Source organism: Chelmon rostratus, chromosome 12 (assembly GCF_017976325.1).
Source record: "Chelmon rostratus isolate fCheRos1 chromosome 12, fCheRos1.pri, whole genome shotgun sequence".
NCBI lineage: Eukaryota > Metazoa > Chordata > Actinopteri > Chaetodontiformes > Chaetodontidae > Chelmon > Chelmon rostratus.
The window spans coordinates 3,432,808-3,554,703 of record NC_055669.1 but is presented as its reverse complement, the minus strand read 5'-3'; the positions used below and the strand labels follow the sequence as shown (position 1 = coordinate 3,554,703).

Below are 121,896 nucleotides of genomic sequence, written 5' to 3'. Positions count from 1 at the left end.
CCCAGTGCAAAGCTTTGGTGTTTAAGCTGACTCAACATGTGGATGCTTTTCTCTATGAAATTTAATTTTTTTTTTTCCAAGTAGTTGAGCTACTCTACTGTTCACGTGGGAATCAGTTCCTGTTGACACTGTGTCAGAAAGCTGGTGGTTAAACTCTCTGGTTATCTTCCAGCACTCATCAGTCATTATCGTGACTCGTGACTGAATGCACTGCGTTTGGAGGTGTATGAAATGATTTCTCCATTCCCACTGATATACACTGTTCAAAAAAATAAAGGGAACACTTAAACAACACAATGTAAATCCAAGGCAATCACACTTCTATGACATCAAACTGTCCACTTAGGAAACAACACTGATTGACGATCAGTTTCACATGCTGTTGTGAAAATGGAGACAACAGGTAGAATTATAGGCAATTAGCAAGACACCCCCAATAAAGCAGTGGTTCTGCAGGTGGTGACCACAGACCACTTCTCAGTTCCTATGCTTTCTGGCTGATGTTTTGGTCACTTTTGAATGCTGGCGGTGCTTTCACTCTAGTGGTAGCATGAGACGGAGTCTACAACCCACACAAATGGCTCAGGTAGTGCAGCTCCAGAAATCACAGTATTGACAGCTCTAATAGATTTACAGCTATATGAAGTACATATGGCATAGTATATACATCTGTGATATATTTATGTATGTGATGTATTTACATATTAATGGCAGATAGTAGATGAACATAACAAGCACTATTGATCTAATAATAATGGTGGTATAGCTAATAGCCATGGCAGGAGATGCAGCTCTGATCAATAGTCCAGGGTACTGTGAGCTCTTTAAGATAAGATGGTGCCATTTAATGCTCTGCAGGTTCTATTCTGGATTTTACAGGCAGCCAGTGCAGAGCAGCTAATATCAGGCGAATAACAGGTGCTGCAGCATTCTGGATTTGCAACGCATTGTGACAGCCTGAGAGGAAGGAATGGAAATAACCCAGACAGCAAGTAACAAATGTGTGGACCAGTTTTTCTGCATCGTTTTGAGACAGGAAGTGCCTGATTTTTACAATGTTACGTAGGTGGAAAAAGGCAGTCCTTGAAATGTGTTTTACATGAGAGTAAAATGACACATCCTGATCAAAGATGACTCCCAGATTCCTCACAGTGGTGCTGGGGGGCAGCGCTCTGCCATCCATAGGCCCTTAGACATCTGAGAATCACTTAGAACTTTGATTAGAACTCCAGTGCAAATAAGAAGTGTGAAGCTTCCATTTGATAGTAAGTTGAAGTATTGATTGATTGATTATTGATCGAACAATTGATTGTTAATTAAATAATAAACCTGAAATATTTCAGTGTGCTCTAACATGTGGGAACATTGCCTCAGTTTTCTCATTTGTATGAGTCAGTAGTGATGGAACAAACGTAGTGGTTGGTGGCTGAAATCTCGGCTGTAACTCATCTGGGTCGTTCAGCCTGTCGGCATGCAGCTGGAATGAGAGAAGGGGGACATTTAACACTCTGAGACCAGGTCAACCTTTATTTCAGGACACGACAGGCAGGTTCAAGAGAGAATCGAGCAGACGAACAGGAGAGTTCTGCTCAGACATCACAGAAAAGAGGGACAGAGGATGGTCACAGTCCAGTAATGTGAACAAGACATAACGAGATAGTGATTATCCTCCTTGGCATGATATTATTTTCATCAAATCACAAACTGGACATGTCCAGTGGGAATATGAATTGCACAAATGACAAGCATAAGAAATGTGCACTGAGATGAAATTTGGCAACATGTCTGATACACCAGTGTGGAAACTGTAGGCAGGCAAAAAACAAGCAGTCACCAGGAAACCGATAGGACAGTCGCGGGAACAAAACCACCACAGAAACAAATGCAAAGATATCACAACAACAAAACAAAATCCATACATGTGTCACTGTGTCTCTGTCTGCGTCTGAGCTTCATCGAGCAATCAACGCTCACAGTATATAGACCCCAGTCCTTCAGGTCAGTCTCAGCTCCTATTCTGCTCTTGCTGGTCTGCTCTGTGCTCCTGACCTCACGCCTGTGCGTTGTCCCCTCTGCCCAGAAACCTCCAAGCCTCCACCTGGATCTCCTGCCATAAGTCAGCTGAGCTCTCCCTGATCTCCCTTCATCTGCTGTTCCTAGTCGCTCGCCCGGATCAATCTCCAGCGAACTGCACATTGTGAACATTGATAGTGAACTAATAAACTGCTTGCACTGATTTCTGCCTCCCTACTGTTCCTCTTTTGGGTCCTACAAGCTCTCTCTCATTATGACACACATTTGGCTAATTCCTATCTTAACAGCAGAAATTCAAGATGGATCACAGCTTCTGAATGCCTCTGATAGTAACGTTGGACAAAATGTCAGCAGGGCTGGATCACCCACAGAGCAACAGTGCAGGGCTGCAGCACCTTATTTCCTCTCCCAGGGCCCCCGGGCAGGTCACTGCAGCTGCTTGTCAGTATGCACTGGAAACTGATGGTGAACATGTGGTTCCATGAAGACAGACCACCAAACTAACATAAGATAGATGTTTAAGCTCATCACTTTTGCAAAATCCAGTTCTTTCCGCCTTAAAGGAACACGTAGACACTGAAGGAAAGAAGCTTATTTGCTTTCTTGCCAAGTGTTAGATGTTCAGAAGGGACCGCTCTCATGTCTGTGTAGTAAATACGAAATGCTAGCTCGGGTTAGCTCAGCACAGGACCTGCAGACAGGAGGAAAAAGCTAGCCAGATTCAATTATCTGCCTACCAGCACCACTGAAGCTCACTAATTAACATGTTATTATATTTTGATATAATAACATGATATCTATATGTTTTACAACTTTGGTTTTTGTACAGACTGAATTTAACTTAGCAATCAGTGAGCTTTGGAGGTGCTGGTAGGTGGGTTATGCTACCTTTGGAGGGAGAGAGGCTAGCTGTTTCCCCCTGTTTCCAGTCTTTATGCTAAGCTAAGCTTTATAGCATCCTTTCGTTTGACGTTCAGCAAGAAAACGGATAAATAATTATGTTTTTCTGCATAACGTGAGGGACAGTACGTTTGGGTTGAAGGGTCATTCTGTAGATGAAGAGTGGACAGGTGTGTGTGTGTGTGTGTGTGTGTTACCATTTCCTGACTGACAGAGACAGACAGCTGCAGCAGCTGAGTCTCAGCCCAGATACAGCACAAAGGTTACAGCTATTAATACACACCAACACACACGCACACATAATGCAACACGTCGCATCTAATCTCACATCGTTGCTGACAATTCACGACTTTCCTGTGACTCTGGTTCGATTGGCGCTGCTCAGCTTTCTCTCAGCCTCTCACTCTGCTGGCAATTAAGAGTAAATTAGTCAGAAATCCTGTGATTCAAGTTAACACCAAGGAATCAGTGTGACTCGTTCAACCTCTCTGTGCCCTTCTGTCGTCTCAGTAGGAGCAATGTGACACCTTCAAGGCCCCGGGCAGGGCGAGAACATACTCTGGATTTGTGTTGGAGAGGCCGGGTATCAGTAACAGAGCAGAGCAGAGGTAGAGATAGTTCGATCAGGGAAGGCATTCTGAAGCTACAACTCTTGGATGTCTCGCACAGGGACACAGCGGTGGCCATCGCTGAGTGGAATACGGTGGCGGCCATTGCATTTCTGCACAAGTGATCGACAGTCGCTGCTCAGCAAGAGAAAGCGTGAAGGAGACACGTGGGACACCTGCTGCACAAGGTCAGAGAGGACTGACGCTCAACTCACCTTCCTGCAGCCAAGCAGCAGTTAAGTGGTTTGGCTGCATTGTTGAAAGCTTCCGTGTGAAAACACTGTAGCCACTGGCAGATACAGTAAGTGCCTCCTGGATCGGAGAGTTTCACGTTTGGATTTCACAGTGTGCACATATTCGCAGTCTCAGCAGCTCAGGCCAGCTGTCATTTCATTCATGTTGCAGAGTGCACGCTGCGGTACGCATGGATGCTGAACGCTAGCAGCTAACACCAGAGGACTTCAGCTATTTTGTACTACACAGCCAGCCTCTCTAGATTTATAGATCTGGGTTCATCTTCCATCAGTGTGCCCAAGGGATTCAGTCTAAGAAAAACATCATTTAGTGTGAACAGACTGATTGGCTTCTTATGATGCTGAACTGTTCCAGTATGCAACAGCGGTCATCCACAGCATCAGCTCGTGTGATACATGCAGTCTAGACAGGACTCCAGCCTTGTCGCATGACACAGTGCATGCAGTTTATATTGGTGGATAATCAACACGAACATACTGTTTCCCTCAGAGCCAGCAGCAGTCCTTTTTCACATAACAGTTTTCGGTTGAGATCAGGTCAGACGTCCGTTTCTGGGTCCAGATGTTCCTCAACATGGTGCTGGTGGTCCTGACGGACCTGGCTGCCCGTTGCCTGGGTAACACGGTGTTCCGGCAGCACTTCCACCTGTTGCTGTCGGCGGTGGTGATGTTCGGCCCGGCGCTGAGCCTCTGGGTCTCCCAGCACAGCGTCTTTGCCAAGAGAAGCCACTTCCTGTACAGGTGAGGCTGCTTCCTGTTTTCCTTCTGCTCACTTATCTTCTTCAAACCACAGAGTTGCATCTGACATAGCAGTTCTACACTGCAGGCCTGCACCCTGACTGGGTGCTGCTGTTCAAAGAACTTCTCACAATATGTCAGTGGTTTGTCCTCTAGCTGTCCTCTGATGTGGCAGTGGTGTCCTGCTGCTTTACTGCTGCACTTCATTTTCAACACAACAAAATCAAGTTGATCTAATTTCCTCCCATCACTTCCTCCCTTCTCCAATCTCTCACTTCACTTCTAAACCTGTTCACGTCTTCTCTCTTCTTCCAGGATGTTCCTGCGCTCTGGGTGGGGGTGGACCTGCATCTTTGTTGGGTCATTCGTCTTCCTCCTCTCCTTCTCCATCCGTCGCTCCCTCTCTCTCTCCATCCGTCACCTCTCCCGGCTCGGGGTGGCTGGCGGCTTGTGGCTTGGCTTCTGTAAAGTCCTGGACCTTCTGGAGAACGCCACAGGGAGCTGCTATGAACCTTTACTCGCCAGCCCAGAGGTCACCAATGGACAGCCTCTGTTGGTGCTGCGAGAGGGGGAGAGTAAGTCTGTGTGCCTCAAAGCCGGGATGCTGTGGAGGGGGTATGAAGTTTCAGAAGACGTCTTCCTCCTCTGCCTCTGCTGCCTGCTGCTGGCTGAGGAAACGGCAGTGTTTGGACCTTATCTGAGCCTGGGTGGGATCTCAGATGCCCCTCTGAGGATCCTCTTCCTGTTCTGTGTTCTTCTGCTCGGCCTCTGGATCTTTCTGCTGCTCTGTCTGTTAGCTTACTTCCCTCAGTTCCCCACGCAGCTGCTGGGGGGCGCTCTGGGCTGTCTGAGCTGGAGGGGACTGTACCAGGGCTGGTACCGCCTGGGGCCCAGCTGGTGCTGCCCTGGGAGGCCTGGACTGGGACTGCTCAACACCAAGTCCAGCTGTGCTGACGCAGAGGACACAAAGCTGAGCCATGATGCGATTAACTGACGAGACGGACTGTAACACCGACACAGAGAAGAACTAAAGCAGTGACTGCTGCCTGCCACTGAAGATTATCTTACAAACAAATCCTGTTGAAACAAATGGACAAAGTGTGCTTTCAAAAATGAACCTGTGTATCTAACATGCTGTTTTCTAATGCGCTGGTTCCCAACCTGCGGGTCATAACCCCCATGAAGTGTTGCCAATCCTTCATGGCGGGTCATAAGGCCTTCTTGATTTAACAGGTGTACAAAAAACATAAATATTTTAAATACAGTAGGCCTATATCTCAGCGTTTCATTCATTCCTGTGAGGAAAACCAGTAGTTTCTAGAGGCTTGGAAAGGGAACGGTGAGGCGAATAGTTTGTTTCTTGCAATCTGCAACCTCACAGCTAGGTGCCACTAAATCCTGCACACTGGACCGTAAAGATGTAAACTTAAAAGAATCTCACAGGATAAGGGCGCAGTGAAGACCTGAAGACATGTTATATTCACTCAGCCTTCACGCTCGTCCTGCATTAGAAAAATACGAGTGTCTAGAAGAAAACACTTCGTTTGTCAAAAAAAGGAAACCTCTTAAATATGTAAGACTTTAAAATAAAAAAATACATAATGCAGAAAATTTTATAAAAACATCCTAAAAATATCAGGAAAACTCATCTCTGATTCAGCAGAAAATCTGCTTCAATTTTATTCAAATCCCTTGTTTTAGACAAACTTCTAGCAGTTATTATGTTCACAATTTGGGATAATTGTAAAGTACACACTCCTTCATCTCCCGGTGAAGACAGAAGACCATGTTCCTCCTAAATTTATTTTATTGATAAAACGTCTCAGGAAAAAAAAAAATATATACAAAACATCAGTCAAACAGCAGAGGATAAATGCTGCCTTGACATCTCATACAGCAAATCAGCTGTCAACCTCACAAAATCATTACATGCAGTTTCACAGCGCTCAAAGGTATCGGGAGGTTGTACCATTGTTCTATTATATAGAAAGACAGTCTGTCCAGAAACAGTGATAAATTAAATTTGTGGTTGATTACTGTTCAAAATCAGCATCTTTCCATACTTTAACTTCTATCCAGATAATGTTCAGAAAAATCAGAAAAAAGGCAAAAAAAAAAAGAAAAAAGGACAATTCCTTCATTAAAAAATGAACAAGAAAGACTGATATCTTGTACATACAAAGTCATTCTAATGAGCATCCTAGACTGAGAGGAAGAACATGGCTGATGACAATTAAGGCATAGTTTTAACTTTTGTCTTCACAAGACAATCACTTCTAAAAAAAGTTGGGGCCATATTCAGTGAGCTAAGTTACCTTCTGCTGGTGCCACATTTCAACACGGATCAGTGACATCATTAAATATTGAAAAATTGACATGACATTCGGTTTGCTACAGCTACTGTGCACCGGTCAACAGCAGAGACGGCTGGTCCAGCACTACACCCTTAAACTTTAGGAGTCATGGCATGCACTACACAGTACTTCACTGATTATTCAACAACTTCTTGAATATTACCAACATGGTAAACATTAAAATCAAGTGAATATTTGTGTGTACTTGAAGAGGGACAAGTACATTTGAACGACTCTCAGTCTTCAATCAGTTACTAAGCACTGAGACAGTGAACTGGAGCTGGCCCTTTGAAGGTGTCAACGGGGTGTCGGGTCATGGCAGATTTATGGGGAGTACAAAAATCATAAAAGGATTAGGGTGAGATCAAAAGAGGAAGAATTATCAAGAGAGGGAGGGGATGGGGGAGTTAACAGAGTCCAGGGGTTCCCAGTGACTGTCCATCATGGCATCGTAGAGCTCCTCGCTGCGCTGCATAAAATCTTTGTTCCACTGCTCCACGTCACAGTCAGGGATGGGTTCTGTAAAACACCATCCAGCAGTCATATATACAGTGTGTACCGTATAGCTGTGCATGCAAAGAAAGGACATTGGCTACAGTAAATAACCAAGCAAACACTGTCTAACACTGGACACTCGGTTGAATGACTGGATGACTGACTTTTTTAATGGTCTACCTCTGAAGAACTCATATTTCCAACTCTACTGGACACTTCATTGGCTACCCAGATACATGAGTAATGGCCAGGCCCTGTTTGTAAAACCCCTAACCTGGCAACATAAGAACATGTCTGCTGACTGGCTGACAGCAAATCCTATATGATAGTAGTTGAACACAGTTGAAAAAGAGCTTCATCATGGTTTAAAAAACAGTCTTACCTTCTGCATTGTCCTCCTCCATGTCCCCAGCCTCCTCGTGGCTCTGCTGGGGACAAACATTAAACACTGGGAGTTATTTCTGAAACACTAAAAATGGACTTGTCATTAGAATGAAAACCCCTGCAGGAGCCGAGGTGTTCCCTCACCTCTATAGCTCCTGACATGTCAGTGGACATGGGTGGCATCCCCATGGGAGGTGGTGGCATCATGTGGCCTGGTGGGGGGTACCCATAGGGCCCATAGTTATAGTTGTACCCACTGTTGTAGCCGCTATTGTAGCCGCTGTTGTAGCCACTGTTGTTGTAGGCGCCATACTGGTCATAGCCACCCCACTGAGAGTAGTAACCCCCCTGACCCCCACTGCTATTGCTGCCATAGTAACTGGACTGGGACTGGCTGTAGTTGCTATGGTAATTCTGGCCCTGGCCTCCATGGTAGTTGCTCATCTTCTGGCTGCAACACAAAAAAGAACAAAGTCTCATTAAGTTTTGATGGGAATCTGGCAAAGGGCATTGAATAATTCAGCTCAGTTATCAGAATCAAAATCTATCAAATGAAAACATCTATCAAATGAAAAGATAATGTAGGCTGTACAGAAGTGTGTGCATCTCTTGTGTCATCAAATTACCCAATCACAGCTTTTACCCGATCCCTAAACCTGCAAGGCTTTAACCTTATGTCTAGATGGAATCTAAAGGGATTTAAAGGTGCAAGATGGATATGAGTGAAAAAAAGAAGACACAACAGAATAAAATGAAATTGAAATTGTTTTGGATGGCTTTTGGTTGCAGGTTTTGGTCTTCAAATTTCATGTTCTGCTCTGCTCTCTGCAGTATCTGAGATGCCAACTATTTAAACACTATTCTCAAGTAAAATTCTGGGATATTTTGAGTTCATATTCAAAGGTTGTGACATATGATGGTGTGTGCATGACGTACCACAGTAAGACATGTATGGAGAGTAAGAATACTTTAAGACCATCAAGCTATTTGGACAACAGTGACAGAATCGTGGCATTGCAGCTCTTACTATGCTAATCTCTGTGTTGCTGGGTGTGTTTTCTTTGGTAGTTTCTGCGTCTGTTCATTGAACAGTCCAGATATTTTGCTGTGTTCCATCATGTTTCCTTGTCAGTGTCTTACCTCTTTGCCACAGCAATACTGAGCCTGAGTGGCTTCCCCCCCAGCATCGTACCCTGGCACTCCTCGATCGCCTTCTTCTGCTCACTCTCCTCCCCAAACTTGACAAAGCCATAACCTCTGCAAGTCAAACAGCAGTTACACCTCCTGTCCACACCACCACACGCTCCATACTTGGCATTTAATAGCCACTTATAATGAGAAAGAGAATATAATGGGTATTATTATGGTAGAACTGAAACTTGTTGTTTTACTTTTAACATGAGGTAGCATCACTTGAATTGTGAGTTGCTCTTGCTTAGCCTATATGGGGAAAACAATAGTTTTAGCATAAGACGGTAAGAAAACATTTCTTCAGGCTTTTTTCGAAAATAGATGAAGAGGTACTTGTGGTCAACGTCCATAGCACTGCTATCTGTATATTCATTACACCACAGAAACCAGGACACATTTTTACATGACTCTTTCTTACAATAATATTCAAACCAGAACATTATACAACACACTAGGGGTGGGCGGTATACCCGTTTCGTCACTGATGTCACATTCTGCCATGACATGGATTTTACAATGACGTCATTATATATGTGCTAAATTTAGCATGTTAAAAATAATGCACTTTAGGTAGAGAGCTACATACGTACACACAGAACTGGAGTTACACCCAGTAACTACTATTCTCATTTCTATAATGCTGACTCCGGTAACAGGAAAATGGAAGTGAAAGGTAACATTATGAGCAAGGCACACCAATATTTCTGTTGTGTGCTGCAAGAACCAATACAAAATAACTGGAAAACTCTTTGGACACCTTTGAGGACCAATACAAAGCAAGATTTGCTTCAAAACAGAACCTCAAGGATGGATCAACACTGTGTTCAAACTTAGAACCTGTATGTTTAGATAATGTTTTGTTGCCTTACTATTTATTTTGCTGGTTAGCCTGTTGAATTTGGCATTAGTACGTTCTGAAGCAAATATGGCTAGTAGCACCTATTGCAGACTTGCGCCAGAGCAATGTTGGCATATTTAATACTGAAGGATTGTCAAGAAAAGCTCTGTGAACGTTGAGCCTCATCTGAAGCCAATTAAACAACCAGAGTAGCAGGTTGGATGTGGGAAACTAATTTTTTCACATTGCTTTTTGTGCCTGACACAGCCAGACCAAACAGTATCTCCACATTTCATACTGCAACACACACTCAGCTGTTTCTGTTGTTACAGGAGAGCCTCCTCTGCTGTGTGCCACGTCAGTATGTGAGTGTGTTGCTGCTGTATGTAAATGGACTTGACAGACATGTCCTGCTATACGCTGACTGTTGCACTTATATACTTTGAGTTTTCTAGGTCATAACGCCCACCCCTACAACACACAAAGGGAATTAAACAAATCGTATGTAGTTCAAGAAACCAACTGATGTCAAACTGAACACATAACATTTCTGAAGCCACACTGCTGCCAGTCCACCTCTATGAGTTGACATACCTGGAGTATCCATACTGGTCAGTGACCACTTTGGCTCCCTTGCAGGAAAGGTACTTCTTGAAAACTTGGTGCAGTTGAAAGTCATCTACCTCAGAGGCCAAGTCACCCACAAACACTGAGAACTCCGGCCTGAGAGGAGTAAAAGCTTTCATCAGACACTCTTAATATTCTTAAAGACAACTTCTTTTATTTATTACTATTACTACAAAGGTCTGGTAAGCATGTGACATCACTTGAGGGCATTTCACACAGCACCCACGAGAGACACAAAAGGCTTTATATAACTTTTTTTTCACATATGCAGTAGTGCTCCCTAAATCCTGGAAACAGACTGAGTTGTAAATATGGATGTATTACATGTCACCGTTTTTACATTTACCATGCTGTGATATATCAGAAAAATGATGTAAAAGTTGAATGTGAAGCATATCTTACCCCGCCTCTGGCCGTTTGCCATAGGTGGCATAGTTTAGCTTAAACTTCCGGGGCTGCACAGGGGAGAGAGAAAACACACACGCTCAGCCAACCTCAAACACCAAAGACGTGTAGTATAGCACTGATATTGCTGGAAATAAAAAGTGGAGTTATTATGGTTGTTATTTGGTTTTACATACCTCCACCACCCAGACCAGCCTTTAGCCCATTCCTCAGTTAGTTCCTACCAGAGACTCTATTCACCAGCTTCAAACAAAGTACATTCATGTACAAGCAGCCTCTCAGCCACCTTCAGCAGCAGGTACAGGTGGACAGGGGAGCCCAGCAGCTTGGCCAGCTCACAGGCCCAACGGCATTTCAAATTCAGTAGCAAGCAGCCAAAGCTCAAATCTTAACACTCCACTAGAGACTTTGAAAAGTTTCAAGCCGGCATGAATTTATTTATTTTACACCACCATACCTTTAAGAAGACTTGCCGTCACTGCAGCCAATATACAGTTTCGCTTAATTGTATCTGTACCGTCTATTTAGTTTTGCTTGGTTATAAATGTTTCAGATAAGTTCACTGGGGTAGCACAATAGTGGCAGCGAAAGTCACAGAAACAGCAAATTGAACTGATTTGACACATTTAACCAATGCCTCAACAAGAATCTGGTGTGTTTACAGAGTGTTTAAAATGACAACCTCATTTTGTATTTACTTATAAACATTCAATATTACTGAGTTACTGTCATAACAAAGGAGGACCAAGACTAGTTGAGCTCCACTATCCACAGTCAAATCAACATTTAAATACTGCTTGATATCATAACTAATACTGGAAAAAAAAGGAAGGTGGTATTAAATTGTCAATAGTATATGTAAATATATATATATATAGAAACAATAATATATATTTATATATATTGCAGGACGATTGCATCAAGGATATATGAGTAAGTATTTTGCAATTACGACATAGAACTGACCGGGTTTGATCCAGGAACCAGTTTTCCGTTGAGCCTTTGGACACAGCGGTCAACACTTGCTTCATCTGCCAGTTCCACAAAGCAGTATCCTGCTGAACCGCTGCACAAGAGGACAGAAATGTTAGGGACACACAGAGAGAAGATATCTTAAAAACATTAGAACAGCAACAACATTAAGGGTATAAAAGCCACACAGGTAATTCTGTCATCAAACCTGCGGTCACTTTTTAGTCAAGCGTGAGCGATAGCCCAGTCTTAAACAAGATTTGGTGTAACTACGTACAGGGTTGCAATTATTTGTAGTGGAGATGAGCCAACACTTAACACTAGGGATGCCCAGATCAATCCACCACCAATTGTTATCATCTGATTTTCAGTAAAGCATATGTGATCAGAAGAGCGGGATTAATGCTTTCTAGTTTTTCTAATCCTTTCTATACTGTTGTCAGACACTTATTATTAAAATCTGAGCCTGTCAAGTCAAAGTTGTCCACCACAAAACGTGTTTACGTGAAAAAACCTACCAGCACATCTAATATTGTGTCAGTTGTGTTGCTTTAACACAGAGGCTACCCGATGGCACGGGGCGCTCTGTATATCCTACCCTGTTATCCTGTGAGTGATGATCTTGACTCCAAATGGCGATTCTCCCATAGCACTAAAGGCCTGCTTGATGAAGTTCTCATCCATGTATGGGTCCAACTAAAACACACATGAAATTTTACATGAGTCATAATCAATCTGAACCAAAAGCAAAAGGTCATAATAGTAGAGGAGTATGGAAACAACTTTGTAATGTAAAAACTGTATAAAACACCCATGAATTGCTCATTATTAATACCAGACTACTGCCGAAAGATCGGATGAGACGTTTAAGTTTCACACACAATTGTACATAATTGTTGTTTTTATATATCTGTTAGGTATTATCAAAAATTATTAGCCTCAAAGTCTCAAAAATAAAATGGCTGAAACTAGGAGGCTGAAACTAGGTCGAGAGCTGCATATTTACTGTATAAACTAAACACTTATTAGCTCGTTTATGTTCGACTCATACTTTTAACGTTTTAATCGCAAACTATTCATAGCTACAATGCAGGCCAAAATATGTGTGCGTAATGTTACTACATACAACATACGCGTGATGCTACCTTCCAGCTAACTACCGCTTCTGTGTACAGTAATTCAGTCGCACCGCGCCGCCCGAGGCCCCATAAACATTACATCTGTCTTCCTGAATGGAGAGATCCTCCACCAAACTCCACTCAGATGCCATTTTACAGTTCAGACACTTCTCAAAGTCGCTTGTGCACTATCACCTTTCTTTGGTGGCATAACTTAATGCATAAGGATGCAAGTCCAACTTACATAATATGTGAACTTTAATGATTAGCTCGTACCAAGTTGCAGCTAGCGGTTGCTACAGCGATAAATAGCTTAGCGGGCAACGATTCTGCGGAACAAATGTGTGCTTGGTGAAACATTTGACCACCAATGTTGGCTACTATTTGTGTCATGGAAACGTATAAATCCAAGTTCTACCAACTTAGGACCTCAGAACAGATGTTAGCCAAACCTTTCACGACAAGGGTCACGCATCCGGGCTAACTACAAGTGACCGAGCTAGCAACCAGCGTGCGTAGCTAAGCTAACGTTCCCACACTCAAAGAAACAGAGACTTCAAACATACATCACCCATCCACAGGCTCGTCTGTCTGTTAAACATCTTGTAGTTTGGAACGGATATGAAAGTGTAGACCAGGCCGCTGGTGTTTGATGGGGGTGCAAAAAAGCGAAATTTTGCAACGTTAAAAGTTCTCCACACGTTTAAGCTAAACTCCTCGATTCGTGGTTCGTCTTCCGTCTCAAGTGAGTGTTACTTCCGGTGTTGTGATGCGAGCTCTGCCGCGAGGGGCGTGCAGTTCATGAGCTCAGGTACAACTCACAGCTGAGGCAACCTCTGCTACCGGACATTCTATTGATTTCGCAACATTAAGTGTTGGTAATCTTCTTTGTTGGGTTCATCAATGATCTGATGTCTATAACTAACAACGTTTTGAGTCATCGCTGTTCTATGAGACTCAGTAGAAGTTGCATTTCCTTCATACAATTGGCCCATTGATAACCTGGCTGGCTTGCACTTTACCTTCAAAAGCCCTGTACGTGTTATTTTAAGTGATTCCTTCACAAATGGCGGGTCACACGTGATGACCAGGTTAGATCACTTGGTAATAGTAGCTTAACATTCTTGGTCAGATTTATGGCTTTGACATTATTAAGAGATGACTGCACAGATCAAATACTTGGTCAATCTTTCCTGTGGAGATGAATTGTATCCAAAGTAAACATTTTCTCACCCACAAATCAAGGATTTAGTTGCTTTCATTTGATATTCTTGATCAGTGAAACTTTTTTGATTGCTGTTAAGGTACTGTTCCGAAATTCAACATCTTCACTTTTAAAATCAGGTTCCACCGAGATTTGAACTCGGATCGCTGGATTCAGAGTCCAGAGTGCTAACCATTACACCATGGAACCACAAATTTTGCAGAAATGTATTGAGGTCACATACTACTTGGGGTAACATAACATGATTAGGCCAAAGGTTTGACGGAGGATCCTGACACAGAGCAACTCAACATTTGTGAACACATTGTATTGATACTACTGCTGTTAGAAACTGGATTTCATATAGTAAATCTGACATTGTCTCTGTTTCACTCCATGGATGAAATTCTCGATGTCATTGCCAAAAGGGACAAAAATCAAAAAGTCATGATCTCAGTGTCAGCCATGGCCCTGCTGATTAGCTGTTTTGCAGATTTATATTGAGACATCATATTTGAGTATTTGCTAGAAATTGCTCATTATAGATTATATTCTGCTCTTATGTGCAGCCTGCCCTGATCACAATAATGTGCCTTTCCCTTTGTTGCACTCACTGTGTCTGACGCTGAACATCTAGCGTCAGACGCCTGCATGAAGGAGTCTCCACTGCAGAGTCACGATTAGCTAAATGCCCTTTCCTCTTGTGTTACTCTGTGATTATTCCTCCACGTGTATTACAGTATTTGTCAATTAGTCAGAAGAATTGAGGAAATTTAACTGGATTTGATAAGTTCTACCGATCCTTGCTCTTAAAATCAGGTCCCACCGAGATTTGAACTCGGATCGCTGGATTCAGAGTCCAGAGTGCTAACCATTACACCATGGAACCTCTATTTTAAAGTTTTTTTTGTCCCAGCCCCGCTGTCTCGCGAGACCTGTACAGCAGTGACTGCAACCATGGCAACAGTACATTACAGACTAGCTGAAGAAGTGCGCTCGAAATGACATCGATACAGAAAGAAATCTTTCAATGTGCGTTGTCTGGGGACTTGGAAACTATTAAGAAGCATTTTGAACGAGAGGCCACCGCAGAGGAGTCGCAGGAAAAGGATTTGTACGGAGTGAAGGACGAGGTTGGGAGAAATGCCCTGTTAACTGCGTGCATGTTGGGGAGGACCGCCATCGTCCGAGAACTGGTCAGAAACGGAGCGCAGATCGACCAGCAGACCGTCCGGGGTGAGTGGGAAACTGAACGGCTTCAAATGAAACACTGTTGAGCTTCAGCTGAAAATGGGATAACAGGTAGCTCAGAGGAAGAAAATGCACGCTAAGTCTAAATAATTGCAAAACCATCACAGCTGAAGTGATTCACCTGTCCTGGCCTCTTGGTTCCACAGGTTATTCTTCCCTGCACCTTGCTGCTTGTTGGGGGCACCTGGACACAGTCAGGACCCTGCTTGACCTGGGAGCTGACACACAGACCAAGACCTTCAGAGGGGAGAGGCCGGTAGACCTGGCCAGGAGATACTCCCGGACAGACTGTGCTGACTGTCTCCTCCTGGCAGGTGTGATGTCGTGGCATTATCTGTGGCAACCTTTGATTGATAAAGATGGATAATATTCTTCACCTGTATGTCTGTTCATCTCTGCACAGAAGCTAAACAGGACTTGATGTCGTATGTTGCTTTTGTTAAAGACCTCGTCTCTGACCCGGAGAGGAAGCTCACAAAGGAGGAAAAGGTAATACATTTCTCTACATCAGGACTCAGCAAGTTATTGGCACTCGATTATTGGTAATAGAGCCCTTTTAAATACAGAGTATTGCCATATATCATGAAAACCTTGGGTTTAATCCTAGTGGGAATGGAGGGTGCAGCTCTGAGACTTTAATAATAATAATGATATGAATTACGATATCAACAATGCCAACAAGTGTCTTTTCTGCTATTTCATGAGCTCAAGTGCTTTTCTTCACTATGTGTTTCTCATGTCTGCTGTAAATTTCTGCACAGAACACCTGCATGCGTGCCTGTTCTGCCAAGTCAGACTGGATTCAGAGTGTCAAACACTCAGTCACAGACATCACGGCCCAAAGGAAAGACATAGAGGACACGCTTCAGCCTATTCTCAGCAAGCTGTCAGCACAATGTACGATCCTATTTCTTTTACCATCTCAGTATGGGATACGCTGAGTGTGTAATTGCATGTTTTGATGTTTGTTTTTTGTTACTAATAGATCAAGTTTCTGTTTGCAGGAGCTGAGGTGACTGTCAAACCAGCAGGAAAGGTCTAACGCAGAGGAACATCTGTGCAATGTCAGAGCTCCAATGCTTGTCTGAAAACTTTAAAATTGTTTTCTGGTGTATAATATTTTGAAATTGAAATTCATTTGGAAATTACTTTTTAAATTATGGGAAGAAATTATAGTTACAGGAAGTTACACAGGCCTGAACCTCAATCACATTATATTTGATTGTTCTCATGAGGTTCTTATGTAACTAAAAGTCTATTTAGACACTATTCATGCTCTACCCATTGGACTTAAAATGTACTGTGTGAAGTCACTTCAACTGTCTGCCACAATTAAGACCAAAAGGAGACATAGCCCATACCATCATGCACACTGATGTTTTATTGGAAACTCACAGAAAAGCAGGATGAGACAGACTCAGACACAGTGGCTGCACAACAACCTGGCTATCAAACCAACCGACAGACAGCGAGTTCACACACAAAACAGCCAAGTAACAGCATGGTACATGGCAGGGTGGCCTTGTATAACCGTAGTCCTCAGGTCATTATCTACCACCTCTATTTAATTTGTATCTGTAAGAACGCAGGGTGTTGGGCCAAGTGAACATGTTTGGGTTCAGGTTTCTGCTCGAGGTCTACTCATATTTGACTTGCAAACTGAAGGGAACATCGCCTGTTCTTACTGCCTTTGCATGCCGCTGCCATGTATCAGCGGTTAGAGGCAGATAGAGGAGTCAGTTAAACCACACAACTGGTTTTTGTCTCCTTGTCATTTTAGCCAGTAGTGTCATAACTTTCCACACACAGAGAGACCAATGGAAGACAGCTGACACAGTATTAAAAATGAAACCTTTTACCGAACTTGTTTTCACCTCAATTAATTGGAATTACAGTAATTAATTTTCTTCTGTCACCTCTTAACCTGAACAGAAAATCAGTTAAGCCTATGTTTGAGAGATAGGGACAAGGATGTTTTGAGGTCTCTAAAAGGGAATTTTATAAGTCCCAAGTACCGGAAACATGCAGAAAACACAGCAAAATAAAATAAAAAAAAACTTAAAATGGCTGGAAAATGCACAATACCACCCTCTGGTTTTAGATTTCAAATTCCAACAGCATACCAGTTAAGTCACAACAATTCAAACTCTCAATGAGGTGATACAAATTCTGTTTGTTGATGTCACCATAAGTCCTTTGTTACACAAGCCTCTAAAGCAAGTCTGAAACGAGAAGGCAACGAACAGTGGCAGCCATGCTGGCCCCACTGTGTTGCTAAATGCTTTAGGTTTAAGGAATGGGTAATAGTTCTTTCTTAACAATAGTCTTCAGGTGCGTAGAGCAGAACGCACGCAGGGTGGTGTTCTACCCTCACACATGTGGATTAGGAGAGTTCTTCACTGAATGAATAGTAGTATTAACAGGTATAAACAAAGAAAGAAGATGTGAAATAAAAAACACAATATTTCTGGTTCTGCGGCATCAATTATGATTTTTTAAAACTGTCCATTTTGAGTACAACAGTGTTATATGAGTGCAATGTTTGCAATGGATTCAGTCAATACCTGGCGCTTACAGTGCCCACAATGCAACTCGACCACCAACAGTTCAGTCAGAGATGCAGGTGATTTATCCTAGTGGCCTCGGGCATCTAGCCTACAGCAGAGATGAGTAGTCGGATGCAGAGATCTGGTAAGCTCACTTGTAACTCCACACCCTCAATTCTGTTGCATTTTCAAACTTGTAGTCTTCAGACCCAACCAATGCCGACTCAAGTGACATCACTTGAGTCAATTTACCAGCTTTCACACAGCTCCCTTGGGAGCCACAAAAGGCTTTGTGCAACTTTTAGAAAATATGCTGTAGTACTCTTCAACACATCCAAGCAGACTTTAATGTATAAAATAAGTTCCCCTTAAATCTTTATCTATTACTCATACAACAAACAATAGTACCCACATCATTTCCAAATTACCTTCATGACATTTAAATTGCTATTGCAGCATTACCCTTGCATATTAACCACCATAGAAACAAATACAGAAATCAAGACGAGTGCTGTGGCAAACACTGTCATCCTACTATGTTGTCTTGATCAAAGGCACCCAAATCATATAATGTGACAGCTCTGGCTTTGAGAGACAGTTTCTTTCTGTTGCCTCTTTGAGTCGAGCCGTACCCTTTTTAACATCGTCACCACAGCGTCCAGGTCAGGCCTGTAACCTGCTAACAGCAGTCTGCGGCAGAACATGTACCAACATTTATCTCATAACCTCTGCACACATTTTTAGCTAAACAAAGTTATCAATTATACGAAGGCTGCAGAGACAAACTGAACACAAAACAGGTCACTTGTAAGAGTAGCTCACATTTTGCTGAAGAAACATCCCACTTCAGATTAGTGTTTGTTGTTGAACACACAATACAAATATCGGCTGGAGAAAAGTTGAGTCAATCAGGCAGTTTAAACAGACCGGCACACTTATGGCAGACAGGACAGAAAGACCTGTCTGCAGAAAAAGAGGCTGACCGAGCCAGTGAAATTCTCAGTTCCAAAAGTTGATCAAAATACAAAACCATGCAAGAACATGTGTACTTAAAGTGTACAGTCCAGTCTCCGACAAAATAGGACAAGTACCAGTGTGTCATTTTTGCATGAAATCTGAATGTTGCACATTACAATATTCACAGGTTGTTCAAAGGTGTGGAATGGGGAGGATATGTACCTTTCCAGCTCAGGTAAGTTCCACAGTCCTCAACATGACATTTCCCATGCTTTAGTTTTTGTAAACTTCTATTTAATTCTTGGTGATGTAAAATGATTAAAACATTTTTCTTCTGTGATGCCCGTTTGGCAGGCTGATCACTTTTAAAGCCATGAATGAGGGCGTACACATTTAATGGGACTTGTTTTTGTACACTGTTCTTGGCAGAGGCGAGACCACATCACAATCCAGTCTTTAGTCAAGTTCCACAGGCCCTGTTAGCTGATCCTCTGCTCTTAACTCTTAATGCAACAGTCCAACCAATACTGTTTGTACTGGAGAGAGGATGAAGTGTGAATTTGCTTAATAACTTCAATTCAGTCCAACTTGTTTTATTTATCTACAGTTTGCTGAGGAAGATAAAGATCAAAAATGACAAGTTAATTTCATTGCACAGTCTGACTGATCAGACCTCAGCTCATCAGGGTTAAGGTTCATGAAACACTTGGCCATCATCCTCCATCCCTGGCCATGCACTCACTGCCAGCTGAGCAGCAAGCCTTCGCTCTGCTGCTTCTGTTCTTGGTAAACACACCTTGCAGTTTTCATATTGTGCTATTTTTGTGTATAACCTCTTATAACAGCAGTGTAAGTGAAACATCAATCACTTCATGTTCACACCCATAACTGAGAATATGTTGAATCAGTCCAAAGTCTGTTTCAGACAAAAGTAGATGAGATAGGAAAATAGCAAGCTTCCCCTCTTTTTTCCCCTTCGATCATTTAATCTTAATTTCACTGTGACTGGTTTCGACATAGTTTAGTAATATTAGTAACTTTGTAAAACTGATCCCTCCTGGGCCTTGCCATGGCGTAGAAAATGGTGTATTCTACAGATAAATGTACTATGTTTTTTAGTTTGACTAATTTTGATAATTTTAGCAGTTCACCTGTAGTTGTTCACGCTCTAAGACTCACATGTCAACTAACATGAAATCTGTGGCGGTAGAATATCTGTTCTTTTGTTTCTATTTCACTGTAGTGACCTTCTATCGGCTCTGACACTACATAGTGACAGTATTCTCAGTCAGTCCAAAGCTCAAACGCTCCATATCTGACACCTCAGATGACAACTTTGAAGGAGCAGATCATTTTAAGACTGTGTGAAGTGAATTGCTGTGGTGTAATGGTGCTGGTGAACAGAGGGTTTGTGAATGAAATCCAATCCAGTGGTCAGTAGGCCCACATTACACTGATTGTTTAGGCCACCGAAGCTCATTGTTCCCAATTCCAAACAGTGACAGATTGCCATTTCACTAACTGAGCTAAGCTGATGTTAATTCTGATGGTACTGTGCCAGTCTGGAATACATTGTGGTCATTACTCTTGTGTTTTCTCTGGATCTGTGAGGAAGATGGGATTTAATATGATGGAAAGACATTGAAGTCAGTCACTCGATGGGTTTCGTTGTAATGTTCAGCATTGTGCTCCTCAGTTCATTTCACATTAGTCATCCTGTTGTCCTCTGCAGGTGAAGGGTTGTCCCCAGTGTTCACTGTGAGCATGTGTTTGTGTGTATAAGCATGATGTACCGTTTCTCGTAGCTGCACGTACGTATGCATGTCCTGGAGTGTGTGTTCAGAGCCACTGTGTGTATGGTTCCACAATCCTGCCAGTGACAGTAACTCTCTCTCACAGGATTGGCAGATGTTTGGTGTACCACGATGATGAAATTGTGCAGGTCTGGTTACATTGGCAACCGACTGTAAGTCAGAGAAAAGGGCGGCCGCATGTCACCCTTACTACAACCCAAACAAACTATCAATGGCTCTGTGTTTGCCGCTCTCAGTGCTTCTCAGGGTCCCAGTTTGGTAGTCTCTCCAGTATGGCCTTATGGTCCACACCAACACTGGCCACCAGTCCTCCTTTGTTGACTGGTGTTCCACTGTAGTCGATGTCCTCTCCCTTTAGGGTTGTCATTTGGCCTCCTACAATCATTGTGATACATGTCAATGGTACAGTGCACTACACCCATTAAATATTTATTTCATTTCATTTTCTATTCATTAGAAAAGCAAAAATAGCGCCTTGTAGTATAACTGATATCCTGCTGCATTTTAGCAAATGTGTTTATGTGTGGATGACATGAGGAGAAAGATAAACCAAATAATGGAATATAATAGTTGTTACATTACCCAGTGCATTCAGTAGTGCTGCACCAGCACAGATGTCCCATTTCTTAATAAAGGTGATATGGACGTAAACATCTGCCTGGTCTATAGAACCTGCTTCACTTGAAGGCATCTCCAAAAGTGACAGGACCTTATACCCTGAGAGAGAGAATGAGACCATGGTCAGTATGATTAGATTCTTCTTTATCACACCAGTGCTATGGTATGCCAATATCTAGTCATACACTTAAAGATTGCACTGTTATGCTGTCATACAGGGCTGTCTGCCCTTCCTTAATATCTTTGTCTTTACTGTGGAGGACAAAGCCTATCAGCTTAACACAAGCTCAGCAGATTTCCCTCCTTGTCTGTTGCTGTTGATGCATATGTAACACGCAGTGTAACTGTCAGTAGACGCTGACTCTCTTCTTGGTGATGGATGTTTGTGGTAATTTCACCAATGTCTGAAAACTGCATTGGTAAAAAGACTAATAGCTAATTACTGCCAGCATTTTACAAATAGCTGCTTTGAACTGTGATGAGGGAAGTGAAAAAAACAGTGTTGCCCCTCCCTCTTTACCACCACCCTTGAGGCAGGCCTTCAACCCCAACTACTCAGTGGCCAGCGGGTCAGACTGTGGCTGTACAGGACAGCTTTTATCTGTCAATGTGTGGAACTGAGTGAGTGCAGTCAAGGCACACAGAGCTGGGTTTTTAATGAAACTGCTCTGAATAAATAAAGGTTTAAAACTTAATTAAACTTGAGTTATTTAGGTGTCCCAGTAAGCCATGCCAGTGAGCCAGAATGCACAATACCTGAACTGTACATCCTGAATGTAAATGGAACGCAGTCGCTGTTAATGTTATCAATGATGGAGGGATAAAACATTTAACTAAGGAGTGGTGAAAAATTGGCGAGTTAGATGTCAAATGAAGGCCACAAATGGTTAGAATGGTGAAAACGCCCTCAAAGCACACAAAAAGTCAATGTAAAAAAGGGATGTGCCAGATCTCGCAGTTGTGGGAGCATCCCACTTCAAACTCAGACTGAAGTCTACTGCTGTATCTGTAAACATCAGTCTTTTGAGACCAAGAAAGAGAAGGAAATTGTGTCTTGATACTAGGAAACTTAGTGGCTCACTGTGGAAGACTGTATTAGACTGCTTCATCTGCACATTCTCTGCTTTAATATGTAATATACAGACATCAAAGATTCCTCCACTCACCTGCTCCACCTGCCTCTATGACCGTTGTGCCATTTCCAAAAGCGTCCTGGATATAACCTTTCACTTTTCCAGAGTGGGAACGTGACACAATCACCTTTGGATGGCTGACACTGTAGGACGACCGAGGATGCATGTTTGACCCCTGACCTACGAACCCCCAGGCTGATGGAGAGACGAACGGGAGACGGAGAGGCAAAGGGAATGGAGCTTAGAAATTCAATTAATTTTTATCAACCAACAAGTCAACCGTTAAATGTCTAGAAAGCACAGTTTCTTCCCCTGAATAACAATGTGTAGCAGGATTTGTGATCCTTCATGGCAAAATAAAGTGACAAGAGAGATAAATCTTATAGTTTCAACACAAACCTCAAATGTCTTCTCATGAAGTTTTTCAGAAAATGCAAAAAATTTTGAACTAACTTGAAGTTTAGTGATTTTCACAAAATAAATGTCAAAAAGGTTTTATCTTGTAAGTCACAGACAAGAGCCTGACTATGTGAGTTAAAAACACACACACACACACACACACACACACACACACACACACACACACACACACACACACACACACAAAGACAGTTGTGGAAACACACTCACTCACCGGTGAACCCAGTGAACGGCTGGTGTATAACCCCGATGACTGGTTTACCGTCTACAGCCACACACACCATCGTGGTCACGTACTTCACCAGACTCTCTGTGGAGAGGGAAAAATGGGCAGATACCGAAGGAGGGCAGAAGAATGATGGAAAAAGATCGATGAGACAGCCAGAGGATAAAGAGGGGAGGAGATAAGGGAGATGAAAAAAAAAAGAGGTGACAGGATATGAGGAAGGAAATAAAAGATAAACAGAGGAAACCGACAGAGAGATCAGAGGGAAAGGTAAGTAAATATTATACAAGTGTTTGAAAGAACACATTTTATACCTGGTCCAACCAGGTAGGTAGGTAGGTATAATAGGCACACATAAACTAGGAAACTGTTCCACACTCTCAGACAACGACTGGTGAAGTTGTCCAAGACCAGTAGGTCCCTACTGGTCCATGAGAACGCCACATGATCAGGCAAAAATGAATAATATTAACTACACAACTTTAGAGGCTACCATAGACTATTTGTGTTGTAATTACCTTCAACCACAAAGGGTCTTATATAAACAAAGTAATCAGTCTGTTATTAAGTTTGTTAATATGCATGTGCTGTGTTCTTCACACTGTTTTAACTAGCTTTTACTAGCTTTTTAACAGGAGTAAAAGAAAAAAAACATTACGAGTGCTTTGCGAGGATCTGTGGGTGAGAAAAGGCCAAATGTGTGTGTTTTAATACCCAAATGTCTGATCTGATGATGTGTCCACACTAGTGTTTCCAGGTCTTTTTCTGTGAAGACATCTGCCCAGTGAGGTGAAAGACCTGAACATCTGAGAAACTGCTAAAATCTCTTCCTACAAAACTGCCCATCATGGCTAACATCTGTAACATCTGCTAACATCCATAAACACAGATGAATGACAGCTGTGTGAAAGACTGTGGTGACAATTCGAGACGTTAGCAAGTCATCTGAACTTTACTACAGGCTGCCGATGGACAGCCAGTTCAGTGTCCCTTCAGTCCCCTCCTGACCTCTGGGATCACCTACACTGTGCTTTACTGCAGCTGGATTCACCATTTAGTACTCCGTTTTTTGCAAGGAAAATGCAGTTTCAGTGTGGATGCAGGAAAAAAGTAAAAATTTCACAGGCTTGATGTGGGCATCCTCTCAGCGGCTTACAGAGTTAACAGGAACTGTATTCGTCAGCTCCCGGCTGTATGAGATTATTGGATGAATGCTAAGAAGGCGCTGCTGCACAGGACCATGAAAACACACCTTAGAGAAACAAGTGTGGCCACCGAACCTCATATATCCATTTAAGCTTTTTAAACTTCACATTTTACAAAATGCACAACACTGTGAGTGAGTCCCATGAGCTTCAACTGTGAAGACAAGTCCCACCCACTTTTCAAATATTCACAGCTCATTAAAGGAGCAGCTCAAGATGTACGTCAGTGACAGGTGGACAATGTAGTCCAATATGGCGTCTAAAATGACTTGACTTGAAATATGCACACCTGTATATTCCTGTGTAGCATCTAGAGGATCGATCCACACAGTGATGCTCTCTGCAGGGACGTCCCTGCCCCCCTCTATCTTATCCTGTATGTCAGCTGGAATGTCCCGATTCCAGGTCACCCTGTCCACCACGTTGTCATGTTCCTCACTGTTCACCTGAAAACAAACACATGCACACAGAGTTATAAGTCCTGTGCATTAGGCTTATTTCAAGCTTCAAGACTGCTGTGACGGCATTCCATAAACCTGCTTCCCGGTCTTTCCAGTCTGACTGAAATATAATTGAAGCAAGCAAAGGAATGATGAGACTGCAGCAGCTTTCTAAAGGCTCGCCTCTAATGAGCTTTTGTTCTGTGGCTTCTAGCTTTGTTGCTAGTTCATGAGAGATTCTAGTTTGTGATCGAACTGTCTTAGATAAATGGTATTCATCAGTGAGTTTCCCCAGTAAACAATTACTGACTGAAAGAAGCAAGAACTCAGCAACAATGATGCACTGTGCAGAAAAAAAGAAACAGCCACAGTGGCTGTGCTCACCGTGAGTTCAGGAAAGGTGTTCTTTATGAGGTTAAACATCTTTCTATGAGACTGCAGGTCACCCATAGTCAGAGGCTCGCTGGCTCCCTCCCTCGTCTTGCCCTTTGACTTCTCGTTGAGGCCATTTTCATCACGCACCAGCTTCACCTACAGGAGGAAAAAAAACAACTCACATCCCACATGCTGATACAGCTTGAGAGCTCAAGATGTACCCACACGTACACCTGTGGTTTCTTTAGAGTCTATAAAGTAATACCTAGCTTAGCTTAGGGAAACTTTACTTTTAGTGGACTCCACAACACAACAGTCAATAACTCTACAAGTCAGGACTCAAATTCAGCCTTCACTACAGGTATGACACAAGTAAACATGTAGTGAGTCAACTATTTCTTAAGCAGAAAGCAGGTTCAAAGAAAGGCTGTTGGATTATCCTCAGGACATTTAAACAACTCTATGTACACAGCTAGGGGCAAGTGACCAAATGTCTTTTTTGTGATTTGGGTGAAGTGACTCTCTATTAAGAACATCGACTATAATCATCCGATAATGAGCTGATAAAATGTGTGATACAGGAAAGTCATTGTAAGTCTGGTCTGGAAATGTTAATAATATGAAAGTTCTCTAAACATGAGATAAGTTAAGAAACTGTTTTCTTCTTCAACACAAAGCCTGTGACTCTGTTGAAGGTGACCCGCTCAAAACGATTCAAGCCAGAATGTGTGAAATTAAAGAAGCAGTGAGGAACAACCACTTCCTGTTTGCTCTAATGACACTGGGTAAAAAAATGACTTAACAAAAGACCTGCAAAGAGCGATTTCACACAACTGTGAACATCACGTTTCTGAAACAGGTGGCTACTGTCAGGTAGTGCAATGCCTCAAACTCAAAGCCCTGATCAAACAAGGAAAAACAAACAGGCTCAGCATGATATTACAAGATATTACTAGTGAATTACTTGATAATGCCTCTGAGTTCAGTGTCTATATGATGAAAGCCTGCATGACATTTGTTCATTAAGCTGTGAAAAAACATGTTTTTTTACCTCTCTGCCACCCAGCACTGCAGCCTCCAGAGAGACGGCCAGCAGGTCCCTCAGATCCACTGTTCTCCTCTGTCTGCAGAGACGAAGGGACAGAACAACATGTGTTTGCCAGCACTGACCGCCTTTCTTCACACCAAACCTGATGAAACCGTGTCAGCCTTATCAGCTTTCAGGGGGTGAATGAGGAAGCGGGTTTTGGACGATGCCCCCAGTATTTTGGAAATGAAGCTGAAATTTTACCATACTTACAAACAAACCATTGTTATGTAACACACTTATAAATATTCAGTGTTTACCCACACAACACTGAAAGTCAGCTAATGCTTATGCTGTTGGGTCAAAGGTGTCATCTTCTAAAAAAAACATCTTTTTTATTTCATAAAATAGCCAAATTTGTCGAATACAGCTGTACAAGAACAGGGATTACAAGTCTGAACAGACATTCAGTGCCAGCTTTAGGAACTTTACAGCCTTCAGTATTGAGTGGAACAGACACATTAGAGACCCAGCTCCATGGAGCAGCTGCCTGACTCACCACAAACATTCAATAAATAATACAACAAACCTGGGCACAAACTCAAGCTAAAGACAGGAAACAGCACTGGCTGATGAATATTATATTTAAATTAAAAGATCATCCAGATGTACATGCAAATGCATACACTGGTAGGACCCCATCTACACCTTCACCTGCCATATCCTGACAGATAACCTGCTAGAATATCAGCATGTAGTAACTTTCTTTCAGGACGTTATCTTCTTGTTATCTTCACGCTGCAGACAGCTTCATAAACACTGCAGCTGCACATACAGTCCGGTGAGGGATTATTTCACGTTATTCCACGTAATAAGAGAAGAGTCTCACCTGAAAGAAGCAAAGCGGCTGGAGATGACCCCTGCATACAGGTGGTAGATGACACCGACTCCAAGGAGGCAGAAGACCGCCACTCCGAGCGGTGACAGCCGTATACCCATCGGAGCCATTGTCGCAGAAAAATGCCCTTTCTGTTTCTGCTGGATAATAAAAACCCAAACTAAAGGCACAGAAGTGCTCGCAATATATCAGACTGGAGGGATGTGGGCTAGCGTTAGCTGACGTGGCTGTCCCAGTACAGCAGCTAGCTGGCTGCTTCGCACCTGGCGCTCAGATTCCGGACAGATTCGTCGACTGTCATGTAGCAAAGAGCTGGAAGGCGGATAAAGTGAAGCTGTCAAAGCACCAACACTGGCTAATTTCGATTAGTTGGCCAGGCGTTTAGCATCGTTTAGCGTCGTCTGTCTGACGAAATTCACCGAGTATCCGCCTGTCGGGTGTCTGTAGCAGCATTCCGCCGGTCGGGCGGCTTCACTACGCTCCTTATTCTCGATGTTAACTCGCCGAAGCAAGCCAAATGTTAAACGGTGTCGACGGCGAAACGGAACAATCACACCTCTGTTCAGTCATTTTACCTCCCTAGCGTTACGTTCACAGCACCGAGGTCACAGGCCACTTCACTTCCGGGTTAACGCTGCTGTCGTCATCACTTGGGGGCCTGTTTTCCCCCATAATTTTTAAACATCACAAAAAGAAAAAAACGAAAAAAAAAATCAATATGTAAATAAGACATTTATTTTTTTTCAATTGCGCAATACATAAAAAAAATCTTGTATAGCTGCTTATGTGCACACCAAGCAGTCACAGAGCAACATTAGCATTGATGTGGACTCATGTATCTGGCTGTGTGGCCAGTAAATCTCATATTCACTGTGTTTAGGCTCTGTTCACAATAAAACTGTAGCCAGACAGCTAAACAATGAGCTGAAACTCGTTATAAAGTTCTGTAAGGCAGAGGGGAACTGCAGATCAACTTCATAATCCTCTTCAAATTCATCACTATGAGTAACCCCTCACACACTGTCGTTTTGTTGCAGTCTGTATTGATCATATAGTTAATTCATGATCAAGTTCAAGTCCAAGTTTGATCACACCATCCGCCCACTGTTCATTAGCATTACAGCAGTCAGATACTGTCAGGGTTTTTTTGGTTATTTTATAAGCCTAAAAATCATTTTCCCAAATGCTTTGGGAAACTTGTTTTGTGTCGCAACAAATTACGTGTTTTTCTCCACAGTTTTATTCTCATCAAGGTGGAACACACTCTGAGGCAACATTTAGAACATTATGTGAAACAAAGCGGTAGAAGTAGTCAGATTTCCATCGTGTCTGCTGTGGCAGTGTCCCTTCTCCTCTGCAGTACTGTAACAGTACTGAGATGCAGCCACAACATCACCTCCTCCTCATTTTCTCTCCTCCTTGTATCTGCTGGCCAGCTGGCACACATCTTCACAGGCTTCAGTCTCTGCACCGCCTGCTGATTGTCTACACAGCTCTGTCTCCTCATCCTCACGCTCGTTCCTCTGTTGTGTGGGTTACAGAGATGTGATGATGTCTCTTCATCTCTATTCTTCACCGCCTCACTTCCCCCCTTCTCCTCCATCTCGCTCTGCTGGCCATGTGACAGCGATGTGGTAAGATTTCAGCTCCTCCTCAGACACAAAGTCAGGGGCGCAGCTCATGAGGTCATGACCCCGGAATGACTTGGGGAAGGCAATGACGTCACGGATGCTGGGAGCTCCGACCACGATGGAGACCAGCCGGTCCAAACCTAGAAAACAATGGAGGAGTAATTATGACGACTTAATAAATATATAACCATTTTCACCTTTTAGCTCATGAATTGTGTAGTTTTAGATGTAGTATTGGATATTACACATGTAACTCATTACATGTATGATCTGCTCAGTTGCACCACTGCCACTTCAAATGTACCAATAACATTTCAGTCAGATGCAGCTCCTAAACTGATTACCGCAGCAGTGGTAAACCGCATTTGGATTGACAGCTGAATGGATCAGTGACTGCTAAAGCATACTCTGATCAAGTGTTAACCGTACCCAAAGCAATGCCTCCATGAGGTGGTGCTCCTGAGTCCAGAGCCTCCAGCAGGTGAGAGAGAAGAGTGGGGTCCTCCTGCAGCACACACATGTCAAGAACAGTTGTGACTGTTAAATGATTCGGCCCGAAACCAAAGGTAGGCTGAAAACTAGCCAAATATACAATGACTGACCTTGAGGATATTGCTCAGGACATGAAGTTGCTCTGAGGCCTTGTGGATACGGATGGAGCCTCCTCCAATCTCACAGCCATTCAGCACCAGGTCATAGTGCTGACCACATACCTGAGAATGGCAGAAGACTGAACATAAGGCTTAATGCATCTTATATGATGTCTGATTATTTCTGAATGTCCAAAAATGAGTAACAAAAGGACATAATAAAACAGATTTGCCGTCTGTGTGACTACCTTGTGTGGCTCTGTGTAGAGTAACTGTGTGTCCTGTGGCAGTGGAGCAGTAAATGGATGATGGGCTGACTCCAGCTGCTCCGGTTCTTCTTCTTTGGGCAAGAAAAGAGGGAAGTCCACAACCCACAGGAAGTGGAAGGCTGAAGGGTCGCGCACTGCAAGGCCACAAGACTCCAGGAGCTCTGCACACTGCAGGCGGAGGTTGCCCAGCAACGGGCGCTGAGAACAGAGCAAGGGTGGAGTAAGAGACAGAAGGAGAGAAATGAACATACATTCACACTACAGTCTGTTTTACCTTTCCTTCCTGTGTAGTAGAACATTTGTCAGTGAGTGTCTTACCACGGTGTGGAGGGAACCGGCCGCCATCAGCAGCAGGTCTCCTGCTTTGGCTTCTGTCCTCTGCAGCAGCTCCCCTGCGGCTGAGACAGACAGCAGCTTCTTCAGGGGAGACTTCAATGTCCCGTCGGCTTTGACCAGCACCAAGCTGAGCTCCTTCAGACAAAACATGCACACATGAAGAAAAAAGGACACAATGAGAAAATACTGGGGGTGGGCACAATAATACGCCACCTGTAAAATTCACTCTTGCAATAAAACCTTGGTGAAGCTTTAAAGTTCTTGTTTCAGATGCATCAGTGAGGTTTGCTTCTTCCCTACAGCATGTTTCACAGGGGAGTAAAATGCCTCAACAACTGCTGCATGGACTGCCATTAAATTTGGGACAGATATTCTATTCTATTCCCCTCAGGATGAATTGGCACAACTGACTTTTCATCTAGAGCCACGGTCACATCAAAATTTGAATCTGTGCTTTGGTTCATAAAGAAATACCTGCAAAAAACATTCCCTTCAGTTTCAGCTGTACTTTGTGTTTAGTGCTAATAAGCAACTGTTAGCATGCTAACACGCTAAATGATGATAAACATTGTACATACCTGCTAAACATCAACAGTGTCACATGTTGGTATGGCTTATGGTACACATTGTATTGAGACCAATTTGCTTACATGCGAGCATGCAGAGTGTGTCCTGTAGCCCGTAGCTGTGAGCCCATTGCAGTCAACTTGTTAACCCATGGATATACGGCACAGACCTTCACACACCCTTTGCTGCAATTTATGTTAACTAAAAACTCAATTTCTAACACTCAGCAGTCTGAATTTTGAATGTACAACAGTTTCAGTTAAAATATTATCATTTTCGAGCCCTGGTGCAATAATTTGGTTTTGGCATCTGGCAACACCGTATTGGTATTTGGTATTGTTTGGTCAGTCTCAGTGAAATCTGATCATACAATCCCAATTGAGCAGATAGAACAGAGATAAATTTTATATAACTGACACCTAAAGATGTTTTGTTACTGTGACAGATGCTTATTTAGTCATGAATAATCCACATTAAGGGAAGACCACAGTGCATTACTTTGCATTTCTAAAGTGAAACATGAACATGAAACAGTGACTTCACCAAAATTTAACAACACAATTACAAGACAACACAAGATGTGAAAGTAAAGATAGAGAGAAGGAGGAAAGCCAAACCTACCTGGCCAAACTGAGTGTGAGCTGTTTGTTTCAGTTTGTCCAAGTCTTTCCCAGTGAAGAGTTTCTGTAGTCAAACACGAGACACAGCAGTGAAGAGCTGCAGATATCAGCAAACTGTTACTTTACAAACATGGTTTGTGTGATATGAAACTGATTTTTGTTTTCACTATTATGCAGTTGTTCTTGACAATGTCTGTACAGTCTGCTCTGATGGGCTCCCTTCAACAGGAAACGGTTTGTTCTTACCGCTCCACTGGGGACACAAATGGCTTGAACACAGCCCTCTGGTTGGCTGAGAGCTGATCTGAGGAACTCAATATCCGTGGATAAGAAAACCTCACTGAGGTCGACCAGCTGGACAGACAGACAGATAAGAAGAAAGACAGGGATTCAGACAGACAGGTCCCACAGACATATTCACACCCTCCTGAACATAATGATAATACACAGAAACAAGAAAAACAAAAACAGAAACATTTTAAATGAAGTTGTCTGTGCTTGCAGCTGCAGGTTTTATGCTATGGTTGGTCCAATCAAACCAATGATACCAGTGAATCCACTGCTGATGCATACTAATAGTTACCTTTCAAGTTTTTACACAATACAAAACGTGGTGACATTAAAAAGACAATGTACTTTTGAATAATTTAGTATTTCTTAAAGCAAGTACTCCAGTAAAACTTGGCCAAACAGCTTTCACCTGTATTGAAATAATTTTTGACCAGCAGTCTCTATACTCTGACTAAAGTAATGGAGTTGTGTACTTTGTCCACCATTTGTTAAACCCACAATCACCCACCTTCATACTGAATCTGGTGTCAGGCTTGTCCACACCGTAGTCCCTCATGGCCTCTTCATACGTCATGGTTTGGAAAGGAACCTTAATGGACCCTTTCTCTGCAGGCCAGGAGTACTGTAACAAACCCTCCACCAGGGACATGATGCCTGCCTGGTCCACAAAAGACATTTCTATGTCTACCTGGGAGAGATAATGAGAGGATAACCATTCAGAAAACACAGATCAGGACTGTAAAACGACTATAAAGTAAAAAAACTGTAAAGTGTAAAGTCCAAGTCAACACCAGGACTAAGTACAACGGGGAACTGGACAAAACAGGACAAATCCAATCAAAATCACCACCTAGACCAAAGGAACAGCAAAGTATGTACATGAAAGAGCTGCATTTTCTGTACTATACACCCTCGCACCCGCTAACTAATGAATAGAAATGTGATGAATGAGCTGAAATCTGTAATACCAGAGGAAAAACTGATAAAATCACCCCAGAGGGCAGAAGATCTGCAAAGTGCTCTCCAGACTGAGCTCTGACAGGCCACGCACTCCCATATGGTCTAGCGGTTAGGATTCCTGGTTTTCACCCAGGCGGCCCGGGTTCAACTCCCGGTATGGGAACAAACATTTACTTAACGTAACTTTGAGAGCAGCGAGTTCTTTCCTACCTGGGTGAACTCAGGCTGCCGGTCTGGTTTGGAGCCTTCATCGCGGTAGCACCGGGCCATCTGGAAGTACCTGCCACAGTTACAACAAAGGCTGTCGGTCATTGCGTGCTTCTTGGCTCTTGGCTGAAGAGGTGGGGGTGACATACAGTCAGCTGCAGTGAGAACACACCCAGAGCCAGAGGCTACGACCAAAACAGCTCATTACTCTACCAGACATCTCAATCTACTCTTTTCTGGCTTTGCAATGCATGATGGTAGTTAGCTCTTGGTTAGTGATCATTGAATGTACAGTGATGAAATGTAAGTAAGTACATTTACTCAAGTACTATAGTACAAATTTGAGGTACTTATATTTGTACCTGAATATTTCCATTCTATGCTACTTTAACTTCTACTCCACAACATTTCATCAGTAAGATCTTACATAGAAGAGGTATGATGAGCAAATAAAATATACATTTTTGTAGATTAAACCATACAACACATAAAGTGATCAAAATTAGCTCCACAACAACCAGCTCCAACATAAAAATGCTGCATACACATGAAAGCATCAATAATAATATTGATTAATTGATCAACAGAAAATTGGTAACATTTATGATAATCCAACAATAGCTGAAGTTTTTAGCAAGTAAAAATGTCAAACCTCTGGACGTGCTGCACATTCAGCTGATAATTCTCTGTTGGTTCATCAATACATTTACACATTGCTTTCATATCGTCATTTCATACATTGTTATTATAAATATATAGATTATATAAGTTTTAAGAGTTAGGCTTTGAATTAACAACAAAGATGCTCATCTACACACACAGGTCTTCTATAACAGTGCAAATATCAGTCAGACTGGTGGAAGAACATTTAGTCTTCCTCAGCTCAGGCCTGTACCCACCGGTCTATGCCAGCCACCATGAGAAGCTGTTTGAACTGCTGTGGACTCTGGGGTAGAGAGTAAAACCGGCCCGGCTCTCTGGATGGAACCACAAACTCTTTGGCCCCCTGAAACACAAAACAACAAACTAATTTGGGCTTCATACCTACAGTATATGTCTATCTGTTTAAAAAATGTAGTAATTTGTAACTGCTGTATTCTATTGCTTCCTGGATATTAGATATCACATGTGTTTGTTCCAAATTGCCAATGACAGTGTATTTGTAGAGGTGCAGCAGAGACAGATAATATAGATACTGTATAACAATAAAAGCTCAAATTAAGTTGTTTTCTGGTTTTGGTTTAACTTCTACTGCAAATGTTGATTTGAAGATTAAAAACAGGAAAAGCACATGGATTTCTGGTTTTTTACATTCAAACAGGGAAAAAACAAAAAATAATGCATGGTATGTTGTATATGTGAATATTTGTCTGGCAAAGAGCCAGCTGTAGAGCTGAAATCATTCAGAGATGAAGAGCCTTCTTACCCCTGGTGTTCTTTTAAACAAGGTGGGAGTTTCCACATCGACAAAACCTACAAATGAGAAAAACAAGAGAGTGTTAGAAACAGTGGAGTTTAGTCATGCTCCAGCAATGAGGACCAGGATTCCACTGTCCACTGTTTGTGCAGCATTTGCATGGGCTTCCTCCATGTCCTCTAACTCCACTAGAGTCCTGTGACAGGCAGGTCACACTGAATGGAGACTCAACAATATGTGACGGTCTGTGTGTGATGGCTCTGTGATACAGTACATGGTCAACCACAGAGTGGAAAAGATGAACTGAATGGAGAAATGAATCTCGCTCTCCATACCGTGCACATTACAGAGGTATTCTCTCATCTTCATCACCAGCTGAGATCTCAGTCGGAGGTTCTTCTGCATCTCAGAGGACCTCAAGTCCAGGTAGCGATACTGCATCCGCAAAGACTCTGATTTCTGCACAACAAAAACACATCATTCAGGGATCGTACCAATAATATTACTTACTTGAACATTTGTTATAGTAACAGAGTACATGTAGTAACTAGAATTGTAATAGCACACGTGTGTAACATGAGCGACTTACTTTGACAAAGTCTTTAATTTCAAAAGGCAGCTTCCGGCACATGTTGAAAACCTCCACACTCTCAGCCAGGATTTCTATTTCTCCGGTTGGCATCCCCTGGTGGTGTGAACACAGCAGAATGAAAAGATGGAGCACTCGAAATAAGAAATGAGTGCTTCAAAAACATGACAGGAAGTCTCTCAACATACCCTGAAAACGATCTGACCTCTGAAGCAAACACACAACGACATTTTCAAATGTTCCAAGAACCCAACGATCTATTTAAACATACACTACTGAGCATATCAGCGCCCTCACAGGAAATAAGTCACCAAAGCCACTCCCAACCCTTACTGCTCTTTGAGCCAGCCTGAACAAACTGGTCTGGGAACGAGAAAAGCTGCATGAATTCTGGGATTAAACAACTTTAGAAATATCTGAGATGATCATCAAACCCCTGTTGACACAATTGTTGTGTAACTTGACTGACTCCAAATTTAACGTGTTTGAAAACCAGCACAACCTGGCTCACTGTGCGTGGGGGGGCAGGAGAGGCTGTTCACACCATCAAATAGCTACTCTGCATCAATAATGTGCTTGTACTGAATGAAAGATGAGCAGTCGTGAGTAGATTCTTCATGTGTGTTTACTGAAGAGCTGGTTGGACTTTTTTCCTGCCAGACACATTCCCATATGGTCTAGCGGTTAGGATTCCTGGTTTTCACCCAGGCGGCCCGGGTTCGACTCCCGGTATGGGAACAGCACTTTTCCTTCCTGGGGATCAATTAAGTGTCATAAGATATGATAGACTTTATTAATCCCCAGCTCAGGAAATTTGGGTGTTACAGGCAGCAGGTAATGGCAGCTGCATCTACAGCATCTTCTAAACTGCCTCTTCTTTTTCGACAGATTCAAAAGTGGATGTCTAGTCACACAAGACGTGGACCAGGTTTGCTCTGCCCACTAAGGAACCAGTCCAATCAGGGCTATTTCAAAGATCTGAGCTTGAAAGCCTCCAATCTGCAGAAGGACAGTCAGTGGGAAAAAGCTCAGTCCAGCATTTTCCATCATCCACATTACATTTAATCTCGAAAGGTAATGAAAAACCATCAACTGTCCAATCACAGCTTGTGGACAGAATGATGTAGAATAAGCTCCTTGCACCTCCTCATTCAGTTATCAAAGGCAACAAGCCAAATAACTGAGATTTAACATATGCTTTTCACTTGAGGATGGCACAGTAAATGTATACAGAAACCTCCATGTGACTCACCCACAGGACTGCCTGCGTGCTGCTCCACAATCCTAAAAACATGTCTGTCCTTTACCCTTAAGTGTCCTGTTAAGTGTTTTGTTAAAGCTGCTCTACAGCCTTTGCTCTGAACGGCTAAACGTCCTTATATGAACAGAGGGACCTGCTTTTGACAGCCAGTCATGATCTAACATACACACAAACATACACACACCTTGTTCTCCTGTCCTGCCGGTCGTCTTCTGACTGTTCCTGTAACCTTGATGACAGACTCGGCTGTGAGATCACACAGCACTGCTTTCAAATCCCTGGCAGACTTAAAACACCGAAAAAAAAGGTTAATTAATCTCAAGTAGGTCGCAGCTTTTGAGTCTAACATCGACCGTATGTAAACAAACACAGTGTTAAGTCCTTATTTTCCTGATGTTTATTTCAGTAAATCCTCTGTGATGGAAACACTTTTACATTATTGCAAACATCTTTATTATATCTTGCGACAGTAATACCAGACACTGTTTCATGGTCTTTTAATTGTTTTGATCCTTACTTCTTCCTGAGGAATTAGAACTTGTGTCAAGCCGCTGAAATCTCGCAGGATGACAAACAGGTCTTGTCTGTTGGAGGCAGAAACAGTTTTTTATGGGCCCCACGGGAGCAAAACAACCAACTTTGGCAGTGCTGAGTCATAATATGAATATTACTACACACTCACACATTGAATTGTGGAGCTGGGTATGGAGAGAGAAATCAAAGAGCTGACGTATACAGCAGTGAGGGAACACTTGGTCCAAGAAGACATAGACTGAACAACCATTTTCATATGAGGCACCACTGACACACTGAGGTGATAAAATGAACATGCTGCAGTTTACTGCAGTGGAGTTCACATTTTCAGCTATGCTAGTCTCTGAGGATGGCAGCGTGCATCTATCTGTCCACCCCTTTGATCCACACTGAAACCAGTGACCCTCCCATCAGCCACACTTTGTGCTGAATGCTAATTAGCACATTAGCTTGCTAACATCCTGAACTATTATAGTACATGGTAAACATCACATCAACTGAGTCGAGGTACTTGTTAGTTCCATCTCACTATGTACGCTGAAGTAACCGAACAATACCTGAGGTACTGGACCCAGCCACACAGAGTGACTCTCTGTCCCACGTGATCTGATCTCAGTTCTCCACAGGTGTGACTCCTCAGTGACAGACTGCTGGGACCTGCACAAGAAACACAATCAAGATTATTGCTGGACGATGAGGACTGTTGTGATTATATGATCACATGGTGTCATCTTCTACAAATGTCCACTGTTCAAATGAGTGATCCCAAGCAAGCTGCACTACCAGTAAATCACAGAATAACAAAGTTAGCTGTTGGAGTTCAGTGCAGCGCATACAAGTTTTCAGCAAACACAATTTATTCCTTTCAACATTCGTTTGATTCTTTCATGTGATTTTGCAAACTTTTTAAATAAGTCAGTGCAGACATAAAAAAAGACAGAATCTCATAGTGTGATAATGATTTCAACTGTATCACACAGGCCTAGTTAGACTCATCACACTTTCAGAAACTATGTGAAGAAACGGGTGCATTTAATAACATTAAAGCTGGCTGCATTGCACTGAGGAGGCTCACCGCCGTGGCTTACTGTGACACATACAGAAGCACAGCCATCATTACATAGTATTAATCACAGTGCTTTTCCTGCTAGGACCAGTCAAAATGTCTACTGTGAGCAAGGTCTGTTGTTCATGGCTCACTTCAACAGCCCAGTGGCCGCTCATTACTGAGGTAATACAAATCAAAACATACTACAACGTCTACAATCTGCAGGAACAGACATTCAATTTGTTTGTGGTTCCTCTGATGAATGTCCCTGCAGATTAATAAAATGGTAATACAGTATGGTGAGTATCATTTTCTCCCTGTCAGCTGCGATCGTTCTCTTGCATGAGTTTTGGGTCTAACATGAAGGAAATGCATTCATTTTACTTGTGCACATGCTGGACCCTAATGGGAGTCACTGTGCAAAGGCAGGACCACAGTCAGTAAAGTACAAGCTGTGTCTCAGTCACACAGCGGCTGGCTTTAAAGTACCTGTGCGGGGGGAATCAGACCTGTGGAGGGTGTGTGAGCAGCTCAGCTGTCTGAGCTGAGGTGTCCGCAGCAGGCGTCCTTGGCTTGAGGTCAGAGTGGAGCTCTGATAGCAGACAGTGTGAGCCCTGAGTCCACTGAACACCCTCTGCAGCAGGTATCTGCTTCTCGCTGCCATCTTCTGTGAACACTGAGGCTGAGTTAACGTGACTTAAGGCTGGAAGTTATCGAGGTGTCTTGCTGTTTGAATGAAGCGCATAGAGGCTCTTCTCACACGGAAAACACTGCTATAAAGGGTTTGTTAATGTAATGACTCCATTATTCAACATGAGTGTGCTAACACCGGGAGCCGGACTTCCCAGACCGGGTCGAGGTGTGTGGGTTGGGTAAGAAGCCTCCGTTGTCTCTTCTTCTGGTCCTGGTTCCGGAGTAGCAGCTTTCACGCCCCTCTGCTCATGTGGATGGACCCTCTGCTGCGGTACCCATTAGCTCAATGCTGATCCATTCATGTACGAGTCTGTGGCGCGTAAACGGATGTGACGTCATGTCGTTTTAAGACTAAAGTAGTCAAACTGCAACATAATCGATTTAACTCGGCAATCAATTGGGAGTTTCGGAGCCCCCCTTTTACTGTGGTCAGTTTGTTTGAAATGAGCTGCGATGTTTTCACATGTTTCAGTAATACACATCATCACACGGTGATGATGAGCTTTCCTCCGTCTCACTATTAAAGAAAACAATTACAATAACAGTAGACCTTTCTAATTAACAGCGACAACAAAAAATAGGAAATGATCATACAGATAAATAAGTGCATAAAATACTATAATTTTACTGAGTTTCATAGTTGTATCACAAACAAGAAGCACTTGTGATTTCATAACCCATATAAATGTATCCAGTGGAGTGGTGGATTGGACGCTTTTCTAGTTGTCAAGTTCTTTAGGGAATGAAAAGATATTTTATGGTAGATAGCAGCTAGATGGTAGATAAAACTTGTAGGGTTTCAAGAGAGCACAGAAGTCTGGTGGCAACATTGTTAAAGAGTTTACAGTGGTACAATTCACTCTGGAGAGAGCAAGTAAATATGTTTCTAAACTAGTCTGGGTCAACTTCCTAAATTACACTGCTTTTTTTGTAAAACACTTTGAGCAGTTTGTATTGTGATTATGTTTATCTTTTTCAACCCAAGGCAGTACGCTCTTGACCAGAAGGTGGCGCTAATTCACTTATAACCGCTCTGCAAACGGCAGAAGCGGAACTGCGTACTTTGGAGAGTCGAGCCCGGAAGGAAAGTGTCACTGAAGTTTCTCAACGTGTTGCTACATAATCCACAGAGAGACTGAGTGTGTCTCTGTGTGTGTGTCTCTCTCTGTCTGTGTGTGTGTGTGTGTGCGCGCGCGCAGACATGTCGGGCAGCAGGCTGATGAGAGCCATCAGAGTGAGTGAGTTCGGAGGTCCGTCAGTGCTCAGGCTCTGTCAGGATGTGACTGTGCCGCAGCCCGGACACAGACAGGTGAGACACGCTGCAGCTGAAGGGTCCACAGGTGGAGGCTCAGCCACAGTAAGGACAGCTAACCTCAGTGGACACACAGCTGAAAAGAACAAAAATCTCTCACTTGTCTCTAAATGTGCAAACACAGGCCGACTGCACAGCTGCATCATTTTATCTGCTTTACACGTCCAGATGTTTGCTGCAGAGCTGCTGGGTGGCAGTCACATCAGACAGTGCTTCACCTTTCAGCTTGGAGTGTCTGTGTCAGTAACTGTATAGCACATCAATGAAGTCAGTTCAGAGTGCATAGCCCAGAAAAGGGCAATCGAGCCAAAGTGGTGCAAGTTAGGAATATGAACAAGCAATTCTACAAGCGTTCATAGGGATTTAAAGAATAGCTACTGAGCAATTGCAGTTAAATTAGGGGACATATTTTGTCTCTTGTACTTTGGTTGTGGTATGTTTATCAATCGATCTTTTATATCCCCAGAAAGAGTTTTGACAATGTCTGTATGTTGTGTCTATAATTAATTCCACCATGTCTCTGTGTCACTCTGCAGGTGCTGATTCGTGTCCACGCCTGCGGAGTGAACCCTGTGGAGACTTACATCCGGGCTGGGACATACGCCCGAAAGCCCACCCTGCCATACACACCGGGCTCAGATGTAGCTGGAGTGGTGGAAAGTGTTGGAGAAGGAGTCACTGCAGTGAAGGTCTGATGAACAATGGCGTGATCAGTAAACCGTGTTTTGTTTCTGGATGTTTTAATTGTTAATGTCAGTCTTTTACTCGCCTTATTGAAATGTAGGCTGGCCTGATGGTCTGAATCCTTTCTGCAGGTAGAGCTCCATCACTAATTGCCAAACAAGTACAAACTGGTCACTGTTCAGTAAATATTAGTGGCTCATGCTGATATTTTTAAGAGCTTTGATCAGAGTGTGCACACTCTGGGATCGACTGTCAGCACTGTTCAGGGCCTTCTTGATAATGCCAGGAGTAAAATTCTAGCAAAGATGTTTAATTTTAAAAAACAGTTCTTCTGTGTGGAGTTCTCGTCGTGCCTGCGTGAGTTTTCTCCGGATCTACCTCAGAAAATGTTGGTCACACAGAATCCAATCATGTGATGCAGGCACAATTTACAGTTTGAAACCCTCTGAGCTGTGATGAACAGGCCTACACGCGCAACAGGTTGTCCTGCAGGTGTTGCTGCTTAAGCACTGGCAACTTTTGAAAAATCCAGGTGAAACACAGCATGTGTGCTTTAAACCAGAGACACTGACAGTGATAACAGGCATGCTGATAACATGCTGAGGGAACATGCACAATGTGCATCGGAAGCAATTACCTTGTTAAATCAAACAGTGGCAGCCTGCAGTCATGTTAGTGCAGTAAATCCAGTCCATGTGTAAGTAATCCTGCGTGTGTGTTGTCCAGGCAGGGGACCGCGTGTTCACCACAGCCACAGTCGACGGAGGTTATGCAGAGTTCACTGTGGCAGCTGACGACAGCGTCCACAAACTGCCCGATGCTTTAGACTTCACCCAGGGTGCAGCCGTGGGGATCCCTTACTTCACCGCCTACAGAGCTCTGGTTCACAAGTAAGACCTGGCCACTGCAAACGTTCGGTTAACTTCATTCAGGATTGAGGTGGATAGGCTGTCACAGGTCTGACTGCCGCTCAGAGCCTGCGTTCTATCAGAGCACTGCTGTTTCACACTTAACGAGGAACATCACTGTGACTGTGAAATAGTCGTACACGTTCTCAGAGTGATTCTCCAACCAAATCTTTTTCTTTTTTTCTAAATCTGCACATCTCTACATATCAGATGTTACTTACCCTTTAAGCGAGCCAGTCAATCAGAGATGTTATGACTAAAATGTCTTTCAACTCATATGTTGTGTGTTGCAGAGCCCACGCCAAGCCCGGAGAGACCGTCCTCATCCATGGAGCCAGCGGAGGGGTGCGTCGCTTCTCTTTTTTCTCCTCTTTTTTTCTTTGTAATTACATTTAAAAAATGGAGACGGCATCGCATGTGTTTGTGTACGTGCAGGTTGGCGTGGCGGCGTGTCAGTTGTCCCGGGCTCTGGGTCTCAAGGTGTTGGGGACAGCAGGGACACCAGAGGGAATGAAGCTGGTTCTCAACAACCAAGCTCACCTGGCCTTCAATCACAGAGAGGAGGGCTACACGGACAAAATCATGGTATACACACACACACACACACACACACACACACACACACACACACACGTGTGTGGAGAAGTCGTGTTAGAAGCTCACCAAGAATTTAAACATTATTTCTTATTAACAGAGGAAAAGCTTCTCTTTGTGTTTCAGTAGTGTAGAGATATGGACTCTGTGTGTGTGTGTGTGTGTTTTCCAGGAAGCCACAGAGGGCAGAGGCGTGGATGTGATAGTGGAGATGCTGTCAAATGTCAACCTCAGTAAAGACCTCCAGATGTTGGCCTATGGTGGACGTGTCGTGGTCAGTAGGACGACGCTCCAGAGGCCGTTCTCACCACATGCTAATGCTAATGCTAATGCTGTGTTTTTTTTATCTTATTGCTGTTAGTCCTCCTGACACTAAAGGTTCCACCTAAGGCTTCCTCTTTAGAGCGGCTCATGTAACTGAGATAGGAGGAGGGCGAGGTTACTCCGTTGCTATGGATGACGTTATGTTTTCACTCATCAGATTTCATACATGAAACAAAGTAAAATGCTGACATGTTAAGCAGCTTGTGTTTGGCATTAAATACATCAGCCTGTGATTCAGCTTTCTGTAGCTCTGTAGTACAGTCTAGCACTCTGTCTCTTACATTGTTGGCCTCTAGCTTATAGTTCTTTGTCGTCGTTTCATCCCAGCATAGCTCATTCTTGTACATTTCCATACACTCCTTCATCTGTCTCTCTCTTTAGATCGTTGGCTCCAGAGGCCCCATAGAGATCAACCCCAGAGACACCATGGTCAAAGAGAGCAGCATCATTGGAGTGGCCCTTTTCTTTGCTACAGAGGTACAAAGCAGCGGCATTACATAAGCCACGTTTTACACCCACATACACACACCTGATGATACGCTCAAGCTGTATGCGACTGACGTTTTGTGACGTTCGACCATGACAATATTGACGACGATCACTTTGTAAAAAACAATAACCAACAGCAAAAATGGATGTCTGCCTGTCCTCCTCTGGCAGGAGGAGAAGAAGGAGTGTGCAGCGCTGCTCTACACAGGGATGGAAAGCGGCTGGCTGCGTCCGGTCGTCGGTTCCCAGTACCCACTCGAGAAGGCCGTCCAGGCCCACCATGACATCATTGAGTCGCCCGGGGCAGCTGGGAAGATAGTCTTAACCATGGGGTGATGTGATATTATCAGCAAGTGCAGTTTTGGTCGAGACCCTTGAAGAGCTGAATAATGATTAACGTGGTTACATTAAGCTTTAAATGATGACTGAAAATGATCTTCAATAGCAAAAAAATAAAATTCATGTGATCCTGAAAGCTGCAGTTTTTTTTCTGCCCACTTGGAGGCAGCAGTACAGTCTGAAAACACAACAATAACATTTCCACCTGCAAAGCAGAAATAATGTTGATCCAGTTAGTGTGTATTTAAAGTTGTGAAATCTGTTTTTAGCTCTGTTTTTTCTCTGTGATGTTTCTAGCCAGGAAACCCAAACTAAGGGCCACAGAAACAGTTGAAGGTTTGTAGAGCTGAGCAGGACTTAGAGTTGGCTGATAATTCTCTGAGGGTCATCACTACATGCGACCCTGTTCATGTTACTAATCAATATTGGTCCATTTTTAAGATAAATATTTGATTAGCGCAGCTTTAAGTGAGTGTTAAAGATGAACCACTGTAATTATTCAACAAGTTTTCTGCTGGATGTTCGATCTGATTTAATCAAGAATGTTTGAAATATTTTTTTGACCTGGCTGAATGCAAGCGCTTGAGTTGAGAGCATGGAATTAAATGAAATTGCTGATATTCCTGAAGTAAATTGTGAAATCAAATCAAATTCCCAAATGTGATCTGTGCTTCAGAATACCAAGAAATCAAAGAAAGCCAAATAAAAGAAAGCATTTTTATTAGCTGTAAATTGTGAACGAAAATAAAACGGATCAATCAAAAAATATTTTTTGAATGTTTTTGTGGCAGTCCTGTCAACAATAGTGATGTAATTGATTATATGTAGGAGGAGTGAATTGAGGTGAAAGAGTAAACTTAAAGGCTCGTTTCTGACTCAGGAAAGTGAGTCAGACACGACATCCATGCCTCTCAGGTGACAGCCGGCTCTACTGAGCATGCTCCAGGGAGGGCCAGGTAACTTAAGCTAGTAACACACACATTCACACAGTACCTGCTACGGCACTGTAGCAACCAGTATGGAGCGCTGACCCCCCCACAGCACTACAGATCATTCTTATGGATTAATATGTGAGTGGAGCGTACCATGTCTTCTGCAGGGGTGGACCTTTGGGTTCTGTTCAAGAGGTAAGCAGTTTGTAATGGGTTCTTTAATGATCTTGCACTCTACACATGATCTGTTTGATTGAAGAAGAGGTGTTTGACTGTTCAAGCATTAAGCCAATCAATGGAATTGTGCAAAAAAGTGCTAAAAGGTTTAGTTGTCTCTTTGGTGTGTTGCGGTGAGGACACAGCTGTGGGTATATTTGCTTCTCTGTTGAGATATGTTTACTGTAGAGTCACAAGCTTGCAGGATGGAGGGAGAAGGTATTTAGGTGGTGCTGGGATCAGTCAACTAGTAGGCTGTAAAGCACCTGATTCACACGGTGAGGGAAGAGTTTTTAATTGGGCCAAGGACTACAAATATGTGGGGAATGCACAACAAAAAAATGTTTCACTTTTAAAAATATTATGCCTGTTGGAGAACTGGGAAATGTCTAAAACACTGTAGACCACACAGTAATGGCACAGTAAAATGTGCTGTGGTGAAAGCCACACTAATGAAATGGTTTATGGTGCGTTAGCAGTTCATTAGCAGTAATTCATTAAGTTCTGAGGTCAGACATCTAATGTCCAAAAGCAAGGCTGGATTACCAACCAGGCAAAGAGCACACCTGCTCTGCCGATAATTTACTTCAATTTACTTTGTGGTCATTTGATTAATTACAAATTTGCTTTGTATTATAAACCTCTAAAGCTTAATTACGCACTGGTAAGCACCTTGAGGTGGGTCATGCATTTTACCTAGTCTTGATGCTTTTTTAACACCTTTGATATTTCAGTTGATATTATACATGCATATCCTGAGAGTAATTTATGTTTGAAGAAATTAAAATTTGATTAACTGACATACAGCAAACCTGTGGCTGATATAAACCAGTCAAAAAAGACACATACTGAGGAACCATGACCCATGGCTGATGGTCAGCACTACCTAAGTCCTCACTGCTTTGGATACGGGAACCATCCAGCTTCAGGTGTTTAATTTAAAGCTGCATCACTCATTTTGACCACTAGGAGGCAGAAAAACTCCAAAACCAATACAGAAAGACAGATGCTGACTTTGGGCTAATGTTTGAGCACACGGCCTGCATACACATCCAGCAGACACAGTCCAGTGTGTACTCCTTATTAAACTCTTTAGCTCTTTGCCTCAATGGTTCACTTAGTTCACAGCTAGACACTAACTTCCTGTCATTCAGAGCAGGGCAGGTAGTGTAGTTGAGTCCATCTTATATATATGGCCCAATATCACAAATCAGTAATTTGCCTCAAGGGACTTTACAGTGTGGGCAGCATACTACACTCTTGATTCTGCTATGGATGAACTTCCTGAAAAACCTTTAACAAGGAAAAATGGAAGAAACAGGTCAAGGAGGATGGTGAGCAACTTCAGGTGCCGCCAAACAGACCTGAGCCACACAACCTCCTCTCCACCGTGGAGACCTGGAAGAGGACAGACTCACAAGAGCAAGGCCCAAGCACACCATCCACACAGGGTGCACAGTGGGTTTATCAGGGCCTCTTCTGTTGGAAACTGCTGATTATGATTTTATATTGAGGGTTGATGAGATAATTTATACAGCGCTCAACCTTACAATCATGGATTGATTGCTGGACGGCCTGCTGGGCACGGGCCCAGGGGCCCAAGGGGTCAGGGGGCTCCACCTGCAAAACGTTACTGAAAGAAACAACACGATAAAGAGACAGAGATAAACTGCAAGGTGACTCATTATGACCACAAAGAGATTCAAAATGACCACATTTGATTCAATTTGATTCAAATCCATATTGCTTCAAATGCTCTTAAGTTGTGAATTGCTTGATACTGCAGAACAGCTGTTAAAGAGCTGGCTGTGTGCCTCTTTCAGTGGAGGCATCTATGCTACGTTTGCATCACCCAAATAAAACACCCAAACACTTGTCGTCATTTGAGGTGAAATTGCTCCTGTCAGCATATAACACATCACACTCTGTGTCTGTGGCTCTCTGTTCTGTGGTTTTTCATGTTCACATTCTGTTGATCCGCTCTGGTTTATGGATTTCATGGAGACATTACTGTTGTTGAGTAACTCGTGTTTGTTCATTAAAGAGGGCAGCTCACTAGAGGAAAGTCCATTAGGAAAAGAGCTGTAGCCGAAACATGATAGGCCTCATCCTGCTACAATATCTGGCTGTCATCCATCAGTCAGCATCCTCTGGGGACAACCTCCACCTCCCCTGATGACAACACACACACACACACACAGTTCAGTGCCAACCCATTTATCACTGTTTGTTTGCCTAGCAACTCAGAACAAACGATGAGCAAACATTACAACGGCTCGCTGGTGAGCCATCAGAGAGGCTCACCAGCTTTGGTCCAGAGACACGCTGAGGTCTGTGATGGGGCTCCAGAGGGGCCCAAGAAAAGTGAAGAAGGGTTCACCAAATGACTAATGACAGACATCGCAATCTATTCCTCAGTGCTTTTGGACAAAAAGCACAAAATGACTTGTGGTCTGAAGGACAAAAGGAAACACAAAGGCAAAGACATGACTGGTGGTGATAATGATGGTATTGATCGTGGCTGATGATTGGTAATGATGGTCAGGACTGTTGGTCTTTGAACACAGGGCGTGAACATCAGGTCCTGGGGGGCTGGAGTCTACATGACGGGTGATTCTAGAGTATTTTCAAAGACGCAATTATATGTTTGAACAGGCCGAACAGATGACGGTCTTGACAGAGCTGCAGCTGTATCGGGTTACAGCCGTACGGAAGAGATGCTACCTCGTCACCATGCTACCTCTGCTGTGACACAACATGACCAGTAAGTACTGCACACAGCGGATTTCCATCATACACAAATGAGACCGGTTAAAGAGAGAGAGATGCTGTGGGTGAATAAAATAACACACTCCAGTCCATCAGTGTCAGTAGGAACGTCAGGTTTTTCCTGTATGTCATTTTTCATGCCTTTTTATTTGTGGAAAATGTCCATCTGTCTGCAGGTATTTTGCTGATGTTGGTGTTGTCAGTCATCAGAGCCCAGCGCGTGTCCCCTTTCCCATCATGCCCTGCTTCCTGTGTGGTTTGTTCTGAAGATGCCGTCATCTGTAACCGACTGACTCACATTATTGGTAAAACACACCACACGCGCAAACACACGCGCACACACACAGACTTACAGTAACAGCCAGCTTTTGTGATTCATGTTAGCCAGTCTGCCATCTTTAGCCATCTTTCCTCACAAACGCTGCAGCAATATAACAAACTTTGAGATGTATTACCTCTAAGACCTCTTGTGCTTCCAGTGTGTGTTAACAGTGTGTTTGTGTGTGTTAACTGTGTATGTGTTATCAGAGGCTCCAGACACGACCCAGGCTCTGCTGCTAACAGAGGGCTCCATTTCCAAGGTCCAGCCTGCCTCACTGTCAGATCTCAGCAACATTACAGTCATAGGTCAGTCAGTACCTGTGTGTGTCCACATATATGGACATGCATGGTTGTTGCATGTTCTTCTCTTTAAGAAGAGAGTCTTTTCTGATACGCCCTCTATGGGAGTAAATTCTACACACAGTGGCTTTAAAATGCTGCAGGTATGGACTATGAGCATGTGTGTCTGTCTTTCAGGCCTGAGTCACAACCACATTTCAGTGCTGGCTGAGCAGTCCTTCAGAGCCCTGACCTCCCTCCACACCTTACTGCTGGACCACAACCTCCTGACCAGTCAGGCCCTACAGGGGGGAGCTCTGATCAATCTTACCCAGCTAGAGGTCCTTGCTCTGGGCCACAACCTCATCAGCATGGTGGGTATCACTTCAGGGGAAAAATCTGATTGTGTTTATATGTACTCAGACCAGAGCATACACATGAGAAGACTATCAGACTACAATGCCCTACACCAAAACATTGCTTTTATGAAATAGACAAGAAGAATAAACACAGTCAAAATGAGTGAAAACCACACTGCAGATGCTTTGCATAACCACCACAGACTTCTTCTTGTATTGAGACAGAACTAGTAGTACGGCTTGGAGTACTCTGGGGGACTGAATGAAGCCTCTGACGAGATTCTGTGTGTTGATGTGCAGATCCGAGGTGGCTGGCTTAAAGGTAGCAAGGCCCTGCGGAGCCTGAAACTGGAGGGAAACCTGCTCACCCGTTTGGACTCTGGTTCCTTCCCTGCGGATGACCTCAAACATCTGGAGAGTCTGGATCTGTCTGATAACCTCATAGATCATCTGGATAGAAACAGGTTAGTACACGTTTAATGCACTTTTTGCATTTATTAATATATATATATATATGTGTGTGTCTTTCAAAGAAAAGAGTTGCAGCACCACCAGCGTAATGTCTGCAGTATGATCCTGTCTTCCGATCTTAGCTTCAGTGGGTTGGTGAGCCTGCAGACTCTGGATCTGTCCAGAAACCGTCTCAGTTCTGCTCCTGCTGAGGCCTTTTCCTACCTCAGCTGGCTGACAAACCTCAACCTGGACTTGAACTCATGGAACTGCTCCTGTCAGCTGCTGGAACTGGCTGCCTTCCTGGCCACCTTCATACAACAACCCGACAAGGTGCAGGAGTTTCTTCACTTGTTTCACAAACCGCCACATTAAAATAAATGAATTAAACCAATGATAGGAACATATCTGTTTTGGTGACCGGAAATTATGACTCATATCAGCACTGTTCTTCTAGGTGGAAGAAAACATAAAATCTGTGTAATGATACAGGTATAATAAATAAGTAATTTGAGGAGATTATACTGGACAATGAGGAGGATTTTGAATGAAATGAGAATGTCCTCATACCTCTTGTGAGCAGGTTTACTGGGGTCCAGCCACCTAGCAAATGGTTTCACATAGCAGATATTTCTTAGCTGTTTTAAGGAGAAAATGACTAGTTGACATAGACGTGACACCGCCCCCCCCTGCTGCTCTCAGACCCTCTATAATGGCCGGAGGATGGTGTGTGTGAGCGCCGACAACCCGGCTGTAACCACGGTGCTGGAGCTGACTGAAGCCAACTGTGTCCCGTCCAATCGAAACATCACAGTGCAGGTAGAGACGAGAAGCAGCGTGACGCCTCAGCTGTATGCTCGAGACCTGGCCATCGCAGCAGTCGTCTGCTTTATTGGTGAGAACGGTACTCAACAAAATGAGAGAAAATGGTCTGGCTTGTTGAATGTAGCCGTGCTAAGATGTCACAAATTCATTAATCAGGAGAAGTTAAAGAGAATCAGATTTAAAACACAGGAAAATATAATGAATAATAATCATATCATATCATAAATAACATCAGCCCTGAAACCGAAGAAACATTTTACTGTACATCCATTCTGCAGTTAAGCTTCAAGACGAAGCAAACACCAACTTGATCATGGCACAGCTGTGCACGTGGAGTCTCCCTTACATTCAAAGTAGTAGTACTACTAAAATACCTGACACAATTTCAGCTGCACAATGGCAGGTCAATCGGTACCACTGAGACTGTTTTATGATACATGATACACACACAGCAGATGGTGGCTCTCAGGACTTATTGCTTAATTCATTCTATTTCTTCTGGACATTCACTTCATTGCATTTAAAAAATATAGATTTGTGTACACATACTATTAATAAAAAAGTGATAGTAACATATTAATATACACAACTATACACCTAAACAAATCCATTTAGTGGCTAACTGGCTGGAAAAAGGCCTTATGTTAGGTAGGAAATAAGCAACATGTAGCGGTTAATTGCATTTTATTCATCTGCTCAGCAGGCTGGTTAGCGAGCGAGCAAGAAATATGACTAGTAACATACAAGCAACTTACAAAACAAGGCCACTTGATCGGCTAGCTAACTTGCTAACCACTAAATAGCAAGCTAACTTGGTAGCTTACTGTACTGGTCTCAGTTCATTTGCAATGTGCAAAATGCTACACACCACCTTTCTGTAAAAAGGTAAAGATGAATGTGACTGCCCTGTTGAAGAAATGACCTACCTGTCATCTGCTGTGCTTCAGGCGGCGTTGGCTTGACTCTGCTGGTAGTCCTGATCTTCTATCAAGTGTCTCGCAGGAAAAAACTGAAAGAAAGTAAAAAACAGAAAATGGAAGAAGAGGGAAGCAGCACAATGGCAAATCATCACGTCAACCACCGAGAAGCTAGTGAAAAGAGGAGGGAGCCCTTCTTGCAAGCAAATAACAGCCAGCGTTGGGACGGGGAAGTCTTGACGGCGGATGAAAGGACAAATGGCTATGGTCGCCAGTTCAGGTCCCGGGTTGAAGAAAACGGCAGCCATTTTTGGTGCCCAGAGTGTAGCACTGGAGGGCCGAGAGGGATGGGCGTGAACCCAACGAGATGGAACAACAGGATAAATGCAGGGATGGAGGTAGAGGAGGAAATAGAGCAGAGAAGAGTGAGGATGATGGCAGAGGAAGAAAGGAGGAGGCTTGGGACTCAGCAGGGAATGCTGATCAGGGACCTTCCCAACAAGCTTCGTTCTCATGGCAACACCAACTCTTCCTCTCATAGACGTAAAGAAACCTTCAGTCAGAGACCAGAGACCCTGACTGCTTATAGAGAGACCGGAGAGAGCAACAGGACTGGCATGGAAGGAGGTGAGACTTCTTTACACTGTGAGAGCTGCCACAGGACATACAGACCACCAGAGCAGAACATGAGACAAGGGGGGACTCACACCCACATGAAAGACTGTGCTCTGTTTGATGGCTTCCCTTCTCAGTACAGACAGGTTGACAGGGGTAGGAGTGTTAACCACAACCAGTCTGACATGATGAAGAACACAGAGTTGAGAAGAGAAACAAGAAATGTAACATTTGACCTGGAGAGGTCGAGAACCTTAGAGCAAGGAAACAGCCGAGGCAAGCCTGAGAGGGAGGAAGAGGAGGAAGGGATCTCCAGAGACAAGGAGAGAGGAGCTGTAAGAGCACACAAAGCTAAAGTCCAATCCAGCCGCTTACTGAAGGTTAAACTCAACTTGAACCCGCTAAAAAAAAGCAAAGTCCATCCTAAGAGGAAAACCGAGCAGGGCCACTCGCAGAAAAGCAGCTCAAAGAAGAGTAAAGATAAACGGCAGGATAGAAAAGAAAGAGACGAGCGGGAAGGGAAAGGAAAGTCTGGTAAGAAAGCAAAAGGAAGCAGCGAGAAAATGAAGAAATCCATCAAGATTAAAGCATCGACTGAGGATGGTGAGGAAGAGAAGGAAGAAGACAGAGTAGAGGAAGGACAGAGAGGCAACAGGACTTCCAAAAGGCAAGGTGAGCAAAGTGCAGAAGGTGACCAGGATGAGAAGAAACACCCAGAGGACTCCAAACCTGGCAATACCATCATTGCTGCTGACCAGTCAGCATCCGCTAATGCCGCTGGACAAGCACCAAACTTGCAAGGTGGGCCTATTCAGTATCAGGGTGCTGGACTGGTTCTGGGGAGTGCTCAGTTTTCCTCGCAGCATCCCTTATCCCTCTCTGCCACTGATAGGAATTACACTACCAACCTCTCTCTGCTGGGTTCAGCAGGCTCACAACTGACTGGAAGCAGCCTCTCTCTTCAAGGAGGAAATTTGTTGCTCAACACTATGGCCCCAGGATCTAAGGCCCTGTTCCCCGGCTATCCAGCTAATTCCCTCGCTCCTGGCATAGGAATAGGTGGGCCCAACCTGGCTCCAAGTGGTGCCCCAGACAGCTTCAGCAGGCAAGCTGGGCTCGGCCTGACGTCTCCTGCTACACCTCTTCTAGCTAACACCGTACATGCTAACCCTTTGCAAGCAAGTTCAATACAAACTTCCCCTCTTCATACCTCCCAGCATGCAGGACTAGCCTCAATCTTAACAGCAAATCCAGCTGTTAATCCTGCACTTGGACAGTCCCTCTCACAGAGCCAGCTGCCTCCTGACAACTCTACTTTTACAGCAAGACTGATGTCTGATCCAGCCCAGGGACCAGGCCTTCAGACAAACAAAGGAGAACATCACCTGCCCTCTGAATCTCAAGCACCCCAGACCAAGCAGAGTCCCACTTACCCAACTCAGGCACCGCCAAGTGTGGATGGTTTTTCTGGGGTGGTAGCTCAGGTTCCTGGACCATTGACCACTCCAGAGAATCTGTTAAACGATAACAGTAACACGGAGACCGGACATTTACCTGCTGGGTCGACAGTCAATATGGCAGCTGGGGTTGTGGCTCTAACTGAAGGACTCGCAGCAGGGGTGTCAGGAGACAGCATGCAGGTGGCAGATGTGCCTGTATCAGGTGTCGCTGCACCCAGTATGTCTACACAAAGTGTATCCTCCACAGGTGATGGAGGCGCGACTGCTGCGCTGCTGCAGCAGGAGTATCTGTCAGAGGAAGGAGGGTCCTCCCCCAGGAGGAAACTGAGGCTGGTGCTTCCTGAGAAGACGTCTAGCCGACCACCCACCGCACTGGAGAGGAAAATACGCTAGCTGCTCAAATCATAGTGAGCGGATGACATTTCATGGATCGGTACTGTTTTAAAAAGGTCAGACAAAGCACTTCATTTAAAACTGAATTTTCCATCAGACGCAGAAAATACTAACTGAGACTGTTTGGTGTGTTTTATTTTTATAATTATAAACACTGAGTAAAAAAACCTTGTGGCTTTTTTGAGTTTCATCATTGACCTTTCGAACAACAGCTGTCAAAAAGCCTCACCTTGGGGTCTATTTAGTGGCTTTGTTGGCGCTTGTTGTCATGGAATGTGTGCTCAAATTTTCAGTTTTTCACAGTATTTTAAAGACTTGTTGATGATGTCTTACACGTTGAGTTGTAAGAATCCAGGCTGTTATTTTTGAGTTCACTCTTAGGAACGACTGTTTCCTCAGTAAATTATTTAGTTTCATGGTCTTCACTAACTGTGATCATCACAAACATGTTTAGTGAGCTAAATCAGGCGACTATAACAGCGACTAAATGGACCTTGATGTGACATTGTTTTGTCAATTGCTGTTACTTGATATGGTGTAAAAATGTAAATAGAGATACTGGAATAAAACAGAATGTCATTTTTAAAGGAAGTTAATAATATTATTTTATTAAATTATATTTTTTTGGACAGGAGCAGTCAGCCTTAAGTATAATATATTCATTAACTGTTTGAAGAACAGCATAGTCCTGAAACATCTATGAGTACTTAAAGCCAAAAACTGACACAAATGCAGCAGTTGTGAAATAAGCCTATAGACTGTGACTTTAAAAAACTCGTCCTTACAGCTGAGTGATCAAGGCGACACATCAGCGTGAACAGGAAACAGACTGAAACAGCAGTGACTTTGACCTCAGTGCTGGTTGTCACAGGCTGCCGAGGCGTCTGCGTGTCACTGCTGGATTGGGTTGCAGTTCTGGCATCGGGACAGCTGTTGGCAGTGTGTTGGGTTTCACTGGTCACACTCCCGACCTCTAAATGCTACAGGCAGCTCGGTTAACACTTACCAAGCCTTTATTGCCTGAGCGTCTTAACTAGAGGTGGTGTTTCCTCCCCGACCCTCTGCTGTACAGAGGCCTGAGTCTCAGTCTCTGTTACACTGACCCGCCCTTCATTGTTTGTGGGTGCTGTGTGCAGCATTTTCAGCATCACTGCATCTTTGTCAAATCAGTTTTATCTCAATGCTATAACTGAATGACATCATGGAGCAGGGCTGGTAGTTCTCTGAGCTGAGGGCACATTTCTCAGAAGCCTTGTTACTGCTTGTTGCAAAGCATGCTAACAAAAAGCAGTAGCTCCAAAAACAGGAAGAACAGCATCCTCTTCCTGTCGTGTACCACCAGCAATCCAGCAGGTTTCTCATAAGAACTCAAATTACACAAATTACTTATCAGACAATAAATCAGTGATTTATTGATGATGAGATGCAAGAAGCAACAACTTTTAAACCTCCATTAATATAGTGTTTGGCCACCTGGTGGCACTGTAACAAGCTGTGAAGCTGTATACAGACATAACCACTTTGCCAAGTTGTTGAACATGTGAGCAAATTGCTGCTTCATTACACATCCAGCAGACATGAAGCACCATTACTATTCATTTGGAGCCGTTTGCCGTCTAGTCACCTGATGAATTTTAATTCAATATTAACTGAACTTTTTAGCTCTGTTTTAGTCTCTACCAACTCCTGAGGAAAATGTCTGCCCTTTAGCTGCCAAACGCTGCAGTATGTTCACCAGTTAGTCTCTGTCAGTGTCTGTCTGCTGTTTGATGCTGGGCGTGTACAGTGGGTTCATCAGAGCTTTCAGCTGAAAACAGCTGCCCGTGCTGGAAATGAGCTTTATGACTGACTTGTGAAGCTGTGCACCTTAAAACCAAAACAATGAGCTGAAAGATGCCAAAACGCTCTGCAGTGTCAAGAGGAACTGCAGAATCAGGTGATCGCTGTGGGCGCGTCACCACAAACTGTAACGTTACACACTGTCATTTTTTACCACCATACATATTGTCTTTTAAAAATTTGACTTGAGAACATGGAGTTGGACTTTCTAATGATGTACCCTGAGCAGGATGTGAGGGGAGTGCAAACAGTCGGAGTAGGTGCAGCTCTCACTTGTTGCCATTAGGGGGCAGTGTGTACCAGCTGACACGCAGACAGGCAGCCTGCTAAGCTTTGGCTCAGGACAGACTTAGAATGGAAATGGCACTTTCTGCAGACAAAATGTAATTAAAGCAGATAAGTAGCTAATCTGCTTGATAGAGGCGCGAACAACCTAAACACATTATTTTACAAAAAGACTCATTTATTCAAGTCAAGCTGACAGAAGAGAATTAAACCAGTTTTGACATTTGGTGTCATCTTTCAAAATATCAAAATGTCAAATGTATACAGCTGTCACTCAGGAAAAACAGAAGACTGTCGTACTCTGTGGAGCTCGAGGTTTTCCCGAACGGTTCAGGATTAACTCCCGATGGTGGTGATAATCAAAATAGATGCACCTAAAGAAAGGGCCTCTTCTTTTGTCGGAGAAAAAAAAATCCCACATAGACAAACAAACAAAGAGTGAAGCAATAGGACTGATCAATAGATATTACTAAATACCAGCCTGCACTAACACCTGGACTACACCACCAACACCTTCTATTGTTAGTAATAATGTAACTGTCCCCAGGCATCTGTGTGTGAAATGCAAATGTTGAATACAAGAGAAGAAATGCCTGGTGGGCTCTGACTCGCCCCCACACCCAATGTAGGCTGGTTTCTACTGAAAAATGTAAATGTATATAAATGACTTGTGATTTCTACACACATGAAACTATTAGTATCCCCTCACCTCTGGCACAGTCACTGCTCTGCATAAGTGCAGCAGATATAGCCCAATTGATTATTAATCATTATGCCTGCTGGTGTCAATCAGACCAATCAGCATCAAGATGAGGGCTGCTACGAAGAAGAAGCTCCTGTTGTTTGAACACAACAGGAGCGCATCACAGCGGCTCTAAATCCGAGAACCAGAGAGAGAAAGAGAGAGGACGCTGACGTTTATTTCCAGACGTTTGAAGGAGCTATGTCTAAATGCTGTGCCAGTTGTTTTTTTCAAAGTAAGACCAGATTTTTCTCCATTTTGTGCCTTTCATGTATTACCATGACATGTTTGTATGGCATGAATCAATATTAAAGTTGAATCACTTCTATTTGTCTGGAGCTTGAACATCACACACAAGCTTTACATATTATGACATTTCTATAGTTAACCTGTCACTTAGCTGCTGCCGATTTGCTACGAAGCAGGCTTTGAAATTAGCCAGGAAACGTCAGGTTTAACCCTGGCTTTGCAGGGTCACGACGGTGGTTTACTTCTTACCGGCGTACGTCGTCATGGTAACTTATGCCGCACACTTATCCTGCTCCAAAGCAGGTTATGTTCCAGATGACAGAGCAACGCATATGAAAGCTCTGCCTGCTGATCTAAGAAAATGGCAGCAGCGTTCATGGAAGAGCGGATTGTGTGTGGATTGTCTCTTAGGAGGGCAAGAGCATCCAGAGACCAGCAAAACCACTTTTTATATGAGAGATATAGATTCTCACCCAACAACAGAGGCTGATTGAAGCACTAACACCTCGAGCTTGTTGCACTTGTAAGATATGTATGTCAGCCTACTTTGAATCCTGTGTGAATCCAGTCCTGTGTACCTTGTGTTACAGGCACTGCAGCCGTTTCCAGTGTTTTCCGACCACTGCTTTGTTTTTCCTGTTTTTGGACTTTCGGATTCTTGGCTGCTCCTTCTTGGATTTGTTCGCTTGTTTGGGCTGATTTCTTTGGATTCGACCCTTGCAAGCCTCAAGTGTGACAGGAAAATACAATTGTGTTCATACTCAGAGCTACTCATGCCCTAAGGATGGGGCAGTGATATTATTAGTCCATTAAATTGCGCATTTACACACTGTGATATATATAGTTTCTTTTTTTTGCCAGATGTCCTTCCTGCATTTACCTGTGCTGCCAGCAGAACAAACACCACCTGTGTCATGTGACCGCACTCATGGCCAGATTGGGAAAACCTGGGTTGACTTATTCATCTGATAATCACTATTGTGGGATTGTTTAGTGTGATTGTGATTGTTAGGCCTAGTGAAACCAGATAACAAAAAGATATCCTGGAAATGCTGAACTTGCGTCGTAGTGCGGGCCCATGGAGCAACATTATCGTTGGGAGTGGTGTTTCTGTCACGTGACAAACACTGACTCACAGGAAGTACGCTATGAGCCTGTCATTGGCTGCTATTTCACTTGCCGTTCTTTCTTTCTGCTATCAGCGTATTATCGTTTCCAAAATTGCCCTCGCTATGTGGACCAACAACAACCTCCGAGCTAGCAGCCTATGTGCTGAAAAAGGCAAGTTACTCTAACTCTAACCTGGTGGCTAATGGCTAATAAAGATAAACGAGCTAGCAGCTGTTACCTTTTCTTTTGCAGGGATTTAACCATTTTAATGCCAGTGCTCACCTCCCCATGTGCAAATGTTCCACCAAAACAACCCTGACACACATGTGTACGGTTAGGTCTGGGTATGTAAGGATACATGCTTTAGTCCAATATTCATTCTCCTTTTGGCTCTGTTTTGGGTCTCCACCAACTCCTGAGAAAGATGGACAGATACACAGGTGGTGTCCAGCGTGTTTATCAGAGCTGCCTGCTGCTGCTGGAAATGTTAACGATGAGCACGGTAAGACTGAACCAGGTAAGTGAGGTTGTGGACAGTCCATTCTTACTATAAAACATACGGACTAGTGCAGTCTCTTTCCATTATTTTATATTTTCAGACACAGTAGCACTTTTTTGTGCAAATTGGAAGGACATGATTCATAATGCCGTATGTCAGTTATGACTAATATTGTACTGTATTAGGAAACAGTCTGATAAAAACATTTCTTTTTATTATGCAGTAAATAGACTATTATTTATTATACAGGTAGCTGCAAGTGTTGTTAAATGACAATAAAACAAATCTTGAGCTCTGTGACAGGCACAGCAATGCTAAATAATAGTGTCTGCATACTAACATACAGATGTTTCTCAGGTACGTTAACCATGTTCATCATCTTGCTTTAGCACAAACCACAGAGTACAGCTGGTTTTCCAGGTATTCGGTCATGGCAGTCTTCTAGAGTCCATCAGTATTGGTACAAAATGTAAGCATCCAACAGTGTTTCAGTCTGGACCAAAGTGGACCAAATGACTGACATTTCCATGTCTAGCACAGCTGCATGACGTGGCTAAAAAAGTGTTGAGGACCACTGAAATGACATTTCTGTTAAAACTGTTTTAACAAGATCTGATTTGAGCTAACCGAGGTTAAAAATACATATTTCTGAGGCTTCAAAGACTTTTGTTTTGCAATTACAGCTCAGCTACTTTAAATCAATGCAAAGGCCAGGATACAAACCCAGTGTGCGCGTGTGTGTCACAGGAGTGGTAAAGGTGTACATTATTATGTGCAGTTAATTAAAGTAACTGTCACAAAGTGTTCAGAAATAAACGGCATGAAAGAGCAGGTTTTGGAGTAATGACTGCACATCAATGCAGCACTGACTTTATTCTCAAACACATTATTAGAATCTAAAAATAAGAAAATCTTCATGGTTGTTGTTGCCCAGAGTCCTTTCATCTGCCAAAAAACACATTAATACAAAGAGATACAGAGCGAGAGATATGTGTCTCTCATCATCATCATCATCATCAACACTAAAAACAAAACTTGATTTGATTAAAAAACATTAAAATACAGCCAACCCAGCAACAGTTATAGTTTCTTAAATAGCCTCTGTGCACAGAGAAATAGAGATGAAAAAAGGGACCATGCAACCCAATCAACCACTCTGCCTTCTCATTAACACTTCACACACTCACACACACACACAGTTTGGATCCAAATCAATAGTATCAACAGACATATGCCAGGAGGAGGAGCTGTCACCGTACACAGGAGTATTTTTGTTTCTTATTTTTCCAACAAAGAACTGTTTGACATTTCATTATTTCAAGGACTAAAATACATTGAATTTCTACCCTGCACATCTGAGCCTCACTGCCAGAGAACAATGAAAGTTCTTCAGTCGTACACAATTATTCACAGTCAGCGTCTGGTTAAAAAGGCAACACTGCTTCACCTCTTTCTCTTACTCGTCTTTAGCTGAATAAAGCAATGTGAATTCAGCCATTATCACTGTGTTCAGAATCATCTTTTCTGTCTCCACAGAACAGGACTTCAGTCCACACTGCATCAAACTGAAGGCTACTATTCATATCATGAAAGAACCAGCAGGGAAACACAATTTGCGTTCTATTTGGTTGTCAACCCTTTGTTTGTGTGCTGTGTTCTCTTGACTTTGGCCATAGAAGGATACGGCGACTACGAGGTCAAAAAAAAAAAAAAAAAAAAGAAGAAGAAAAATCAATTGGCTTTAAATCGACAGCTCAAACATTTATGTTACAGCAATGTACACTTGCTCTTCAGAGCCTTTTGGAACTGATGGTGAACACCATCTTTACAAAATGAGGAACTAGATATGAACTTTTTTTTCAGGCAGACGGGAAACTAGACAGAATATCCTTTTCTGGGGGAGGCTGAGGAGTATATACACCTATCATCATGGTTCACAGCATAGGACCTGTCCACCACTCCTCGCTGCTATACACATCAATTCAAATCAGAGCATGTGTCATGCTGCAAATGATGAGTACAAAAAAATACAGCCAACAGCAGATGTCAGACCAGCCAAGTGACATGCAGGAGCTGGAAGAAAGTACTTCCTGTTCTTAACACTGTCCTGTTGTCCCTTAGAAGAGACATATTAGTAATACACATAAGCGTCCCATTATTCTACTGCTGGGGCTTTCATTTGAAGTGCTGAACTCAAGCTTAGTTAAAATATAGGTGGTCTGTGGCTTGAGTCCTCGGGGGGCTGAGGTTGGAGTGAGCTGGCCTAGGTGCATGTAGACATGAGGCTAGAGGTTCCGTGGTGTGGCAGTAGAAGGGCTTGGTTGAAGTTTGGTGTCACTTTGTCCTGAGATTAGCTCAGATAGAGATGCTTGTCTCTCTGAAGACCTCTGCGGGAGGAGAGAAGAGAGAAAAAGTGAGGCACAGTGAGCAGTGCAACGGTTTTTACTGTAGCTGACATCTGTCCCCTTGTTTCAATATATGGGGCTGATCTTAAGGTTTGTTTTACATCAGTTTTTATATCCTTTATGGACACATTATCATCAAATACCACACAAGCAGGCACGCAGCCAGAAGACGAGTGTGTGTGCTCTTGAAATATATCGTTGGTGCTTCTGCCTCTGTTTTTAGGCAACGGCTGCTTTGCTTTGTTAAGTGACAAAGGCTTTCTCTTTGGCACATTAAAATGCTGACAAGCCAATTTAAACAAGACTCTAGTAACAGAAGATCTGTCCAACATGGGAAGACTTTGTTTTGTGGATTGTTAGCAGTATGCTGGTCTTCAGCTTTGTTGTTGTTCTGCTTCTTCCACTCAAACAGAAAAAATAATGACGAGGGAAACTCTGCCTGTAAATTCGGCATAGAAACTGTAAAAATACCAAAAATTGAAAGCTACAGTCTAACTGGAGTGACTTAGCAGGCAGAAAAGGCCTCTCTGGTTGAAGGTTTCAACCAGAGTTTCACCCACTATCACAACGTCCTAAAGTACACCTGTGGATCACTGCAGCACGGTGAGGAGGATTTCAGTGAAAACGGCAATTTCAAGCATGTTCAGTTACTCTTTAAAAACCTGTCGCACCCTTAGACCTACCCGTTGCCATGGTAATCGGTGCTCCAGTCCAGAGAGGGGTGGTGGTTCGGCGTGTGTCGACCCAGCTGGTGGTAGTCCATCGATGATGACATCACTGCTCCCCCATTAAGCATTCCTCCTCCTATTGGCTGGTAGTCAGACTGGAGGGAGGGGGGGTAGCCCTGGAACGACATTACAACTAACATTATAATTCATCAACAACAGCTGATCACACTGAGAGAGAGAAAATGGTGGTCAGCCAGGCTTGGATGTGAACTCAACATGACTAACATGAGCTGACTAGTAATATTCCAGTTGCTGTTCCACAGCTGACTGAGATGTCAGGTGAGCAATGCTACTGCAGAGGCATGAAGCGTCTGTCGCTTCAATACAGGTGATTCTAGAAGTGAAGTGAAATTCATTTCATCAAGTTCCTTTCAGGTTTTTTCCAAAACTGAGGTTGGACAATTTTGGCGTAGCTTATAACAGCACAGCCAAGAAAGTGTGATTGTGGTGATCTGCAGGTGAAAGAAGCCCAGCCGTCAAAATGTGGTGCTGGTGTTTTAAACACTACATCAAGCTAGTTATTGTAGTTTGGCCCTCTGGTTTGCCTGGTTTACCAACAGGGCCGACAGTGGGAGCTGCAGTAGCTCATGGAGGAAATTCATGTACTTTGGAACCCCAAGTGGTCGCTGCCAATTGCATAGAAAATCACCCTCCTTCTCAGAGACAGAACCAAAATAATACACATATTTTAAACAAATTCAGTGGGCCTGACATGTCTGAGGACTTCATTACCTGACATAAATGCCCATGAAACCACTAAGAAATCATAAAAGTTGTTAGAGAATCATCAGGTTTCTTCACCATCAAAGTGATGCAGTGTTGTGTGTACAACCACGTGTACCCTGCAAGCAGGAACTGCTAATACCCAATTCAGCATACTTTTCACTTCCCAAAATGTAAACACAGTGCTGCTGTGGTTTATCATTTCAGTGGAATTTTGTTCCAGCTTCCTGGCAAAAGTGCTTAAAAAGGAAAAATCCTTTACATTCATTCATTTGAATGTGAGATGCCATCGCAGTAATGGTGGCTTGTTTATGTCCTCCTTCAGCCTGAATGAGTCCATAGACTAAGCTCACGGTTTTAGCAAACCACCCTTCAGCACTTCTTGGTAAAATGTTTCTGACGAACGGGGACATGAATGAATGCAGCCGTGGTGAAAAGGAGACACAGATCAGTCACAGGTTCATCAGCAGTAATTACAAAGTTTTGAGTGTCTTGCTGATTTTATCATCTGCCCGTGGGAGGAGGAGAGCCGAGGATGTGTGAAGAGGAGATGAAAAGGTAAGAGGAGAGGAGGAGAAGGAAAGGGAGGCGTGCATGTCTGTAACCGTAAGATACTTGAGGGAGGAGAGAGAGAGATGGAAAGAGGGAAAAATGAGCGAATGCAGTGTGTGTGTGTGTGTGTGTGTGTGTGTGTGTGAGGGAGAGAGAGGCTGAAAGGGAAGTTAATCTGAGTGTTGTGAGTGAATGTAGAGAAAGAGGAGGACAGCAGGTGGTTTGGTTCTCCCCCCTCTCCTCCCCCTCTCCTCCCCCTCTCCTCCTCTACCTCACCTATTCATCCATTGTTGAGCAAATTCTTCTCCTTCACTCCTTCACAAAGACCCCATCTGCCTCTTTTGTCTCTCTCTCTCCCCTCTTTCCCCCTCTCTCTCTGTCTCCCTCCCTTCCCCCATCATTTCTCACTCTTCTCACTCAGTGGAAAAAAAGTTTAGAGCTCTGTCACTGTGTCCTCTCCTTTTTTTTCCTTCACTCTTTATTTTTTTGTTTGCTCTTTCTCTTTTTTTGCTAAAAATATGCAAAATGTGGGAGAGGGAGTGGGGGATTATGGGAGTGTGGGACTTAAACATGCACTATAAAAAAGGGGATAAAATGGTAAGTGGCAGTCAGTGGCAATCCATCCCCCCATTCTGAACTATTTGGAGGAGACACTTGCATCATTATACCGTCTCACATCGTCTTAACACAAATTAATATCACAGCCATGTGTTGATCGAACAGAGCAACTGAGAGATGAAGAGGCAGAGGGGCTGAGAGGTATAGGCTGACTGACATTACATTACAGATAGGTAGGCAGGGACAGACAGATGTATAGAAAACAAACAAATCTGACAAAAAAAAAACAAACCAAAAAAACGATTAGAAAACTTGACTATTACAAAAAAATTCATGATTGTCTCCTTGTAACCTCCTGGTCTGAATGTCATCACAAATCTGTTTTTACGAGCAGCAAAAAACAACCGGGTCAACAAATGCAACAGCAAAGTACAAGATGGCTGATAATGATTATGATTTGTGCAATAATGAGAGGCTGGATTTATTCAGTTTTCAATCTAATACAGGTCGAGTCTATTCAGCACTGAGGTCCACCAGGAAATGCTGATGCATTCCCTCCCACTCCAACACCCCTCTCATTTCTTATCTGTGTGTGTGTGTGTGTGTGTGTGTGTGTGTGCTGATATATTCGTCTGTCTCTTTCCACCTCTGTGAAGATTTTAAATCAGTAAGATTCTGTGACCTCGAGAAAACTGTGACTGTGTGTTAGTATATGAAATGGTTTGATGATCCATGAGGAAAGTACAAATTGTAGACTACTGAGGAAACAATAGCTGTGTCCCAAGTCCAAACTAAAGCGTGTACACTGGCAGGGCGATGAATTAAGTATCCTCAAAAAAGTAAGTATACATACAACAAGATGGTTGGTTTTCAAATGAGCTGTTCATGGAGACTATGACAGAAAGGAAATGGAGACACTGCAGCAAACAACTAAAACAGAAAATAGTGAGAATTAAATTTCTACTGAAACACTCTCTTTGATCATTGATCATCCTCTCTTAGTATAAAACAGTAACGTATGTGGATTTCTCGCATACCAACCAAACATACGGTACAACTGATGTGTGCTTTTGAACTTAAAATGAGAAAACTAAAAATGGTGGAAAATCCAATCCAATACAATCTGTTGGTCTTTGCAGAGTATGGATGGCATGACATATGCAAATCTCAACAGCAGCATTTAAACAATAAGGTTAGTGAATATTACACGTGTCATCAACAAATCCCATGAAATAATCAAAACCAACAATGGATGTATCCACTAACAAGCATTGTGTGTGTATATAGGTCTGATGTACGTATCTCTTCCTCTGTGCCACAGAGCTCCACTGTTGTCAACAAATAAAAACACATCAGTGAGCCACGCTGTTGCCCCGAGTTACATGTTCCTTCATTACCATGAACACACAGTCTTTTATTTTGACTCAATCAATACTCAATACTCCTGCTGCCTCAAATACTCACAAGAGCACCAACTGTGGATTAATCTGCAGCTGAAAGTGGTCCCCAACAAATGTCCTCCTGTTTTAGTGACATGACAGAAACTACAGTGACCTGCTGTTGAACTATATATTTGATCTTGGGCCTGAGTGCTATGGATAGGACAGGGAGGTGAGAAAGTAATTAAGAGACTGATAGATTATTGGTTTTGGTCTTTTCATGATATTCATTCTTTGAGACTTCATGTCTGACTTACTCAAAACGATCAATCAACTCAACGAACAGATGGAGATCAACGCACAATCCCAGTCAGCCACATGTTAAGTTGTAAGATGTGCATTCAGTGTGAGGCTGACCTGTGTGATGGCAGGCGAGTGTGTCATCCCCAGTGGATGTCCACTGAGCTGCTGGTGCTGATGGTGCGGGCTGTGCAGCCCTCCCAGGTGCGCCTGGCTGTGGAGGGGAGGGCTGACCTGGAGAGGAGGGGTAGACGCCGCCGTCATACCGCCAAGGGACAGAGCTCCCTGGTGGGGGACGCTGGGCCGAGGCACTGTCCCTCTGGAGGACAGAGCCTGGAGTTGGGGGTGGATCTGGGTGTGGGGAGGGGGCAGGTGCGGCCCGAGGCCGGGGCTTGAGGCATGAGAAGGGTGAGACGGGTGAGGGTATGTCATGTACATGCCCGGGTGCTGAGGGGGAGGGAGAGAGTGAGGGTGGGCGAGTGAGCTGGAGGAAGGGTGCTGGCCTGGGTGACCAGAGTAGACTGAAGGTTTGTGTGTAAACATTGAGGTAGAAGAAGAGGAAGACGTGGAGGAAGAGTGGGGCGGCTTCATTTCAGATGGATCATTGTAGCTCTGGAGAACAAGAAAACAGGAACAGGAAATCAGTTTGCAGGTTTCACATTGACCCATTTACTCCGTTAATGCATCAGTTAAATACCAATAACTTGTATTATCACTGTCTCTGTGTGTGTGTGTGTGCGTGTGTGTGCGTGCGTGTGCGTGCGTGTGTGTTTGTGTGTGTAGCACCTGTGAGACCAGGCTGGCCCTGTAGGCAGCCAGTTGTTTCAGGTACTCCTTCTTAGCCGTCTCTGTCCTCTTCTTGTACACCTGAAACACAAACATTTTACTTCTCTACTAACTACGGGACTATCAACCCTTATTACAGTTTACAGCATTTGAGAACATTATTTCTACAAATCAGTTTAATGAGCGGTTCCTCAATAATTAAGAAACGCTGTTTCTTAATGTGGAAAATCTTCAGTGAGCTTTTTCTTTGAATAATCAACATGCTGTGAGGTTGGCTGCATTAAATCATCACAATGTAACATGAGCGCAGGTATAACCATCACAGGACTCTTCATAGCATTTCCCTCAGCTGACACACTTATCTACTAACACGTAACCACAGTAACTAACTCCCAAGGCAGCTATTACAAACTCTAAATGTGAACTGTGTGAAGTCGTAGTAATTTAGCGAGCTGAGTAATGACTGGTAGTTTCAGTAGTATCGTTAAAGCTGATGTCTCTGTGCATGACTGTTGACTCATGTCAGGCGACGTCGCTGCTCGCTGTCCCCCTCACTCTTCCCTCGGTTTTATTGAAGAGGATAGGCATGTCGTTTCTTCCTGCTGGGTTTTCTTTGCTTTCATCATCTGCCACTGCCAAACATTCAGAACAAGAGTCTACAGCCACGCTAGCTCTGTAAGACTGTGCTAAGGTACAGGGAGCTTTGAGCTAAATGCTAACATCAGCATGCTAATGTGCCCTCGATCACAATGTTAACCTGCTGCTGTTGAGCAGGTATAATGTTTGCCATGTTCACCTTCCAAGTTCACAGCTGAGGTTGATGGGAATATAATGATAGTTTTACGTATTTGGTCATAAACCACATTTTCCAAGTTTTGGACAAATTGACAATTTGATCTGATAGTGGCACATTCAGGGGATCCCCAAAATATTACAACTTCTGCTGCATACAACATGAATATATAAAGCAAATTTGACTTCAGTCCATTCAATATTTGCTGGGATATCTCAGTCTGTCTGCAGACAGACCAACATTGCCATCTTTAGAGCTGCGACACTGGCATGGCCAAAAACTTTAGCTCCTGAACGTTAGTTTTCACTTACTAAACACATTTCTGTGTTTCTATAAGTCACATTTTACAGTTAGACAATCATTACTAATTAATATAAATATATTTGCACAATTACTTTGCATAACTAAGACTGATCGGCAAGAAATCTGCTATTTTCTTTCAAATTTACATTTACACTCCATCAAATCTTGTGAATTACTTTCATGTCCGGGTCAGTTTGATTGTAACTGTTATGATGTAATGGGTTAGCTGCTAACCCATTACCATACCTATGTACCTTTCTGCTAACCGTTAGCAGAAAGGTACATAGGTATGCTAAATTAAACAGGGAGGCTCTACCTGTTTCTGTTCCTCTCCCAGGCCGTCCCACATGGAGGCCACGATCTTTGACACCTCCCCGAAGGTGGCGTTGGGGTTCTGGGCCTTGATGTTGGCTTGGGTGTCCCTGAAGAACAAAGCGTAGGCAGACACTGGCTTCACTGGCTCATTAGGGTCCTTTCGCTTCTTCTTCTTTGGTGTTTTGGGTTTCTTGGAGATGTCCACTGTTGCTGGCCTCTTCTCCCCACTGCCCAGCTGAGAGGGTTAGGAGAAGGTTGAAGAGGACACAGGAGGAGGGATTTTAGTTCTGCAGCAAAAACGTCTAAAAAACTAAAACAGTGCTATGAGAAGAAAATGCTGTGTAGTGAATATCATTAACAAAGCTCTGATTCATCTACTTTTTTCCTTTTCTAATAGTAATTTTCCCTTCTACTGTGGTTAAACTGGCATTTTAACAATTCACACCTCTAGTTATGTCTTTGATAACCGCGACCTCAACCGTTCTTTTCTGATTTCAAGCTCTGAATCAACCACAGATATCAAATGTGGGGAAACTCCCCATCAGTCAGCAGAACTGATGAAGCCTCTCAGATGAGTAGTTAAAAATCATCAAGACTACATACCGTGTCTACACAAGCCACGTTGCAAAAGAGACACCAGCTGCAGTTCTCCGTCACCGTCTACACCTGATTCTTTCAGCCCAACTAATTTTCTAATAATTTCACAGGATGTTTTCTTGAACGAATCGTGTAATTTGGCACTAATTACCAATGAAACAGAGACAGTGTTCAATTTGGTGCACCTGATTACAAATTAATGAATTCCAATTAAATGCCAGTCTTTCAGTCAGTGCACAGCAGTTCAAGTGACCAAGCAGAAATGTAAAAACAAGCACGATCGACTAAAAAATTACCAATACTAATAAAAAGAAATGATGACTACATTTTGGAAATCAACAATTGCTTTTAAACTTTACACAAATAACTGTCTTTCTCCCTATTTTCCCTGTAATTAATACCAAATTACGTAGTTCATTAAAGGCAACTTTCAAGACGTTAAAAGGATATAATGGACCTTTAAAATAAAGAGCTGCCGACATTTGTATTGATCAAAATTGAAAAATTAAAGCATATCAGTTCTGTCAAATGGATGATGGTAAAATGTGCTGGAAAGGCGTCCCATGTGTAGAGGTTGTGCATCCAGCTGCCTTTGACTTAGTACAACTAACTATCCATGTCCTGGATGACTGAGACATGCACATGCTGCTGATTTTGTTTCATGTGTCTATAATGTATTAATAATGTATATTATAACGTATATGCCGACATTCTAGTATAAAAGGGTGAATTTCTTTTACAACTTCTTTTATTACTTTCACCTTTTACAACATGCTATCAAGGTCAAAGCACAGTTTTGTCACTACTGAGGAAACACAACAAAGTCATTAAAGACTGAGTGTGAACGGTAGGATCTGTGCTCCAGTTGCCCACCAATTGCAAAATGTTTCAATGTCGACTAGCAGACATCGTTGGATATTATTGCTGATGCCAGTGAAGACAGGAACTTCAGGAAAAAAAACATATTTTGCAAAAAATCAAAAGAAACAAAAAATTGAATTGATTGAAATGTTGTTAAATTGCCTCCCATAAATCTCTTTAAATTACCCATGTTTCAAGGTGCTATACAAGTAAGCCTGTCTTGCCAAACGGAGAAATTGCCCATAACTACTAAAGGCTAGTAGTTAGTATAAATTAACAATAAAAACTAGTACAGCTTATTCTGCATGCTGTGTAACTTCACAAAGCAGCATTTAGATGTGTACTGTGAAGGTATAAGCAATGTCTATTATGTTTCCCATTTCCTATCCTTCCTGAAGCAAGCACTACCGGTACACTCGCCCATAATGTTGCCCATCTACAACTCATTCCTCTATACATAACTGATGAGAATGATAAAGTTGGTAAATGTTATTCTGCAGTACAGTAATGGTTTCATTTCCTCAGAATATGAACAGTCAGCCTGGTGCAGAGTGCTTGTTTTGGTGAGGGAGCTGATTTCCATCTAGTTGATATGCAGGGAGAATGGGTCTATTATGACACATAACAACTCTCCACTGTCTACACATACACACCAGTCACACAGACACAGACACAAACACACAGTTGCAGTAGTTGTTGCCCAGTGAGATATGACTCAGTGACTCATAGAAATGTATATGTGTCTTTTTTTTTTTTTTTTTTACCCTGAGTCCCTCATCATTCTCGTCCTCGTGTGCTGAACTGGAGGGAGATGGTGTAGCAGATTTACTTCCAGGAGGTGAGGGAGAATTGTGGGTAACAGAGTTCCCACTCAGCCCCAGCTGGGATTGGTTGATAGTGGACAAATGACTTTGCTGGCTCACGCCTGAGTGGCTCCTGGGTCCAAGCGCTGCTTCGATTGGCTGTTGGCTGCTGGTAAACCGAGAATCAGAGTTGACCATCTGCTGCATCTGTGCGGAGACAAAACGTGATAATGGCTGTTAGCAAATATCAGGCTTCATTTGGAGTTTGATGACTTGATGGGTATGTTTTTTCTTGCAACATCTCCAGAATATTCCAGTCAGCAATTAGGTTTTCGTCACATCAGTGACAACGTTCTCACTATGAATGATGACAGTTGTGCCAACAGTCTAGCTTTCCATTACTCCACCTGTTTCCATTATTCATCTGGTTTCGTAACCTTCAGAAAAAGCTGTTTGGTGCCATTAATTCTGGTAGATGATAAAAACAACTTCCACAGACTTCTGTTATGATGAGATGCAAAGAAACTCTAACTCTAATGTTGGCAGTGGTGAATGGATTACAATTCTAATTAAAACTGGCATTCTCCTCTTTGGGACCTTCTTGGTCCATGATAAAAAGCTACAACATGCACCTTTTTGCCTCGTGGTAGGAAATATACAGCTGGTCCTGCCCTTCGGTCGATGAAGCTCTGAGTTCAGAGATGAGCTGTGTCATGTTGAAACAGCATCTAGCTGAGGCTGAGCTAACTGTCAACCATGAAACCAGCAGTGCCAAGACTCTCTCATTCTGAAAACCTTGTCTGGCCCATTTTGAGCTTCACTGCTCTTTGTTTTCTGCTCTCTGTTGTTGATGTTTTTGCCATCACTTCTCCTTGTTTGATAGCCATAACTGCAACCTTTCTCAGTTCAAGTTGTTTTCTACATGTTGCTCTGCGTGAACATTGTGTTGATGATGGCGACTTACTGGTAACTGACAAATATCGAAGTGTCAGGAGAGGTGTAGCGACACCTGTGCTAATAAGACTGCAGAATTTGTTCAGTTCAGTTTTGGTGTTGAGGATGAAAAATGTTTCTTCAGATCAGGTCAGGGCTGTACTGCACAGGACACAAGTATTGTTCAGTGTTATCACTGTAGCATTACTGGCAGAAGTATCCAAACAGACCACCGAAAAATCATAGAAACCCCTTTTAGTGTATGTCATGTGTGCCCACTTGAAAATGTTCTGCTGCTCCATATTTGTGCACCTGAATATGATGAATGTCCTTTTGTGTCATTCTAGCCGGCTCATCAAAATGTTCCAAAGTGTGAATAAATTCAACATAAGCAAAGCAGCATTGTTTGCTCTGACCAGCTACATATTTAAAACTGCACTAATCACGACTTTATATCATCGTAACAGTGGATCAAATGACTGTACAGTGTGTAATGTGAAAGCAGTCATTCATAGGGAGTTAGCAAGTGTTTTAATGTCTTTCAGCTCGCTGTTGTGGTTTTCTCTCATCATCCTCCTGTCCAGCAGCTGTTTTAAGCAGCTGGAACTGTAGCAGCTGATAAAGAGCCAGATATTTTTCTCAGGTGTCGATGGAGGCAAAACAGAGCTGAAAGGAGAGTGAACATGGAAACACAAATACTTATAGCATGTTGCTCCGTGTCTGCTGGATGTGTAAACAGGCAACTGTTTGCTGACCACGACAACAACTTGCTGACCACGACAACAACTTCATAAGGCAACTAGAGGACATAGTGAAGCATTTAGCAGCTTAGGAGCCAAACATTTTCCTTGGTAGGTGGTGGAGAGCAAAACAGCCTTTAAACAAGAGTTTATGGTGGACTTCAATTTATCAGGTAGTCAGAAACACAACTCCAAATTAAATATGTGTTTAAGCAACTGTTCATACACCATGACAACTTTATAAGATTGCAATATATCAATGTTGAATTTGCAGCTTGTTCCACCCCAAATGGAAAACAAAATCAATCAATATTGCTCTAAGTGTCACTGAGACAGCTCCTGAACTGCTGAAACAGGATCTGAGCTACATAACATGTTCATGTAACAGACCTAGCAGGGCTCTGAAACAGAGTCTGCCTTTGCTGGACAGGGTTTGTACAGTGTGCAGCAGTCCAGGATTCACTAATAATGAAATCTGATAGTAACCGTGGCAACACAGGTCAGAGAGAAGATGGGATCAGAAGTCACACTCATGTGCAAATACATCAATAGGGATTGTAAACTCCATTTGCTACACTCGAGAGAAGCTGTTACATAACTTTATCCAGGGGAGACATTATGGTGTCCACAAGTGCAGACTGAAGAGATAAAACCACTGGTTTATTCCCTGTGCATCCAGGTCCACAATGATTTGTCAGACAGCTGATGTACTGCAGGATATTAAGTGACCAGACAGCCCTGTCCACAGTTTTACTGTCACACCTGTGCCATGAATGCATAATGTTTCATTGTGCTTACATTGTGCCATTCAGAACAAATGTCTCCCTGGAGACAGTGAAGGGAATCTTGAATAAATCTCATATAAAATGGAATATAATCAATGTGTATACAATCAAATAAAATGAAGGACATCTTATGCAACGTTAACCTTTTCATGTCACATCAAAAATGCTTGTATAAATAAAATAAAATAAAATAAAATAAAATAGCCTCCCCAGCAAGGAACCAAAAGAAAGAAAAAACACCTATTCTTTTTAAGTTTGAAGCAGTTTTGGACTAATGGGAGGATGTTTTTTCAAGGCATACTTTTCTCTACGGTCCTTCGTTTTCAAGAGCCCACTGTGTTTGGTAGTTGAGTCTGAACTGGCACTCTCAGCAGTCTCGTAGTGAGTCAGTCATCTGTGATATTCTGTCTATTTCTCAGGAAATCAAAAGTTAACATTGCCAACACTCTCAGCATGGGAACTTTGACACCTATCGTCACAAATATGAAGATGGGACTGGGGTTGATGATGTGTATTTAGAGTTTCGTCTTAGTATGCATTGAATAATAGCGGATGTGGTCTGGTGCGCTGTGCCCCTCTCGGGAGCACATTACCTGAACCCGGTTCCCGGCAGCAGCCTCTGAATGCTGCTGCGGTATTTAGATGGAACACAGAGTGACATTTCTCTAACACTGGAAGAGGCTTTCAGATTGACGTATGTGCTGCTAGAAACGCTGAAAAACAATAGCTGTGGTTTGGTATTGGCTGAGTTGGGACTTAATTAAATGTCACACTAGTAAACAGTCAAAATATACAACTATATGAATTGTTTTAAGACCTGATGGAGACACATTGTTCAACAAAACAAATACATGGATTAAAATGAACAAATCAAAACTTTTTTCCTTTTCACTAAAAAACATTAAGTCTGAAAATGTTGCAGGTTAAATTTTATTACTGAATATTCTTACACATGATTACATTGTATGTTACACAATTACTAAGACCATATGTGTTATCTGATTAAACTGCCTGGTTCAGGATGATTGACTGATACTATGAATAATTAAAACAAGACAAAGAAAAAGACAAAGTTAAAATGTGGAGTAAGATATCTAAAGAAAGGGAAGGAGCTGTGGGTGGTTTAGGTGGTAGCATCGCTAGCAGCATCTGACAGGAGGTCACAAGGTCATACAACTAGGAACTAAACTACAAATGGGGAAAAAAAAATGGTTGGGGGGGGGGGGGGTCAGGAAAACATGTCTGATGATGGTCTAAGAGAATAACAGAGGGGGAACCCCCGATGAAAGCAGGGCGGCTTTTACCTGACTCATGTCATGAGAAGGGAAAAAGCTCTGGCTTTACACAGCACGCTCACGTCTACACATACGTGTGGTTAATGACGAGAATTCAATATGAAAAGTGTAGCAGCGTAATCTGAATCTGTTCTTGCAGTCAGCCCTTTTTGTATTTCATGAATGCATAAGAACATACAGTAACTGATACTGACAGGTATTTGATTTTAAACTTTACATTTTCTGTCAGAATATCGATACATACCAACATGTAGTACAATGTCTGGAAATTTCATTGAATAACTGAAATGCGAATGCCTGCTTTTGGATAATCCATTACCTGTAAAATCAAGGTACTTCATCACATTGACACAAAAGTCCTATAAATCCAATATTCCCACAGAGCAGTTCATTGATTTGCATGACTGCCAACAATGGCCTGATAACAAGAGATATTCAAGGATTGTAAACTTGGTATAAAATAAAAAAATCTAATAGTAGTCTCACAGCGAATGGTTATATTGCCTAACTCTACTGTCATCTATTTGTCCCTACAGGGTGGTGTGCTTTTCTTTGTTCATCTTTTCCACCGCTCATGCAAACTACTCACTTCTTCCATTTGTTTTATGCAAAGTGCTGCTGGTAAGTTCACCCAACATGGCATGTTTAGACCAGAAAACTTGGGAAATGACTATAGGTTGAATCACGTTGGTGTTACATGACTACACAACAGACTAAAGATTAACAATCACTTACTACAGTTAAATGTATTGTGGATTATGACTTTGAACCAGTTAAGAACACAATCACAAAGGGAAGTTCTCTGAGCCAATCATTTTTGACATTCACCTTCAATGAGATGGCAGCCAAAAAAAAAAAAAAGAGCAGTCAAATCTCAATATTAACTGCAACTGAGTAGCCTTGCCTCCGAGAGGAATAACACACACACACACACACACACACACCTCTTTCTAGCCCCCCATCCATCCCGATTAGGTTGAGCCAGGCATGGTTGCCAGGCAACCATCATTCATGGACTGGCAGTAAATGAATGTTACTATGAGAATATAAAAGCGAGGTAGAGAGAAGGCGAGAGAGAAAAGGTAATACAGAGACAGACAGAGATGGAAAATAAGACCCTGCAGGCCACTAAAATAATCATCTCCACTGTTACACCGTTAATAGATAAGTTAGTCTCAGTCAAACCAAAAAGACAAAACATCTGAATTTACTGACAAGTTATTAAAAACAGTCTATGTTGTGGTGTTTTATAGACATTATACAGCTTATCATGAGGTTTCAAACTGACACTTAATATTACAGCAGGTGAATTTAATATGGAGATGGAAACAGCAGACAGAAAGACAGAAAGATCAAGAGTGGGAGGTGAAGTTTCATTCTTAACAAAATGAGAGAAATCTTTATTACAGACTGACACATACAGTAAGTGTGTCTGTCAACCCACTGAATACTCAGCTTCTCTGACAGTTGAAGCACCTCAGTCTGAGGTGATTCTTTCATTTCTTTACTGTATGACACACTCAGTCATATCTGAATGTCACAGCTAAAAGCAAGATTTTCACTTTACTGTGAAACGAGGACTTAAAATATGAGGAAAATGTCACATCGACCAGCTGCCATGATTCAAATAACACTGCCCCGGGCGATATCCTATTTCACTCAGTTAAACTGAATAAAATATGAAAGCATACAGTTAACATAGTAAATCAACTGACTGTCAGTTTAAATCTTAAAACTTTTTTTTTCTTCCAATAAGTAAAGCCAAAGTGTCTTTGAGCAGGACACAGAGTGACAGTCAAGTCTGAAATATGTATTTTGAGTATCAAGCACAGGCCAAGGTGACTGTTCAATGTGTATAATTTCATCATGTTGGGAAGCAGCAGGTCTGCTTGAATTCATCTCGGTTTTGATGGTTTTACAGTGAAGAAAATGTGTAAACCTTCATAGAAATGTCTAAAATCACACCAACAACATAACACACTTCTCTGCTGGCCATGTGTGTGCACAGAATATCGTCAAATATTGCTAAACGTACTGCCTCTGGCAGCACTTTGGAGCTATAAGAGGGCGACGGCGCAATAGAAGTGGATTATGTAGCAGCTCTGGTTTAAGAGGTTTTCATGCACGTTTTGATTCTCTGGAGTGTCATCCTTGAGCTGATCTTTGACATCAGATGGTAGCGCTATTGTACTGAACAGCTGCCAGTTAATATATGAAATAGGGTGACACTGGAAAACGAGAAGCTTTGTCAAGTTTCCAACAGGGCTGTTCTGATACCGACACCAGTATTGGAAATGCCTCCATTAATGAAACCCTGCTATGTCACAGCAGTGTCACATACACCTGTATGCAACTTACCAGATTTCCATTTGTATCCCTAAATGGAACGTAACTTTTGTAACTTCAAGCACATGTCACAAAATTACATTTGTCCTTTGCATATCCATTGGGTAAGACGGGAAATACGGCTGGTTGAAAGTGGCAAACAAATCGACTTCGAAGGAGTTTCACCTGGATAAAACTTGAAAAATGGTACTGGATAATCTCTAGAGTCCAAGGATGTGCTCCCTTTGGAATGACACAAGCCAGCATACATATATTATATTAGATTAATAAATTAATGAAGGACAAACATGCAAAGTCGAGCGAAAGGAATAAAAAAAATGTACTTTTGTGCTTTTAAGGATTTTTTAAATTAAAAACATTTGAATTAAAGTAAAAATAAAGTTTTTGTAGATCTGATTAGGTTGACTATCTACAATTTTAAAACTCCTACACCCCCCACAGTCAGTCAACTGTGGGTGTGTCACTTATTATGTCTGATCGGGTATAGATATATTTGCATATCTATATTTGTATATAGTATATTTGTATAGATTCACAGAGTCTGGACTTTTCGATAAATTATTATTTAATTATTTAAAAAATGTAACAAGGAAATTGAAATTTTTGGGTAAAAAACATATCAGACACAGCTTATCATTCCAAGCAGAGTATTAAACATGTCTGTAGGGGATCCTATATTGCTATATATCGCTTTTGTTTCAGCCTAAAAAAGGTCTAATCAGCGAGTGCCTCTGTGTGTGGGTGTGCAGGGCCTCGTGTGCTGGTTTAAACAGACCAAAGGTCATGATATCTAATGTCATGTATATACAGTAAATCCAACTTTCAAATCTGACTGCATACCACCTCGCTTCCATTAATATGTATGATTTATTTATGACCACTTACCACAGACAGAGTACTGGTCATTGGGCCGCCATTCGGGCTGAATGTGCCGCCATCTTGGCTCAACATAGCAGCTCCATCTTGGCTACCAGGCATGCCAGGCAGCTCCATGCCCTGCAGCTGGTAGGGGTGGTGTGGAGCTGAGCTGGAGGGGGGGTCCAGAGGGTGGTACGGTCCAGAGGGAGAATCGTGGGGGAGATGGGGGGGCAGCATGTGGTCTGGCAGGGTGGGGGGAGTGATGGGCGGGATGTTGAAGTCCTCATCGCCCAAACCACCCATCGAGTATGACTAAAGAGGGACAGAGAGACGAGATTGAAGAAAATACAATTAAAGACACCTGTAAAACCACACCTTTCACATTCCATAACTGTATTTTTAATCTCATTCATTACATTGTTGTTTTCATTTCTGACTCTTCACTGATACGGGACAAAGTCAAGTTCGGGGAAGATGGGAGGATGGGAAATGTTGCCTTCAGCAGGGTGACAACTTGGGGAAATCAATAAGAATTACATAGGGGACTATAAGAGACCAAAGTGTCATGAAACATTACTGTCAGAGATAATAGATGGAAGAGATGGAAAAACTGCCCGTCACCATTACCCCCGCACGCTGACTCCAGCCTGAACTACAGCTCTGTGTGTCATGCAGTCATTCTTCCTCAGCCAGAACTCCCATCACAGACTAATTATCACTGATGATATTCCCAGCCTTGAACTAAAAGCCTTGTGAGCAAATACTCACTCATTCAGCAACACAACACAGTAATTTATATGTACAAGCCCCTTTTTGCCTGAGAGAATACACACAGGCGGATTGCTGTGGATAAAAATATATCAGTGCTGATCTGGCACACAAAAGGAAAAGCAGTAGCAGTTCTATATATGATAATGAATTATTCTGAGAGCAAAGACAAATGAGAGGGAGACATGAAGAGGGAAATGGAGTGAGAGAATCATGCAAGAGAAGAGTGAGAGACACAAGGGTGAAAAGAGAGAGAGAGGCAGTGTTGGAGAAGCTCTCTCATACTAATCTGACAGAGGAGATCTTTTATAGAGACTGACAGCCTTTTCTGCTTGGCTAGCCACACCAGTCTCTCCCTCTCGTGCTCTTTTGCTCTTCATCTCTCACCAACCTTCTCCTTCCACCACTCTTTTGCTCTCGCGCTCTTCTAATCTCACCCCCCATTTCTCTCTCATCTCTCTCTCACTCTTTGCTATTCTGTCTCAAACCCGCAGTGCAGCGTTGAGTTACGAGTTGTGAGACTTGTGAGCTGAGTGGTGAGTGAGTTGGGGGTTGAGTTATGTGATGTATATGCTCGCTACGTAATTAAAAACCACTGTGGTAAACCTAGATTTGAGCTGACAGTTTCACCATTTAAAAAATCAAATGTTGGAGACAGAAAACAGAAATATGCAACATGGAATATGGGAAATGATCAAACATCAATTCTTCGCCTTTCCAGGGTTAATTCACATTTCAAGATACTTTAAAATAATAACACATAAGGGACAGTTGAGCCATTTAATCATGCACATCCAAAAGAAGAAACATTGATGCTGCAGAGCTGCAGACAAACTTTAACTGGCAAGCTCCAAAAACTCTGAATCCTTCCCATAATGCCACTCAACACCACCTTCTGTATTCTCCATGACTAGTAAATAGACTTTGACATGTAAAATTGTTGTTGTTCCACTATAATCATGGTTAAAGGGATCTGCAACAGACACCCATTAGGACATGTATCTTTAGCCTCTAATTTCAGAAATGCACCCTGCATTTTCACTGTTCTCCTCATCCAAGTATTTCTGGTTCTAGAAACATGTTTTTACTACTTATTTATAGTGCTGCACAGCTTCCACGTACAATAGTGAGTTTCAGCTGTCATCATCAGGGTCACAAGATCACAGACTACCACATCCTGAGCATGCTTTTGATGTAGTAGATCTCACAGATTCTCTTCTCGGCCATGACCGAATCCCAATCAATCCCAAACATGTCTGAATCTTATAAAATACTGAATTTAACTACTGAAATCATACACCGAGTTTATAGCACTGAAATATTTTACTTTAAAAGCCACTGATCTATCAATCTGAATTTATGAGGCTCTGTTTAGAGTTCACAAATTCAGAGAGAAAATTCAAGAACCCAATACTAGATTCAACTTGTTCAAATTCAAAAGGCTCAGTTTGGGTCTAAAAATTCAAGTCAGGTCAAAACACCTTGCTGCTCAAACTGGGTTGGTCAGATTCAGATTGTAAAATCAGTCAGTTGCGTATAAGATAACATTTATGGCCAAACATTTACACCCAAGTTTATATGGTGTTTTCCAACTACTGTCTGATCACTGAAGAGACACTTTATATATGACTGCATATCACAGTATTACTGTGTCGTATATCATGAAAGGTCAGGCGCAAATAGTTTCTTAGCATTCTTGTTCAGTCACTAAGTTCTCCAGTCCTGTTCCGCAATCAAGCCTCTATCATTCAGTTTCTTTCCAGAGCCATCAAGTCAGCTAGTGTCAAACACTCAACCCTCGGGTGTTTGGCCATTTCTCCTCATAGCAGTAAGAGTAGGACATGTAAATGTGTTTCCAACACCATACTTACTACACTGTGTTTATCAGGTCCTGACAAACCAACAAGTCCAACAGTCGGTTTCATGGTCTTACTCTTAGACACTGTGTCCCGTTTGAGCTCAGAGCTCTGCATAAATTACACTGCTTGTCTGTTGTCTGTCTGCCTCTCTCGCTCCCTCTCTCCTCTACTCCTTCTATCAGTTCCTCAAGTTCTGCATAAATTACTCCTCTCTCTCTCTTTCTCTCCCTGCTTTTCCATTCATGTCCGTACAATAGCCTGTTCCCTGTGCACTGGGAGCTTCTAGAAAGACTAATGTAGTCAGGATTAAGTCCTTCACAACTCCATGTTCATGACCATTTCATATAATATGAAGAAGCACAAACGTCTGTTGGACACGAATAATGTGTGACCATCATCATCAGTTTCTATCATCAGAATGCTGATTAATTGTCTCTAGGAGGGGTAGATCACTGATATGGAAAGGTATCTAATCCCCCCACACTTAGATTAGATTGGAATTGTCTGAAATTTAAATGTATTTCTGTTCTTATCTGATGAATGACTACATTTTCTGGGTATATTTATACACATTGTATAAAGGATATCTGGCATATTCAAATGTTCTGGACACATTCATATAATTTTCAACTAAATGTGCAACTTCATGTTAGGTGTATAACAAGGAAATTTGAGAAATATGGACCAACTTCTCGACATGCTGGGTGCTCCTCCATCTATGTCTGTTATACTGTGTTAGTGAACATTAGTACAGAGTTTCCACACACACTGTATATGTTGTAATGTCTGTCTACTTAAAACTGCAGCTGCCGTTGCCACTGATGCAAATCTTCCCTCTCTTTGTCAGTACGGTCCCTCTTCTAGCACATTTTTAATTGTAAATGCAGAGTAGCCTAAGAGACAGACAAATATGAATTATTACAAAAGTATCCTTTGACAGCTACGTATAAACACACACCCTCACACAGACGGTACACTGTGCGATGAATGCCTGATTGACATCTCTCACATTCTGTTTTCATTGCTGTTCTCTGTGATCAAATGAAAAAGTCTGAGTGTGTGTGTGTGTGTCTGAGAGACAAAGACAAAGCTTGTCAGTGGGCAGCACATGTTTTTGTGGATAAAAGTACAGGAGAGATACAAAAACAGTTGTCACAGTTTCACAGTTCAAGTTTCTTCTTTATTTGTCACCATAATAATGTAAAAAAGTGTGTGCATGAGTGCACGTGTATATGACTGTGTGTGAGAGTTGGGAACTTCCTTTCAAACATTTAGTTGGCCCCATGTTTCATCCACTCACACAGTTGGCATTTAATCCACTGATATGTCAGAAGTTTCCAAATTGTGTTGGACACATCAATCTACACACCAGTGCGGCATAAAGATAAATGCTTTGTTTTGGCAATGCTGTTGAGTGTTTACGGGGAATCATGTACAATCCTTAAATAAAATGTGAGAGCCTTTAGTGAAGTACAGAAATTCATGTTTGGCCTCTGTGTGTTGTGCATGTGAAAAGGAGGCAAACTCTTATTGTCAAATAATGTTTCCACTGCTCAGACCAGGTAAAACGTTAATGTTAAATGTTCGTGCACAGGAACGAAACCACATAAGAAATTACTCTTTGCAAAAGCTTACAAACCTTTTCCATGGAATGATCACAGAACTGGTCTGTTACTCTCTCACACACTCGCTCACCAATTATACAGCCGTCACGCACACTAACTCAAACACTAGAGGTGCGACAAGCAGCCGTTCATTGTGTATTTAAACTCCAAAAAAAAAAAACTCCTGGCTTTGACCTCCGCCATTTACCGCTCAAAAGCGGACAAGGTGTGAACTAGAGAATCTGAGAAATGTTCTACCAAATTCAAATTTCCTCTGTGGGATGGGAGAGACAGCTAATCATGCTAATCACACAAGGGATATCCAGAACAAGTTTTTTTTACCCATATCTCAACCCGAGTCCTAATATTGGGTGTCTCCGGTACTTATATTTACCATAATGTTGATTAAATATGTATCTGACATATTGAAATAGCAGCTGTAGCCTTTTAAACTCGGCACACTTTATTTTTCATGAGATACTTGATCCAAACACTAAAGAGTGTTGTGTGTTGCTGCTGCTGAATTCACACATTAACGATGCACTGGTGAATTTGTTATCAGCTCCTAGATCACAGATACTGAATGTGTCTCCTTTTCTCTAGGACACAATAACACGAGCACCATTTGTAGCCGTTCTGGATCTTTCGTTTGTCGGCGATTAGCAAACTGTACCAACCAATCACCGGTGCAACCATACTCAGCTTGTGATTGGCACATCAAATGTTAGCTACCACTCACCAACAGATATTTAACAGCTATGGTAACAGTTCCAGACAAATCTGCAGTTGCAACACTCATTGCAAGCAGGTGACACAAGTGCCAAAGTTGCCTTTCAATCATTTTTTAACTTTCATTGCCTGTAAATCACATCAGCTTGTTTACATCTGCAGGTCCAAACTGCTGCTACAGCTTCTTCCCCTCCCTATATGACAAGTGGTGAAGGTCAGACTGTGTTTATGTGTGAGCTTCAATGTAAATCATCACAACCGTCTGAAAGGCTGGAGCGTTGCCACGGCAATGTTGTGTTTGCGTGTGTAAGTGTGCGTGCATTCACCCAAGGCAGACGGTGTGTGTCGGCCATGTGTGTGTCCCTCCTCCAGTGCTGTGAGGGCGGGTTGGGTGGCGTCGCCTTGCTGAGAGGGTGAGGGGGCTGTGGCACACGAAACTGTGGGAAGAATCACAGAGACAAACGAAGGTTCAAATGAATGTGGAGGCCAGGAAAAGGTCGGAGGTCAAATGAGAAGGTCATGAAGAGAAGCAAAGACAAAGGCAGTGAGAGAGGGGGAGAGAGAGAGAGAGAGAGAGTGAGAGAGAGAGCGCCTCGGTCTCCCACACACAGGTCAAAATCATGTTTTATCTTTATGGTTAGGTAACATCGTTTACTGCAGCACCGACTAGCAGCTACAACACAACTGAGTTGATGGAAAGAAAGAGAGAGAAATAAAAAATAAAAGAGTCAGAGAGCTATTTAAAGAACAAAAAATAGATTGATAGAGGCTGTAAATAAATTGCTCATTCATTCTCTCCACAGCTAATCCCTGATAAGAAAAGGTTACATCGAGTGCTGCACCGCTGCAATGAAGGGAGAAAGACAAACACATAAAAGCATCACACAGAGATAACAGCGCTGGCACAAACACGGTAGTTAGACTCAGTAGAAAGACGTATAGTGACCACCACATTTTCTCTGCACCACTACGCTGCACATTTATTCATTTCTGTACAGTCACGTCTGGAAAACCACAACCACTGAGCAGCTCTAGAAATCTGGACAGACACGAAACAGACACTAAGGAATAGTTCAATATTTTAGAAAATAAAAAGGATTAATACTGCTATCACATCTGTCCATTTAATATGAACCTGAAGCCAGTAGCTGGTTAGTTTAGCTTAGCATAAAGACTGGGAACAAGGTTCTGTCCAGGCAGCCCCAGGAGGCCGGCCACAGGAAGTCACTGCTTACAAAAATAGTCCAGCAGGTGAATTTCCATTAAACCTCAACTTATTGTTTTAGGATTAAAGAAACAAAATGTAGCGTGCTAATTAGTGAGCTTTAGAGGTGATGATTTTGTTACCTTTTGGACAGAAATTTTGAGGATAAAGAGGATAAATCCTAATGATTTTTCAGATATATTCATGTTCCCCACAGTATAAACAGTAGTTGCTTTGGCAATCTGTTAACTTTTCACACAGCATCATCATTAGGTCAAACCTTCCTATCAGCCTCAGCTCTTCTTTGTGTTTAGTGCTAATTAGCAAATGTTAGCAAATGCTTTCAATTCAAAGTGGAACTGCACAGAGTAATGCTGCCTTCCTCTTTCTGCATTTTCGCAGGCGGGGCGACCTTGTTAGAATAAAATTTAATTGGACTTTTCAATGAGCAAAAGCACTCAGGAGTTCCATGCTTAGGGACAAACCATACATACATAGAAGCATAGACAGGAAGAATAGAAGGTGGCTGCGCATGAAGTGTGAGATTAATAAAATCAAGCATTTTCACACCTTAAGGAGCAGTTTCAGAGTTCAGTGCCTTGCTCAAATGCAAATGATTGGGGCAGGGAGATTCACTTCTATTCACTTCTGTCAGCACCTTGTAACAGTGTGTGTTACAGACAGCATTTGATGTCCTTAAAGGAAAAAAGACCAGTATCTTACATACTGTATGATGTGGCTGAATGCGTGAAACCATGTTTCCAGGCTTCTAAACAGCAAATCTACACATACATGTGCAGTACTGATAGTTTTTCTTTGAGCCTTTCTCCCTTTCAAAGCAGTGTTGTAGTCATTTTCTGTCTCCCTGTTTCAGCTTTCACACAGCACTGCTGCTCCATTAACAATTCAGAAAATGACAACGACGAGGGTCAGACTGGACTGAAATTGGTCACATTCATCACAACAACCTCTGACTTTGCGATGTCATCAATAATAAAGACATAAATTCTTATTCCACACACTGCACTGCATCTTCGTATGGCACAACACTATGAATAAAACATCAAATCATACATTCCTATACCACACAATATTCTCTATAGTGTACTCTATGAATAATGTATCTCTTGTTGAGTTTCTTATTAATATGGGCTTTGCTTGGTAGTGAGGTAAGCCAGTACGAACAAACACACATCTTACTCTCTAGAGGATTCACTAGGCCTTTGGAGACCACATAGTGAATGCAGTTACACCAACGGCAACATAAAAACTGTGTTTGCTGCATACTGTAATCTAAAAACAGCTGATCTGTAATACACTGATCATCGCGCTCAGGTGACATAACAGGACAGCTGTACAAACACCATCAACTACCCCTGAACCCTTAAGGTATGCAATGAATGCAGTGTTCTCTAGTGGTGATTCCCATCCATCTATCATCTAACATTCAACTACTCATACACACATAATGGGGAGAATTCCCAAAAATGAATGACATAAGTGGTTGATGTGGTGAAAATGTAAAGTATCTGAACTGAAAACTCATTCTGATAAACACATGAATAATTTGATAAAAGCTGGTGTAATCTCACATATATCACAACAACTCCTAGTGCTTCACTGCTTCAGTCATTTATCGAATAAAAATACTAAACGTTTGCTGGGTCCATCCTGTCGAATGTGAGAATCAGCTTTTCTCTCTATCACTGTGAATCCAGCATCGGGGGGTTTTGTGGGTTTTTTGACTATTGGTTGGGGAAAAAAGCTGAGGTCATGTTGAGCTCTGGGAAACTGATCAATTTTCACGAAAAAGTGACAAATATTTAAAGCTTTTTTTGGTCCCAGCTTGTGAGAATTTTGTTTGTTTTTCTACATTATAGAGAATTGAATATCTTTGGGTCAACCAAAAAACTGTCATGAACCAGAACATTAATCAATTAACCTGACAAATAACCAGAAGATTAATTGATAATGAAAATAATCATTGGCTGCGGTCCTTAACTAACTATTGCAGTAATTAACTAATTTAACAAGAACCAACCCAGCCCAGCTAGCGTGACCTTTTACTATTAAACATACACACTGTGTCAATCATTGGCTCTTTAATGGGGCTAATTTCAGTGTCATTTCAGAATAACTTTAACTTTATCACAAGGACAGAAGTGACAGACCACGGCTGTATTAAGAAAATCAGAGAGTGAGCGGTTGTTTCCACAGACTGCTTACTGACGTAGTTAACACTATGGGTGGAATAACGATTACGTGGGCATCTTGACAAGACAGATGCATTCACACCTTTACAACATTTGATTTCAATGCAGCAGATTTCTGTCTTTGCACTTATCTTCTTAGAGATAGCTCCACCCAAGAGTGTGCACAGGGCATAACAAGTGGTCAAGAATGAACACCAATCAGTACTGAACCATAGTGTTGTTTATCAAATCACAATCAAATTAAAAAAAAAAAAATATTTTGCCTTTATCAAAACGCGATCAAATGTCAAAGCATTTTTACTAATTCAAACTATATTTCTGTTATAATTTCAAGTCAATCAACAAAAACTGGCTAGAATTACTATCATTTGATCCTTGGTAATTGCCATTTTTAAGGCTTAGAAGGTAATGAACCGTCAGTGAACTGATCAAATCATAGTTTGAGCAAACTAATTCCATGCAAACATCCTAATAAAGGCACTACCTTGACAGCAAGAATTGCATTTGATAAGCAACTCCTGTGGCAATCCACACATACTGCTAAATTATCCTATGCAGTACTGCAGTAGTTCTCTGTCTGTACAAGAAAAGAGAAAGCTTAGACAAAGAAAATCATTGTAATGCTTTATGTGCCTCGGGTTGATTGCAGAAAGTAACATTGATTTGTGGAACAGGATGGGAGAAAAAGTTGATGTGACTGGAAATAACTGTGAAAAGTTAAATATCTGAAGCTGAGCTCAAAGACACAGTGGGGAATGATAATCTTAAAGTATCAATAAAAATCTGCGGTAAAAGAGTAGCTAAAGAACTGTTTTTAGGTAGGGCTCCTTATCAGAGCTTTCAGATTTTGAATGGCATTTCTGAATGTCAAGTATAATAAAGCCTATGGTAATCACGATAGAAAGCAGTTTGTGAAAGCCCAGGGGCGTAAATATAGACAGTGCAGGTAGTGTGGCTGCACTGGGGGGCATGGGGTGGGTTGGGGGGCCCATAGAGAGAGCAGGCCCTCCCAACAATATAAAATGGGCCCTTGAGAATGATTCAGATTGCCAACTCTGAAATACACCTGTGTTCATAGAAGAACTCACATTAAATCAAAAATGGTAACATTTACTATACAAAGACAAATCCATCCTGGTTTGTAAAACTAAGTGCAATTAATGAATTCTCATGAATCTAGTCAATGGTGGTATTTTATTGAACCAGCTTTAGTTAATGGCTGTCATAAGTAATTGCAAGTTAGACTGTAAGTGCACCTAGCTAGCATGACCAGCACCTCACCAGTTACCATAACCAGATGTCAGTGGCCTAAACGTACCTCAAATTAACAGTAGTTTTTGGCATTTGTTGGCATACAAACTTTATCTTCAGGTTTGTTGTTAAAGCAGCAACACTTGTATCTAGCAAGGCTGTTCCTTAGTTAATTCAGTACATTACATCTATACAGTAACAAGAAAGTATAACAGCTAAACATAGCTAATCACTTGATATATTTTTCTGTTGAAGAGCTGACATGACAAACCATGAGAGGCTGACCTTGATGACCTCACAAGCCAGCAAGCTACAAAGGATACAAAATGCAACAAGGTGTGTAACTGAAGAGTTGAATCAACACCTCTAAACAACAAAAACTGAACCTTACAACCTTCATGAAGGGAGGAGTTATTGTAGGACTATTAGACTGCATTAGTTTTAGCTTGGCGTACCTAATAAAATGGCAACTGTGTATATGCTTATAGGCTTCATAGACACATGCCAAAATTGTATATGTTACTAATAGTGGAGAACAAATACCAACAATAACCCAGACAAGCTCTCGTCCACATTTTGGCATGCAAACAGTGTACAAGTGACATACAATGTGTGTGTGTGTGTGTGTGTGTGTGTGTGTGTGTCTCGAGGGACAAGGGCTCTGGGGAGAGAAGACCTGTTACTAAAAACAACCAGGGCATGTGGAACTGTATTCTCTCTCCCTTGCACTCAAAACACTTTCTTGTTTCTTTCAGCTGCTTCTGTATGACCACGAAACTGAAGTCACATTTTTTTCAGAAAGAATACAGTGATGGATATAAGCTGCTGAACACAACGACTCTACTTTCAACTTTCTCTGAAAGAGGCACATAACCACTGTTGCTTAGGGGACACGCTGAATGTTTAAAGTGTCCCCTGGATATTATTAAAGGGTTGACATTGTTGAGAATGCTAAACAATAGTCTTAATTTAATGGTTATAATATTGCATGAATTTAGTTAGTAATGCAATACATTACTTCATTACAAGGAGGAAGTAATATATTACTGTAAAGTATTACTTTGTAATGCATTACCACCATCGCTGCTCAGCCCCTGATTGCTGGTGAGGAACACAGCTTATGTCCACAATGTATATATCATGTAATATATGATATATGAACCTGTTACATAATATGATGTTTTGTTGAATGCAGTTGGTGCCTTATTTAATTTGTTCTATTGACCTTCTCTCTGGGCTTAGACTGAGCAGTTGCTGGCATCCATTGATGTTTACTTGTTGTTTAGGTGAATGTCTTAACACTGGGATGTGATGTAATTATATTTTTAGTGCTTTTCACCACTGTGGTAAATGTATTCTATGTTGTGGGTGTGGTCCCCTTTGCCTCAAAAATCAAACACAGAACAACAGATCAATAATGACCCTCCACCTCTCCCCAGAAAAATGCTATATTGTAAGTGTAGTCAATGACATGCAGTAATCACTGCACATTATGCGTCAATATTGACTGCACATCTCATCGCCGCTGCTGTCTAAACCAACAGATTTACAGGACGGATTCATCTGGAACTGTTGAGAGCTACATGGACCATGTGACTGCGTAGTGGCGAGATCAGAGATAGACTAATGTCCCTCCCTTCTGCAGGGTGTAACATTTGTTTATGTTGTTTATTTGTTTAGGTTGGAGATGTTACAACACTTAAGTAAATCTTTCAATTTCGAAAATAGCTCAATGCTATTAGAAACTAATAAATGTCAGAGAAACAACTTCATAGGGCATTAACTCACTCTCTCTCTCTCTCTCTCTCTCTCTCTGTCTCTGTCTCACACACAAACACACACACACACACACACACACACGGTAACACTAACCTGATTGGTTGAGGCAAAGTCAAGGCCTGCGTCTGGTGTACCCAGGAACATGGTGTCCCTGTCCAGCTGGAGAGAACAAAAAGCAAGAGCAACAATGTCAACAAACTATAATGAAACACAGCAAACAGAGAACAGCCAGCAAGGAGACAAAGAGTGGAGATGGAGGTAACAGATTACTGGCTGGCAGCCAGTATCAGCGATCAGTCCACTCTCTGTATGCCATCTCCTTCAGACACTGAAAATCCTGCTAGTGGCCTGAGTGAGGACTGGTGAAGGTCTGGGCCCTGTTTTCCAGTAACAAACAGCGTTCAAGTGTTCTGATGTTCATTTTATATCCTTTTTTTATGACAGGCACTTGTTGCATGTAATTTCTTTGTTGTGAAACACTGTGAGCTGCCTTTCTTGCATGAAAGGAGCGATTCAAATTAAGTTTATCATTATCATTTTTGTTAACAGTCTTAGGCTTAAATTGTCGTCCATGTCTATGACATGGAGGCTGAGATGGGGTTATTTTATTGAAACTATCTGGATGCAAAATGATTTAAGATTTACAGGTTTTATAGACTGCTGTCAGCTACTGCTGTGTTGCAATTTCCTCTGAAACCCGTCACACATACAGGTGGGCAAGTATTGTTAGGGGGCCATGTGCAATTAACAAATGACTCCACCCACATAAAGTAATGACATCACTGCTGAAGGATACTGTGCAGCACAACAAATTCTAGCTTTTAGAGGGAACCTCATAGTATTACTTAATCAATGTGGGATGACAGACAATTAAATTAAAGCAAATAAATAATATCAAACAGGGTCTCCACACTTGTCATAAATCCCACATGCAGTATCAGTATGGTTTTCACTTTTGGGTGTCAGTAGATTTAAGGATATCAACTTTAAGATCTTCTGAAGACTTTTTAATTGAAATCAGCAGATCACCACAGTATCAAAAATGAAGTCTGTACATTAGAACTATATACAGTGGATACAGTAGAATATAAGCCATTCAGACAAATACAATTCAAATAGAGTCAAAGAGAGGTGCTGCTACGAAAGCAACACCAAATAAAACATTTCAGGGGGCCTCAGAAACTTCCTCCCTTCTCCTTGCTCCTTCACTGCATCTCTCCACTTTCTCCAACGTCCTTAAACTGTGTCCCAATTCCACAATATAACCCCTTCTACAAGCCCCTTAACCCACCCCCTCCCACCAGCCCAAGCCCAAACAAATCCCCATAGCTCAGATGATCAACACACCGTCTATCCATATACAAATACATTAACTTAGTGTTACATCCTAACAATAACTGTGTGCCTCCACCAACCAGTCAAGTTGCAGTTTATATCCATATCTCTCCAGACTCATAATATCTGTCACAACGTCTTTAAAGGAAATTAATTAAAGGTATCAAGTGTCTTTTTTGGTGAAATGGAAGTTATCACTATGTTGACATGTATGATTCCAGTGAATAATTTCCAGTGAGAAACATGCTGTCTTCTCTTAGAGACTGTTTTTCCAGAGGAGCACAGAGGACTGATAGAGAGCCTCATCACATGGAGCAACGACAATCACCTGAAGATCAATATCAGCACAACCAAAGAGCTTGTGTTGGAGTTGAGTTTCAAAGTGGACGCCAAAGATTCGTGTCACCAGTTTTCACAAATGTGAAATATGGTCAAAGTCTCCTCTTCTGCTCCTGAGTTATGTTGTTGAATAATGGGCAGGAAAGTGTTATTGCAGAACATTATGATGTCACAGTGAAGCTGACCTTTGACCTTTTGGATATAAATATCATCACTTCATCATTTTATCCTCTGAGACATTTCTGTGGAGTTTTGTTACAATTAGCGTATGAATTCTTGAGTTATGGCCAAAATGAGTTGTGTGTGGTCACAGTGACCGTGAACTTTGACCAATGACCACCAACGTTTGTGCCAGATTTGAAGAAATTTCCTCTAGGCGTTCCTGAGATATCACATTCAGGAGAATGAGAAGGACATACAGACGGACGGACGGCCTATCGTGCAAGTAAGTAACTTTCCAAAGTCACAGTTTGATTGATATCTGCCAGTGTACATGTCAGATAATTTCCTGTTAATACAAAACAGGAATTTTATTGCTTTCTTGTTTACTAACAGGACAAACTGTACACCGTGAAAACATATGTCATACAGCCCACAACGAATCCTATTACTATGAAGTGTGGACTTTTAACTTGTCCTTTGTCTCCTCCTTCCTCCATTAGCTTCGATCTGTCCCACACTACAGACAGCAGTGAAGAACAAAGGCTTGAATGTCACTGTGCATTTTACAGGTAACCAGCAGACAGCTGCTCATATCACCTTATCACATATTGACTTTAAGTGACTAGAAGCAGCCAGTGTACACTCCTTCTGATATAACAAAGGTTACATGTGTCCACTGTTACAATATAACATTATATACTGTCAGAAGACACGTTTTAGCCAACCTTTAATATTTAAATCGTTTTTCTTTTCTAAATGAAGCCTCCACTTTGAGACAATAATGCATCACAGACTTTTCCTGCCATTAAATCTTAGTCCACCTGTTTTTAACTCTTGCAGGTTTGTTTTCACACACATAAAGTCTTAGAACCATGTTGTTTTTGCATATTACTCTCTCTTCTTAATCTCTTTTTAACAAAATATCTATGTAAGCATAAAGTAAGGGAGACTGTGCATTTTTTTTTTGGCACAATTCTTTTTAAAACGACAACTTTGCTATGCTGACACAGGCTAATGTGAGATGTGCTTTTAGCTTTGCTGCCTCGCATATACTGTACTGCAAAGGTGATCTCATTATAACCACCCAGCTCCAGTTAAAAGAGCCATCTCCTCTCCAGGAGATGCAAGCAATGCTGAAACCACTACTGAGTAGACTCGAATGACTGATTTAAAGACATGATGTCGTGCTGGTGCTCAGCGCCTGGCACGGCTCTTTCACACAGACAATTCTTTGATTAATGAACAATATAATCAATCTAGAAAATAAATGTTAGTTGCACCCATGAATGAAAGATAATAAAAAATGCAACAGTGACCTATTGCACAGTGCTTAAATATGATTATATATACTGCATATATATTTAATATATATATGACTGTATAATAACTAATGACTGCTGTTGCAATCCAACATTTATTTACAACATTTTGTGAAGTATGTATTTTTAATCTATAGCAAGTCAGTTACATAAAGCTACTTTAAAGGGTATTCAGCATCATCTTCAGCACCACAGACAGCTGACAATAAGCAGCAATGTCACCCTTAAGTGAAAATTTTAGCGCATTCGTAGCGAAACTCTTAATGCTAAAAAATGCTCTTAACTTCTAAGATCAATCATTACCGTTATCAAGTGACAGTTATTTTCATTACAGATAAATCTGTGTTTTTTGATTGATCAGTCAGGTATGTGATCTATTATGTCTTTTAAGAGGCCAAAGTGATGTCTTCAAATTGCCAAGTGCCAAAGGACCAAAAGTATTCCATAAACAAAGACTATACTGAACATATAAAAACATTTTTAAAGCTGTAACCAGCAAATGTTTGGTATATTTATTGGATACATATTTATCAATTCTAATTATCAAAATGATTGACTAATGAATTATTCTATTGTTATCACTGTAGTCAAATGAAAGGTATTGAATGTTATGACTGTAGTAACCTGGCCAAACCCTACATCCCATACCAGGAAAGCAAAACAACAAACAAATACATATTTGACTCCATAAATCATATTCAAATAATTCATGGTATTCAGGGTTTGGCTGACACACACACACAGAAGAACATTTGAGCAGGTGGGTAGAAACAAAGCACTGTCTCATGTGCACACAGCCTCAAACACACAAGTACAAACACACACACACACCTACACACAGGTGCACAGGTGGACAGACAGGTGTAACTGCCCTATCCGTTTGCCAGCTGTTGGGTATTATGCAAATGAGGTATAGGTTTACAGAGTCAACAGAAAACCAAAACAGTGTTGTGTCACACACACACACGCACACGCACACACACACAATGTGCCTTATATAGAATAGAAAACAGTTAATTTTAAAGCTTGACACGCTACAGTTCTTCACATCAGATAAGAGAAACAGGAATGGTGAGAGCAGAGTGTGTCTGACTGTCTGATCTTCATTCTTTCTTTCTTGGAGCAAATACCGTTTTTCAGACATGAGAAGAAGAGAGGAGAAGAGCGGGCACGCTGACCTCAGCGTCAAATGAGCTTCTTCCATTTACCTCTGACAAGACCTGATACACCACATGAATCACACACACACATAAACGTACTTTATACATGCAGCGATGGAAAAACAGACGCATACGCTTCACACAGCATAGATGAACGAATACTGCGGAAAATAATAATACAATAAATACTTGACACAGTTTGGTGATTGGCTAATAGATTCAACCGTCAGAGCCAGTGTGAGCACATGCCCTCACCCTAACCTTAACCAGCTTCTCCTGCTCTGTGGTTTATGGTCTACCCTCAGGCCGATGCTGAAGTCCAAAGACTATAGGTGATGGATCAAGTCCATGGTCTGTATGGTAAATCTGATAAGTGGACGACCACTCAACCTCCTGAGCCACAGTCGCCTGTATCAGTTAAAGTAAATCACAAAAACCCCAAACCCAAACAGCAAACTACTTTGACGCTGATACATGTGGGCAAATACACTGACAAGCGCCACCCTAAACTGAATCAGGCTAGAAAAGATGTAGATGGAAAGCTAAGTGGCTAATGTGTTCTGGCTCCTCATAGGACAAATACAGCTCTCAAGCTACAGCAAGTACTATCAGAAGAGAAGAGAGGAGATAAGAGGGACAGAGAAAAAAAGCCATAAGGGAAAGATAGTGATGATTTCTTTTCAGCAGGCGCTCAGTGTGAGAGGCAGAGTGGATCCTTTTACACTCTTCATCAGTACTGGGAGGGAGGGAGGGAGGGAGGGTAGGACGTCAGACAGACGGATACTGTGGATGGGTGGAAGGAGGGACACTAAGACGGTCAGTGACTTCAGCTGCATTTATGCCTGCTCAACACTGATAGGTTGAAATTAAAATGAAATTATGCAGTTTCAAGCAAAACTGTCTTCAACGTTCAGAGTTTGTCATGTTGAAAGCATCGCTAAGGACACAGACACACAACTGTGTTTTGGTTCGGTCAGTTTGTGCCAAAATTGGAAGGATGACAGAAGGTTAACTGTGCTCCAAGATTCACTTATTCACATTGTCTTTCTTTCTGCTGACTAGTGACATTTTGTCAAGAGGCAGCTGTTAAGAAAACTCAATCTCTGGAGGTGACTCGTGTTATTTTTCAAGATGTGATGCAAACAAGCAAACTAGAAACAAAACTCACAGTTTGTCAGGTAAATGAAGGCAAGGAAATCTTCTAACTGTGCTGGCTTCCTCATGAACAACAGCAACGCTAGGTAGGTTCATCCGTTTTGATGTGCTGCGCTACAGACTCAACTTGAGACAAACACCACTGCTCTGTGTGCAGGTGATTAGGTGAGTCATGGCTGGTTTGCCATGTAACAAATGGTTCAGTGCTCCACTCAGTGATCCATGGAAGATGTTTTAGAGGATGCTGAATTTTAACACGCATCAAACTGACCAAGATAGTTGACAGTAGGGCTGAAAGAATTAGTTAATTAACTGAAAACTAAATATGTACCTATTTTGAAAACTGATTAATCTTTTCAGACCTTCTTTCAAAACAAAACTGGCAAACATTTGCTGGTTCCAGCTTCTTAAATAAGAGGAATTAAAGTGAACTGGAGATATAAGTTTTGGACTGTTCTTCAAATAAAACAAGTAATCCAGTGAATACATCACTTTCTTCAGCTGTGGGAAATTATAATTATAATTTTCTGACATTTCATAAAAAAGACAAATTGAAAAAAAACCTGCCAGATTTATCAGTAATGAAAAAAAAATAGCAGTTAGTTGCTGCTGGTTCACAGGAAACAGTAACCAAGGTTGTTTTGTCACAAACTCCAGGAGCCACTACCAGTGTGCAAATAAGTAAAACACAAATAATTGTTCAATTAAGTGTTTGGAGCATTATATGTATTTTTTAAATGTCATTTCCCACTAAAGTTAGGCAACACAGATTTATTTTCATCCAATTTGTCAAATATTGAGAGCTACCATCGACACAGTCACAACAAAAAAAAGCCACAGCGTTCTGCCACATACAGTATAACCCACACATGCTGTCACAAACCATCATAAATCATAGCTGTGTCAGGAATGGGAGGCCTGTTCTAGGAGAACATGAAACAGTCTGAACCACCATTAGCTCTTGCTTGTGCAATGGACTGGCCTCTAGTGCAATGCATGCATGTGTCATATCCTGTGATCTTCTTCGGGATGAGGTACCAGATGAGGTAGTTTAAGATGTTAAAAGATGTTATTTTTTAAAATGCCATGAGACCCAAAAAAGCAGTGCTGTCTTCACAGAGATAAGTCACAGCCAGTGCTTTGTCATATGTGAGGTTTAAATTCATTTTCCATTTTCTAAATAAATCAGGGTTGAATAGGTCACAGCTGAAGTAGCACCTCTGCCCCATTCTGAGCCAGGAAAACCCCTCCATTGTTATGCATGCTCTAGTCTGTGAAAGGTGTTGTTTTCACTTAAAACTGGTAAAATTTCCAAAGCAGAGAAATTACAGATTTCTTTTATTCATGTTTTATGGTATAATTATTACAGCTGTAACAATTAGTTGATTAATTATTAGTTGATTGACATGAAATTAATTATCACTATTCGTCATTTTTCAAGCAGCCTGTGGTTTCAGCTTCTTCTTTGTCACATACGCCTGCTAAACTGAATATTTTTAGGTTGGGAATGTTAGTCGGACCGAACGAGCAAACTGAGGACGTCGCCGTGCTTGGAGAAATTGCAAACTAATGGATTAATCATAATAATGACAGAAATTTGAAAGCCAGAGATTTGCTGCCACTCAAATAAGCACTTAAACATTATCTGTGGCTTGTGCATGTGTGTATCTCAAACCTTACAGTAGGAGAACTAAAGAGGATAGCAAGGTTTGTAGTCAAACCAAATTACCCTCTCTCTCTCCCCTCTTCATGCCTCTGTCTCTCACTCTCTCATCTCTGCTGCTCCTGTGTGTGTGTGTGTGTGTGTGTGTGTGTGTGTGTGTGTGTGTGTGTGTGTGTGTTTGTGTGGGTAAAGCAAAGGTTTGAATAACAAGCAGCCAGCTAAGTGGGTCAGGGTCGGAGGAAGGGGGGAGAAAGGGGGAGAGAGACTATTAGGATGACAGACAAGGACAAAGGAAAAGAGAGAAATACAGTGTATTAAGGAAAAAGGGAGCAGAGCGAGGAAGAAAAAGAAGGAGAGGTTGGGAGAAATGAAATGTTTGGTTGATAAGGAGAGCACTACAGAGGGGAGATAAAGGGAGAGTGATATGGAGTGAGGTGGGGGGGATAAAAAGACTGAGATTTACCCAACCGACATACTTCCAGATGTTGGTTGGGTAGTTAAATGAATAAATGTCCTGTAACAACAACGAATGTGCTCAATGACCATGCAGGCAAAATGTTTGCAGTGTTGGGCTGGACTTCCTCTTCAAATAAAGCCAGTGTCGTCTCCTCAGGTTGTGAGGGTATCTTTGTGTGAATGTGTCAAAAAGACACAGGGAAACCGCCGGAGACTCAAGGGTTTGGGTGGCGTGTGAAACTATGTGGCTCAACTGGACTGAGTGGATTTCGGTTGACTCTAACGTGAATTAGGGGACATAAATCAACTCACAAGTCTGTACAGTGAGAGACAGATGGAGGGAGAGAGAGGACTAATGACTTTGTGTTTGTGTGTGTGTGTTTGAGAGAGGCAGAGAGAGAGAGAAGGACATTCACACAGCTGGAGTGGTTCAGCTCAGCTATTGTTTATCTGTCTTATCTCCGTCTCCACGACAGCAGTATAAACCAAGTTTTATTGGATAAACTGTATCATGACTGTTAAGTCTAGATCGTGTCTTCGTAGGGTTATCACTGTGGATCTCCTACATGTGCGAGGAGGGAAATTCTACATTTCTTGAACAGCTGTTCAAGTGTAATTTTGTGTGTGTCAACCTGTCCACATGTAAAAGATTCAGATTTTTAGACATTTGGTAGGAGAGGGTGATTATGAAAACGGATGGGAGAGATAGTATAAAGTGGTCGAGTATGTTTCCGTGACTCAGATTTGTCACTTTCCTCTCCGTGTGAACCACTAAAAACTGTGTGACATATTTTCCAAAAGCATGAATTTACGCTTCATTAAGAACGAGTAGACCTTCTCCCATTTGATGAGACACTTTGAGCTGTTTTGGCACTGTGCCACCTGCTGTACCAGAGGAGAATGCAGCGTGTAGTATTCTTTCAGTCAACTTTACTGCCAACCTTTGATTTTTATTTGTTTTTAGAAAGGTTAATTACCAGAGGTATCTTATTATAAAAATAGTATAATACTAATAATATTAATGGAACCTGTATCTGCAACTGTGCAGAAACAGCAGGTTTAAACAGAATGAATAGACATGAAAAAAAACATTGATTTCAAACTATCAACATTATGAATGAAGCTTCAAGGCTTTTCCCAACTATTTGGTACAGTCCTACATCTTTGATACTAAAAACCGAGAATTTCTGTGACAATTTTAACATGCATTCTTATTCAACAGCTACCTAAGTCAAATAAAGTGCCAATGGTGGCTCAGAGAACTGAAGCTTCAGCCACATATTGGCAAAGTTGAGAGCTATAGCTTTGGTCCATAGCCTAACTGAATAAAAAAACTTACTAAACTTACTCACTGCTGTGACAACATACCTCAGTGACTGGATTGAACTCGCACAAACAGATTTACATGGCATGTACGAGTGATTTAAGAGAACTTTACTTGCCAGTTTTTTCTTGGGCATGAACAAAATTCCCGTCATGCAAGTCATGAAAACACAGTCTGCCTTCCTCCACAGAAAACACTAGTTTAACTTCATACACGGTTAAAACTCTCTCACACCAACACCTGCCACTGAGTCTTTATGCAGGGCTCTGTTCACGACCGTCCTCCATTAGAACAGCTGACACTGTAAAATCTCATCCCCTGACTGCCTCCCAGCTACGGGCTGGGTGATGCTAGAAAAGACCTAGTTCACACAGTGTGTTTTCCAACCTCGTCAAAAGTCTTTACGGTCGTTCTGAACAGGCAGAGTATCAATCTGGCTGTCACAGAGAGGGGGTCTTTCAGCCAGTCTCTCCTGGAAGACATTTATAGTGCTGCTCTTGGTTGTTCACATGAAAAGTGACAGAAATAGTTGAACGGACTAAAAGAAAAGAGAGTGAGAGCGAGGAGTTCAAACCCTGCTTACTTTATCCCTCCACACAGCTGGCCAATCGCAGGATGAGGTGGTTTGGGTGTTTTTTTGGTTTCTTCCTTCTTGTCAAAACATTTTCTCTTTGTTTCTGTCTCAGTATGTGCTAACCTGATGACATGTCATAGGCGGCTGCGTTAATACACTACATCTACTGACACTGCTAAACTTGTTATCTTTTCCACTTCTGAATCCTGACGGCGCTACCTGAGGCTCTGCAGTGTCATCTTCCTCTCTGAACTCTTCAGCAACATTTTTGTGAATGAAACAAGTCAGAGCAATTATCAGAGCAATTTGTGGGGCGTTGATTATGCTAATGATCAAATATTAGAAAAGCACACCTTCTCACGAACAGGTGGCATTTATCAAGTTAAGCAATTTACAGCAAGTTTGTGCAGATCAGAGTTTGTTTAATCTGATTTGAATCACTTGCATGAACAAACCGTGTAAGATGTTGAGACAAGATGTTTGACAAGAATACCAAAATGTTCTTGCATGAGGCCAAACGTCTTTCTTAGTACGACTGGTTAAAATCCAAATCTGGCATCTCCCACTACGTGCACTGAACAGAAGTAGCAGATAAATCACAGATGAGCAGGACTTTGTAGTCAAGATAAGTTTATGAACAAGGAAACAGGGTCAAAACAGACACGAGTTTACACATTTCAAATTTGACTTATTTATTTTAATCTACCCACGGTAATTAGCAGTACACCATCCCAGCTATCGTTGTATGATCGTGAACAAAAGCTGAGCGCTAAAGAAAAATGGACGGCGGCAACTCAGGAACTGATCCAATCTCTTCCACCACAACTTAATTGATCCAACTCATTGTCACTAATACAGTACACACACACAGAGAACAATGCAGCAATGATTGCAGTATGTGATTTGATTGCAATATGTTTGTTTTGGAAACGAAATCCTGATAATTAGTCTCTTCTGGCATCGCTCTATCTCCGCCCATCTGTTCCACTTGGCATCCCTCCACCAACCAGGAGTCCCTCATCGCTCCGTCCCCGTGATTCAACCAACTGAAACGCTTTCACATACACCAACACACAAGCAACAGTGCTGAAAGTCGCCCAATCATCAGCAAGCTTAAGGGGGGGGGGGGGGGGGGTTTGGTGGGGTGGGGTGGGGGGCGGTGTTGGCAAGGTGTTCAGTAGCAGCAGTGACAGCCAGCATGGACAGACGGACGGACAGATTGACTGGTTGTGTTCTGATAGATAATTAGATGAGATGCCGACACTTTGGCTGGTTAGAAAAAACTGTAGGCGGGGACAATGGGAGTGTGATACAGAAAACGAAACTCTGGGAAAGGGCCAAAGGATAGGATAGCTGTGGACGCACGGTAAATCTTTTTAAATAGCTGTGACTGAATTACCAAAATGCTGCTGATGTATCATTATAGCAGTCAAGCTGATTGTGTTCATGCGGATACATGACGAGCCTTTTAAATGTAGTGACAAATCCAGTCTAATTCATTTTTGTAATCCTGACTGACAGAAATTGTTCTTGAAAAATGGTCGTTCTGCCGTGAGGAATAGCAGAGTGTATCATCCTGTTTATGCCAGGGCTACTTGCCAGTGATCATAATATACAGTAAGTTCAGTCAGCCAACTCATGTGGAGCAGATTTATTATTACATGAACACAGAGTGTGTACCCCGCAGGTACACACACTAAGCCCAGTGCTGAGTGTGACGTTAATTGACTGTCAACCAAGGTGACTTAGAGGCAGAGCATACAGGTGGATGCTGGGGTGGAGGCGGGGTTTGGGAAATGCTATATAAGCGGCAGCGTTGTTTCCAAATGAGCTGCAGAGCCGCAGTACAAAGGTCGTTCTGGTTATATGCTGCACTGAGTAAAGTATGTCATGTGTGAATATAACAAGGCTGAAGTCGTCTCCCCCTTTTTTTCATAGTGTGCGATAATGTACTTTTTAAATACAAACTAATGTTTGTCGCTGTTGGAATACATTCATTTCCTACTCCAACAAGTAGAGGAAAGCCATAATCTGGTGAAGGTGAGACCCACTAGACGTAAACCAACTGCTACACTGCCCCCAAACTGCTTGCTTGCAGCTGTTGTGCTTGCAAGCTAGCAAGTACTAAGAACAATATTGTTAGCAAATATTGTGGAAATACGCAGCCTACGACTTCCTGTCCGACAGCTCATGTGACGCTGTGTCAAGCAGGACGTTTTTACAGGTCAAAGTAGGAAGAGCGCAGGTGTTAGTGAACAACACTAATGCTGGCTCTGTTCGGTCCAAGTATCCCAGTAAGTCATGACGGTGTGACATTGAGCCAGCGTGAACAACTGCAGGGCCCTGAAGCAGAAGCAGCATCATTCATTTTATTATTATTTATTATCTGTGATTTTCCTTCTGTCAAATGTCAAAATGTCTTCTGTGACAAAATCATGGAATAATGCTTTCCTGCAAAGTAATCTAAACTTCCTGTCTTACTGCAGTACATTGTCTTTGTCAGTTTTTTTGAAAATAACTATGGAGCTTGCAGGCAAATATTGCATAAATTTGCATAAAGTAAAAGTTTTCCCACTTTCAACCCCGATCTCGTTTTTTGTGTTGCTAAGCAGTCCTGCAACGCCTGCAAACCTACAACAAAATGAAGAGTGCAGACCCTGAAGTCACGCTGTGTTCAGTGGGTCTTCATTGTCTTCACAGAAACCAGCATCCTTCCAGCTACGAGTATAAAACAGTGATGATGACAGTACACCTGAGCCATGAACATATCTGAGTCTGAATGTCATACCTGCTGGACTGAGCGTCCTTCTGATATATGTACAATAATGACCTCTACCGAGTTTTGAGTGGAGGAAACACTCATAGGACACATCCAGTATTTTACTTCCTTATACTTGTGAAGACTTTGACCTCTATTGGGAATTACTCTGTCTCTCTTATTTCTGTCCTTCTGTGCTTCTCTACATTCTCAAATCTGTCCTCTGACTACTTTGCAAGTGTTTTGCTGCTCTCTTTAAATCTATATTCTCCTGTATTTTACTAAGGCCTACTTCTCTTCTCGCTGTTCTCTCTTCCTCTCTATTTGCTTTAGAAATACCTCACCCAGCTTTCACAATCATCATGTTTACATTAGGCCCTCTCTCTCTCTCTCTCTCACCCTTCCCTTCCTCCACTAAACGCCTTGATTCATCCCATCTCTGCTCCTCTTGTTTTCATTTCTTGCTTTCACAAGGCCAAGCGTTTAATTCAACAGTTATGTATTTAAACACCTGTGTACTTTCACTCAGATGCTAAAGTCACCTCATGATATCCAACGTTAAAATTAACTTTTGTATCAAATGAAATTGCTCCTGCTCACGTCTAAGGAGACTCATTATGAGCATCGTTAGACTGAACTGTGCATGTGCAACAGTGACACTAAGCCACAGAATCTGACTCTTTTTATGTTAAGTTGCTTTGTTAGCAACGTTAAAACAAAGGCAATAAATAAAAAAGGTGACTGATGTCAGTGAAGAGTTTACACCGTCCACATCATGTTATAAAGGTAAGGCAGAGGATGCAGTCAGTTTAACATTACATACATTTTCAAATGTCACGGAGTGATTCATTAGACCACCAAGTTTTACCACCATCTTCTGACTATGACTAGACTAGAACTTCATACTGTTCTGCATTGAGCTGAGTTTCCTAGATAGGCCGTCTTCTGAGGTTTCATCACAGTCATGCAGCCAATCATCTGATGATTGTTTTCTTGACTGATTGATGAATTGCTTGGTCTATAAAAACTGCCTATAATTATATAATTTATATTATTTAACAGTCTCAAACCTGAAGATATTTATTTAACTATAATGTTCAGATGAAGAAAAGCAGCAATATGGGAAAGGAGTCCAAGACAGTGTACAAGGTTCACATCCTGAATCCATGTGTGGTCGAGGCACCAAAAGCCCTGTTGGTTTAAGTTAGGGGAATACTGTGCTTTCTGTTTAATGTCAACTTAAATGAAAATGAACATTTTCTTGATACATTCAATAACATTATCTTGGCAGACAGATCACGAACAATATTTCCTCATTATGTTAAAAAAATATCTAAATAATAGCTGCAGCATTTTGAATGAGCTTTATTAGTATATAAATGTGATTTTAAGGATGTTGATCTCCTTCATCATTATGCTCATAGCTATCAGCAAGTCTAAAAAACAGTGCAATAGTTTTCTAAATGTTATTTCAGAGTAAATTCAGAGTATACTTTATGGCAATTATTACATGATTGGTGTAAGTAATACAAAAGATGCTTTTGGGGGGAAAGGAAACTAAATTCAGTTTTTTTTAGACAGCAGAGTTATTTCTGGTTATAATGGTTGTTATGCTTTTGATCATCACCAGCTATAAGTACTGTTTACCCAGCATTTTTCACTTAAAACTCAGGGCAGTCACCACACAATTAGCCAGCTCACAAATCACCATGAAATCCATTTCAATGAGACAAAGAACAGATTTACATCTATTGTGTACAAACAGCTACAGATGGAAAATGAATATTGTGTATCTGCCTTTCTTAAAGGCTCATTCAGATGCATTGAAATATTAGAAACCTGAAGTGCTGCAGTCATGTCAGATTCAAAACCAGCCAAGAAACTAATGCATGTCCCTGAAACACATCAACATTAGCCTTGTTATTACAGTTTGTACATCATGTAGTGAAATGGTGCCTTTTCAAAGGTTACTGTGCTGAAAATGTTCTCTTTTTAATTGAAATGGAAAATGTAGACCACCACTGGTGTTACATTTTTACATTACCACGTCTGGACACACCACTCCCCTCAAACACACACACACACACACACACACACACACACACACACACACACACACACACACACACACACACACACACACACACACACACACACACACACACACACACACACAGCCTCTCTCTCTCCGTCTTTTTTGCATGCTCTCTCTGTTCTGTTCCTCTTCTTTTTCTTTTCTGTCATTTTGTTTCTTCGGTGCTTCCTACTTCCTGCCTCGCTCCCTTTTTATATCTCCTCTTTCTCTTTTCTCTCTGTTCCCCCACACAGCAATATGATCTCTTCTATCAGGCCGACAGAGTCGTGAATCAAAAGACACAGAGAGAGAAATATAGTACAAACCTTAGTGGCCCCACCCCCACTACTCTCTCTCCCTCTCCCTCTCTCTCTCTCATCTACAACATCCCTACCCCCAACAACTCTCCTCTGTCTCTCTCTTTCTCTCTCTCTCTCTCTCTCTCTCTCTCTTCAGTCCCTACCCCCAACAACATTGCTTGCTCTCTTTAGATCCCAGCCTCTATCTTCCATCTCTCCCTCCCTTGCTCTGAAATGACAACACAGAGCAATACAGTATGTTTCTGTGCGCAGGGCATTTCTCCACACTGTGTTCGAGTGTAAAAGCAGCAGGTTGGTGTACAGCACTATGAGTTCAGTCATTAAACATAAGGGTTAAATATAACACAGTAAATTACAATAATCTAGACATTAATGTGATGTTCCACCCATGCCCAGCATCAGCATGTACTGAGGTCAGAGGTCACAGTCAGCTGTAGAACTGGTGGAGAATCAGATGTTGCACTACATGCTGTATGTATACACATCTACTCCACCATGATCGTCATAGTATAGCAGTATAGTATATAAGAAATGAATATTTTCTGTTTTCCAAGAACTTTTTGGAGCTGTCTCTCCACAATTCATTTTAGTTTTTCATAGCTGTAGGTAGCATTTCCACTTTGCACGTGACACTGTGGCCTCCTTCACAAGGAGGCACAATTTAAGAAAGCCATAGTTACCCAAAACTTGGTTAAAATCAGTACGTCACATGAAACTTGTAGCCTTTTTCCAAACACATGTGCCTGGCTTGGCTTGACTCTGCTTGACTCAGTGTCAGCCCAGCACAGCAACAGGGCTACCTGCTTTAAGGTGTGTCTTTAAACAATGACACGCTGGAGTCAACATTCAAAAGAAGCGCCTTCTTTTCTGACGTTTAAAAGCAGGGCCCTCTTTAGCGCAGTGTACCATTGCACTTTGCAATGGCTGTTGATAGCCAGCTACTACCATCCTGGATTTTCAGGCTGTTTTTATGATTTTGCTTGGCGTCTACCGCTTATTACATGAAAAACAGAGACGGCATGATGAAATGTCTGGCAACAGCAGCGGGGGCTATTTAACCATGTCGCTGAATCGTCACTAAATAATGACGAAGCCCATCTCGCGTCACAGCGACCCGGTCAGAGGTGGGAGGTGATTGGGCGCGCTTTCGCCCGAAGGAGTCGGGCGCGACTTGGCGCATTTAAACTGGTAACGGACATGCAAATCAATGAGGCATGGTTTGAAAGTGTCAATGGAAAAGGCCAGTACAATGGTGCCCCTTATGCTTACTGGTAGAGGGTCACAGCATTTCTAGTTAGGGCAAAGTTTTTTAACCACATCACACTATTGTTGCTGAGGGGTTAAACAGAGGAAAAACTGCCAGTCAGTGACGCGGTGAGGGATCAGTTAATAAACGTGAGCAGGCAGGGTAGGATCACACAGCCGGCCTGTGTTATCAATCATCAGGTTGTAGACCAGCCATCAGTGATTACAGTATATTCTGATATTACTCAGTCCACTAAGTCTATAAGAATAAAAATCAGCCAGCAAAAGTGATCTGAAAGAGGGCAGTAAGCCACTTCAGTGCTATTTCGGTTTACACCCTGCACCGTCTCTGTCCTGATGGCACACAGAATATTCTGATTATGTTCCTTCATATGCTTTAGCAATACAAATATATTTAGACGTCTCCATCTCCATGTACAGCATGACTGCAGCTTGTCACAGTTTGACAGGAAAAACTAGCAAAATGGTGGTTAACTAATTTAAAAAGCATATTTTAACATTGTTTCTTTTTTTATGTGTGATAGAAATGTATTTTTAATTGTTTATCTGTATTAAACAGTGGGAGAAAATACATAATTGCATTTTCCTATCCTAACAGCAAAATGAATGTGTTCCAGTTTATTGTCTGAACACTGAAGAGAGCTTAATAACCTGCCTAATCACTGCGCTCATCAGCCGCAACTAGTCAAATAATTAAGCAATTCATCACTGTCAGATGAGCATGATCTCACTGTGTCTGCACCCAAACACCTTACTCTGACAAAACAACCCTTTACATACTGATAGATAGTCCTACATCGATTAAATAGCATTTTATGCCCATCCTGCATACGACTTGCCTTACAGCAAGACACTGGATCCCTACAGGCTCCAGCTGTGACTCTGGCCCTGACCTTCGACCTTGATCTGGACAGAGAAAGACAGCAGAGCTTCCCAGACACCAATTAACTTGAGTATCACAAGACAGAAATGAGGGGCGCTGCTGTGGATTCCACGAAATATGAACAAATTCAAGCATACCTCAACATAACACTGCATGTTTTTCTCTGAATTACTTGCCCTGTGTTTCATTATGGCCATAAGGCTTCTATTTGTAGATATAATGCATGCTAAAACTTAATTACCTTCCAATTACCAGTGGTGGAGTTTTAATTAGAGGTGTCATTACGTCACTGACAACATACTCGGGGTAAGATTACAGCCTGTGTGTCCTCCAGTGAGCGGATGTGATCGAAAGAAATGAGTAACACCGGACTGTAGTCGCCTTCAATAGCTGCGTTCATAACTGGAGCCTAATAAAGCAATTAATTAGCACTTAATTGGCAGGGCACGTGGACAGGAGGTGGCTATGGAGATGAAAACAGGCCAGCACAAACGTGGTTTTCATCTCGGGGCCATAGTAAACTGAAGTACAGGCTCCTTCTGTCCTTGCTTACCTTGTTGGTCCCAAAAGCCGGGTCGGGGTAGGAGAGCTGCCCCAGCCTGGTGTGGTCTGACGCGGCCAGAGGCTGAGGAGGAGGCGGGTACACGGTTACATCCATGGCTGAAAATACAACATCCACTTCGCCCGTCCTCGTCTTCGAGCTCCTTTCTTCTCCTTTCCCTGCGTCTGTCACAAACCACTGAGGTGAGCTTTCACAAAGTTGGAAGGTTTTTGGCGAGAGAAACAGAGAAACAACAGCGGTCCAATGAGACTGCTCTTTTTGGGGAGAAATGAAGGTTTTAAGAAGATAAGTCGGTTAAATAAGCCTGAAACCGATATTCTGGAGTCAGTGAAGTTGAGGTTGGTGCTCTCCTCTTCACACCGGCTTCCAGGCTTCAGTAACTGCTGCCGTGGCTGGCAAACTTCCCGGTGAATCAACTTCTTCAAAACCTGACGTTCAAACAAACCTTCAGAGGCGGTGCTGCACTTTAAGACGCGTCGTGGTCGGCTATGTGTCCAGTGGCGACAGGGGGACGTGGTCGGACCCTGTCTGTCCCTGGCTGGGACTCTGTGTTACGATACTCCACCGCCGCTGCTGCCGCTGCTGCCGCCGCGCGTGTCCTCGGTGCTGTGGTACCTCGCGGACCGCTCATACAAAGAGCTCCCGCGTCAAGCTAGCACGAGGCAGCTACGGCGAACCCGGAAGTACGTTTTCTTACCAAATAAAAGCGCAGATTCTGACAGGATAAAATGGGAGCATGGAAACGACAAAACCAGGACAGCTTATTCGCAGATTCGTTCACGAATCCTTACATTTACTACAACCAGAAGCTGTGGCGTTGCGGAACCGTCCCCAGTGAGCAATTTTATTTTGAGAGAAACCGACATATCTGGAGGAGCCGAGCAGCAGCACGTGCTCCATCTAGAGGAGAAGGCAGTGTCAAAAGGTCTGACCAGGTGTTTCTGTAGCCTGAACAAACGTTGTCGTTGTGGGTGAAAGGGTGTTTCAGTTAAAGGGATGAATGAAAGTTGTGTAAGCCAACAGTAAACATTCAACAGAAGAAAAAAGAAGAAGAAGAAGAAAAGACATTATTGGTATGTGTCCTGGTCATTGCGCTGCTGCTGCATGTGACCTGCTCTCTGAACCACCAGGTGCATTGTGTATCAATTGGTCTTTGGCAATATGACCAGTTTCTAACAGTTGGCTACACTATCAGCAAATAAAATCTAGTTTTAAGACCCGACTTGTTTGAGTTGTGTACAATCAAATTACCACATAAACCAGTCTGCAGGACTTTGAGGTAATATGGTACATACACTATACACAGACCGCTGGAGGTTGTGGGGGGGTTCAGCAGGGGCCTAATAGCAATTTCTTTCAGGGCCACCTAACTGGTTAGTCCAGCTGGGCCTCATGCTATCTTGTGTTTCAGTTTGACATCTTTGCAGCTTTTCAGTTCCTGAATCCTACATAAGTTTCCGCTCAGGGTTCAGAAGTTGTTTCTCCCCCTCCCCGAGGTTGTTCAGCCCGTCAACAACTCTTTGTGCAAGCTATTGTTTGACTTCCAGCACAGCAGATTCACTGACAAGGAAGCCGAAGGTAACCTCTCTAGGCTCTGTCTCTCCTTCTCTCTCTGAGCTTGGCTTGGGTCGTGGAACAAGAGCCATAATCAACAGTCTTCCAGTCCGTTCCAGCTTTCTCCATACAGCACCGAGCACCGAGGAGGCTGCTGAAGACCCATTTGTCCATTAAACTGGAGCTCCACGCAGTTCGGCCCGTGGGTGCATCCTTGCTCGCTCCAACATTGAGATTAACAAGAGCAAGCTGTATATGGTTCTGAATGGACCTAGCCAACTACATCCTGCTGCCATGAATGCAGGACTCACAAAAAAACACCTAATGATTCCAACCAATGATGTAGCCGAGACTGATGTAGCCAAGGTATGACAAATGTGTGATCCAATGTGGCATTAATGGAGTCTGCGTCCAACAATTTGTTTGGCTTTCCAACCTGCTTCATGCTGTGATTAGCCAGCCATGCAAGGTTGAGATAGGAGCCAGTATACCAATATACCAATATTTAAACAATATTGAGCCTTTTTTTTGTTGTACACATGATCAAATAGATTCATGTTGACATATGATGTAATACAGGTGATTATGAAAGGTTGGTTCAGCCAAATTGTCTCATGCCTCCCTAACCATGATGAATAAGACAACACTGCAAGGTGTTTTCTGTATGATGACCCGACCGGCAGGATTCGAGCAGAATTTCAGGGTGTAGTTACCCTTCAGCTTTATTTGATGACATCCTGGGTGGACTATGTTGTTGTTTCTTATATTTAATCTACGTAGTTTGGATGTATTCCACTCAAACCACTGTTTTTGCCTAAGTAGATGTAAAATGTATAAGCTCCTGTGCAGGAGAATATTATTTGCAGAAAAAGGGACTCACAGGAATTCAAAATAGCAAACAAAAAAAGCCTTCAGGCTGTAGGTTAAATCAGCATTGTCTGGTATCTTTTTGAGACAGAGAAAAGGGAAGTCCATATTTTATTTTGTTAAAAACATCAAGGCTAGCTACTCAAGTGTGATCCTTGCCAATGTACAGTTATACAATTAAACATAACTGATTTGTGTCTTGTTCATTTATTTAAGTAATGCTATAGGCCCAAATTCAGTCGCACGATTCAAAAGTAATTTAAATAATCAAATGAACTTAGACAACAAGATAATCCATCAATGATCGAATGGGAGGAGAGACAGAAGATGAAGCAATGAAACAGGTTGTGAGTATTTGAGAGACAGAGAATATTCAATACAGAAGTCGAACGAATGCTGTTTAATGACAGAACAACACATTTCCATTATCTCGAGATAAATACATGTACACAGTTGCACATAAACAAAGAGACTCTCTCCCACCCACTCTCTGTATCTCTCACACACACACATGCACACCTCACTGATTCACACACATACTGTACACTTTAACAGATGGTCACACACATTAAAATCCACTCACACACATAAAGTACCTGCAGACATACTGATAATTATACTCTGTATAGTAGTAACACATCCACACATTCCCTCATATATGCATATCTATAAGGTCCAAACACACAGGCACATTTTGCAAACATAACCATGGCACACAAGTACATAAAAATGCACATACACGCTGCAGAGTTTATATACACACACACAAAGAGGTATCATAAAATGCATTTTCTCTTTCTCATGCATTCTCAAACACTTTCTCTCTCTTACACACACACACACCACAAACCAGCCCACACATACTTAGAGAACATACAGTGTGCGATCACCCATCCCCCACTTACACACATACATATATGCACCCCTCCCCTCTGAAAAAGGCATAATTCACTTCCACATTCTCCTCCCCCACACACAGCTCCTCTCTATAAAACTCCACACACACACACACACACACACGCACACACACACACACTAAAACCCATGTACATATGCACTAAACCAATCAAACACACATGTACATTGAAATACATACACACACACACACACACACTTATATAAACACAGGCACAACATAAACACATATACACACCATTCCTGTGTTGCACCATGCATGTCAACATATACATATATAGTCCTTGTATATATAAAACACATGCAGCAAACCAACACACACACACACACACACACAAGCACCCCCTGCCCCCCACCTCTCTCTATACCTCATAGTGTTCTCAGATTTCCATGCATGAGCTTTCCAACATATATGATGGGTTGAAATAGTTAAGCAGTGTAGCATTTGAATGATGTGTGTCTCTTCATGTCGGGGGATTACATTATAGATTCATAGCACAGCAATCCACTCCTTGGTAGAAACAGGCAGCCCTTTAGGTATTATAGCTTTACAGGGTGAGGGAGAAGATGCAGAAAATGTGAGGAAATCAGCAAAAAGGAGTTTTTTAAGCAAACTGCTGGGTAGAGAAAGCTAAAATATTCAACAATGTTTTGAGATTTTTCTAATGTTTTCCTTCTGGGACAAAAAGCAACTGTAATTTCATATCAAACAGGGTTTCTGAGACGCTGTTCTGAAACTGGAACTTGAGAGTTCTGATTTGAACGTTAAAAATTGTTTGCTTGAGTTATTCAAAACCTGGAAATGAATATGAAGCTATTAGACAGCTGTGGATCATCTAAGTGTCTGTCCTGTTGTTGCATCAGTATTTACAGTATCTTATGTAAGTGTGTCTCCATGTTTTTTTATGGCTGCACCTTTCCAGCAAATGGAAATATTCTACATGTTTTTCCAGCATTTTATACTCATTTGTCCAAAACTCAGCCTGACAGATGTGGCATATTTGGATGCTCTGGGATCTCCACTAGAATTTAAAACAATGTCTGGATGCATGAAGTTGTAATGGCAGAGCAGCAGCCTGTTCTGTTGGTTGGGCACTCTTGCAGTTGAACAGAATAGTAGTTTTATGCCATATACGGTGAAAGAAATAACGTTGTCTTGAGTTTATAACCACCAGAAGGGTCATAACAGTCAGATATAACGTCCCTAATGCACACCACATGCTGGATCACTTTCAGTTCTGTTCTGCTACACTTCACCGTGCACCCAATTCTCCTGTAATTTCCAAATAGTACTATTAAAACATCATTAGACTAACGTAAGAACTGCAGCTGCTGCAATTCAGCAGTTAGGAAACGGATTAATATGGTCACTATGATCAGAGTTCAGACCAACACACAGTTTCCAATGCACCCTGCTCCACATTCGCTCAGCCATTTCTGAAAGGACGTGTGAAATCTGACTTTCATGTTTGAGTGCAGAAAATTAGGCAATTGAGAGAATTGTAGGATTCTAATATTTGGCCTTTTCAGTAAAAAATTATTAGTTGCTTTACCTCAGCCAGAGCCATCACTGGGGGTTAACTAGCCACCTGGTGGGACTGGAGTTTCCTGGTGCACCTGTGGTGATTTTAATGTGCTCTGTATTTTCACATGTCACAATAAGAAGCATAAATGATGGCTGAATTTTGCTGCTTCAGTTTCAGGGACTTGGTACTGACCAGTAAAGTTTCCTTTCTAATGTAGAGCAGAGTTGTAAAAGAATTAACAGGAAATCTGCAAAAGAAAATGGATGTGTGTTTCTATCTACTCCTGCTGGTGGCGATAATTCTCCAGTGCCACTGAACCATTGCAAGAGAAGTGGACATAATGAGATGACTTCACTGAAAGAGCTCCAGCCAAACCTCAAAATGGTGGAAACCCATGTGGAAAACGTGGTGGCAGTATGACGTTTCTGTTTGTTTCATCTGAGGAAGGCATCGCTCAGCACAGATCTGATGCTTTTGTCTGCCTCCATTGCTCCATGCTTCTCATCAGTGGAAGCTTGAGTGAGTCACATACCAAAGTAACTGTCACATGTTCAGTCACATGTACCGGCTCCATTGCACTTTGTCACATTTTGTTTTTTATGCACTAACTTTTCCACTTCAGCCAAGTTTTTAAAGTTTTTCGACGTGATTTTTCGACTATTTAAAAAGTTTCCAGGTTATAAACGTGAAGTGCAGTGTCACCAGTTTCCCACGTCATTCCTCATCCCTTTCTCCACTCCGTACCTGTCCTCCCTCCACTGCCATTATCAAATAAAGACATAAATCAATCATGTAAAAAAATAATTACTCAACATTTAGCCAGACTCTGTTTAGGTTCAGTTGCTGCAACCTCAAATCGCAGCAATTAATAACCAAGACACAAGTTGCATTTCCACTGATGTGTTTTTATGCACATTTTTAATGTGTAGATAAAAAGTTTGCGTGGAAAAAACAGACCACGACAGGGAACACAAAGATTATTTTTCCATAAACGCGGGTCTATAAATAATTCTTCACTAGCTTTCTCTTGACATCTTTATCAAGAGAAACTGACCTTTATCACTTTGGGTATACCTGATTGTCCCTCTCTTCAACAGCCTCAGGAGAGGAGAGCTGGACTAGAGGCTGTGAATGAGCTGGTGTTTTAGGCTGGTCGCAGTGACACAGAGGTGCACACGGTGCTGAGACTTCTCTTCAATGAGCACTGAGTGACTGATGTATGAAGCCACTGCTGTCCCTCTGTGTTTCTCATGCTGTGGCTGTCATAGCTGCTCCCTGCCCCCACTGAATTTCAATTATCAACATGTTTCTCTAAAATATACTGAGAGGCCTTCAAACCCTTACGTTTAATGGCTGAAATGTTTCTTTACGCTGTCACCTTGTAAATCAGAGAAAATAAGGTACTGTCAGGAGCTGCCAGACTCAGATCAGAGATTTCAGCTGGGACCAGAGCGCCTGTGGGCTCATCTACAGCTCTGCTCTGATATAACCAGCGTGTAGCATGACCTTCAGTATCGTACTGCATTCATTTTAGCCTGAGCGCAGAAAAAGCTTGCCTCACCTAGAGCCTTGTTAAAAGCCTGTAGATGGTCTGACTGCTGATGTTGTCCCATTGGACTCAGCCATTAACTTGGTGATTATGTAATTATTGCCCACAAGAACGGTAGCCACAAGACCTAAGTCAGGCCAAAGAAAAAAAATAAAATGTTTTAAAGGAAAAGTTCAAAATATACAACATAATAATTGACAAATACATTTATTTGCTTCTTCCCAAAAGCAAGATGAGAAGGCAAATATGATTTGCACAGAAATAAACCAGTGCATACTTTTTGCATTGCTTTTTTAATTACATTTTTTATTCATTATTTTATTCCTTAATTAAATCGCAGCAGTTGAGTGTGTGGGAGAAAGAGGTGCAGCAAAGGTCCCTCGCCGGACTTGAACTTGGGACGCTGCAGTTCTTGTTTTAGTAAAACTAAAGCACAGGAAAAAGAAAAGCACAGTAATGCTGTTAATCAACCTCCCACGTTTCTTTATTCTTTTACCTGCGTTACATTTTCACAAACTGTGAGCAATTTGAGCAATACAAAGAATTTGTAGCAAACAAACGATCAAAATGATACTACATTATATCCACTATTAATATTCATGCAGACATAACTTGCAGCCGTGACGGCCCTCTGCTTCTGCTCGGGGCCGCTGCTTGTGTAGGCAGAGGTTGTATTCATGTAACTGGGTGCACCTGGCTAGTCTGTGCAGGATGCATTTAGGATCATCTACCCCCCCCTTTGTCTCTCTCACTCCATCTCTGGCTCTCCCCCTTGCTCCACCCACACCTTTTAGTTTGGTTTGCTTGCACCTATTTTTTGTTTTCCACCATACAACACTACACTTTCACACATCCACTCCACTGATCTACTGACTGACTATTTCATACATTTAGTCAGGTCCAGTGTGCAGGATTTAGTGGGATCTGTTGGCAGAAGTGGAATATAATATTTAGAGTTATATTTCCATTAGTGTGTAATCACTTGAAAATAGAATCATTGTGTTTTTGTAACTTTTGTAAGAATGAGCTCATGACATCTTCAGAGGAAGCTGGTCCTCTTCCATGGAGTCCACCATATTGCAGCACCATGTTTCTACAGTCAGGAAAGAGTAATAGAAGTTTGAGTCTGCCTGAATATTTTTTGCAAATAGATGCCTGTATCTGTAAATATCCCTATTAACACTGAATTCCTTGATTTCACTGTAAATTACTCACTGAAGCTAAAACAGCTCTACATGGGCTATGATAGTGCTTTGGAGCAAATATTTTACTAGACTGGATTGTCTGGATCTTTGCCAACGTAACCACACCTTTGTTATTGAGCTGTGGATCATTCTGGACTTCACAGGTGAGTTGCCTAATTTTTATAATTGGTTGTTTGTTAGTTGTTGGCTTTTATCGTATCTGCTGTTGTGATTGTATCTCCAATCTTGGATTACACTTACACTTGCCTTAGAGGTTATATTGGTTTGTTGAGAGTTTCTCAAGCAGCCACTGGCTGTCGCAATACAAGTCAAACAGCACCGTGAGTCAAAAAGAGAATACAAATTTGTTGACAGCTGGAGAGATTAAGAAAAGATGGAGAAATTAACTCGGTGCGCTATAGCAAAGAGGAAGAGGTAATGTTCTGCTGCGTCATTGACCTTGGACCCAAGTTCTAATAAACCAGAAAAGCTCTTTAAGGAATATTAACATTCAAAATGTGGATATTTCATAATTACACCCGTCACAACCAGTTCTGACAGAATTAGCGTATTTGATTGTTAATATCAGCACCATAATCTACATCTGTAGGTCAGCAATTCAGTTTCGGAAAGGAAAGCTCAACAGGTAGGAGGCTTTCAACAGGAAGGGGAAAGGAGAAGCTCCAGTCATACTGAAAAAAAAAAGATCTTGACAAACATGGATATATTATTAACTTTTATGAGCCATGTACAAACCAGCATATTCTCTCTTTCATTTCTGCTTTTTTATCTAACACACACACAAACACACACATGCACACACATGCACACACACACACAGCCACACACACACACCGCTCCTCTGATCTGACAGTCTCACCCTCGATGAATGTCAAGTCCACTGAATTCATTTGCACATTTTTAGCTGGGGGTTGATGCATCATTCAGGCCTATTTTTCCCTGCTGTCACTGTTTTGCACCCAATCTCATCATTATTTCATACTGGGTTATTTATTATGCTACTGTAGAGGACACACACACACATGCACACACACACAGTGATAGATGTATTGCAGAAAAATTAAATGCACTGTTAAGGCAAATTGAAAGTATTCACTACATTGAGTATGTAGTTATTAGCTATTAGTTATTTATTTTGCTCTCAAAATCAAAAACCTTCCTGTGCTCTTTAACTATTTTCACAGTGCAAGTATCACATTCATTAATGTTGTCAGTTCTGTAGTTCTAGATCAAGGATCGGCAAAATACCACTGCATACCACCATTGCAGTCTTCTTTATTTAGGTTAAACTTTCTCTATGGCTTCATAGACAGTATAGAATACATGTGTATAATTACAGTCGATTCAAAAGCACCATTCATACTCAATGTATATCTGCCACTGTTGACAGCTATGAGTGTTTAAGGATACAAGAACAGGAATGTACAGTAAACCACTTTGTTCCAGACTGAAAAACTGCAAAAACACTGGATGGATTATCAGAAATCTTTACATTTTTTTTTACAGACAGAAGCCTTGGTGATGAATTTCATGTTTTTTCCTTTAGTGCCACCATCAGACTGAGATTTTTTGTTCTGAGGGAAATGTATCAACTACCATTTGATAGATTAGAACAGACATCATGTTCCCCTAAGGATGAATTGTAATACTGTAACTTTGGTTATGAATTTTCTTATTGTTTAATATAGATCTCAAACAACAGACTTCTAACGACTTGAAAGTTATTTAACTCCAATAAATAGTATAGAAGTACACAGGTTAAATGAACACACATGATATTTTAACCCTGCCTGGGGTCTTTCTGTGTGGAGTTTGCATGTTCTCCCTGTGCAGCGTGGGTTTTCACCGGGTTCCCCGGCTTCCTCCCACAGTCCAAAAACATGCTGAGGTTAATTGATAACTCTGAATTGTCCGTAGGAATGAGCGGTGTGCGTGGTTGTTTGTCTGTATATGTAGCCCTGTGGTAGGCTGGCGACCTGCCCAGGGTGTCCCCTGCCTTCGCCCAAGAGACGGCTGGGATAGGGTCCAGCCCCCCTGTGACCCTGCAAAGGATTCAGCGGTGTATAGATAATGGATAGATGGATGATATTTTAACAAACATATTTATTGATTGACTGTTTGGATGTTGCAGCTGGCTTGAGTTACGTGTGCACAGCGGGGCGGCGGGGCCGGTCCACCTCGTCGTTCACCTGTGAGCGAGGAAGTAACGCACAGTGATGTATGACTCAGCGGTGGTGAAATGTTTGCTAATCGAAGAGTATAATGTGAGATTCATGTTAAAGCTAATTGTAACTGTATATTGAAATCTATGTGTGTCATGGACAAACTAGAAGGAGCGAGGAGTTCGGTTGTATTGTTTACATGTATTTGTTTATGTAAGATATTTAACGGTATTTGTTAAGTCTATATGTAGTTGTGTAAATAGTTATTAAGACTGTTTATATTTTTGGTGATGGGCTTAGGGAAGTATTTATTGATCTGATGAAATGAGAGATGTAAAGAGGAGATATCCTTCAATAGCAGCAGCTTTGGACAATGTGGCACTTTAACATCAGGCAGGTCAGATTAGGTTGTAGATGTGCAGAAAAGGCCTTGTGTGTCCATTCGGGCAGAACTTTCTATGCAGAAATTAGAATTTTTGATTATGGAGATTTGAGGTGATAAAGAGTTCAAGTCTTCCTGTATTCGTCTTAGGATATTTATTTAAGTTCTTCATGGAAATGGACTGTAAAGAGGGATCACTATCGATGCTTAGATACTTGAAAGTTTTGACCACATGAATGTGAGGTGAAAGTGTTGATGGGCTCAAGGATGGAGTAAATGGCATTAGTTGTGACTTGGACCAAATTCAAAGAGAGAACTAAATTGGGCAAAAAACAAGGTGGGGCCATTGTTAACATACAGTAGTATATCATCTGCATATCAGGACAGAAGATTGTGTGTATTGCAAAAGGCTCAGTAAGGGGATGCTGTCTTGTCTTTTTGGCCAGAGGTTCTAGAGAAAGAGAAAGTAGAAGAGTGGAAACAGAGGACTGATGGGACTCTCTTGAGATGGAGATTGGGGTAGATGAGATGTTGTTGGCTGTCACCATCGATGAAGGACTTAAAGTACCTTAACCAGTTTAATGAAGTCCTGACAAAAGCCAAGCTTCTCAGGTACCTCCCATAAGTTTTGCTACTCAAGACTTTTTCTGCATCAAGTGACAATGCAGCACAGGGTATTTTAATATCTCTTGTAAAGTGTAGCATATGAAGTCATCTGAGAATAATGTCTCCCCCCAGAGTTTGGTCATATATTTCTTAATCCTGGAGGCCAAGACTTCAGCATACTTCAGCACATAAAATGCTCACATAAATGCAAGTAAAGGCATGTTGGCATCACTAAAAAAAAGGAACCATTTTCAGCTGGAGCTATCATATCTAACATGTATTGTTTATCCCAGAATGTTCAGTAAAGCTTGGCTGGAATAACAGATTTTCCTAATTCTCTGACCTTTTTTATTGAGCACCAATCTTTTGGTTTATGATCAGAACTAATGACATTCCAGCAGCCTAAGCTGTTTTTTAAGTGTTGCCAAATGTTAGCTGGATAACAGGCCAGTAAAACATAGACTGTGGTGTACGTTATGTTCAATACAAACAACTATAAAATCTTCAGAAGAGGATATGCGATACTTTCCAAGACTGCGAAAGTTTTATCCACCACTCTCATCAGCTGAGAGCATTTATCTCATTTAATGTTTGCTAAAGTGCTAACATGGGGCACTGCATAAACATGCATTGCTCGTTTCACAGGCTAGTTAGCTAATAAGGTGCTCAGTTGCAGCATATTAAACAGCATATAAACTTAGATGAAAATGTCACCTTTGTCGTCGTAGTTGCAGGTGTGGTCTTTATTCTGCACCACTACAACTAACAACACTGTCCACGTTAGCTACAGAGCTAGTTTATTTTGTGTCTTGTTCCCCTGCAGGGGCTCAGCCTGCCAGCTGCTGCCACTCAAACACAGACACAGACACGCCACAGGAGGAAGTCACTTAGCATAGTAAGTGACTTCAACAGGAGTACTAATGTTACTGCCATTTCCTTGAAGAGGTAACAGTAAATGGCTTATTATATAGTAACTGGTGTCTCTAAGCAGGACTCGGCACATACAGTATTTATCAGACGTTATAAAAATTCAGCCCTGGAGCAATGTTTACCCACAAGTGTATGCATACTGCCTTTAGCATATTGACGTAAGATGTGTTTATAAGAAAGCAACTTAGATTGATCTTCTGCTTTACTCAGCTCATTTACTCACATGTACAGACATACATAATGCTTTTTTTAATATTCCTCTGTATTTTACTAGTCCAGCCACTATGAACCCACAGTATATTAGCGGCTCTGCTTCTTTACACAACTTGCATCTTACAACTTACTAACATAAAACTTATCTTTTACAGTATTTGAAAGCGTGGTCTTTACAAGTCAGTTGCAAAATGGCTCTCCTTAAATCTCATCACTTTGTAACACGCCTTAGAGTTTTCACTGTAAATCATATCATGTACAGGCTGTCATTTGCCATTTCCATCTTGACCCAAATAGCTGACAGGGAGGTCTGTATGACAGGAAATGAGTTGCACTGGAGCATTTTGAAGTGATCTGAATGGAAAATGACGTGACTCCAGCTCTGAACTGTGCTCCTCTAAAGGTCCTGTAAAGCTCAGTGAATATGGCGGGGGGGTACTGACACTGCCATTTAGAAATGTATGCACTCACGCTACTGCTACCATTTACATGTGTTCATGATAAACACCACAGTGCAGCATACTGAACAGTCACAAACATATTCACATATGTATATGTCAACTGATCTCCAAATTCAGCACACTTAAACAGAATCAACACACACATCAATTAGCATTTAGGTCAGATGTGGCAAGAGAAATGTCCATTTACTCTGTGCCTTCATCTTCACTGGCCTCTCTGTTTACCAACTGCTGTTTGCCTCCAATTAAAAGTCAAAGGAACTGTCGCTCACACTATTGAGAGAACTGGAATTATGTTTTATTTACAAAAACCACAGCTTCCAAAGAGCATCCAGAGTCTATCCTGTCACATTATTTTAAAATGTCCTGAAACAAGAAAGCACAAAGAAATTTGTCCCTCCTCACAATATGCAAAGTATGTTCGGTGGCACAAGGCCCACAGTAAGATAAAATAAGATGCTTTATTAATCTCTTAGCAGAACAATTGCAGTGCAACAGCAGCAAAGGGGATAGTGTAATAGTTAGAAGCATCAGAAAAAAATCAAGTTATAATAAGTAAGCAAACAATATTAGTAAAACAGACAATGGTTGAATTCACATTATTGCACATTGAGAATATTTATCTTGCAGAGTTTAGTATAGACAGATGATGAGTGCATTTGTTAGTTTGGGTGTGTGTGGCCACTGGGAGCAGCGTTGAGTCTGACAGCAGCAGGAAGGAAGGAGCTGCAGCATCTCTCCTTCACACACTGTGGGTGAAGCAGCCTGTCACTGAAGAAGCTGCCCAGTGTTCTCAGAGTGTCCTGCATGAGGTGTTCTCCAGGGATGAGAGTATAAAGAGATCCTGACACTTTACCGGACCGCAGCCTCTGTTTTGCAAACTCATGTCATGTTGTTTGTTGCCAGATAAGTGAGTGAGAAGCTTGAACACCACCAGCGTCATCCAAACAATATACAGACACCGCTATCAAATTTATTACAAGATGAGCGTGAATTACTAGTTAATAATTAGCATCATATTTTATTAACAAATACATTACCCAGTGCTCTGCATCATGTTTGACACCCGTCATGCGAAGGCCCCTGAGTGATTTCTGTCTCTCTCTCCCTTTTTCTCTACTTTACTCAGACTCTTTAGTTTCACATCTGCGACAGAAGATAGCGTTGAACCCCGTAGTTCATTTAAATCACACGTTGGAAAAATTGAGTTAAAGGGCAGCTACTGAAGCATATCATCACTACTCACTTTTTGTTTTTGATTTTAAGAGATTTAATCTTTTTAGGCCAGTGTGTGTCTACTGCCATAGTCAACAGGTCTAAGCACTGCAACGACTGATTCTGTAAGGCCTTCCTACTCTGTTGTCTTACATGAGCACACAGTTTTCTTTCAAAATTAGAACAGTTTGGGTTGTATCACAGCAGACATTTCTGTCTGTGTCCTGTTGTCTGAGCTCTTCTCACTGGTTTAAAGTCAGTGGGGTTCAGCTGGAAAAAGGTGATGTCGCACATTTCCATGCATCAGGGTTTAAGCAGCATTTCAATCAAAATGAGGTTGTTCGCTTGTCGGCAGCACTGTTAATCAAATCTGTTCAAACCACACCCACATCCATGCAGTCCACAGTGTTAAACGTAAAGGAATAAACATAAATAAAATCTAAGAAACATGTTTTGTTCCCAAGATTTGAAACCAGGTTTTCAGGGACTTTACTATATCATAGAATAGGCAACACTATTTGAGCTAAAAGAAGACTGCTGCTCAGTAAACACATGCAGGCTGGGCTCAGATTACATGTTCAAAATTAACTGTGCCATAAACAAAAACTTTGCAGCATATTTCACATAGTTTCACATATAATATCCACTGTACATTAGTATATAATGGGTGCATATCACTGCAAAGGGAGAGACCCCATAGGACCCCAGCCTCTCATTGGCTTATGACTGCCAGTGTGTGACCGCCACACACCGCAGGACCTATTAAAGCCCCAAGAGAGTGGGTCATAAAAATGAAACATAAAGTGAAAAAAATGATAGATTGATTGAGTAATTTTATTTGTGTGTGTGTGTGTGTGTGTGTGTGTGTGTGTGTGTGAGAGAGAGAGAGAGAGAGAGAGAGCAAGAGCGAGAGCAAGTTAAGGAGAGGAAGAGATAGTGTTGCTGACAGCCTGTCAGTTTGCATAGACAACAATGTGACGATGAGGTCTACTCCGTTTTGACAGGTTGCCCTACACACACACACACACACGCATGCATGCACACACACACGCACACACACACACACACATACGCAAAGGGTACACTATAGAAAGAGAAAAATAAAACATAAATTGGATCACATGGGTTCAAAGTAATTGCTAGTCAAGGTGACAGGGAGGAGTGGCAGAGGACTCTTTTGTATTGAGAGTATGGGATTTTATCAGTAGGAGAAAAAAGAGGAAACACACTTATCGGGTGTTTTGTCATGTCCTTTCAATGTCAGGGCACAACTAATCATTGTTTTTAATATAATTTAGTCTGGATTTGTTGGGGGGTACTACCACGACATATGTATGTGAAAAAAGTTGTATAAAGTCGTCTGCGGCTCCAGAGCTGAAAAACAAAAATCTGGAGTTGTGTATTTAGGAGTGGACCTCTGTAGCTGTTTCTCACCTCTGCTTGAGGCTAGAGCCTCCAGGCTACATCAGCTGCTTCTGGCTTAACACACTTGAATCTCCAGCAAGCTGCATTGAGCAATGTAGGTACCAGTTTTGACAAGTGGGATGAAATAAAAAGTAAATAAAAAAAGGAATCCAAAAGATGATGGCTCTGCTTCTGCTGCACTTTTAAGCCTTCTTTGAAAAAAATGTCCATCATGAGGCAAACAATGTTATAGGCCAACACATTTACAGAACAATAAAATAGTGTGTGGTGTGCATTACAAAACATAGTCCTAACAGCACTGGTTGGCTTTGCCATGTTGCCAGCCCTCACTGCACATGCACAGTTTTAAAAATATGTTATAAAATCAAAAGGAAGTGTAACATCTTATTGCTACAACATACAATCATATTATAGACAATAGTGCTCTTCCAACTTTTTGTTAACAATTTGTAGATTTCTGGTGACAAGCTTATTCATGTTCTTTCTCAGAGTGAGATGAGAAGATTGATGCCACTCATGTATGTGAGCAATTAGCTTAGCTTACACAAAGACTGGAAACAGATGGGAAACAGCTTTCCGGGCTCTGCCTACCAGCAACTAAAACTCCCAAAGTTTTATAAGAGTTATAATCTTTTTTATGTAATGCATAATCAAAAAGAAATTTGGAAATGTTGCGTTCTGTTTTAAGCACGAGTTACTGGTTTCAGCTAAACCTTGAGCTCAAACTTTTTCTTGCTGTCCATAGTGAGTGATTTCACTGGTTGCCTGGCAACTAAACAGCAACAATAAGACTCCTGAAGTCACCGGGCCCCTCCAAGCGTAACAGCACTTTTTAACTTTGGACAGAGTCGAGCTAGCTGTTTCCCTCTGCTTCCAATCTTTATGCTAAGCTAAGCTAATCACCTGCTGGCTGTAGCTACAGACATGCAAGTGACATCGATCTTCTCATCTAACTCTGGTCGAGAGAGCAAACAAGTAAATTTCCCACAATGCTGATTCTATTTAGCCTCATTTGTATACGACTTTTCACAACAAAGTCACAAATGCATCACAGATCAAAAAGAACAGCAAAATAGATGTTAATAATGAAATATTAAAAACATTAAAACAATAAAAACTGTATAACACAATAAGAAAGTGAAATGTTGAAAGAGAATAGAAAAAGTGATGTAAGAACAGCTTAGCAACACCTGAAAAGCTCTAAAACATTTTCTTAGAAAGCATTTTGTGAAGAAGAGGAAAGAACGATTTACAGAGTATGAGAATAGAAGGCTGATGTTTGGGGGTTAGAAGGAGGTTATAGAGCTTTATGGTGAAACATGAAAACATAAAGCTGGCTGAGGAGAAGAGCACAAAGTCTGAGGTGTGACCTTTACAATGCATGTCTGTGCCCTGTGGCCTATTGTATAAGGCTAAAGTATCCTGTAAGATGGAAGAGGACGCAGAGGACATCAATTAGATTACAGCTCATTTTGTAGGCATGACAAAACGAGGCATGTGAATATTCATTCATAAAGTTATATTTTATATATTTTTATTTTCTTGAATTATGTTGACGGGTAAAGGAGATCATCCAGTAATTGACCGAATGAAGTTGAAGGCACATTCAAAACATTTTATGATGAGAAAGCTGTGCCATCATCTGTGTCAGGGAGCTGAGGTGAGTCTCAGTTTTTTTTTTTTTTTTTTTTAAGAAAAGAAAAAGAAATCCAAGCTATTAGAAAGATGTCATCGCATATAGAAGTCTTCATGTTTAAAAGGCCAAACCTGCTCCGGCAGGTGCAAAAGACAGGCCAGGTTTGTTTCAGACACTGTGATGTTTGAGCATGTGACCGGCTGCTGATACTGACCAGACTGGCCAGCAAAGTAATTCTTTTTCACATTTATAGAGCAAGTTGTCTGTAGTATATTACAGGGCTATGTCTCTGTTATGACACTGTATACGCCCACCCACACACACACACACACACACACGCACACACACACACACACACACACACACACACACACACACACACACACACACACTTGTGTTTCCATCACGTTTGAGGCCATTACATAGACCCACATTCATTTCCTGCAGACTTACCCTAACCATATCCATAACCACTACTTGCCCTGACCCTAACTCTGACCTCACCCTAACCTTAACCAAGCCCTCACCCGAAACTCTAATGAGTTACATCATGGGGACTTGTGTTATGTCCCCACAATGTCACTGTGTAAAAAGACTTATGTCCCCACAAAGTGAGTAACACACAACAGACACACACACACACACTCACACACACACGCACACACACGCACGCACACACAAAACGCCTGAATGGTCTAATGCAATGACACAGAGGGATTGATTCAGGCTTCTAAACAGGCCACGTCCCTTCATATAAAATAATCTTCTGTAATCCTCAGTTTGAGCTTCTTCATCACTACACGCAAGTAGAAAATGTGTTTTAAGAAAACTCCAAGTTCTTAAAACTAACAAGCTTTCCTTGTGCCACCTAGATTTTACTTAACATTTGTGTGTTTTCATTTGCTTGCATGTTCATGACTGCATGAGTCTCTCTCTTGTTATGAAGGCACATACACAACAACAAGGAACATGGTCTACAGCAGACAGACAGACAGACAGACAGACAGACAGACAGAGAGAAAAAGGAGAAAAACAGAGAGCGAGTCCAAACGGGGAGAAATGGAGCGCAGCACATCAATCATTAGGATGATTATTATGGCAGTTGTCATGGCAACATTCTCCCATCCCCCTTCCCCTCCTGTCCTCTCCCTCCCTCTCTTTCTCTTTCTCTCTCAAATCAATTCAAATGCACTTAAATGCCACGGTAGGCATGGTAAAAAATACTGCAAGTGTAGACTAACATGAGAAGAACAAGAAACTGAGAGAAGAAGAACATAAAGCACATCTCGTATTGTTTATGTTAAAGTTTCATTTGTCTAAATAACGACTGTAAAATGATTACCATGAACGGTGGAGATGAACTGTGAGCCTGTGTTTCACCATGTCAGAGGGCGAAATCTGCTGCGTTGTGTTGTGACGCACAGGAACAGGAAGAGGGAGCTGTTCTCCCAGCACGACCGGAGCTGAATCCTTCAGTG

The 121,896-nt window shown here is 42.0% G+C and overlaps 7 protein-coding genes and 4 non-coding genes across 12 annotated transcripts; 5 read left to right on the top strand and 6 right to left on the bottom strand.

The window, feature by feature from the left end:
* The first annotated feature begins 4,109 nt into the window (after positions 1 to 4,109).
* fitm1l (fat storage inducing transmembrane protein 1, like) lies at positions 4,110 to 5,658 on the top strand. The gene is made up of 2 exons (XM_041949855.1): positions 4,110 to 4,537; positions 4,850 to 5,658. The coding sequence occupies exons 1-2, from the start codon at positions 4,359 to 4,361 to the stop codon at positions 5,526 to 5,528; spliced, it is 858 nt and encodes a 285-aa protein (XP_041805789.1). The 5' UTR covers positions 4,110 to 4,358; the 3' UTR covers positions 5,529 to 5,658.
* A 668-nt stretch (positions 5,659 to 6,326) lies between these two features.
* Positions 6,327 to 13,651, bottom strand: trnau1apb (tRNA selenocysteine 1 associated protein 1b). Of its 2 annotated transcripts, none has more exons than XM_041949722.1 (9): positions 13,485 to 13,651; positions 12,399 to 12,496; positions 11,795 to 11,894; positions 10,826 to 10,878; positions 10,391 to 10,519; positions 8,908 to 9,024; positions 7,912 to 8,218; positions 7,766 to 7,811; positions 6,327 to 7,407 (listed from the first exon to the last, which is right to left on the bottom strand). In XM_041949722.1, the coding sequence occupies exons 1-9, from the start codon at positions 13,518 to 13,520 to the stop codon at positions 7,271 to 7,273; spliced, it is 1,023 nt and encodes a 340-aa protein (XP_041805656.1). In that variant the 5' UTR covers positions 13,521 to 13,651; the 3' UTR covers positions 6,327 to 7,270. The 2 variants fall into 2 exon arrangements, with proteins under 2 accessions (XP_041805656.1, XP_041805657.1); XM_041949723.1 differs by having other exon boundaries at positions 7,766 to 7,808.
* A 609-nt stretch (positions 13,652 to 14,260) lies between these two features.
* On the bottom strand, positions 14,261 to 14,332 carry trnaq-cug. The gene has a single exon. It is a non-coding gene; the product is annotated as a tRNA-Gln (tRNA).
* Positions 14,333 to 14,939: 607 nt separating this feature from the next.
* trnaq-cug lies at positions 14,940 to 15,011 on the bottom strand. Its single transcript has one exon. It is a non-coding gene; the product is annotated as a tRNA-Gln (tRNA).
* Positions 15,012 to 15,123: 112 nt separating this feature from the next.
* Positions 15,124 to 16,714, top strand: ankrd45 (ankyrin repeat domain 45). Its single transcript, XM_041949895.1, has 5 exons — positions 15,124 to 15,358; positions 15,520 to 15,687; positions 15,777 to 15,862; positions 16,135 to 16,270; positions 16,378 to 16,714. Coding segments are annotated over exons 1-5 (627 nt in total). The 3' UTR covers positions 16,380 to 16,714.
* Positions 16,715 to 18,248: 1,534 nt separating this feature from the next.
* On the bottom strand, positions 18,249 to 27,622 carry bpnt2 (3'(2'), 5'-bisphosphate nucleotidase 2). Its single transcript, XM_041949894.1, has 8 exons — positions 27,024 to 27,622; positions 26,159 to 26,231; positions 25,117 to 25,263; positions 24,582 to 24,738; positions 23,076 to 23,171; positions 22,475 to 22,636; positions 21,273 to 21,407; positions 18,249 to 21,065 (listed from the first exon to the last, which is right to left on the bottom strand). The coding sequence occupies exons 1-8, from the start codon at positions 27,140 to 27,142 to the stop codon at positions 20,923 to 20,925; spliced, it is 1,032 nt and encodes a 343-aa protein (XP_041805828.1). The 5' UTR covers positions 27,143 to 27,622; the 3' UTR covers positions 18,249 to 20,922.
* A 138-nt stretch (positions 27,623 to 27,760) lies between these two features.
* Positions 27,761 to 38,332, bottom strand: dars2 (aspartyl-tRNA synthetase 2, mitochondrial). Its single transcript, XM_041949394.1, has 17 exons — positions 37,842 to 38,332; positions 36,862 to 36,961; positions 36,288 to 36,354; positions 35,955 to 36,056; positions 34,510 to 34,605; positions 34,256 to 34,379; positions 33,930 to 33,976; positions 33,403 to 33,509; positions 32,507 to 32,576; positions 31,845 to 32,024; positions 31,292 to 31,399; positions 31,047 to 31,109; positions 29,841 to 29,993; positions 29,502 to 29,720; positions 29,266 to 29,376; positions 29,093 to 29,168; positions 27,761 to 28,803 (listed from the first exon to the last, which is right to left on the bottom strand). The coding sequence occupies exons 1-17, from the start codon at positions 38,014 to 38,016 to the stop codon at positions 28,613 to 28,615; spliced, it is 1,989 nt and encodes a 662-aa protein (XP_041805328.1). The 5' UTR covers positions 38,017 to 38,332; the 3' UTR covers positions 27,761 to 28,612.
* trnae-uuc lies at positions 32,388 to 32,459 on the top strand. Its single transcript has one exon. It is a non-coding gene; the product is annotated as a tRNA-Glu (tRNA).
* Positions 35,176 to 35,247, top strand: trnae-uuc. The gene has a single exon. It is a non-coding gene; the product is annotated as a tRNA-Glu (tRNA).
* A 760-nt stretch (positions 38,333 to 39,092) lies between the features above and the next one.
* On the top strand, positions 39,093 to 43,453 carry cryz (crystallin, zeta (quinone reductase)). Its single transcript, XM_041949417.1, has 8 exons — positions 39,093 to 39,354; positions 39,894 to 40,046; positions 40,768 to 40,931; positions 41,243 to 41,294; positions 41,385 to 41,534; positions 41,716 to 41,817; positions 42,249 to 42,344; positions 42,528 to 43,453. The coding sequence occupies exons 1-8, from the start codon at positions 39,247 to 39,249 to the stop codon at positions 42,690 to 42,692; spliced, it is 990 nt and encodes a 329-aa protein (XP_041805351.1). The 5' UTR covers positions 39,093 to 39,246; the 3' UTR covers positions 42,693 to 43,453.
* Positions 43,454 to 57,826: 14,373 nt separating this feature from the next.
* Positions 57,827 to 104,350, bottom strand: tox (thymocyte selection-associated high mobility group box). Its single transcript, XM_041949616.1, has 10 exons — positions 103,764 to 104,350; positions 86,516 to 86,581; positions 80,302 to 80,412; positions 75,043 to 75,327; positions 68,020 to 68,265; positions 65,799 to 66,032; positions 64,387 to 64,467; positions 63,718 to 64,212; positions 60,044 to 60,204; positions 57,827 to 59,342 (listed from the first exon to the last, which is right to left on the bottom strand). Exons 1-10 carry the CDS (start codon positions 103,866 to 103,868, stop codon positions 59,306 to 59,308), a joined length of 1,821 nt encoding a protein of 606 aa, XP_041805550.1. The 5' UTR covers positions 103,869 to 104,350; the 3' UTR covers positions 57,827 to 59,305.
* Between the last annotated feature and the right edge of the window lie 17,546 nt (positions 104,351 to 121,896).

Coding starts and splice junctions, on each gene's coding strand:
- cryz (XM_041949417.1), top strand. CDS start 39,247: ATGTCGGGCAGCAGGCTGATGAGAGCCATCAGAGTGAGTGAGTTCGGA. Junction 40,047..40,767: donor AAGGAGTCACTGCAGTGAAG/GTCTGATGAACA, acceptor TGTGTTGTCCAG/GCAGGGGACCGCGTGTTCAC. Junction 41,535..41,715: donor GCTACACGGACAAAATCATG/GTATACACACAC, acceptor TGTGTTTTCCAG/GAAGCCACAGAGGGCAGAGG.
- trnau1apb (XM_041949722.1), bottom strand. CDS start 13,520: ATGTTTAACAGACAGACGAGCCTGTGGATGGGTGAT. Junction 9,025..10,390: donor GACCAGTATGGATACTCCAG/GTATGTCAACTC, acceptor TTTGACTTGCAG/AGGTTATGGCTTTGTCAAGT. Junction 7,408..7,765: donor GGAGGAGGACAATGCAGAAG/GTAAGACTGTTT, acceptor GGTGTTTTACAG/AACCCATCCCTGACTGTGAC.
- ankrd45 (XM_041949895.1), top strand. CDS start 15,124: ATGACATCGATACAGAAAGAAATCTTTCAATGTGCGTTGTCTGGGGAC. Junction 15,688..15,776: donor TGACTGTCTCCTCCTGGCAG/GTGTGATGTCGT, acceptor ATCTCTGCACAG/AAGCTAAACAGGACTTGATG. Junction 15,863..16,134: donor AGCTCACAAAGGAGGAAAAG/GTAATACATTTC, acceptor ATTTCTGCACAG/AACACCTGCATGCGTGCCTG.
- fitm1l (XM_041949855.1), top strand. CDS start 4,359: ATGTTCCTCAACATGGTGCTGGTGGTCCTGACGGACCTGGCTGCCCGT. Junction 4,538..4,849: donor AGAAGCCACTTCCTGTACAG/GTGAGGCTGCTT, acceptor CTCTTCTTCCAG/GATGTTCCTGCGCTCTGGGT.
- dars2 (XM_041949394.1), bottom strand. CDS start 38,016: ATGGCAGCGAGAAGCAGATACCTGCTGCAGAGGGTGTTCAGTGGACTC. Junction 36,057..36,287: donor TTCTAATTCCTCAGGAAGAA/GTAAGGATCAAA, acceptor CGGTGTTTTAAG/TCTGCCAGGGATTTGAAAGC. Junction 33,977..34,255: donor ATACCTCTGTAATGTGCACG/GTATGGAGAGCG, acceptor TCTCATTTGTAG/GTTTTGTCGATGTGGAAACT.
- bpnt2 (XM_041949894.1), bottom strand. CDS start 27,142: ATGGCTCCGATGGGTATACGGCTGTCACCGCTCGGAGTGGCGGTCTTC. Junction 26,232..27,023: donor AGCCGCTTTGCTTCTTTCAG/GTGAGACTCTTC, acceptor TCGTCTCTGCAG/ACAGAGGAGAACAGTGGATC. Junction 21,408..22,474: donor CATAGAGGCAGGTGGAGCAG/GTGAGTGGAGGA, acceptor TCTCTCTCTCAG/GGTATAAGGTCCTGTCACTT.
- tox (XM_041949616.1), bottom strand. CDS start 103,868: ATGGATGTAACCGTGTACCCGCCTCCTCCTCAGCCTCTGGCCGCGTCA. Junction 75,328..80,301: donor ACACACACCGTCTGCCTTGG/GTGAATGCACGC, acceptor GTCCCTCTTTAG/TCATACTCGATGGGTGGTTT. Junction 64,213..64,386: donor GGGCCAGCCTGGTCTCACAG/GTGCTACACACA, acceptor CTTGTTCTCCAG/AGCTACAATGATCCATCTGA.